Raw genomic sequence first — 119,917 nt, forward strand, 5'->3', positions numbered from 1 at the left:
AGGATTGAGCACTTCTCCCCAGGACTCCACCCACTTTCGTGGGCAGGATATATAACTCCTTCTCAGTCCTTCCAACATGCTTTTGTTTTACTTTTTCATTAACCATTTCTCTTTCCCTGGATAAAATCTTAAGGATAAAACCTAAAACAAACAAAAAACAACTAGCTTTGACCAAAAAGATTTTTCTTCCAAAAGTATTATTTCATCCTTGTACTCCAGTTTTTGAGATGACAAGAATGACCAGGTGCAGTGGTGTATGCAGCTGACATAGGAGGACCACAAGTTCCAGGTCAGCCTGGGTAACTTAGCAAAACCCTTTCTCTAAGGAAAATATTTAAGAAAGAGATGGGGATGTAACTCAGTGTTAGAGCATTAGCTTAGCATATGTGAGGTCCTAAGTACAAACCTCAATACCAAAAAGAAAAAAAAAAAGAAAAAGAAAAAAGAAAAGAAAAGAAAAAATTTAACTCTTTTATCTATTTTTCTTGAGGAAAATATGCCTCATTCATTCAACTGGAAAAAGATAAAGATATAACAAAAGAATATTACAGGGAAAATATCAGCCAGCATTTCAAGATATTATTGACATTTATTATAATATGGCTCCAGGGGTAAAGGGGAACAGAGGGCAGGCAGGCTGTCAGAGGGGAATTGGGGAGTGCACTGTGCAGCAGAAGTCCCTCAGGGTCTCTGCTCCCATGAGTCAGAAGTGCCAAACAGAGAGAGTGGCCATTGAAGGAAATGAGTTTATCAGGTAATACATCAGGGATTATAAGCTAGACTGCATTTGCTATCACAGATCATAGGCAACTCTGGGGAGGTTGAGGCAAAGGGAAACTTTTAAAGGCAAAAAGAAGAAATGTATGCAGGTTGTTTTGAAACAAAATTGGTTTAGAAGCTTATCACAGGCAGTGACATTTGCACTGGCTACTGCTCTTCACAGAAGACACCCTGACAGCAGGTGGTGGTTTATGTGCAAAGCTGCAGTTAGGGCCGGCTACTCCTGGGAAGGGGTCCTCATAGCGATGGCCTTAACTTCAAGGTTATGGTTGTGGCAGAATGTTTTGCAATAGTTTGTTATCAGGCAAATATGCATGAGGACATTCCCCCATGACCCCTGATTCCATTTTATTATGGTTTGATATAAACGAGTCTAAAATGAGTCTATTTTGATTCTGACAACTTTCACAAAAACTGAGAAAGAAGCAACACGGAGCAGGCCTTTCTCTCATTCATTTAATAAAGTCAGGGCCAACAGGTAGGTTTCCCACCATTCAAACTGAAGGAAGAAGTTACGTGTGAGCTTCAACAGAAGACAACTCTGACTTGTTCTGGGGGTGGTACAGAAGAAGCGAGGCCAGTAGGCAAGTTGAGATTACACCACCTGGAGCCTCTGCTCGTTCCTCTCAAAAGACTGGAAACAACAGTGGCAGACCAATAGCTCAATAAAATAAACAGTGTGGTTGGACCTGGTGTAAATTACTGAGTTCTCAAAGGTGCACAACAAAAAATAAGTGAGCATGTGCCTAGAGCTGTCGTGTGAGTTTAATGTTATATATTCCAGAGAGTGGCTCCCACATGGAAATGGTCACCACAGTGCCTTCCCTGTAAGTGACTGGGGTAAAGAACCAACCTTGCATTTGTAGAATATTTTATGATTTTCGGTGTGCTTCCTTATCTAGGCCCCTGTCCAAAAGTAGCTCATAACAGGGGAGAGAGATACAAGCAAATAGGTGAAAGGTCTCAGACCAAAAGAAAAAGAAAAGGAAAAAATACTCAAGTGGGAGTATGTTCCCAAACAAATGTTATAGAGCCCTTGGAGTGGCTGGGGATGTGGCAAGAAGAGAAAGCTGAGAATGAGAAATTTAGAAAGAGGTAATGAAATCTACGGATTTCAGAGGGATGATAGGAGCAAAAGTTAAAAAAAAAAAAAAAAACTAAACTGAAGCAATTGATGAAACAACTAGAGAAGAAATAACTCCAAAAACAAGAGGAGCTAGAGATGGAAATATAGGCAATATATAAATGGACAACGTGGACTTTTATTCTTCTCCCAATTTGTCCTCATCTTAGGTTTTATTTTTCTCCACTATTACTTGTACACTGACTTTAAGTCTCTCTGGAATAAGATATAGAAAATATAAATAATATGCTCTTTTTTGGTAGTAACCAAAATTTTATTGCTCATTTGTCTTGAATCCACCAAGAAATCACTTGTTCCCACTATGTGCCCTACTGAGTCCTGATGGTCATTGCAAAGGATCTGCAAGCTGAGAGCATACAAGCACTAGCTGAGTCTATACTGAAATGGTTTTAGTTTTATGCATGTTTGATAAAAGCAGAAGATCCACTTGAAATCATAGTTTTCCTTTACTCTGTACTCTCTTAATCAAAAAGTACTAAGACTGAGAATTTGTGAAATCATGATTATTTTTTGATTTAATGAAAACTCCTTAAGCCCAAAAGAAGATTGGAGAAATTTTTAAAGAATGTATAGCCCTGCCAGACAGGCACATCTTGGTTTCCACTGAAGAATATTTGAAGAACAACTGTTGAAATAGATTGGTATACTAAAAGTCCCAGTGCAATTTTCTATAGGATATTAATTTAGGATTTTAACTTAATGTCGGAGAGTAGGACAGTTTCTTGCATGTGTGGGACTCAGGAAATAAATGGAGTGGCAAAGCCACCAGTTTTAACAGGAGTCTGTGTAATGGGAGAGAGTATTTAAAGGCTGATAAGCAAAAAGGGAACCATGGAATGGAAATGCTACATGGATAGTGCAATGGGTATTCATTAAGAGCAATGCTAGGCTGTTCAAGAAGACACATCCTGAAATTCCAATGTCTCAGTACAAAAGATGCTCTTTGGGGACAGGGTATGGGATGGGAAAGATGGTGGAATGAGACAGAGATTATTACTCTACATGTAAGATTACATGAATGGTGTGACTCTGCATAGCGTATAACCAGAGAAATGAAAAGTTGTGCTCCATTCATGTACAATGAATTGAAACGCATTCTGCTATCATGTATATCTAATTAGAACTAATAAAAAAAAAGAAGCCCTTTTTTTCTGAAAAACTTATATTGAAAGCATTGAAAGGTGATTTGGAGAGCCAGAAGCCTGCTTGCTGCTATTATCTAGGGGTACAAAGACGTTTTAGGCAAACTCATGTCCTTTTTAACAGCTACATAGTATTCTATCATGTTATGATATGTGCCACAATTGAATCAGTTTCTTGTTGAAGGATACTTAAGTTTTTTGCTATTAAAATCTAGGATGCAAAAAAAAAAAATCTCTGTACATATATCTATGTGAAAGTCTAGATCAAAGGCTATACCAAATGAAACCATCACTGCCAAAAGAGGCTCCAATTCTAACAGCCTTTTCTGTGCAAATTATGCAAGATTTCTGAAGCACATGTAGACTAACCTTATGCTATCATATTAATTGTCATATAAAAGAGTAAAATGATAAGCAAAGAAACAGGACATGTTAATAATGGTATCTAAAGGAAAGAGGAAGTATTTCAGGAACAAGAAGCTCCTAACATTGCTGAACACGGATCCACTGGCAAGTTCATAAATAGGCAATTGTGATGCCATCTTCCCTTTCTCAGACAATGATAATCACAACTCTTCCCTTGATTAGCCATAGATTCCTTTGCAACACACTATTCCCTGTGCCTTCTGAAAGATTTTAAAATGTAAGATCTTTCTACCAATCAATTTGGGCTTGACCATGAATATTCAGGGTGTGCCAAGATAGTCCAGAGGAAATGAACATGGATAGTCTTAAGGGAATCAGCCTCCAGACCTTTGGTTCCCATAGCATTCTTTTAAAATCTAGTCTTCTTGAGGACTGCCTAGGTTCACAATGGACCTCTTCCCCTTCACTAATTAAGGCATATCTCTCCCACATGTTCCACCTTACTATGCTCTATTGCTGGACGTTTGAAAGTCCCATATTATTAAATTATGTAGATGAAGCTTTTAATAATTAGTAGAGATTCTATAGACCCATAAAAATTTTGCATTTTCTTATTATTGTGTATTCTTATTAAAGATAAAACTTATATTACAAATGTGGAATTTTGGACCATGTTGGGATAATCTGAATCCAGATGTGTGCTGCTTCTATTCCACAGAAAGGGAAAAGTCCTCAAGGAAACACAACAAAGAGGGTGAATACCAATGATTTTATTCTTGATATAATGGAATCATTTATGATGATTTATGATGATTCCAAATGCTAAATGAGAAATTTTAGATGCTAGTTTAAGTATACTAAGAAGTACATGCTTTTCAAAATTCTTTTGGGAGGTATATAAGCAAAAAATATTGAAGATCATAGTTGTATACTTTTTTTATAGTAAGGGTATGTGTATCAATATTACATATTGTACCTATAGGACTTAATGTAATACCTAAGACATAGTTTGAGTTTAATACATTTAGGAAATTAAGGAAATTTATTTTTACCGAAGATCTGCTAACATAAAGGAGGCATAAAATAGTTTTTTGATAGAAAAAAATCATAACAGATATAAAGATGGGTGGAAGGGATTTCCTTTGTGGATGCACCTTTCCTCTTAGTTCATGTGCTTTGGCCTATAGGGGTAGAGAAAGGAAGCAGTCTTGACCAACCCTACATCAGATTCCCCTAGCTACTCTGATTGGTTCAATTAGGCACATAACCCAAACTTACCCAGCTGGTGAAGGTCTATGTCCTGGTCATAGTGATTAACTCAAGAATCAGCACATGACAGATGAAGATTCCACCAGGATAACTTCTGGGATTTGAGGGGTTACCTTTCTTCATCACCAATACTAGGAGAATAATATACACATAATAAGATGTTAGAGGGAAACATGTAGGGATATATGTAAATCACTCATGTAGCAAATTTAGCAATTAGAAGATATTAATTTGGTAAGAGCAGTTTCTGTGACATTTTGGTGGCAGAAGTCAGATTGCAGTTGACTAAAAAAGAATATGGCCTATGAAATATAATTGAGTATAGTTAAGCAACTTGAATAAAAGGGGAAGATGAGATTAAATTGTATTGAGAAGGGAATATGAAATTGAAGAAGGGGCTTAGGGTATAGTTAAATGGTAGAGCATTTGCCTAGAGCACATGAGACCCAGGGTTCCTGTGTTCCATCTCCAGCACTGTTCAAAATCAGCAAAGATCAAAGGTGTCTGTTTCACATGTATGATAATTTTAGGAAAATTACATAGAATAGAATTGGCTCATTTTCTGAAGCAGAGAGATTGACAGTTGTGTTGGTAGAGAACATTGAATTGATGGTTTTTATTTTAATTGGGTGGGAAAAGGGGAGGAGGTATCCCAGGATCATCTACCGAGTGGAACTACATGTGTGCAAATATTTTAGGGTTGTGTATGTGTGTGTCCATGCTTAATAAAAAAAAGGTGTTTCAGGGCTGGGGTTGTAGCTCAGTGGTAGAGTGTTTAACAGCATGCATGAGGCACTGGGTTTGATCGTCAGCACCACATAAAAATAAATAATAAATAAAATAAAGGTTTAAAAAAGGGGGCAGGGATTTTCTAGTCATGTGATGGTGAGAAGGGGAGTAGGGATTCCCTGAGGTTAATTTAAATGATTGATAGGGAGCCTTGAAAACCAATTAAAATTGGGAAACCCAAATATATGATGGCCTCAGTCTGATAATTGTGAGCCTCTCTTCATCATTGGATCTGTAGTCCAGATGTGGAAATGGAGAAGTCTGATTATAATAAGACTATTTTAATAGTGTAGGCAAACATATTACCAAACAATTGACATTAATGTTAAGTTTTGGAGAGGCTTGTCATTTGGATCCAACCTGCCATATTCTTTAAAGGATCTCATTCATCCAAAACAACCATAGTAGTGTTCCAAGGAGCTCTCCATAAGTATTTTATATTCAACATATTATAAGCATATGATGATCTTAAATCATAGGTGTTGCATTTTTTAAGTCCTATAGAGATCTTCCAGGTCAACCATGAACTTCACATAAAAGCACTGGTGCTGAGTCTCAGGAAGAGACTCTTTTAGAAACCCAGGTAGTCTAGATCAATGTTTTTCTAACTACACTTTAGTTTTTTCTTCCACTTACTGAATCTTTTTAGTGCTTTTTCTTTCTAGGGATCAAATCTCCAATTACTTTAAAATTAAAAGCACAATTTGTTGTCAACATTTTTTTTTTAAGGTACAGCATTTTCTATGGAAATGGAAAGACAGATGGAAAGATATTTTTCCTAGATAAAAAAAAAACTTTTAGTTTTTCTGAAATTGTACCGATAATCATATTAGATTTATTTATGAGAAAATTACTTTTAAGTTCTCATTAAGCATTTTAGAACTATATTTTATTTAATCAACTGAAAAAAGAAATTTAGTTTTATAAAATTATCTGAAGGAAAAAAGAAGCTCTAAAGTTTTACTATAGTTAGGATCCTTCCAGTTTGTCATTTCTCCTCTGTTGACTTCAGAAATGATGTTTATCTTAAACTTTGATATTACATTATTTCAAACAACTGATCTATTTAAAAGACTCACAAATTCTTGCCAGATCAAACACAGATGGAATGAAATTAACCTGTACTTCATAAGAAAGGACACAGTTAAAAAATAAAACTTACATATGCTTCTAGGTACAAAAACAACTTAATATTTAGATGAATACATAAGCAGAAATAATATTTTACCTGGACTACTGTGGTGTATATCATCTTCAGATTTTTGAAGCATGTTGGATTCCTCAATTTAAAAATAACTATTTTGAAAGTAAAAGATACTAGCAACAAACTATATAACAAAGAGCCTTTTTTTTCTTTTTAGAGAAAAGTGCAAACATTTTTGTTTTCATAGAAGGATATTTTTTGAACAAAACAGTACAAGTATGTATGTAAGACTTTGAGCTACTAATGAACATTTTAAGAGATATGGATTTGTTTTTATTTTCATAAATGATTTGTCCTCACATTTTGGGGGCTATAGCAAGTATTAGTTGGCATCAGTAAATCATGGTTGCCAAAATGACTTCATGGTCATTCTTATTTCCAAAGTGAAAACATTCTTAAATAGCACATATTGTATCTCCTATCTCTGTTAAATAGAAGACTGAAATTCAGCAATTATCAGAGATTTTAGAGTGAATATGTATACTACTTAAATCCTACTATCACAACACAACCAAAATCCATGATATGTAAAGTATGGCAAAATTCCTGATGTATCATAGTTAAAGGAAGGAAGATATACATGTGATAAAAGTAGCAATACCTGGAGTACTTATCCTCAGAGAATGCTAAATTAAAATTTATATTAAAAAATAAATATGATAGGCAATAAAATTTCTGTGATTGACTGATAGACACATCTCAGGAGTTATATGAATAAATTTGAACTCCAGAGTCAAAGCAGTATTTTAGGATGGACTGATTTCCTATGATAAAACAGGTTTCCTGAGATTTAACTTGAAAATAAATGAAATTTCTAGCAGCTTCATTACAGCAATAAGACAACTTTAAGACAGTGCTTCTTATTCATGTTTGTGAATTTTGAGCAAAGCTCAAGTTCAAAATGCTTCAAGGTCCTGATTATATCTTTTCCTTTAAAGTAATTGTAAAGACTGTGAAAACCTGAAAGTTCATGACTTGAATGTTGTTTTGTTGCCATAATATATACTTAAAAATAGAACACCTTGGGGAAAACACAGGGCTGAGTAGGACCAGTATAAAGACTTAAATATTTATAAATCAGATCATTAATACTATCAACCCAGTATGGAGTATGAGCAGTCAATAACTATAAGAAATGTTCAGTTACTGGCCTTCTACTACTGGCCAGAAAAATAGAGGGTAACTAATGACATGAATGCTTATTAGGTACAGATTTGATGGTTACACTGCCTTATATTAAGAACTGGCACTAAAATGATAAACTGAACCACAGAGATTTTGTAGCAATTACTAATCAGGAAAAGATTCTAATAAATCAATCAGCATTAAAGTTGCTCTTCATCAGTTAGATTCATGGTATTGCAAATTATTTACATTTTTAAATGGCTCACCTGGCTTAGCAATGATATTCAAATAATTTCCATAACATCCCCTGACAAGGACATCTTAGAAAATTGCTTATTTAACTCTGAGATGTTAATGGAACAAGGAGAGTGTGGAGAAAGAAAAAAAAAAGGGGGGGTGGGGGGGACTCACTAAGCCAGATAGAGGAAATTATTAAGAAAAAATGTTAGATAAAAAGGAATCAAAATTTTAAAAGTATCTACAAATATTCAGTCCATCAACATAGAGTATATATGTAGACATAAAATTTTGTAATTTCTCTATATCTGTAATTTATGTCATTATAGAATAAGCAGTGATATTCTAAGGCCTTTTCCATACATGTGGTGAAAACCAAGATTCCAGGCATGGGTATGTTGCAGCCTTTCTGATTAGCATATATTCAACTTCAAAGCAGAACAATAGAAGTTACATTGTCAACATCACTTTTCAAAAAGAGAGAGAAAGAGACTTTTTTTTATGTTCTTGAAAAGTCTCTAAGGTGAAAAGAAACTGTCTAGAGTTCTAAAGTAAGTTCCACAGAGCATTCAGATTTTTTCCCTGTGGTAGAATTTCATTATATTATGCACCTTGCCACAAATTACTTTCTAAATTACTTTCTGAGCTGAATTGAACAGAGAGTGTGCATGAGCAAAGAAAGAAAAGTGCTTTAAACATAAAAAAAAAAAAAAGCAAAGAGTGGGGAAATTTTTTCAGCAAATATTCATTGGTGTTCAAAGTATCATCTTCTGCTACTGGGCTTTTCCAGGTTTCCACTCCTCAAGGAACACACAGTCTACAGGAACAGAGAAGATGGACAGAATGTGAAAAAGGTAAAAACAACAACAATCTCAATAGATAATCTTATCCATTTCTACTAACAATTATCTATATGATATGGCCAAAATACTCCCCAAGTATAATCTCCACCCACATCTCTCTGATTCATAAATGCTTTCACAACACGTGATGTTCCAACAATATTTTAAACTGCTGTGTACCTCATTGACTCTTATGCCATCCCATAAAAACGCTTTTTCTAATTTTTTCCTAGCACATTAATAGCTTACACCTCTAGTCAGCTTCCTTTTCCTTCACATTCTCTCATTTACCCCAACCCCCAACCCATCTATGAACTATCCCTCTAATTCTCTCCAACTGTGCTTCCTGAGCTCATAGTAGTATCATTCTCCTGCACTTTTCAAGAATTTCTCCAACTGATCTCAGTTACTCTGGGATCTCTTTACTGTAATCCATCTTCATCTGATCACAAAAAGCCCTTATGTAAGACTAAAATCTTCAGTCTGATAGATACAACCTACCAATTTCTCCTGTTTTATTTTTTGCCGCTTCTCACCTGCCATGTTGAACTATTCATATGCACTAAACAAAATGCTGTCATTATTCTGCACCTCTGCACAAATCTTTTACTGTACCTTTTCACGTCTATTGGTACATGACTACTTACTCTAGTCAAATGCTACTTCCTTTCTGATGGCATTAATTAGCCTCTCAGTTCTAACTATGGCGATATGATTGTTTTATGCTTGCTTTGCTGGACTCTGTTGTGATCATTTTTGCAATTTTTGCTTGAACAAATTTGGCAAGTGCAGTGATACAGAAAAGTGTTTATTAGCAGATACAAATCAGGGAAGGATTCCAGTAACACAAGTCAGCCCTAGGGATAAATACAAATCAGCAGGTTAGGAAAGAGGGAAGTATATTACAGGCAGAGAGACAAACATGTACAAAAAGTTATGTTCAGTGATCTGAGTATTTGCTAGTGATAAAGTTGAAAACTGTGTTGGCAAAGGAAAATGGGAGAAGGGAATTGAACTTGATTCTCAAAATGATTAAAAGATGTTGCTCAGGTCTCAGATGAGTTGAGCTAATCTGCAAGGATACAATATTTTATTCAACTATACTTAGCAATTCAAGCAAAGAATACAGATTTTGATACTGTTCTGAGTTTGGATTTATTGGGTGAGCACAGTATACACAGATACAAGAAAAATTATTTTAGTGGGAGTGCACTTCAGATGACCAATCCTGGCCCAAGAATTTGTAGAAGAGCCAGGTTTCAAAGGAAATAAGCTTTTCTCAAAGACCAGATATACCGGGATTGAGAAATTAAAAAGTATAATTTATAAATTCAATAGTTATTTAATAAGCACTTACTATGTGCCAAATTAACTGTTTTAACTACTGGGGATGCAGTGGGGCGGGGGGGTGGAGACAAAAATCCCAAGCAGTTCTGGAAAACACAAAGCCCATGCATTGCTATGGGAAAGTGTGACAAGAGTAGTAGAGGTCTAGATCCCTTGAGTTTAGAATAAGAAACTCTAAGGACAGCATAGTCCATAAATACAGAAACCACATACACAGTAAGAAATTAATCAGGACATCCAGACATAGATGATAATGAAAAAAACATCAAGTGCAAAAGTCTTCCATGAACAGGAAAGAATGAGCAGGAAGGCTGCTAGACTGAAGAGCTGAAAATGGGTAGAGGCAAATATTTCATTGAAGTGGTAGTTTTTATTTCAAAATAGAAGTTCCTGAGAAGCAGCCACTGAGAAGAGTATGTACTACTTTCTGGCCTCTGTGCAATGCATGTAAAAGCAGCAGCAGGTTTCAGTTAAGAACCCAAGGTGAGAAGGACACTATGAACCCTAAGGATACAGAAAACTTTTTTATGGAGTTAGGAGTGAGGGTACCATAGGCCTGGTGCAAAGGTCAGGCAGAGAGTGAGAATGGAAGTTGGTTCAGAAAAGAGCACATAAAAGTATGGAGGTGATCATGAGACAAATGATAAATGACTTGAGGAAATGACACTGAACAGTGATGAATGCACTTAGCCTACACAATGCTACCAAGAGCACAGTCTGTCTCTAGAACCTAAGGTAAAATTCTAGCTCACTTAACAGATTCCGTGACTTTGGAAATTGTATAAAGTACTTCATGTAGATCTTGTATAGCTATCCTAAATATTAGCTATTATTATCCATTAATATTATCTATCAATGCTAAAGCCCGAGGGGAATGAAAGGTTTGATTTGTAGATATTGAAGTTAGTAGCAAGAATATGTTCCCCATGGAAATGAAGGCCAGTGTATTTTACGAAACTCTGGACTGAGACCTTACTACATTGAATTCAATATAAACAGTGAGGACTCAAGAGGCCTGCTACGTGGGTACAGGAGTGGGGGTAATCAGTGTCCTAGTTTTCAGGCCACTGTATCTCAAACTTCAGTGTCTATCAGAGTCATCTAGGTGGTTGGGGCTCACCCCTCCTATTTCTAATTTAGAAGATGATGAGTCCTGAGAATATGCACTTACACCAAATTCTGAGGTAAAGCTAATGTTGGCCCATGGGCTACAATTGAAAGAACCATAAACTTAGGCCCTAAATACAAATGCATTCCTGGCAATCTGAAATCAGTAATAAAAGATCTGTTTTGAATAAATAATCAAGTAAAGAGTACAGACAGGAAAGCATATTTTCTTTAGATATCAGAGGTGACTATAGACAGGACATTTAATAATGATGCTGGAAAGACATTAGAGCTAGAAGAAGAAAAGAGTAGCAAAATAAAATTCTAACTCTAAGAAAAAAACGCATGTGTTTTAGAAAGCAGCCTGGCTGAAGCAAGAGATTATACTTATTTAATATACAAACACGGCCCTTATAGGCACAAGTCAGGGCCAAGATTTGGATATGGCTACCCAATTTTGTCAATAGCAACCCATGCATACTAGAAAGTGAGCCTAACTTTGCTTACTTTTCTCATCACTTGACTCTGAACCTAGGGTAGGCATGGCAATGAGACAGGATAAAAAATGTGTTGAAAGAAAATCATGCATATATATGGAGATATGATAAGGTGTTATTATTAAAAGTCTGTGGGCTAGGTTGATACAGTGTATTAGTATTTTAAACTCTTCTGCAGTATTCTTCTTGTACTACAAATTTAACAAAGCCAGATCACCTCCATGGGCAGATACATAAATGATTTTAGTTGTGTCTTCATCATAGTAATTGAACAGTATTTTTTTTTAGCATCTCACACTGAATCTCAAAATTTCAACAAACAGACAAACAGCTATTGGGTCTTTATAATTTTTTTAAAAGTCTTTATGATTACAGATCCCAACATATTAAAAGCTGTTACGAGCATGCAGTAAAGAACCATGCTTGTGTTCTTACAGAAACTGTTCCACATTTTGACTTCGCTACTCTTATCACCTGAATTACTTCCTATCATTACATTAAATAATCTCTAACTTCTTACACAACAATCTACTTTTGAACATTGAAAACCTGCATGTACTAGTGTATTACTACATATAACTTGTGCTCAGATTTAGAATTCAGTGGAAATGGCGAGATGGCAAATAGAACAATTTTTTGCCTTTTACTTTGCATTTATTAGAGCTATATGTAAACTAATATGGTCTGGGATTTATGCAACAAATATGGAAGAAATAAATGAGAGTTCTTTGGCTTGATCAAACCAAACTAATGAAAATAAATTGTTATCTACTGTAACAATTCATTTGAAATGTCAAAATTTGAATCTTTTGGAACTCTTGAACTGGGATTTGACCTAGATATCAACTCCATACATCATGTCAAGATTGAATGATTAATAAAACAGAGAGAAAAGTACTTGAGAGGGAGTATAATATTGCTAAGGAACCTCTAGAGTTCTAGGTTAATTATAGGGATTCAGTGATCACAAAAAGGCAAATGCTCATACGAATGTTTTTGGAAATTCTATTTATCTATTATATTTAAGTTCAATATTCCCACAGACATGTTGTCTATTTTATTTCAAATAATTTCCACTAAATTCAATTACCTGTGACTTTTATGTACAAAATGGTTAAGTCCAGTAATAGATAGCAAAATGAGAGGCACAGCATTTAATTTTCAAAACTTAAATGGATTTGTGTGAACATGAACTCAAATATATTGCATGTACAGTTCTACTTGATTTATTATTGTTAACATGTACTTTTACAAGTAATATTTAATCTTACTGCAAGATTTCAAACTTTTTAAGGTTGTAAAACACTTTTTACAAAGGAGTTTTCACTCATTTTTTAATTCTTTTGACCCAAATTATTTGATTCAAAATTTCTATATTACTTGTTCTCAGAATTTGCAAGCCTAAAATAGCCTTCAAAATAGCAGCTTACATAATTTAGAAATTTCATCTTAATTCTTTGTAATTTGTAATCTCTGCTTTGTAATCTGATATACTGGTGTTTTTTAAACCAATATATATAAACTATATTTAAAACCAATATGGTTTTTAAATTACCATAAAGACAATCCAAAAACATACACATGTGCTCCATGGCTTTGTCTATTGCTTATCACAGAGAAAAGCTTGGTTCTGGGATTTAAACTCCTGGGGATTAATAATGAAGTCTTATCAAGTAATGATCTTCCTTTTAATGGGTTTCTACAAGATTCTTTTGGAAGCCTTAATTTCGTATATTTTTAAAGAATTTAATACCCAGTTTTGCATGCAGTTCTTAGAATGGTTTACAATTTAGTTAGAAAAACATATATAAAAATCCAATCAAAAAGAATACTTTAATGAACATGACAAATTCACCACTGTTCTCTCTTCAAACCCTGTCCATTCTTCTAAATCCAATTTACCAAAAATTGTGTTTAAAACTCCTACTGAGTATTTGCTGTCCTTAGAATACTAAAACTTCTCAGCATGACCTATAACCTGACTTCTTTCTATTCAGACCCATTCTTCTATTCATTTCTTGTCTAATAACTTATGAGTTAGCCATTCTGAAACTTTCGTTTCTCCAGGATGCCATCTTAAATCTGGTGTTTTGTTTTTCCATCCCAACTGTTCTGTCTACAATTTATGTCCCTTGCTCTTCCATTAAGCCCAGATAACGCTTATGTAAATGACTCCCAAGAATCCTTTCCTACTTGCAAATGGACATACTATAATAATAGTATCTAGTAGTTTCTTCCACAAAATGTATGAAACTATGTGATTGTTTACTGAATTGAAAATCCCATCACAGGAAGAAATTGTCTTAGTGACTGTTTTACCCCCAGTATCGAGGCTAGAACATAGTGGGTACTATTTGCTGAATAAAAGATTCTTAAAGAGGTTAAAAATTGATGATAGTAAATAAAGTTTAAGATTTATTATTAAAACTATGTTTTATGTTTCTAGTTGGGAGAAATCCTTTTTAGGGGCCATTTCATAATACTAAATGTTTTATATTGACATACAACCTTCAGAACTAAGATCTTCCTCTTCTGATGCTCTCTTGCAGTTACTTTTATAAACATACAAAAATAATTAGGACTCAGTTGCTCTCAACAAAAATGGAAAGTCACGACAAAATTAATATGTACACTGTTACTCACTGTGGTACAGAATTCCGTAGCATTAGGGGACTTCCAGGTTTAAAAAAAAAAAAATCTGTTCACTCAAAAAATGTTATAATCATCTCATCTTAAAATTGGTCCAAAAAGTGTTTTTTGTGCCACTATAGGCATTTCCAAACTTTTTTTCTACAATGATATTTTGCAAAGTGTTTGCAGGAACTGTCTTGTTTGGAAGTAAGAATAACTCTATTATACAGACATGAACTACCATCAGTTCCAATTTACAAATGAGAACATTTTGGGCTCGGATAATTTAAGGGCCTTGGGCAAGCTATCGTGATTAGCAAATGGTATTAAGCCCAACTTCAATTCCTGTTTTCTGAAGTCCAATGCTGCATTATTTCATCATTTCCTGTCTTAATGTGAATTATAGCAGGAGCTCCTTGAATGTAGAATGTCAGTTTTACTATAACTCGTCATTTGCCACACTATGCAAAATCACATAATAAAGGACCCAGAACTTAAGGGATAAAAATGGTCAGGTTAGGGCACAGAACTCAAAATCTTTGTAACACACACAAAAGAAAAATAAAACATAGTGTTCCATATTATATGGTTAAGGAATATATAATTTTCTAAATATGACCCATTATTTTTAAAAAGACCTGATTTGCCTGAGGAGGGTGACAGAAGGGTTACTGCTTGAGTTACTATGAAAAGTAGTAGATGGAAATTTGGTAACACTAGATGTGGATGAATGTTGTCAACACATGGAGAACTGAAGGAGCTGACGGAACTGAAGTGCACATAGGTGTACTCTGTATATTTCTACATAGCCCAGTACAACTGGGTCCAGTTTCATTTTTATCTACAGCCTCTCATTTAGAAATCCTAAGTAGGTATGAAGTTCACATTAGGCTTAATTGTTCCCTAATAAGTTGGAACAAATTCACATTTTCAAAGTGTTACAGAAAACTGTACTATAATCCTAGTTATCTTTGTATTTCCTACAAAGCACACACCAAGTGTCTAATAAGTGTCTTGAAGATTTAAAACAGGCCCAATTTAGTGTTTAGAGGAAAAACATACGTTCATAAATAAAATGCCAAAAACTCCCCGTCCCCAAGCAGGGAAAAAATTCCCCATGGAACAGAACTATACTTTACATAATTTTCATATGTAAACATACAAAGTGGGTCTCTCTCCACTTTGTGGATGAGAAAAGGCTCATAAAGGTCTCAGAGCTACTTAGTAGAAAAATTTAAGGTTTAAGTTCCCGTTTGGTCTGATGTCAATGCCTATGCTTTTTCCAGAAAATGTTACATATTTTATTGTAACATTTTACATTAGAAAATTCCAGACTTAGGTAAGGGATGAGGAAAAGTACAGCAAGCAATGTTAGTATGCTCTCCCTGCAACTAAATTTCTAGGAATTATCACTATGTGAATTAAAACCACCTTTTAGAATTCTGTGTCTTCTTAGAGATCTTTAACTTCTATTGTTTGACCAATTTCCTTCCATTAAAATTGAGTATACCAGTAATAAAATACATGAATGCTTCAAGTTTCTGGAGTCTTCTGAACTGTGACAATCCCAGAGATTAAAATAAAAAAGCAAAACAAGGTTTTTAAAAAAAAAGAGGAAAAGGATTTTAAGCTGAACCAGACAAAAATATAGTAAAGCACCTGATTATTACATACATATTATGTACTATGATTTGTCAATTCATTAACCAGAAATAAAAAAGGTATAATAAAATTGGTTAAGTCACAAGAGCATGAAACTTAATTGCAAAGAGAAGAATGATGAGAAAATATCAAGAAATACAAAGCATAAAATGGATGGCTAAAGCAGCAACCAAATCTAGACATAGTAATGGAGGTGGTAAGCAGAACATGATAATAGAGAAGATTGCTAGCCCCAAGAACATTTTTAAAGACTATGCTGAAGGTATTGGGAATGGCCCCTGAAGGCATACTATTGCATAGCTAACTCTATATTTATTGCAAAATATCTGAGAGAGATGATCAGTCATCATTCTGTAAAGCTAGTCATTTCAATTCTGAGATGGCACTACCCAATTGGAGTGGGGATGGCATTAAAGAAATGTTAAGTGGAAAGAAAAACTATTTACTAAAATGACCCCAAGGGTATCTTATTATACTACACAATATAATAAATGAATCAGAGTTTAAGAGTGTTAATTTGCAGTCATTTAAAAGTCAATTCACATGGAAATTCCTTTCCTGTTAGGCTAAATTTGATGTTTAATATAAAAAACAAAAGAACACAACACAAAACACACAAAACAAAAAAACCAAAAACCCACACACAAAACCCCAAAAATCTCATTTCAATTATTAGCTATTTACCTACCAACGTGTACATTATATTGGTTTCAATTTATATATACTAATAGCAGGTCTCTGTTTATTTTCAACAGTACAATTTAAGACTAGAAACCCAGGGTCCAATATCCTAATTATGTCAATATAAATATGCCAGTATACTTAAAACTATTCATTTGACCTTAGAATTGTTTAATTAAAATAGATTAATAACTAGATACCTGGAGTTCTTTTTCTATAATAACCCTTACACCTCACTAGAACTGTTTCTTTAAAACTGATTAAAACAAGGTTATCTGGAGTTCTTTTTCTACAATTGTTCCTTAGTGTTAACACATATCTTTAAGTAACTTAGAATTACTGATGAAATATAACAATCTTTTTTTGGGGGGTAGACTTACAATACATTCTACTACAGTGCAAGAAGCAGTGCCAAGAAGTTTAAGAGAAACTTTTGCATCCAAATAACCCCTCTGTCAATCCTGTTATAATGTAGATCAGAGATGATGCCCGAGATTGAGTTTCTAATAAGTTCCAGGTAATACTAATTGCTCCTGGTGCAATTATTGCTTTTTGAGTAGCAAGGTTCTAGGATTTGAAGTAATACAATATTAGCAAATTAGACTAGTCCATATATTATTACAATAGAGACTATGGTCAAGAATAAAACATTATGGAGAATAAATGCCACAAAGTTTGATGATAAAATGTCTGCGATAAATACTAAATAGGATAAGTGGGTGGAGGAAATCAGAATGCTGCTGTAACTGAGGCTGTTTTTTGTAAATTGAAATCTCTCATAAAAAATAAATATCTTTGACCCCAAAATCCTACACAACACTAACACCAGGTTAAGGGGATGAAAACAGATGCCAAATGCTCTTTCTGTCCACTGAAATGGGAGTTAGGGAGAAAGAAAGGGCTGAAGGCAAAAAGTTGTTAGAAGGGAGGTTACGTAAAGTCAGAAAGAGTAAGATTGTATTTAAGGAACTCACACATAACTCCAGCTTATAAAATACTAACTCCTTATTTACGTCATACATTTTTATTTTTAAGAGAACCTTGAGACTCAATATTTATTGAAAAAGATCTTAAAACTTCCTTAAAAAATCAGTTACATCATGAGGTTTGATAAGGGGACTATCAGTTATCTACACATCCTAACCTTAACAAATTATAAAATAAGACAACAAAATACTGTACTTAACAGTCTAAGTATTACAGTACTTGCAGGATTTTTGTTAAATAAATTTAGACTGTAAGTATAGGTCAAATTTCCCCTTGAAAAGCAACCACTGAACAGTAAAACACTAAATTCAAGCAATTACCTCCAAGGCAGGAATGAGGTAGGAACCAAGATCAGGAAGAGGTGAATATAGAATTTTGATTCAATCTGAAATGTTTGTCATACATAAACATTGCATTTAAAATATGGAACATGTTAGATGGTGAAATAGGTGAGTGTTAAGTGTATAGGTGTTCATTATGACTTTTTAAAAATGTTTCTATGTATGTGAAGACTTCATGACTGATACTCAGCTTCAAAATTTACACTAGCAAAATTTGAAACTAAAAAGGATAATTTAAGGGGAATATATTTAGAATAATAAATAACTTTTATAAAGTAAAGATATTTATAAAGAGTGAATATATTCTAAAATTGTTTAAAATTTTCCTAAATTCTTGTCAACTGTTTAGAAAATATTTAGCTAAAATATGAACGTACATATACACAATTTCGTCAAACACCTATACTCTCTGCAACTGAATGAAAGCAACATGTTTTCAGATTTCAGATTTTTAATATAAAGTAGCCAGGAATTCTTGTTTGAAGTCCTCAGCTACATATAAAAATGTTTTCTCTAAGTCTAATTTCAGAAATTTTAAAGGCTTAGACATACCTCATTTTTACATGGAATCTATAATTGATTGAACTCACATTTTATTATTGATCTATTAAATATTTTGAAAAGAAATATAAGGCTAAATCCAAGAACTCTCTTCATTTGGCCTTGAAATGTACTACAAAACTGTATCCTATATCTTTTTGCTTTACCAGAGTAACATTTAAATAATTTAAAAACATTTAATAAATGTTTCATTTTAACAAGAAGAGATATACTAGTTATTGTGGATAACTAAGCTTACCTTTGGGCAAATCTGGCAGGCCACTCTGACATAACTTTTTCATTTAAATAGCACCCATGCACTTACCCTACCTGGGCCTCATATTAGAGCAGTTTACAAATATAGAAACTGAGGTTTAGAAAAGTGATCTGTCCTTTCCCTGTAAACTACAAGATACAACTAGAACTACATCAACAAATTAAACTAATTACCATAACTTTTACAGTCTATAAATCTTTAAGCTAAAATGCCTCAAGTGTTAGTGTATCATTCCTAGGGTAACTCATAGGATGGTTTGTTACCATTCCTAGTTAAGCAAGGGTTTTCCATTCGTGGTTGTTTTCAAATGCTAAAACAGGTTCCCAATATTAAATATAAACTATATGACTCTATTCCTTAAGTAGGTGCTTCAAAACACTTCTAAAAACTCTATTAACAAAGCAGCTTGATACTAAGAATACTTCAAACTCAGTTAGTTCACTAGTTCACAAAAGGACTGAGCAGTCCTTTTTCAGTCCTAACAACAAAGCACATAGTACTTTTACCTAACATTATGTAATTTGTTATATGCCAAGGTCTAGGGTAATATAATTTAATGTACTCAACTGAAAGTATTCTAGAATGTTGAAATTCCCACTTCACTGATGTGGGGTTCTGAAACTAAGGTTGTATGGGAGCATATGAGATTGTGAAATCTGCCAGGTTCTGAGGTGGGAGAAACTTTATTTTCCTGCCAATCCCTATCAAGAAGACACTGGAACTCTTCCCAGCTCAGCAACTGGAGTAACCTCAGGTCCCACACAAAGCTGAGGACTTTATTTCTCCAATTCTATCCACGAGGAACTAACTGAAAAAGGATAACACCTACTTTCAGGTATTGTAACCACAACACAACACTGAGAAAAACTCTACACTTAAGCTTTAAATACTATTCATTAATTGTATATGGTATTGGTTTTTGACAGACTTAAGACATATATGATATTGCCAGAGTGCTATTTTAAGAAAAAGGGAGATCATCTAGCTTCCAAATCACCCACAAATTGTTGACTCTAATATAAGCAAAACTATTTTTACTTACTATATATTCTTTCTTGGGGGCAACTTGAATTACTAAGTATAATATATTTAAACATATCTCATGTTCCTTCATTTTTTATCATCCTAATGTATAAAATTCGCATGATTTTGAGATATAAGACTAAACCTAATAAAAATGTAAATTCCAAAATTATTTCACACCAATATATCTGTTTATAAAGTGACCAAAAATGTTTTGAATAAAAATAGCACCCTAATTGTAGCTGAATAAAAAGTGCAAGTAACTAACATCTTCACTTATCCAATGTAAATTGCACATTTTAAAATACCTGAATGCATCACTCTTTGTCAAATACTTTTTGTTAAAAATCACAAGCTATTCTAAGATTAGTTGGAAATCTTTAGCAGACACAGAAGATGAAAGATGAAACTGCAGCGAGAGAGCATGGCAAATCCAAAAGATCTACTTAGTGCATAAATCTGGAAAAACAAGAACAACAACAACAAAAGAGATAGAAAGAATTAACAAGCTACAATAGAAGTTATGTCTTTAAAGCAGTAGATTATAATCAGGGTGGGAAATGTTTAATCTGTGTCCTCCTGAAAAGTAGTTACCATCTTTTACATTTAAAAAAAAAAAAAAAAAAAAAAAAACAGCTGGTATATTTTCATAGCATCTAGATTTATTTATGGTTTAAAGCCATAGAATTGTAATATTATTACTCCTTTCCCACCCTGGCAGAGAATAAACATGAATTCAGAAGCACAGTGGAGTGAAAACAAAGAAGAAAAGAGAGAAAAGGCAGCAGAGAAAGACAGAAAAGGTGAATACAGAGCTACAGAAGTGTTTATTGAGCATGCTACAGAGGTAAGCAGAGTACACACAAAATGAAATTAAACAACCATCAAACCTCCCAACTTTGTTAGAAAATTAATTTTTAATTGTGCCGCTTTCAAACTATACTGAATTTTACATTTCTAAAGATGTAAAAACTCAACTAATAGAAAATATACATGACCATTCTGTCTACATAGATAACAGAATCTATGAATCTTGAAACTAAGTACATCAATTTCAAAAAGTATTGGTCATTTAACAGAATCAACAATTCAGATTGACAAGAACTGTTCAAATAAATTTGACCTGTAGATTCTGAGCCATGTTTTTATTAAAGTCAGATCTATTCCTAAATACAAAATATTTTGAAGATTTATTAAAACTCAATATTACAATGCAAGGTAAATTAAGACTAAAGGCACATAAACTTTGGTCCCACCTGGTTGTCAGTTTTAAAAAACTGCCACAAAATTAATCTTCCTGCAAATTTTCGCAGTACACTTTCTTTGTCTTTGAAAAATACATGCACCAGTTCCTGAACTAGCTAGACCAGTCTGCACATGCTCAGAAATCCACAACCATATTCCAAATCTTAATTACAAACTAAGGATGGCAATATATATTTAAATGCACGTAAGTCATGTCAACTTCAAAAACATCTACGAAAAATATTCAGCCACAAACAAGACATTACTTAGTGCTGACATTTATATGATACGTCCCACAAGAGTGTGTACAAAAAGGTTAAGATTCCACAATGCTTTCCACATAGGGCTCAAACTTACAGAAATCACTTTGTTGTCTTAAGAAATTAATACTCTGCATCTTGTTAATTTTAACTAATGCCTACATTCATAACTGAATCTAGACCAGAATTGTGATAAAAAAGGCCAATGTTTTTTTAAAAAGCAATAAAGCCTAAAGTAGTAAAAACTAAAAATGCTGCTTTATTCATTCAATATCAAGTATCTTATTTGATTAAATAGAAAGAAATGTGATAAGCCAATAATTCAAAATAAGTTCCAAGCAGGAGAAACAAAAACTTAACCTTTTTACACACCCCTGCCTAAACATATTTTAATTCCCATATAACAATGTGCCCTAGACAACCAATTCCTTTTTTCTAGTAAATGCACAATAGCAACACTAGTTTTCCTTTTTAAGGCACGTATGTCAACTAAGTTGAAAAAATAAAGCAAAATTAAACTAAAATCTTAAACAGACAATAAAAATGGCTTCCCTATAGAACAGATGAAATGTAGCAGTTAATAACTCTGCCTTTACATATGCCATTTCATTTTAAAACCAAGGAATGATAACAGCATGAAAAAAAAAAAAAACTAAAAACAAAAAAACAAACAAACAAAAAAAAAATCAAACTCTGGTCCCCACTTTTCTGAACAGTCAATAGGTGATGACACTGAACAATGTGATTCACCCCCAATCTTCATCTCCCCTTTCTTAAATTGTTGACTTGGAGAAAGACACTCTCAGATGATGGTTTTCACCAAGGTTATAATTATGAAGATCAATCAAGGCCTGAATAGCTTCTTCCACCGTTGCCATCTGAAGAAGAGCCATTTTGTGATCTCTTCTGAAACGAAATTATGAAATTAGATACTTCATAAAAAGCCAAAAGGATTTCAATATTTAAATTCTGCCCATTATAGATAAAAATGTTCTAAAAGGAGACTAAAAACTACTTGAACAAAATTTTTACTTCTATTAAGTCACTAAATCAAAGACAAGGAAGCTTGCTTACTGAAAAAATTTAAATGCTTTCACAGTGCCCCCAGTGTTAGCAAACAGTGTTCGCAGATCCTCTTCTGCTACTGAAGGACTAGGAAAATTGGGGAAAAAAGAGTAAAGATTAATAATAAATTTTATATTTTATTAAAACAAAATTTATGTCCTTAATAAACTCTGGCTTAAATACTTACGGGATATTAGAAAGGTGAAGGGTTGCAGAAGGAGGAAATATATTCTGAAAATTTTTGGATCCAGGTTTCTTGAAACGATGCAGTGGGGAATTACCAAAATCTTTTGTTAGCCCTTGATCATCAAGTCCCTCTCGAGGTAGTTGTACAGTCTGATGTTTAGAAAGAGTAACACGAATAATTTTTCCATACATTTTCTGTCCATTAAGATGATTCATGGCTAAAAAAGAAAATATTCCTATTAAAAAAACAATTTCAAAGTTCAAAATAAAAATAATTCTAACTTTAAAATAACAATTTACAACTCTAAATTCTTAGGTTTTAAAATAAACATGAATTTACCATAGCCACTAGGTGATTAAGACTTAAATTCCATTTTAATCTCTACTAGATAAGGCATGTGGCAAAAAACAAGTTTCTTTCATAGAACAAATGTCAAGATTATGAATATTTATCTTTCTCAAGAATCCTGCTGATGCTTCCTGGAAATACTGGTACAGCCTGTAATCCTAGGGACCCAGGAGCCTGAGGCAGGAAGGATTATTAGTTCAAGGTCAGCCTTGGCAACTTAGTAAAACCCTATCTCCAAAACAAACAAACAAACAAACAAAAACAAAACAAAAAAACTCCAGCAAAACAAAACAAATAAACCCACCACCATCGAACAAACAAAAAGGACTAAGATATATATCTCAGTGGTAAAGCGTCACTCACTGGGTTTGAACCCCACTACCCACCGGCATCCAGCTGATAAATTACCTTTTTAGCCTCCTAAGAAACAAATTTAGTAGCCTTTCTTAACTTTTTTGTTCCTTCTGCTATCCTAATTACTAAGTCCTTTACTAAGTTCTTTTTCTTTTTCTTTCTTTTTTTTTTTTTTTTTTGTACTAGGGACTGAACCCAGAGGACTTAACCACTGAACCACATCTCCAGCCCTTTTTATTTTTTGAGACAGGGTCTCACTAAGTTGCTTAAGGCCTCCTTAATTGCTAAGGCTGGCTTTGAACTTTCGATCCTCCTGCCTCAGTTGCCTGAACTGCTAGGATTACGGGCATGTGCCACCATGCCCGGCTGCTGTGATATCCTTTGTTCTAATTATCTCAAATTCATGTTCTATGCATTTTTCCACTTTATACTGACATTAAAAAAAAAAAAAATCTGGATAACTTGGTCTCCTATTTTGCTTTCCTGTTGGATAGCTCTCTACTTTTCTCCAACTCATTTATACATATGGCAGCTAAATGACCTTCACAAATTAAAAATGTGATCCGAGCATTATCAGCCTAAAACCCTTAGGAACAAAGTATAAACTCATTCTTTAACACAACTTCTATTTTTCCCAGACTGACCCTTATATATCTTCCAGCCTCTGTGAATAGATATTTATTGAATATATGCAATACCAGTAACTATGGTGATGCTGGGATAAAGTAGGAAGACACCATCACAACCATTACATAACTTATGGTATACCTTAGTATTGTACTCCTTGCACTTTATGCTATAGATACAGAAAATATATATCCTGACACTAAGTGCTAGTTTTTCTCACCTTTATTCTTGTATACATGCTGTTTTATTCTGTAACAATTTCCTATACTTTTTACTATCCCTTTTAGTCTACTCATTCTTCAAAGTCACTTTTCCAGAAAGGTCTCTTCTTCATCCTTTGAAAAGATTCAGAAACTCACTAGATATTCCCCAGGTAGTAGGTAGTACCCTGTACCTTTTTTAAAGATCATCACAATTTACTGCAATTACTTATTTTCTCCTTCAGACTGTAAGGTGGACCTGAGCCTGACCCTGTAGAAACTATTCTGGGATCTCCAAAAAACTGGAAGACAGGAGAGGTATATGCTGTCCTCTTCTGAGAAGACCCACTCTCTCCCGTGAGCGTCCCCTCCCTTCCCTTTTCCTATCCCTTCAATAAACTCATGCCTATTATTCTGAGCAACATGTCTGAAAGCTTTCTGATTTGAACAGAGATTTAAAAGGGGATCATCTTCGTGTTGCCTCAGTTTCCTGAAAGGCCCCAACTCTGTAACAATATGACTACTTAACATAGTTGATGGGTTATTTTTAAAAGAAATTAATTGGTCTGATACTAGAAAAGTTGTTTTTATTTTTTATTCAAATTAAAGGTCTAACTATAACCACACTGTATGAACAGCAGAGGCAAAGTCAATGTGCAAAACTATGAAATTGGAACAGAATCTCTACTCTCTTTGTTTTTAACAATGAGAATCTTATACTTTGAAGTCCACCTACAAAAAATACAGCATAAATGGATAAAATAATGTGTTTAGAGAATAGCATTTTTGCCTGAATATAATTTTTTACCTTTCCCCTGCAACTCTGAAGAGGATGTTAGGGAATACTAATTTAAAAGACAAATTTATAGGTATAGGAATATAAACAAGAGCTTGTTAATAAGTCTCCCCTTTATAATTCAAAATAAAACGTGCTGCTCTCATTTTTGTTTGTTTTTAATCTTTACAGACATTTGTCTATTTTACTAGTCTTTTCAAAGACTTACAGCTTTGTTTTTCTTTCAACTCCTAATTTCTAGTCTTTAATTATTCCCTTCTTTGGGCACACCCTATTTTTGTGTGTTTGTCATATACCTCAAGAAAGTAAGATCTATCCTAGCAGCAATGTGAATAAGAAATTATTTACCAATACATAAAGTCCAAAAATTATAAGTCAAACTTTAGTAACAATATCTTATAAAGTTGGGGATAAATGATTTACATATGTAAGTATTGGAATGGACTGAAATGTTCATTTGCCAAATTCATGCAATGAAGCCCTAATCTCCAATGACAATCTGTAAAGGCAGTACCTTTAAGGAAGTAATGAAGGTTAAATGAGGTCATCATGGTAAGGCTCTAATACAATAGGACTGGTGTCCTTACAAGAGGAAGAGACTTTTCACTATGCTTACACAATGAAAAGTCCATGTAAAGACACAGGCAGAGAGCACTACAAGCCAAGAGAGTCTTCAAACTCCAAGTCTGCTAGCAAATTGATCTGAAACTCAGATATAGGATTTAAAATTCATGAGGAAATAAATTTGTTGTTTAAGCCACAAAGCATTGTATTTTGTTCTGTAGTCCAAGCAGATCAATGTAAGTATGATAAAAATTAAAATCTATACATAGAACAAAAAAAATTCGTAAGTATTTGTTTAAATTCTCCCTCAGGTAAGTCTCAATCATGATTCAGCATTCTTTATGTAAGTGAATTTAATGCCACCCATACTTCAAACAGTGATTTAAAAAAAAAAAAAAAACAAAATATTTGAGAATGCTATGTTGATGATGAAGCACTGTCAAATGCTACTTACAGTGTATATGAAAAAAATGGTAATACTACCCTCACCAGAATACAGAAGGTGGAGGAGGAAACAACATACTAAACACCTATGACATAATCAGCTCTTTTATGTATCTTTCCTTTAGGATAGATATTGTGATTTTAAAACTGGAGAGTCAGATGGATAGTTTTACATCTTATCTGAAATATCAAGACCACTGCCAAGAAAAACTAAGTTCAAACTTAACTGTTTGAAATTTAAACTTTACTTATTCTAATGGCTGAAACTGGTCTAGTATATCATATTTACCCACAAACGTCACATGAATAACAGCAAAAACACACTATCCCTTATATCCAAAATAGTAAATTTCAGAATTAACAATGTGAACACAACCAGTCTAAGGCAGCAATGTCCTTGAAACTCAATGAATCAAATTATAAACTAAGAACTTGGTGATATTTATAGTCAACCACGAGTATGTGGTTATATTCCAAAATTTATGTGATTTGTGTATGAAATCCAATAAAATAAAATTTAAATTAAAATATTTAAGCAATGATATACATGAAACTTGACTAAAGAACAATTTAATATTCCCGAAGGGATTAACCACTGACATAGGTTTTTCATTTTGTAAGAACTTGGTATACCTAAAAGACATTTTCTAATACTAAGTTTAGCCAAATACAGCTTCCAATACACAGTATAGCCAGAAACAAAAACCACTAAGAAGGACTGTCAATATAAAAGTCCCAACTCGGGCTGAGGATGTAGCTCAGTAGTAGAACAGTTGTCTACAATGTGCAAGGGTCTGGCTTCAATCCTCAGCATCACAATAAGAGAGTGGAAGAATGGTAATTCTTATGTTAAATAATTCTTGCAATTTTGGAGCTAAAATATTTTCCCAACAGAATTGGTTGAGAAATAATAGGAAGAAAACAGAAAAATACAAATATACTCATCATATACAACTAATCACAATGAAATATGAAAATTAAAATGTCATGCTAAGCCCTGGTCATCTAAAAAAAATAAGGGTGATTTCTTATTGATGTAAAGGGATTTATTTTTACTCATATATTTGCAAAACTAAATGTTTTAATTCGGAATTGAATACACATATATATATGCAGATTAATCTTACCAAGTTGTGATTGGTTTCCATCAGCCATCTGTATTAGAGCACTGTCTTTCTTATTGTACAAAATCTTCACGCGCTGCACATCTCCATAAACACCTTTTTTGAAGTCACAGAGAGGTAATCCAAAAATGGAATTAATTTTACATGCAAGGCAGCTAACAACTAATCTTTCTGACATATCAATGAAACATTCAGACATCAACATGATCACTCATTCAATCTCATCATTCTCACAAATGAATAAAGAAGATCAAGATTTTGAACAGTGAATTTTGAAAAGAATAATTTTTGATAAACCCTCAAAGCTATGTGAATGATATTAAATTAAAGACCATGCAAAATAAATCAGCATGCATTAAAACAAATTTTGTGTCTATGGAGAGTTTTAAATAGCAAAGAAAAATAGCAAAAGATTTACTATTCAACTTTAAGCCAAAGTGCTAGCTACAAATAAGAATTAAGGTGAAACAAAAATCAAATCAATAATAAAAGTATAGTGCTAACAATAACATACCGAAGAGGGTAAACAGACTTTGGGGCGTAACCATCTTTAGAAGGAGAGAAGAGCAAGCAGCGTAAGACAAGAAGAGAGAAGAGTCGAGGAAGAGCGGAGATGAACAGATCATCCATAACGAAGGGTGGTTCCCGCAGAATGGTGAGGTGGTCATGGATCATGGTTCAAGGCGGTTAATTGGGGCAAGTTGGTCCGAGGAACATTTGTTCAAGCACAGAAGCATGAACATAGGGAATGGAGACAGGGAATGAAGACAAGGACAAGGAAAATAAAGGATAAGACAGGGAAGGGAATGGGCATTTGGGAAAAGACAAGGAAAGGGAAGGTGAACACACAGGGAAAAGGATGAAATGGGGAAGGGAAACAGCAATGCAGAAGAAAAAAATAAGGAATTGGGGAACAAAAAAAAAATAAAATATAGGTCAGTACATAGGAAATGCAGGAATTTGGTCAGAAAATGGTTGGTTTATGTACTGTACAAGAAAAACTGAGTAAAATGTAGTCATCCAAGACAAATATGGGTAAAGTACATCTATATCAAAGAGTATTTACAGCATTTCATCTCAACATAGGGAAGGAAAGCATGCATAGGAATTTAAAACTTTGAACTTTAACTGCATAAGCATGGCTGGTTATGAAATGCAGGCAAAGGTCTTAAAATAAAAACAAAGGTACTCTGATTCAAACATTTTAGCATGCAGAACTGTGAATGACAATAGTATTAAATGATAAAATAAGCTTAATGTTCATATTAACAGAGGCCAATTAAAAATGAAAAAGTATTCAAATTAGACATCATAAACTGATAACACTAAGTTCCCCACATTTCATACCAGCTTTCATAGCAATCAAAATAAAATATACCAGACATAAAATGTACAACTACAGAAAATAACAGCAATTTTATTTAACAAGAAAGGGGTGGGGGATAAAAGTTGAAAATATTTTTAGAAGACAATGACTAATAACTGCAAAGAAAAAATTACTAAGAAAGACTGGAAGAGTGCCTCGTCAAGATCTTTGGAAGAACCTTTAAAGAAAAATGTATTAGAGTAGTTCACATAAAATAAGATTTAAAAAAAATGCAATGACACATAAGCATGAAATGAACAAGCAAATAATTAGAAAAGGCAAAGAGCAAAATTGTTTTACAGTTAAATTTGCAAATTAGATCATATTTGCATTTGAGAACAACAAAAAGATAAAAAGCCAAACTACAGTACTTCACCATATTTTTCTTAGGAAAAATAGGTAGTTAGGTTAAAAATATATACATATATAAAGAGATATGACTATCTAAGGAAATAAGTATTACCTAAACAAATACATAGGTTTTATCCAGAAATAGAAACACAGAAAATACTTTGGCTAATGAATGTACATAAAAAGAAAGGCAAGTGCAAAATGAAATAAACATGAAAAACTTTCACAAATGAAATGGAGTTAAAGAATAAACATTAGAAAATTATTTTACTAACCTCTTCATTTAAATTGCTAACCAACAGGACTGTATTGCCACCAGCTGAAACTCCAGGCATACCCACTCGGCCAGCAGCAGCTGCAGCAGCTGCTGCAGCAGCATTTGGAATGGCCAAAGGACTCAGAGCTCCTGGAACAGCTGCAACAGGAAGCCCTAATTTTAAAATAAAGCATATTTTACGAAACACACACAAGTCGTTTACAAAAACCAATTTAACGATGGCTGCATGGCTTATGGCAGCTGACCATTCCAAAAGGTTCCTGAAAGTTAATTTTCATCATGTTTAGAAAAATGGTATGACGGTATGTAGTAAAGTAACTGATTTCAACATCCTCATTAATGATTAGAACTAGGGTACATACCTGTACTGTTAAAAAATTAAATATACAACACTCCACCGTCCTATGGAAAAGCAAACAAAGCATGAAGAATGTATTTTCAAGTCAAAGACTTGAAAAATTCACTTCCCTGTTTATAGTGAGAAGTCAATATAAAAAATACTGCTTTCAATATAGCATTTTCTACAAGAGTTACTGCCTCCGTAAACATACATCCGAAATCAGTTACCACTTACAACACAAATGCAGTAAATTCTTCAGTTTTTAGAGACAAATGTTATTAACCTAAACTTTTAATTCATCAAACTACTTAAAGAAAATCTTAACAAACCTGTCTTCATTTCACACTCAAGTAGTTATAATAAACATAAGTTTCTCAAACACAGCTCTCCCAGTAGAAAGAACAATTTTCACTCTATTAAGACTTTGTTTCCAATCTGTTTTACTATTTCCTAATTTCTACTGTCCTAGTTTCCAGTCTAACTGTTGTCCTTTTAAAAAAGTCATAACCTCTGACTTTTTAAGAATTCCGTTAAGCACCCCTTGCAGAATACTTTCAACCTTAAATTCTTATATATCAGATTTACAAAAGAAATTAACTATGTTCTTTTTATTTCCAAATAATAATTAGGGACAATCAAATGATGTTAACCTCATGACATACCTGGGTGGAACTGGACCTTAGCACTGTGGTTCCATTAGTTCACCTTTTTTTCCTTCTTCTCTTTCCAGACTTCTTGTGCATTTCATAAGGATCTGCTGTTACCTTTAGTTCAGAGATCTTACTCTATCAGTCATTTTACAGAAACTAGTAATGACCTTTAACTGGCAGTTCTTTGAGATTCACAATTGTTAAATAAGTTTCTGACAAAATTTTTCTTTCCAGTCACCTCTTAATTTCACCTTTATCCCTCCTTTCTAAGTACTCTATAAGTGGAATGTTTCTCAATTATACTCTTGCTCTAGATCACTGTATTTTACAGTTTTTCCCCACAGCATTTTTATAACTCACTTTCCTTCCTTCCTCAGTTTTCTTCTTTTCAATTTTCTTTCTGTTTTGGAAAATTTCCAACATATACAAATGAAGAGACTAGAATAATGAATCCCTATGTACCATCACCCAAGTTTAACAACTATCACCTCAGGGGCAATCTGGTTTCATCTACTCACCTATTTTATTTTTAAAGTAATTCTCAGAAATAAGGATCTTATCTTAACATAGAAAATTCACATTTTTATATTAAAAATAAAGTTGAGATTTGGACAGTGGAAAAACAATAAAAATAGAAAATTCTCATGTCTAATGTTTACTAATGCACATCAGTCTTCAGGGTTTTTCTGGATCCAGGAATGAGGATTCTTTTAACTACTTGTACTATATTACTATTTTCCATATTAAATTCTATAGTTATCATTCAATTTCAGAATTCCACTTAACAATGAATATTTTCACTTTCTGCCAAGTCACATACAAAGATACATTTCTAATTCTTAGGTAAGCACTCATGCTCATTAATCTTTTTCTTGCATTCTCTTGGAAAGGGAACTCACCACACTTTTTTTAAACACTGTATTTTGGTACTTCAGACAACTCTGGCCAATTGCACACAGCATTCATCTTAAGTTGACAACACAATTATTTAATAGTAGTAGAAATTCCAGATATAGTCATTATATTGTCAAATAATTTCTTTGTTTTCCTGCCTTTAACTGGCTACCTCTTAGAATAAAAAAAATAATTTAAATTCTGTTAAATTCTATTTATGGTCTTTATGAGATCCAAAGTCAATAGCAAAAAAAAACCAAAAAAAACAAAATCAACAACTGCAATACATGGAATGCAAAAAAAAAAAAAAAAAAAAAAATTCAGTATCAAAACTCAAATTCTCTTTTAATAATACTGTCCCACAATAAAAAAATCAAAAAACCTACTTCATTTTGAACAGACAAGATATGACTCACAGGGTTCTATTAACCCGGAAAAAATTAACTGAAGAATTAATTAGACAGGTACCAAAATAAAAATTTCTGAATTCCTAGAATTTTCTCAAAATGTTGACTCTTATCATTTCCTGTTTATGTAAAATACTCTATCTCCTTCTGTTTATTCACTGGAATTGTTTTGAACTTTGTAGCCCACAGTGAAGAAATTTTCAAACTTCTTTGCCGGAACCCCTTCTATACTCTTAAAAATTACTGAGGATTACAAAGAACTTTTGTTTATTTGGGTTATATCTACTAACATATATCATAATATAAATTAAAAATTAAAACCAAGAACTTTTTTTAAAACCACAAGAACACACAACCACACATTCTATTGGCCTTCAGGGTAATACAGAATATTTCACCATGAGCTAGAAAATAAGTAAAAAATGGCAAATACATTTTGTATTATGAAAATAGTTTTCACTTTGTGGACCTTATAGAAAGTATCAGGGATTGAGACAACATTTTATAAATACTGGTATACTTGTTATAGTGGTTTTGGATATAAGGATTCCTAAAAAAAATACTAAAAATTTTAAAAATGAATTTAACTCACTTCAAAGAAAAGAAAATGCTGTAATATATGACATTAAAAAAAATGCTACAGTAAGTACTTAAATGACACATTACTGGTACTTGCAAAACTTACTGTTCTAAGTCACCTATTACTCATTTTTCCCTGTTGACTTTTTAAAAAAAATTACAAATACACAAAACATATAAAATTCTAATAAAATTCAATACCATCTAACTATACCAGCCAAAGGTTAATACTTCATTTTTGTGAAAAATTGTTAAATATTTTTTTTTTTTTTTTTTGGTACTGGGGATTGAACTCAGGGACACTTCACCACTGAGTCACATCCCAGCCCTATTTAGTATTTTATGTAGAGACAGGGTTTCACTGAATTGCTTAGTACTTCAATATTGCTGGGGCTGGCTCTGAACTTGTGATCCTCCTGCCTCAGCTTCCTGAGCTGCTGGGAATACAGGTGTGCACCACTGCACCCAGCAAAAATTGACACATTTCTATCATGTCAATAATAAATATCATATTAAAGAATCTAATGAGAATTACCAAAAAAATTCAAATATGGTACAAAACTTGATTTAAAACACTTAATATTTAAGGTATAACTTCTTAAATATGTTTTTGTCTTGTGATATGGGTTTTACATGGATAATCTGGTGGCACAGGATTATTTAGAACATCAGGTCTTATGAGAAATAGATCAATGGGATTAAAATAATTAATAATTAAAATGAACATGGTAAGTAAGAACGCCTTCTTTTAGTGTAGGAGACACATTTTTTTTTTTTTAAAGCATTCTTGCCAAAAGGAAAAAACTGCAGAAAAGTTGTAGTCTAATAAATGATAATGTTCTTTACCCAAAAGACTGGCAACTATCCAACAAAGAAAGCTGGGATTCAAAACTGATGCAATTTACTTCCCTCTAATAAGGAGGTAATAAAAATCTTACCAAAAAGTGGAATTAAGCGGTGACACTCCCACTGTTGTTACAAATGCTAATTCGCAGTCCCCCACTTTTTCTTTATTACCATTCTGGCCCGCTATGCTACTATGTAAGGTGATCTATTATGTCAAAGGATCTTTCTATAATTTCAAACAGCCTGTAATATGGTTCTAAAGTGCTTAAGAGACAAGGGGCAGTTACCATCTGGTTCCCCCGACCACCACCACCATCTGCTCTTAATGCCAGTAGTGTTTTTTTCTTCATTATTTCCTTCTCTGAGCTGACAACTTAGAAGAAAAGATACACTACCTTTACAAAGTTCTAAATCACTAGGATAGTTTAAAATTTTACTGGACTTTTAAAGCCTCTGAGGATAAACTTCAAAAATTTCCTCAATATACTCTTCCCTGAAAAATTTCTTTGCTAATCAGAAAAATAAATATATATATGTTTAATCTAAATGTTGTTTGTTGCAATCAAAAAAAAAAAAAAGCTAGCCAGTAAGTAATCCCAGCAATTAGGTTCAAGGCCACCATTGTCAACTTAGTGAGTCCTGGTCTCAAAATTTTTTAAAAATGTGCTGGAGATCACCCAGTGGTAGAGCACTCCTGTGTTCAATCCAGAGTACTTAGGGTGGGGACATAAAAACCTATAAGATATTTCATGAGGTACTATTTTTACCATAATACATTCTGCAAAGAATTCTGCATTATATTTTTCATGTAAATGTTAACTTCTAACTATAAGATAAAATTTTGCCATTTTCACTTTGTCAAAGTCATATAAAACAAGATACACAAGCATGTGTGTGCACACCACACACAGAGGCTGGTTCCCAATGGATTATGTTTAGTTATAAAAATCATAATTGCAATGACTTACATTTGTAGCTAAGTATTAGTTCATTTTCTGTTACTATAATCAAATACCTGAAGCTAGGTACATGCAGTGAAAAGAGGTCTGTTTAGCTGTTTTGGAAGTTGAAAGTCCCAGATCAGGCACACCCCATTCTGTCTGGTCTCTGGGGACAGTCCCCTTGGCTGTGTTATAATATGGTGAATGGCATCAAGATGAGAGTGCATGCAAGAGGGAGACATTACATGGAGAGATACTAATGAAGCCAGAAGTCAGAGACTGGGGAGTAGTAGCCAGTCTCACTTTGTTCTCTTAAGAACCAGAGTTCCATAAGAACTACATCAATTCCCTCACTGACCCAACAACCTACAGTAATCTCTATCTGGCCTCTTAACATTCCCCTCACTGGGGACATTTCTAACACACAAACCCTTGAAAGACAAATCATATCCAAACCATTACTGAGGCAGCAGGTATGCTGGAAAAACCACTATTTATATATATTGACAATGAGAGATCAAAATGCCTGTTCTACTCCCAGGACTGTGATAAGGATAAAATAATGTAAAAGAGCTTCTTTGTAAATTGCCATATGCTTAAGAAAAAGAAAATACCACAGGGATCTTTTCCATATAAAATGATCTTCATTAGCTGGGCCACCCAGACATTTTGAATGACATAAAAATTTTATAAACTTTTCATGTTAGTTCTGATGTTGTATCTTTACTAACCCTTCTCCACTCAAACTGATGATAGACACACAGTCATATATTGGATAGAAGGGATATAATTTAGCTATCCCTCTTTCATTCAAGTCATAGTTCACTGAAACACATAAGCATCCCTAACTTTGCATATTTCAACTGAAGAATGAAACTATTTTTACTAATTTATTTCAAACCATTTACAGATTTTGTGATTTCCAATAAACTTTTTATTTGAAAGTTTTAAATTTATAGGAAAATTAAACTCATTATGAAGTTTCTATAGAACCCATTAACATCATAGATTAGCACGGAACAGTTGGTGCAATTAATCAAACAATATATATAATATTAACAAGTCCACACTTCATTCACATTTTCTTACTTTACACACTTAATATTTTTCTTGTTGTTCTAGGATCCTATATTTAGTTATGTTTCCTTAAACAACTTTTAACGATAAGTCTGAGTATGATTTTTAAAGATGCAGAAATTTTTTTTTATCCTTGCATTTGCCATTCTAAAACTTCCATCCAAAGTTAATTACATAACTTCTTTTAATCTTTCTTCACTTCCCTGTTCAAGACATCTGGCAGTTAATCATCTTTATTACAACTGTACAGATGAGCACTGGTGGTGGAACTCCAAAGCTTTAAGTATGGGGTCCTGGATGGAAAAAAACTGGTTCTTACAGCACATTATTTCATTTGTTGAAAATAAAAATTTATTTTTCAAAAATGACAATTTTGAAACAATCCATTCCTCATTTTCCACCAACCTTCCCATCAATACCTATTTTGTCTTCTGGAATCCACTCTTTTGTCTATCATTAGTTACTATATTTTGCATCACAAGCTTGCTTTATAATTCAAAATACAGTAAAACTGGTCATAATAAAAAAACTTCAATAACCCCCTCAAAATTGATTTTACCTCCCTAAACCTTTCCCCAAAGGGAAGAAAAAGAATGCTTTATTCACTAATTTTACCACCCAATATTACTTACAGAACTGCTATTCTACCATCATCAAAGAAGGCAACTTTTTCTATATGAACATGATAAAATAAAAATTCCTCTAAGACTCACAATGGTCCTTAAGAGTAACTCATATTTTCTAATCCTCAAAATTTCTACTATACTTTTGATCCAATACACTACAATCAATTCTAGGATTTAAGTTAGCTTCAGAAACAAATACTGGCTAATATGTAACAAGCATCATTACAAGTCAAGCACTGTGCAAAATTCTTTAAATATTTATCACATTTAATTCTCACAATAGCCTTAGACGAAAGGGATTATGATCCTATCTATTACAAATGTGAAAGCTGAGATAATGAAGCCAATCAGATTTTGAACTCAGGAAAGTTGGAACTGAAGCCCGTCATTATGCACACAATCTCACTGCAAACACTTCCCCTTGGGTAACACTTAACTCCTAAATTACCAATCCATTTCTCCTTCCTTTCTGTGGCATATTTCTTCAAACAGTACTAGGTATTTTTAAGATCATATTTATAGCCTCGTTCTCTTGTAATTTGAGATGCACTCTTGTCAATAATCTTATAATTACTGGATTAAAGTCATTTCTAATTTTAATCCTATTTGTATGATCCTTCAATATCATACCTATGATCTCTAAATTCATAACCCCACAGAACTCTTAAATCCTAGACTAAATTTCATATGGTCTGGCAGAGTTCTCTACATTTCATTTTCATAAATAATCATATCAATATGCCACATAGTGTTACTTTTACATTTAATGTTGCCCATATTTATTGCTACATTATTTTCTCATTTCTGCCTCTACTTTAGATTCACAATTATATCTTTCTTTGACCAACAGGCTCCTATCTAATATTCCTCGTCTCCATTTTCAACAAACAGCCTGGAGTCACAGTAGGTGCATTAAAACACCGGATCAGTTTTACTCAATTGTTAAAAACAGTTATCATTCACAGCAAAGGTTCTTAACCAATTTTTTGGTCAGTCACATAATTTTGAAGATCTTGTCCCATAGAGTTTTTTCTAGTATTACTGCCTTTCACGTTTTTCCAATTACCCCATGTGTCACTCATAACACTGGCCACTCCCAAAATATGATCTACAACCTGTTACATTTGATGCGTTTCTAACCCACAAAACCCTCAATTTCTTTTGAAGAAAAAAGCACTCGTTATGTTCTAATACCATACTTATCTTATGTATTATTTCAGTTTGCCTGCACTATTCTTATTTGATGCTTTCACCAGAATGCAAGTTTGAAAACAAAAATATTAATATTCTGTATCCCTGCAGTGCCTAGAAGTGTTCCAATAGTGTAATGAATGAATCAGCCAGAATACCAACAAGGAGAAGCAGAATCCTTCTAGAAATATGAAATATACATGGCAGTTACTTAAGAAGGACATCAGAAAATCTGAACAAGTGGGGAAAATAGAAAGGGCAGGTTCAAGGGGCAGGGGGATGGGGGAGATGCCACTCCTAAATTAAAAACAAGACCAACAAGGGAAATAAAATAAGAGATTGGAAACAAAAAAGACAGGAAAATTTCGGGGGAAAAAAATCAAGAATATAATCTAAAATGTCCTATATGTATCTAATAATTTCTTGGGAGCTGATGGTGAAAATCTCATGCATAATTTTTACCTCTTTGGCTAGAGGCCCATTTTATACTATGGTCATAAACACATAGTTTTTCTTCTACTAAATTCAGAAATAGCAGTAAAGAAGTAAAGTTACTTCTTTAAAATTTTTTCTTTGATTTAGCCATCCCATATATAACTGTCAACCCTTAAAAACAAATTTCTTCAAAATAAAAACCTACAATCTGATTGTAAACTTATCTTCTGTATCCAAAGGCTAGAGTTGATTATCACAGAATTCAAGGTATTTGGTCTTAAAAATACTAAGTGTAGGATGAATATAAGAAAAGGTTTTCAAATATCTCACAGACTGTCTTGGGCAAGGTAAAGAATAGTAGATACAAAATTAATAAACAGAAGAAATTTCTTAAAACTAGAGCTGAGAACAATATAATGAGTAAACACAATGGCTTAGTTTAAGAAAGACCATTAAGGGCTGGAGTTGTGGCTCAGGGGTACAGCACTTGCCTAGCACATGTGAGACACTGGATTTAATCCTCAGCACCACATAAAAATCATGTATTGCGTCCATCTACAACTAAATAAAATGAGAAAAGAATCTGAGAACCTCAAAAATTAAGAAAAAAAGAAAGACAAAGAAAAAGAAAAGAGAAAGAGAGAGAAAAGATAGAAACAGAAAGACTGGTCATTAAGAACTTCATGCAAAATTCTACCTGGGATACTCAAAAGGTGACTTATGAATAACACTTTTGTCCTACAGTAATGACATTTTATTGAGAATATGGTCAATAAATAGGTTAAATTGATAAAATAACTTTATCTTCTACTGTTTATATCATAAACAGTATGGCTGCAGTCCATACTTCCAAAGTACTCAACGACCCTACTTCTTAGAAACTGGTATATATGTATCTTCATAACTCTTTCCACTGGGGTTTCTCTTTAGGAAAGTACTTAATTGCCTACATTACAATAAACTGAAAGCAGCCTTAACTAATTTATGAAAATACCAAACAATAGTTCCATTCTTTCTAAGCTCTGAAACTATTCAAAAACTCTAGCCCTTAATGGTCTTTATTAAACTAAGCCATTGTGTTTACTCATTATATTGTTCTCAGCTGTAGTTTTAAGAAATTTTCTTCTGTTCAGTAAAAAAAATTTAGTCAACAGCATCTTTGAAGGATAGTGAAACTCTGCACAGCCTCAAATTTATTAAATAATATGAAACAATGAATCTCATTAAAATACACATACAAAATGAAAATACATAGGCATTATGTATTTCAAAAACATACATGGGTACTATTACCTAACTGCTACAATGCTAATTTCTAATTTGTCTCGTGTTGTAGTTTTTCCTTTCATTACTTCACTGTGAGGGAATATAAAAGCAAATATACAGCAATGTTCAACAAAAGGCATTTTTCTGTATATCTTGTAGAATCATATTCAAAATATGCAGATTACACACATACATGTATACAAGAAAAAAAGAACATCTAAAGGATGTTAAACCTTTTACTGAACAATTCAGTCATACTGGAGGCTATTTTCTTCTCATATTTAGCTGTAAGAAATGACCTACTGGTGTTTGCTAAGAAAATATTACAATTCCTAGATTTTTATTATATGGGAATAGATTTCGTTTTGAGAGAAACTTGTCTAAATTTCAATTAACTTTGTTTAGTCCTTTATTCTCTTCTCTTCCATTTTTGGGCAGCTGAGGTAGAAAATAATTACATTAAATAATAATAAATAAAATTTTAAAATAATAAAACTGTTCACTTTTAGGCTAAGGTCACCATCTCATCCACTCTGGGGCTATCAGAACCTGGGAACAACAGTTTCTAAAATTTAAAGCAGACATGGGAAAGAATCAATGCTGTACCCATCATAAACTGGTTTAAATATTTAACCAGAAATAAAAGTTGGGCACAACTTCTTCCACTTGAAATTAGCATATAAATTTAAGAATTTAACTGCATTGCACAAACTGTTATTTAGGTAAACAATTCTAGCTCATAAAGGAAAGTTCCATTTTGTATTTTCAATTATCTAGACAGAACACATATATTAGGGGGAAAAATCTTCATATCTTCTTTTCAGTATAATAAATTAAGGCAGAAACCATCAGTAGAAAATAAAATGGAGAGATCAATGTCGCCACTGCAAACCACAACCTTTTTTTTTGAATGGTGGACTGAACCCACGGACACTTTAACCACTGATCTACATACATCCCCAGCTCTTTTTACTTATTTTTTTCAATTTTGAGACAGGGTCTTGCTAGGATGCTGAGGCAGGCTTTGAACCTGGGATCCTCCTGATCCAGCCTCCTGAGTAGTAGCTGGGATTACAGGGCTGTACCACCACACCCAGTACCACAACCAATCTTAAAACATCACTAAAATCACTAAAAGTGGGGTAACCAGATGTTATATGCCTCTTACTGAGAAAAAAATGACATATCATAAACACTTATATTTTTACTTAAAAAAAAAAAAAAAAACAATCTGAATGTAATCTAGCTTTGGGAGCTAACTTCCAGTTTACACACTGCAGCAAACAGAAACAAATTAACATACTACAGAGAAACAGACCTTTAAATTGTGGAACTTTCTAGAACAATAACTGTTACTTCATTAAATCAATGGATCTGAGTTGGAAATAGAAGACTTATGGGGTGGGTATTTGGTAATAAAGAAGTCATTTGTCAGTTTAGTTAAATGTGATGATCATATGACTTGGTAAGAAAATGAAATTATTTTAGAGATACTATAGTAATATCTGAGATGATAGTCATGATATCAAGATTAGCTTTAAATAACAATAGAAAAAAAAGTGTGAGCACTACTATACCAAATGATGGGTATTTGGGATTTATTTTATTAGTATATGGTAAGTGAAATCATTAATTTAAAAGTTTTATAATATTACTATGGGGACAGTGCATTTCAAAGTAACAGAAAACTTTCAAAAATCATTTAAAAATAAATTTGTTTGCAAATCTTATGCATCATACATAGAAAACACAGTAAACTCAGCTTAACAGCGAAGTAACACTATATTCGCAGCACTGTACCAAGACAGATTTAAATGACAGGACTAGATTAATAAAATATTGCTCAATGGATAGAAAGTCTTTTTCTGAAGTCACCATTAACAACTTTACTGAAAAGCTAAAATTTAGCATCTAAAAAAAAAAGAAAACTTTTTTCTACAGCAGTAATTTATAACACTCCTTACATAGTAAACAATCGTGGAATCTTAAAAAAAAAAATTAATATCCTGGACCAATCACTCCCAGTAATTCTGAGTTTGGGTGGGGCAGGGCCTGGTGATTTCAATGTGCAGCAAAAGTTTGGTTAACACTAATTAAGGGCTATTTACTTTCATTTAAAAAAAGGTTTATGACTGTTAAAAATTGCCATCAGACTGCCAACAAAAAGTTTACCTTTTAAGACTATATGATAATAAAGGTTATTATTTTATTTAAAGTACATAAAAAAACTCTAAAGGAAGTATTCTTTTGATGCATTATCTATCCTAATTTTTAAATACAGACAACAAGATCAAGAAAAATTACTTCCAGCAATTCTTCTAAAAGTGATCTACCCCTTAATAAATTAACTACACTTTTTAACATGACAAAATGATCATTATTACGATGTCTTAATTTATAATCTCAAGGATTTTTGACCACCTTGTTCTTTGAAATAGAATATGTGAATGACTAATAGACTGCCAGATTTGTGATTATGCATTTAGATGTCAGATTTCTAACTAATTATAAAGCACTGTCTTCAGACTGGATAAATGACATTTTCTGAGGCACTGTGATCCCAGCGCTAAAGGAAAAAGGCAAACCAGGTATAAATGGTAGTTTTAAGAAATAATGGTTTAAAATTTGTAATACTGATTTGAAGGTAAAGAAATATAGTCAAGTGGCTAGACGAATAGACACACAGACGTACACACACACGAAATAAAGTGAACGATTCTAAATATTTAATAATAGTATCACTTTACATTTGTGTCCTGCAAATGGATAATTTTCTATTGAGATGAATTATTTAAAGAGATACCAAATAATGAACATAAATCCTTAATAAGTACTTTGTAATAACTACATAACCCAATAGAAAGAATCCAGACAACATATTCAACAATTATAAAGTAAGTATCTAAAATTTGCAAACTTGAGCTGGGGATATAGCTCTGTGATACAGTGCTTGCCTAGCATATGTGAGGCTGTCCTGGGTTTCAGACTCAGCCAATTAAAAAAGAAGCAAACTAGTTCATAACATATTAAACAGATACTTTCGTATCAAATTAATATCTTATGGAAGTAGAATAACCAGCCTTATACACCATTCATATTAGCTTAAATTATACTGTCCCTCTGGGAAGAACTTTCCAATATCATCAATAGATTTTAACAGTTTCTTTGACTCAATAATTCTTGTTCTAAAAATCCAATCTAAGGAAATAATTTGAAGGGCAAAAAAAATCACGTATAGGTTGTTTTAATAAGATGTACAAAAGTAGACTAAACATCTTTCAAAGGTATGATATATTCAATATAATGTGCAGGTATATAATTATTATTTTTAAAAAGTTCTAATCAAAATTACAATTTCTAAAAAAAAAAACCACAAAATTACAATTACAGTATGACTTTAATTTTCTATAAAAATGTATTTTCACAGAAAATATCAAAATGAGTGGTTATCTCTTATAATCAATACTAAAGAATCTGTTATTTGATTTTTAAGGTCCAATTCACCTACTTTCAAAGTAATTTAGAATGCTTAAAATAAAACTTCAGGTATAAAAAGATACAAAACCATTAAAACAGGTAAAAGATTAAGGTATTTAGGAAAGGTGAATTCACCACCTTTTCACCACAAAATGTTTTCCTTTTTCTTATCATGCAGAAATGCTAAAACAAAATATGGTATTAAAAAAATTCAACATAGAACTGGAAGAAGACACTAGATAAATTTTTTTTTATTTTTATTTTTAATATTTTTAGTTGTAGTTGGACACAATACCTTTTTTTAAATTTTTGTTTATTTTTATGTGGTGTTGAGGGTCAAACCCAGTGCCTCACATGCAAGGTAGGCGCTCTACCACTGAGTTACAACCCCAGCACTAGCCAAATTTATTAAGAACTAAGCAATGAGGCTGGCGATGGAGCTCAGTGCAGAGCACTTGCCTACAATATTTGAGGCCATGCGTTCCACACTAAAAAAGGAAAAAAAAAAAAAAAAAAACAACAGTAACAACAGCAACAAAAAAAAGAACAAAACAACTTAGCTCAATGGTAGTCTGCCTAACATGCATAAGGTGGACATGTGTCTGATCAAAGGCACTGTGTGCAAAACAAAAAACCTGAGACATTTACGTGTGCTTAATGCAAAACTGTAATTAAAAAAAAATGAAGAGAAGTATAAAGTAAAACAAGTTAATTGTGCAAGGGTTTTGATTTGTTTTAGGATTTATTACATCTTTAAAAAATTTCACCCAAGTCTCCCAAGATCACAGGGAGAAAACAGTGATAAATTCCCTAGCAGAACAATCAGGTAACTTCTAAATATGATTCTACTCGGAATCCAAACACATCCAAGCATAACCAAATGAGAAACACATAGATGCTTAAGAGTCCAAAGAAGTGATTACTATGGTTCATGTTTGATGCTAGATTAGTTTCTTGGTATTTTATCCTTAAATTGTTTCTTTAATGAGCTGCACATGAATTTTTAAACTTTTCAGAAACCACAAAACCTTACTGCTAACATCTACTTTATTTGACTATTTTAAGGATTCAATAACATATATGCCAAGCGCCTGGCAGAATGCCTAATCTATTTACTCACAAAGTAAATGTTGATTCTATTTTCTTCTATAAATTAATACAAATTAGAGTTCAATAATAGTAAGAACTAAAAGCATGGATCATGTATCGTTTATTACCATGTCAATCTTGACTTTGTCTTTAAAAACTACATACTACGATATAGTCAATGACATTAACTTGCAAGCCAAACTGAAGGAATTGAGGTTTCAATTCAACTAGGCCCACATAGCAAGAGAGATTCTGTATGGAAGGAATGTTAGCAACCTAGTTTCTATTACAGTCATGATAAATACTATGGCTTATGCAAGACATATCAGAATATTAAAGGGTAAGTTTTGTTTGAAGTCATCAGAATTAGTTTCAAGTATCAATAGCTCAATAGCACATTCTAGTTTCTCATTCCACATATGAAACATTTATAGATATACACTTACAAATGAATAGCATTAATATTACATCTCCATAGTAAATATATATTTTCAAGAATCACTTCATTAACACTTTTTAAAATGATGGACATAAACTAAACTCAAGAGCTAGTTTGTCAACCATCAATCTTGGATTTCATATGGAAAACAATAGTGATTTAAAGATGTTACAAACACCAAAACAATTTTCCAAATACACAAAATTAAGCTAAAATTCCACGTAAGCTATAAATCAGTATGTTCATTTTACAAAATAACATTTTGCCTTATTTTTCTTTTTACCCCATCAACTATCAGTTGCATATTTTTATACTGTATTAGATAGCTCAAATCCATTATAGACAAGGTAAAGGGTAAATGATAAGAGAAAATGCAAATAGCAAAATATGTTTTATAGAAAATTTCCAGTTTACATCATTTTTGAAAAGAGGGTAAAATAATGCTTCAAAAAATCTACACAGACTCCGGTTACATGCTTTGTTTGTTAACACATCACTGTTTCCATGTAGCACTAAATTAAAACAATCAGATGTTGCCCTAAAGAATAGGAACAAAGGACTTTGCCTAGACTTAGACACAGAAAATATGACATCAAATTTGAAGCATAAACACTTTATTAAAAACTATGATTTTTTTTAACAGAACTTTTCTTCTTTTGTTTTGGGAGAGTGACATGGGAGAGAAGATAAGGTGGTGAAAGGAACAAACAAATATAATATTAATTAAACTTATGAAGAATACTTTAGTTTTTTTCTAACAGCATTCATATGCCTTCTCACCTAAAAACAAAAGGTCATGAAACCTGACATAATTTATTAAAGTCCAAAACAAATGAGTCATTATACTTACTGGAGTTTAACAGGCACTGTTCCATTTAACAAAATGGGAGAAAGTGGAAGAGACAATAAAAATCATACCTAAAAGGGATGTCTCCTTGGCAAACGCTGCAGCAATAGCTGGGTCCAATGCAGGCTGCCCATCTCCAGATGGAAGATCAGGTCGAGTATAATCCCTACTTTTATCATTGTTGTATTTTACATTCAAATTCACAAGTTTGGAAAAATCAATCCTTAGGGTACAGCAAGCATTATAAATATTCTGACCATCTAGGGCCTGAAAAAGTGAATAAAATACATCAGTGATCTTTAATAAGGAATGGAAATTAGCAAAAACAGGGAAAAGGATGCAAATTTCAAACATCATACTGTACTGTTCTCACTGAAAATGTATTAATTTCCACCAAGCACTATTTTCTTTAAATAGAAAATTTTCATTAGAACAAACATGTCATAATTACTGAAAGAATAAACCTCTATAGTTGCTTATACAAATCTTACACAAATCTTGTAATTCATTCAAATATTCTCATTCTCTGAAAAAAATTTTTTTCCTCAATACACAAAACTGAGTTTTTATACAATTATATTTACCAAGTTAAAAACCTAAAAACTAATTTCAACAGAAATTCATCCATTATAAACCACTGGTGAAAATTCATCTTAAAGGGACTTCATACACATTGGGATTTGAATTCCATTTGGGTTAAGTAAGGTACCTACCATCACATAAAAGTAGAAGCCAAGTGTCAACTTTACCAGTCATTATAATATAAATTAATCCAATACCCTGCTGTAAAGGCAAACAAACCATTGAAAATGGGTATTCATTTACTCATGTAGTATTTATATAGAGAAAACATGAACAAAATAATAGAATGTCTGTATACAATATATAAATAATAAAAAATAGATAACAAAATTACTCTTAGGTTACTATTACAATAATATCAAAGAGAAAATGATACTTTGTAAGAAAAGACCTAGCTTTGAGTCATCTAGGTTAATGCTAAAATTAAAGTACTGACAAAAAATTACTAAATTCAAAGTCTTTTGAGAGCTAATTTCTAAGCAATATAGAAGTAAACTATCAAATTATCAACAATGATTTTTCCAACTGTTAGAAAGTCTCCTAGAAACTTTTGACATTTTCCTTTTTAACTTTTAGAAAAATCTTTATGTAGGTGAAAATTACGCAATTATACCTAAGGTATAAGAGTTGGAGGAAAAAGCAAACAAGAACTAAATTAAAACTGTCTGCAACAGAGGAAAATAAGGATACATGTAAACAAGAATCCAGGAATTTTCAGTAGCTAGATGAAGTAAGGTGATCATAGTAGGGGGAAAAATCAAGTTAAAAATATACATATGCAAGCACACTTCAAGCTCATGTATCTACAACACCCAAGAAAAAATAGAAACACACATATAAGTCCTATGGTTCAGCAAAAGGGAATTCAGTGATCTTGCTAACACAAAGTTTTTGATAGTAAAAGCAACATACTCTTCAATAAGATATTTCAAATATGTCAACTCTTAATCACAGCTTTGACTGAAAACAGAAACAACCAGGAAAAAAAATTTCATAGTGAATTTAAAATTTATAATTAAAATATGATCACCAAATGCAAGAAACATGTTAAGAAACAATGCAGTTAAAACAGCACAATGAAACACTGTGTGTAGATTAAAAATATGAACAGTCTCAAAAAATTTCTATTTTGTTTCAATGTTTACTATTTATTTATATAACTTATTTTTATGAAGATGATTCTTGGGGAATAGATTTTACAAATGCTTAGAGAAAACTTAAGTTCCAAATTCTTTAACTATCTTACTAACTACTTTTTAGCAAGTCAGGAAAAAACATCAAAATCAAGAACATAATATTAAGCTTGTAACACTGATAAAATACGTAAGACTCTTTATTTACCAACATAAAACTCTACACTAAAAGATCATGCAGGATTTTCCTAAAATATTCTAAATCATGGATTTCATAATAAATCTTTCATTAATATGAATGTGGAATACATAAAGAGTGAATGCAAAAAGGGTAAGTAGAATTAAGCAGATGTGAAAGAGAATGTTTGCCTAAAAATGTAAGAAAAGATACGTTAGGTCACTCGAAAAAATTTTAAATAAATGATACACTCTTTTTTTGCAAATATTTCACTTTATTTTTATAGTAACTGATAATGTATAACCTCCCAAAAGGAATAGTTAAAAAAGAATCCAGAAGTATGCTAAAATGACCATATGCAAAAACTTCCAAAAGATACTATTAGAGATAATCCTAAATGAAAGAGATTAGTAACGCTTATGAAAAGCTGTTTCTCATAACAAAAACAAAAAGGAGCGAGCTGTTTTCTAATCATGTGTATTGTAATTTAGCCACATAAAAAAATTTTTTTAAGTCAGGTGAAAGGAGATTACATCATGTCTATTTTAAAAAACTGCAGTATTTTCATGTATTCATTTTATTCCTCAAAAACATAAAAGCTACATTTTTTAGACAAGGAAGCTAGATGTGGTGGTACACACATGTTATCCCAGCAATTCAGGAGGCTAAGGCAGGAGGATCACAAATTCACAAGGTCCTCAGCATCTTACCAAGACCCTGTCTAAAAATTAAAAAAATTTAAAAAGGGCTCAGTAGTAGTGCCCCTGGGTTTAATCCCCATTACCACAAAAAATAAATAAAATATAAAGCCAAGGGAAAGGCTATCTGCTTACACCTCATACTCAAAAACATCAATAAGACTTTTCTAAAAGATATCAAGGCATTTTGTTTCATAAATGTAAATAGCAGCTATTTTCTGATAATTAGGATTGTATGACTTTTGATTATCAACCTAAATGTCAATGTTCAATAAATGTAACAGATAACAAAGTTGACATGGTATCCACTCCAATATATAACCTGACAGAAAATACAGACATTTAACAAATTATAAGATCATGCCAGGTATGGTGGTGGCATGCCTGTAATTCCAGTAGCTACGCAGGTTGAGGCAGGAGGATGCTGAGTTCAAAGTCAGCCTCAGCAAAAGCAAGGTGCTAAGTAACTCAGTGAGACCCTATCTCTAAATAAAATACTAATAGGACTGGGGATGTGGCTCTGTGGTCCAGTGTCCCTGAGTTCATTCCCTGGTATCCCCCTGCCCTCCAAAAAAGATCTAATCCAGGTGATAAGGAAGAACTTTCTGAGATAAGGCTTCTAAACTGATACTTAAAAAAGGAAGATAAGCAGAAGTTGAGCAAAAGGAGATGAGAAAGCAGTTTCAGCAAATGGAATGACAAGTTGTAAACCTAACGGATCAGAAAAAACACAGCATATGCAAGTTATTTAAAGTTCAATAGAACCAAAGAGGGGGAGATGAGATAGGAGAGTCAAGTTAAGTAATGATTTATAATCTCATAGGTCATGTTAATGACTTTAGACTTTATCCCAAAGGACAAAAGTCAGTCACTGAAAGGCACTAAGAATAGAAGAAATAAGACTTTAAGTTGGGAATATTCTCAGTACCCTGTGGAAAAATAATGGGGTAGGGGAAGATGCCAAAGTGGTGAATTTAGTCAAAAGACCAATTAAGCAGAGATTTCTGAGACAATGGCTTAGACCAGGGCTACTCAAGAAAAAGTTCATGAACCAGCAGCACAAGCCATACTGCATGAAGATAAGAAATTGTGTCATAATTTATATCAATATTAATACTTGGCATACTGTAGCTGGAGGTATGCTGATTTGTTCTTAGGCACAAGCCCCCAAAGCCTCAGCTATCAGCACTCTGACCAATACCTGTTTAGACAAGGATAGTAACAGGACAGCTGGAGACAACTGATCAGATTCGAATACACATTTATGAGCTAGAATCAATCTTTGGTGCTAGACTGGAAGAAAGAGGAATAATTCTATGTTTTCTGGCTTGCTAAAGAGACTGAAGTTGGTACCTTGTACTGTGACATAGGGAATGCCAGAAACCAAAGTTGAATAATACTTGGTTTGAAAGCGTCCAATGGTTTACTGCATTCTTAGTCTGGGGTCACTGAGGAAAGGTCTGAGCTAGAGCAAATAATGTGAATACTATGTATAACTGAGCTGGAGAGTAGATGAGGCTTCCCAGGCAGAAGAATGTGACAAGAAATACCCAGAGAGGATAAATCTAGATGAGAAGTGTCAAAGAGACCAGTAAAGAAAATGTTAAAACAGTGACCTACTGTGTCAAATGTTAACTGCATATAATACTGAATACTACTACTATAGGGATTTAGGTACTCTAATGATCACTGGTGACACTCAGAAGACTAATTTGGGTAAACAGGGCTGAAATCAAATTATACTAAGTAGAAAAATAAGGAGGATATTAAAGTCATAAACAGCAAAGACAGCTTATTTAAGAAGTCTGGTTATAAATCAAAGGGAGAGGAAAGACTGGGTGATAGATGGAAAGGTATCTAGAATTATAGATGGAGAGATATATGAAGTTGAGGTAAATGTAAAATATAAGAGGTCTGAGTATGTCTGAACCTACTGGTAAGAAGAAGCCAATAGAGAGAAAAATAAAAGAGAAGAGATGGCAGATAGCATCAAGTGTCTTAGGAGGCGGCAGAAGATGGGATCTGTTTTTTACTGATCTTAGGCAAATAAATATCTATGCCTTTTATTGAAAAAGAAAGATAGGTGCAGATATTAGATCTTGAAAAAAACAAAATCAATGGAGTTTCCATCTGATGCTTTTCTGCAAATAAGCAAGAGTGAGTAGATACACAATGGAAGGAGAAGTTTCTATCTGATCTGGTCCTTGTGAAAAAAAACAGGCTGATTGAAGGAAATAGATTTTTCAAGCAGGAACAGAAGGCCTATTTGTAAATGATGCTCATGAATTTAACTGACATCAATTACCAGATAATATGATATGCAATATTCTTTAAGTACAGCCTTGATGCAGGTATGAAGAATGCAGATGAGTGAGTTATGAAAAGTTTTTATAATATGGGGCAAGGAAGCTTGGAAAATAAACACCTTTTACCTTCTTGAGTGCCATGAAATGAGTTCAACTATGAGAATATAGAACATGCATTTAACAACATACTCATCTACTCTCTTAGAATTAATTACAATTTTAGATCTTTATAGAGAAGATATAAGTGAGTAAAGATAAACGTACACAAACACCTGTAGTGTAACACTTTTTATCAGCACACAGAAGACTGGTTAAAAGAAAATCTCAAACTCAACATAATTGAGGCACTCTTGTATCATAATATTAAATGTAACTACATTACTTCAGACAAGACATACATATATTTTTCCTGTGAGAATTATAGCCCAAATGCACTATAACTTCTAATCAAATCCTATTTCCCTGTTTCTTTACTAAATAATTTTCCTCTGGATCAGAAGAAAAGGGCAAAGAAAATATTCCACATCAAGAAAAGTGTATACCATTTTAAAATAAGATTGCGATTGCAAAAAAAAAAATGCTGTTAAAACAATGGTTTCTATATTGTTCCTAGTGCTAAAACCTCATGTCACACTGATTTTGGTAACTCAATGTATACAAAATTATTTCCAGCATTGGGAGGTCAGTGCATGACAAAAATCATTATTTTGGGGAAAAAAGAATGCTAATAGTTAACCTGTGTCTGAAAAGGAAAGCATAATAAGATGAGTTTATATAACCTGGGAACCAGTTGAGTAGCAACATCTTGAAGAAATGTCTGAAAGGGACCTGAAAAAATGTCTACCTTACAGACTGTGCATTATAAGGAATTCACCTTTTTAAATTGTAGCATCATTTTATAACAAAAGAGGGGGAAAACACACTATTCTCCTTAAAACACAGAATAATGGTCTGAAAAAAATGAGATAACAGTACTTGGGAAACTATTAAAATTATACTATTATTAGGAGGACAGACTTTTGTTACCTAAAACTATTTTTACTCCCCAAATGAGATACTGAAAATGGAAATTCAATGAAACAAAAGTCAAAAATGGCCTGAGTTCCAAATAAATAACCTTGATCTGGAAGAAGCACTATAATACTAGAAACCATAATTAGTCTGAAAGTAAGGGAAAGAAAGAAAATGAGCTATGGCAAAGGTATATAAAGATTTAATGGTTTCATAATGTATTTTAATGGTTTAATTAGCAGAATAATAATAATGAGACTATATGGCACAGGAATTTAAAGAGACGATAGAATTAAGTAAGATACACAAAAAAGATTTGGCTATTTGTAAGCAAAATATACTAGCATGGTAGTTTTCAATGGCAGGATAACACAAATTTTACTTCTTTAGTAATCTCTTCCCCTCCATATATAAAAATGACAAAAAAGATATGAATAAAAAAGCAGAATCTATTTAGAAACTCTTTCTTAAAAAAGGAAATCTTTAAAAGCATATTAAGATATAGTCTTAAATCAGAAGCTATCACAGCAATTGAGCTATACCTATAGTGATATATTTCATCCAAACAATCTCAAAATTACTTTGAAACTTCCACTGGAAACTACAAAAAATCTTCATAAAGGTGTGCATGCACAATACACACCTACTATCTTCTCAACAGTACAAAACTTTCCACCTAAAACAAAAATGTAAAATAATTCAAGTCTGTATTACAGATAATGAGTTATGATTGTCCTTAAAAATATACATTTTTATGCTAATGATTAAGGTACCCTAAAATTATGTTAGTATTTTTACCATCTACAATGCTATGTGTATTATTAAATTACATAAGGATCAATACATTATATATGTATGCATCTATATATATCACAAATACCTATTTATAACTATATATAGGTACATCATCAAATATATATATATATAAAAATATATATTTATTTATATATATAAATAAAATCAATGGAAAAAATACCACTATCTCAAAAGAAGTTCTAGACTTACTAGTTTTGCTTGTTGAGCATTTACTGGATCACCATACTGGAGCAAAGCTTGAAACTGGTTGTTTTTTGTAAAAGTGATTATCTTCAATACAGCACCAAATTTAGAAAATATCTGTTAAAACATTAAAAGTAAAATATTATTTCTCTACTCTATTACTATTTCTCCTATTTATAGATAAGTATGCAAATTAAACTTACTTGGTGAAGAACATCAAGTGTTACAGGGTAGTACATATTGTCAATAATTATTCTAAGTACTGGACTCTGGGCTGGAGTCACTGCACTCTCACTAACTGTGGTGCCACTAAGAGGAGTGTTTGCTGTTTGGACAGCTGTCACAGCTTGAAGCACTGCTTGTGCACGCTGAAAATGTAAAGAAAGTAGTTTAAAAACACTCATTATTCTCACTTATACTTTGTTACATGTTGTACTATGGCCTGTCTGTAATTCAAGTACTCTACTGGTATTATTTCAAAAATGTATCTAGGTTTTGGCACCAATGTTGAACAAAGAAGTGAAAATAGGCAATATAAATTTATTCTTGAAAGAGCATGATGTAGTTTGATATATCTATATGACCAAGAATGTTTTCAACAGAAACTTTTAGAAAACAATAATACTTTAACCTAACATTATTCATTCCATAAAATAAGTACACAGCAAATCTCAATAAAGAAACTACTGGATTATCCAAAAGAACTTATAACACTTATGATAGATTATTACAAGAAACTGAGCTTTAAATGTGAAAAATTAACATAAAACTGAAAAAATACAGTAGTGTTATGAAATCTGTCAAACAAATGTTTAATGCACCAAAATACTGCCCTTATTACTAATACACCTTTTCTATTACTCTGACAGATTTCTGGTAAGAAAATAATTCTTCCTACCTTATCTGAGGTTAGAAAACACACAGCAAAGCAAATAATTATTATACATAAGAATAAATAAGAATGCTCATTTTACTGAAATATCAAGGATCATGTTGCTTGATACATAAGAAGTATCTAGACAAGTCCCACCATTTAAATACTAATTAAACACTGAACTATTAACATATATTAGCTCAAGTAACTCAATTTAAACCCAATATTTTAAGACATGATGAATGTTTATAATAGACACCTTAATGTTACTATAGAAAGTATTTTTAAAAGATTTCCAGAGCACTTGTTTTAATTATTTTAACTAGTTCACTGCAAAAGTTTTTTTAGTGCTCATGTTCTTAACATATACTTATCTACAATAACAAGTACAAAATAAAACAACTTAGAAAAGCACTAACCTATACTGTTACAAATCATGAAATGCTTTTTAAAAAATGGGAATCAAATGCTCATGGTATACAATTCAACAACTAAAACAAAAGGTGAAGTTTCTTTTGTCACTGTCAATAAAGTCTGTTTTCCCTTATTATCCCAACACCAAAAATGATCTTGGGTATTATTCCAGAATAGCCATACATATACAGGCATATATGCATGCATGCATTCATTTCACACTTTACCCCCCCTCATTATTATTCATTGTTCTCCATCTTCCTTTTTTGGCCAAACGACTGCATTCTCTCATATCAGTAACAAATGACTTCATATATGTTTATTTTTCTATTCATGCAGTAAAGTTGGCTAATCTAGATTTTTACTGAACTTGTCAAAATGTTACATATACACAGAAAACTAGGTGTGGTGGTACATGTCTATAATTCCAGCAACTCAGGAGGCTTAGCAAGAGGTTTCCAAGTCTGAGACATGCCTTGGACCCTGTCTTGAAATTAAAAATAAAAGGGGCTGGGGATATGCCTCAGTGGTATAGACCCCTGGCTCGAGTTCCCAGTAGTGGAAGGGAAAAAATACATATACATAGACAAGGACTCCAATCCTATGAATGGTGCTCAATAAAATATCATAAACTGAACATCTCTGTAAAATGATTACCCCTATTTAAAAAAAAGAACATTAATACTCTAGAAGTTGAACTCATGTCTGGTCATGGTTGTATAAATGGAAGTAATACCATATAGATTCTGCTTTCATCTTGCCTCTTTCAATAAACATTATTTATGATGAACATCTATGTTTTGCAGGTACCAATAGCTTATCATTCTCATTGTCACACAGTATTCCACTGAAAAAATACACCAAAATTCATTCTACTGTTGCTGAATACTTGGCTTACTTCCACCTTTGGATTATTATACATAATGTTCTGTAAACTTTCTTGAATGAATCTTTTGATTCACATATATAATAGGTTCTCTCAAATACATAACTAGGAGTAGATTTACTAAGTCAAAGACATGCATATGCTCAATCTTAGTAGATATTTCGGGTTTTACAAAAATGATTCTACCAATTTATACTCCCATTCCCTTGTACATTAGCTTCTCTACATTAACACCAAACACTTGATAATACATATTTTTGTAATGTTAGTCAATCTACTATGTATATGGTAGTATCCTACTGTAATTTTAATCTGCATTAAAAACCTTGAAGCCTAATCCACTATTTGTGGATCAGGGACAGTTTTCTAGAAAAATAAACAACTAGAGGGCGATCTGAAGGTATTCAACAACTGGCCATGTAAGTATGGAGTGAGCACACTATTCCATGTAGGGCTGAGAACACAGTGGCAGTAAAAGACTGAAATTAAGGGAAACCATGTTAAGTTAGAGAGAACCCATCATTACTTTTTGAGACAGAAGTACAGGCAAACAGATGACCACAAGACAGAAAATGTATATAGTAGTCACCTTGGAATGCATCTTTATTCATGTAAAGGACCTGCTGCAGAGGAATAACTTTGTTGGGTTTATGTGCTTTAGAAAGATGGACTTGGCTATACTAGGGAGAATACAACCAAGAAGGAAAAGAAAAGTAGGCTGGTAAGGAAACTAACTGATGTAGTAATACAGTCAAGAGATGACAGTGTCTGAGCAATTTATGTAGGAGAAATGGAGAAAACTACCATATTTTACTGCATAACTACTGCCACTATAACCTTTCATTGCACACTCATTGACTGGTATAATTCTGTTTGCCACTCTGCTTAAAAGGTAAACAGAGTAGCAATGCATTCACCAGTCGAATACACATGCACATTTGTCTTCTTGCTAATGTGAGCCACAAGCCCAGAATTCTCAATGCACACGCATTATCAATATATTTCTGAAAGCTGACTTGTGTGGTTTATTTAGAATGCTGCACTACTAATGGTAAATAAATTTTATGTAAGTGGCACTGAGGACAGCACATCAGATAATGAAACCAATCAAAGCAGTGCAGAATCTTCAGACACAAGAGATTAAATTTTGTTAAGTACATACTTTGCAACACTGTCGTAAATTTTCTCAAGTGTAGTATTTCCACTGTAATGCACAAATCAGTAACAACTAATGTGTTAAACTTTTTTTTTTTCCCCACATTGGAAAAATGTTTCCTAAACTACCACAAAGAAATGATGTGCGCAAGGTTGGACTGTTCAATTTTAACATATATTCACAAATATTCCATGCACCCTAATCTTGCAAAGACAGTTTGGTAATAAATAATTTTGAAGTAATACTGGTACAATTAAAAAAAAGCTTCACATAATTGTCACACTCCACTCTTTTGCAGAAATAATTTGGCAGAAAATTGGCAATGATTATGCAGTGAAATACAGTAGGTAGAAAATTAACAGTGAATTGGTAGGATTTGGTGATTTAATGAAGGGTTGTAGGAGAATTTATGGTTAAAACATTTCATTTTGTCTCTCTTCTTTTATAAGGCTCTAATTCCTGTAAGTGAATAGCAAATGAAATAAATACAAACACTGAAGAGAGGCAAGGTCATCATTAGCTGAAAATAAAATTTCCAGAAAAGAGAAAATGAATGAAACCAAAAGGAACAGAAGACACAGTAAAAAAATAGCAAGCAGGGATGACAGTTACAGAAACCAGATTAAAACTAGACATGTTTGAAGGAGGAGGGAAGGGAAGGAAAACAAAGGAATTAATGGAAATTCTAGCCAGTGTACAAACAGCTAAACTCCTCTTCCCTCCTCTGACATAGTCCCTACCATTGAAAGACAAAAACAACAACAAACCCTCTCTTAAAAGAATCAGAAGTTTTAAAGGAAGTGTTGTTAGCTCAGAATAAATTCCTTCTTAGTATGGGGACAGGGGAACTAGCTTAGTGTTCGACTCCTCATTACTTTACCCTATGGGAAAAAGCATGAAAGTGTAGCAAAATCTAATTGTGCATTCTGAAATACGAACAGACAACAAAAGGCAGGGAAGAAGAGTGAGAACAAGGCAACAGCTAACACTGAACAAGACAATTCAGAGTATACTAAGGTATTTAAAAAATACTGTGAAATTCCCAAAGATGTGACCAACTACAATATAAAAAATATTGAAGAACATTTGAAAATTAAAACTATGACTTCAAAAAGTTTTGTTTTTTTCCTCTCCCCCTCAACAGAAGGAACTTTGTACTCATTGTTCAGTCTAAAATAACTCAGACTGGAATAAGTGGCTTACTGCTTAACCCCTTTGAAATTCATTATTCCAATGTTCCTTCTCAATAGGCTTTCAGTGGTCATCCTATTTTAAATTACAATTCCCTCTCCCCCACATACATCCTTCTATAGACTCCCTATTTTTATTCTTTGTTTGTTCCTTTCTTTTTGAATTTTTTAAAAAATGAGAATGTGGGGCTGGTGGGGTAAACGAATAGCTTGGATAGCATGTACAAGGTCCTAGATATTATACCCCGCACAGCAAAAATAAAATAAAATGAAAATGTGTTCATGAATTACTTTACCAAAAATACTAATAAATAAGTTGGGATAATACTAAATGAAATAAAACAAACACGGAGACAAAAATGTAACATGATTTTACTTAAATGTACTCTGAAAAACAGAACTCATTAATGTAGAGAGAATAGTGCTACCAGAGACACCAATGGTATAGGAAGATGTGGGGAGGTTGATCCAAAGATACAAAGTCTCAGAAGGAACAGGTTCTGGTGATCACTGTACAGCTTGGGAGCTACAGTTAGTAATAATGTATTTTATCTTTCAAAACTAATAAAAGAATGTATTTTAAATGTTCTCACCACAAAGAAATGAAAAGTACTCAACACAGTAGTCTACTTTGATCATCCTAAAATGTATACATGTATCAAATCTCAAATTACACCCTAAACATTACATAATTGTTAATTTTTAAAAAATAGTAAAACAAATGCAAAAACTGTAAGTTAACAAAATAAAGAACAGATATTCTTTTGGTGTATTTCATGGTATTTTTACAGGTACACAGAGGTACACTTCTTTAAAAAGAATGGCAGTTTATTTCTAAAAATTAAACCAACAAAACAGCTGAAATATTAGCCCTTTTAGTCAAAAACTTTACAAGTCTTATTTATCAAAAAACTACCAAAGGGATCTCATGTCATTTTTTACAAAGTGATGAAATTTATAAGGAATCATTTCCTGTTAAATTTTCAATAAAATAAAAAATCAGATATAGTTTGTTTTCCTAAACACAAAGATATCATCGGCTTAAAAATATTAAAGAAGATAGTCTTTACAGCAATCCTGCATATTTAGGTCTAAAAACATTTGTATACTATTTTTTAACATTAATTTTAGATAACATTTCTATATCGTATTTTTACAAAATCAGTAATATATTCTTCATTCTTAGATTTTATATTCCAGGCAAATTATTAACACATCTTCAAAAGGAATTTTTTTTAATAAGAAATGAAGATCTATTATAAAGAATCAAATTACCAAAGGCACTGAACATCTTTACTTAAAATCCAAGCAGCGGTGTTATACAGTTTATGCTAGCAGTTCTGTCATAAATAGTATCTATACAAAATTTTGACTTGCAACAAGAAAAAAAACTTTTGACCAGACCTTTAGAAGAATCTAAAAATTAATTCATCCAGTACTAACTTAGAACATGAAAATAATACCACACAATGATATTTAATATTTAGGAAAATTCTGTACAAAAACACATAAAAAATAAAAAGAAAATGCCTACAGAAACATCTTCTGAATGGTTAACATTTTATATTCTATTATTTATGAATTTCAGGCCATTTTATTTATGTACCCAATTTTATTTATGTACCCACACATACTCACTTGGTTTAATGTATTATCTGTCTTTAGTTCTTTGTGATTGGAGTACTGGATATAAATTGGTTGGTTACGAAGATGAGGTGTCACAGCAGAATAGTAATTAACCATAGTAATAGCTGCTTCCTCTGTTGCCAGTTCCAAAAATGCCTGATAATTTAAATAGCAAAAATTTTAATAGTATGAATTAAACTCAAATAAATCATGAATTACAATTCAAATATCTGTGTAATCTAAAATATAACCTTGATGTTAATTTACATACTCTAATAAGTAAAATTAGAAGTCTCTTATTGAAGTTTCAGTAGACAATTAAAGCTAACATAAGAAAGCTTTTGAGTACACAGTGCTGCTGCATTCTACTTTCCATAGCCCAGGAATCTATTTCCATCAACTAAAAATTAAAGAATCAACATTCTATTGCTCCTAATCTAGATGTTAAGAGGTCTCAAAGTCATTTGAAAAGCAGTATAATTTGAGAAAAAAAAAATTATTAAAGATTAGATTAACATTATAGTCAAGAGAATGTTAATTTTATAAAGTCATCTAAATAGTATATTAGAAATTTTAGAGCAACGTTTCATATTTATTATATCTGAGTCCTAAGCTAAGTTACACATACTAATTTCAAATTAATTTCTGATAAATACTACAAGATAAATATTTTCATTGGATAAGCTTAAGGTTATGATGCTACTAGCATCCCTGATTTCTGATATCATAAAGAAAAAATAAAAGAAATACTTCATTTGTATTTGCCACAATCTCATTCTAACAACTCCTCAAAACCAAAGTGATAAAGTGAATTCGAAACATAAAACTTGAAAACTGCTGTGATTCATTCATTTTTGCTATCTAGCATTAGTTTCCCACATACAACTACCAGGAAAAGAGGAAGACAAACTTTTTTTTTTCCAGAAAATTAATCCATTTATTAGGTGATAATTCACACAAAATTATAACAATATGCCGAAATAAAAATTTGAACTGTATGGTCACTATTAAGTAAACTAGTTTGCTATTTAACATTTCATAAACCTTGAAAGAATTATACCTGGTTTTTTCCTTTCAGCATAAGGATGTTGGTCACCTTACCAAAAGGTAAGCCTAAAGCAATAACTTCAGTTTCTGTCACTTCTCCAGGTAATTTTCGAATATGAAGTACACGAGAAGGAGCACCATCCATTTTATCTTCTCCTTTAAATTTCTTACTATCATTACCATTGGCTGAAAGATATTTAAAAACAGTGTTTACACTTGAGCAATTCCTAAAAATTCAAAAACTGGGCTTTCAATAGAATGGAGAAAACCATATCCATCCATTATTATTAAATAAAATTAAGGTAGCAATTAAGTTATGATTGCTGTTAAGTAATGTTTCTGATATATAAAGTGATTAGCCAAAATATTAAAATGCAATTTCATAAAAAACATACAATAACTAAAAAACAATTATTTCAAACTAGCCATCCTTTTGCAGACCAACACAAATATTGCAGGCTCCCTTATCTGGAGGAGATACATTCCAAGATCCCCCAGTGTTATGTCTAAAACCATTGAAAATACCAAATTCTACACATATCATGCTTTTTCCTATGTATACTATTATAGTAAAATTTCATTTAGAAATTAGACATGTTAAGAGATTAACAACAACTAATGATAAAAGAGAACAACTGTAACAAACTGAAATAAAAGTTTGAACTTTAGGGCCACTGTTAAGTAAATCATTAGTTGAACACAAGCACTGGGATACCTAGACAATCTTGGGACCAAGATGGCTACTAAGTGCCAGGTAGGGATAGCTTATATAAAGCAGAAACAAAGGGATGATTCACATTCTAAGGGAATGGAACAAGAGATTTCATCACACTACTCATTTTTTACTTCTAAAAATTTGTTTAATATTTTCAACTAAGGCCCATGGCAGGTAATAAAGCTACAGAAAGTAAAACTGCATGGGTGGGGACCAATGTGCACAAAAAATTTGAAAAAACTGGGTTGATAAAAATCAGAGAGTTCATAATTTTACCTGAGAAATTACACATTGTTCAACTTGGAAAATGTCCTACTAAACAACAGGTTGAAAGAAGGTAATGCAATAAAAATGATTATGTAGTCAATCATAAATTACGGCTTATCTACTATGAGACTCTCCTAATTTGTTAGTATCACTACACAATCTACCTATTTAAATATTTTGCAATTATTAATATCAATATACTATAAATTACTCAAGAACTTAGTCACTAAACTGTAAACTAATATTTCAATCAACAAATTATTTACTTGTCTTCATTCCAAAGCTCACAAAAAGTAAAAATTCATTACAGATGCCTATAAAATAGGCTAGGTTTTATAAATAATTGTCTGAAAAGACTTGTACTTTATCCACTATCCACTATACCAAAGCCCTCATTAATTATCTTCTAGGCACTCAAGAATAACTGACATTTGAGACTCTAACTAGAATTAAGGACACACAGCCTCCCCAGCCTTTTTTTTTTTTTTGGCAGTGTGGCAGGTACCAGGGATTGGCGATTGAATCCAGGGTCACTTAGCCAAATCCCTGATCCCTGGCCCTTTTTATTTTTTGAGAAAGTGTCTCCATTCAGAAACATACATGGATACTCTACTTTGTATAAAATTTTAAGTAATTCATCATACTCCCCCAAACATTCAATATCTATAACAATAAAATGTACATTCAACAATTATCAATAAAATTCTAAGAATACCTTGATCTCTTTCTTCAAAATTCATTTACATACTGATTCTTTAAACACTAAGTATCAGGATGTGTTTAGCATTGCTTTAGGCCAGATACAAAAGATGAATACAATTTCTGTAGTAGGAGAGGTGCACTAACTGGTACATAAACCAAATAATTTCTTATAACAATAAGTGCTATAAACCAACGAAAACAGAGATGACTAAAAGTGATTTCTCTGAGGACTGATATAAGATGGTGGTAATGATTTTATTTTATGTTTACAGAATGTATCACTAGGAGATAAGATGTGAACTTGTTTTATGTCAAGCTATACTTAAACGTCATTATTTTACTAAGAGTTTCACCCAGGCATATATACTTGAATGGCTAACCAATGTATTTAGTAATTACCCTATGCTGCCTTTTGTACAAGAAAAGTAGTGAGCACTCGTTTCTGAATATATTATTCTGAAAATCTTGGCTTGCTAGCTCTTCTACACTCCAGAAATATGAATAACTAAAGGAAGCTATTCACACCTCCTTTCATTACTGAGGAAAATTTGTACACACACAGGCTCCCAAACTTTCTATTTTATAATATTTTATCTAAAAATTAATCATTGGGTCTGTGTAAGTTAAAGTAGGGAATCAAAACATACAGACATCTTAAAACATATAATTGACACATATACATATTCTTCTCATATAGGACTAAGGCTACAACAAATAGTCTCAAACACAGAAAATATATACTTTATTTTTCTTCACTAGTTTGAATAGTAAGAACAAACACTTCATAAGCTGAGCCCCATGAATTATGGTTTCAGGATACCCAAAATAGCAACTTTCAGTTCCTCTTGCTTTGGTCTGTCCTCTTCCCTCTGGGAGCAAGTCTAGGGGTGGCAGGGAGTGGGGGGAGCAACAACAAAGTTACTACCTATCATTATTCCCGTAGGAAAAAAGGCTTCTCCTTTCAAATGATTTTGAGAATAAAATCCCCAAAATGCAAAAGCCTGCCTAAATCTATTATGAGAATAATTATTGCTTTGGATTTGTGTTGCATATTTTCTTGGCAGAGATGGTGGGCAGCAGTAAAATGACTTAATACATGAAGGTAGGATACTACTGACAAAGAATAAGATAAAAGTCTCAGTTCTTGGAAAAAATACAGAAAAGGTGCAATTTTCTTTTGCAATAATAATTAACATTCAAAAAGTTAACCACAAGTTGTGCAATTTACAACTCTTAAGATTGCTGTTATTATGACCCATTAATCCCATTTATAGGTAAAAGCCAGTTAAATGCTCAATTACTAAGACCAGTAACTAAGTGGTAAAGACAGATGTAGTAGAAAAAGTATTAAAGCTCAGAGAGCATGATGCCATAGCCTATGCTCTAACTACTACACTGCAGAAGAATCCAAAAGACAAATTTCACATTACATATGATGACCTAAAGAGATCTTTCCTTTTCTCCCCAAAACCAAGCCAGCTACCAGGTAGTCATTAACATTCTTCACACTATCTGATATTCTCTCAGTTTACAGCTTCAAGAGGATAGCTACCAAGTATTCATATGCTAGTACTATGAAAGTCTTTGTTTTAAATAATTGATACTGTAACAATGTGAAACTGGAAAATGAGAATTCTTAAGAAAAAAGCAAAAGAAAATAAATGATCCTGAGCTTATGAAAAAAATCTACGCTATCTACTACTCTGTAAGAGAAGAAAGATTTAGGTCTTTCTGGATTTCAGATCTACAATTCCTAAGAAAAACAGAATAATTTAGACTTCTGCGCACAATCCTTTCTCTTCCATTCTCCTGGTGAACCCAGAATATTTTTTGGGAATGTAAAACCTGTTACTAATTCAAATGATTATTGGACTTCATGCTCAATTAACAAGGAATATACTAATGTTTTTACTTATGCATATAAGTTACACATACAAAGTAATAATCTTCAAGTATAACATTTTCCACATATTACCCAGTTCTTTTAAAGATTCATGCTCAGGGAGGATGTTTATCTACTTCAAATCCTAAAATGAACATCTTCGCCTTTGATCCATCCATCACTTATTTCCTAACTGGCCTTTGTTTTCCACTGGCTTTTATCTTCAGTTTCAACTTCAATAGGTACTGCCAAGACCCTAAGTACTTTGTTAAATCACCACACCCACGGGTGACCAAGGTACTGTTAACCTTCTCTTCCTTCCTGAATCTGTTCTCATAGCACCTCTAACAATTTCCACTTTTCATTCTCTTACTTCCCTAACTCATTTCATATCTGCTTAGAACTTTTTGCTGAATACCCTAAAGATTGTTGCAGTTTCCCAAAACTATTAGTCCTAAAATCTTTCTATCTTTACCTGCTTATTATAAATACTTTAGCACCTAAGCCTCAAAAATCACCTTCTCATTTAATCTGTATATCTATTATTTTAGTCTCATTCACCAACATGGTTTCAGTTGCACAAAAATATAAAACACTTCAAAACTTTACTTCATCTGTACTTTTTCTAGAAAAGGTATTTGAAAACATATTTCCCACCTACACACTATTCTTAGGTTACAACCAAAAAATTCTGATGTATTTTCATTTTTATCCAGTCAGAAATAAACCTTTTTATATCTTCTTTCATCCATGAATTGTTTGGAATTGTGTAATTTCTAAATATATGGTACTTTTAATTCTACTATAATCAGAAACTATATAAGCTTTTCAATTATTTGAAATTTACTGAGTTACCTTATGGTCCAATATATGTTCTATCATGGTGAATATACCTGAAAAGTTATTTTGCAGTCACTGTGTATAGTTTTATAAATGTGAGTTAAGCCAAGGAGACCAAGCATTGTTCAAATCCTCTACTCTTTTTTATTTGGGCAAGGGTATCTAATTGTTATCAATCACTATGAAGAATGTTCAAAAATAAGCAACCAGGAATGCTGATTTCTTAGCTTCTTTCTAGTTTCTGCAGTTCTATTATTACTAGCATAGAAATTAGGAAATGTTTGGATTTTTGATAAACTGATACTTTGAGCAGTTTGAAACATGCAATTTATATTTAGTAATACTCCATGTCCTGAATTTCACTGTCTCATATTAATAAAAGCACAACCTTTTTGTGCTATTTGCAAGGAATGTAACTTTCCATCCTTTTAGTTTTAAACCTATATCCTTGCATTTCAACCTGTCTCTAGTAGAGACAGAATAGGTATCTTATTTCTTAATCCAGTCTGACAAACTCTGCTTTTTAATTAGACTGCTTAGACTAGTACAATTCAAAAGAAGTGATGCAACCCATAAAAGTAAACTTTAAGGCTTTAGTTTTTAAAGCAATTTTAAGATTCACAGCAAAATCAAGAGAGCAACACCTTTTACAACCATACATTCTTTACAAGAGTGGTGCATTTGTTACCATTGATGAACCTACATTGACACATCATAATTACACAAAGCCCACAGTGCAGTTTAGAGTTCATTCTTAGTACCATACATTCTTGATTTTGGACAAATGCATGATATGCCATCATCAAAGTATCACATTTTCACTGTCCTAAAAATGCTCTGTGCTTCACCTGTCCCCCTAAGCCCCAAACCCTAACAACTACTTACTTTTTTTTACTGTCTCCATAGTTTGGCCTTTTCCAGAAATGTCAAAGAGTTAGAATTATATGGTATGTAGACTTTTCATTTTGGCTTCTTTCACTAGGTAATATGCACTTAAGGTTTCTCTGGTTTTTTTTTTTTTTTTTTTTTTTTTTTTTCCTAATTATCTGTACAAAAGTTTTTAAATCAATGTGTCTTGATTTTTCAAAATAGAATCTAACAAAAACTTATTGAACAAGGACAAACACAGATATGGGTGTATTTTCTTCATGTCTTTTCATGGCTTGATAGCCTATTTCCTTTTAACACTAAATACGATTCCACTGTCTGAATGTACCATACTTTATCCACTTACTGCATAATTTCTACATTATATGGTAAAGGTATGTTTAGTTTTGTAAGAGAACACCAAATAGTTTTTCCTAAATTTTCCACTTGGCATTTCTACCAGCAATAAGAATTCCTGTTGGTCCAAATCATTGCCAGCATCCAGTGGTGTCAATATTCAGAACTTTGGCCATTCTGATATGTGTGTATATATTTAAAGTGTAGAATTTGACAAATTTTGACACATGTATGGATCCATAACATTACAACAGAATACCGCTGGCTCTCTGGATCAAAAATTCCACATCAGATGATTATATTAACTATGATTTAAAGTAAGTGAAAAATTTTGAGAAAATTCTAAAATGCAAAACTTGTATTTGCTAGGCACCGACAATTATACCAAATCTACACAAAAGCAGTAATGTATAGGCAATGAGTTAGATATTATCAATAATCTAGACAAGACAATGTACACTGCTGGATGTGTGCAGATTATATACAAATACTGTGACATTAAACGTAAAAGGATGTAAGCAATTCTGGTGGGTTGAGGGAGGACCTACAACTAATCTCCCCACAGACACCAAGATATGACTGTGTATATATCCATCATTCCTAAGTTTCCTTGTGCCCCCTTGCTACCCTACTCCCCACTACCCTTTCCCATCCTCAATACTCCTCACAAACACCAATTTGCTTTACTTCAAATTTCCTAGTTTCAAATTAATATAATCACACAAGATGATTTTTCTCCCATATTTTCCATAATGTAATTTAGAAATTCCTACCTACTGTTATATCAATAACTCATTATACATGGGTGAGCAATATTCCATTGTATGAAACTGCACATAATGCCAGAACAACAACCTGTCTATCCATTCTCTGGTGATGGACATTTGGATTGTTCAGTTTTGGGTTATTACAAATAAAGCTGCTATGAACACTCATGTACAAGTTTTTAAATTAACATATCTTTATCATTTTTCTTAGGTAAATGCCTAGCAAACAGGAGTATCACAGAGAAAGCATATTATTTAACTTAAGAAATGGACAAATTGCTATTCAAAGTAGTTCTACAATTTTAAACTCCTCCATCAACATTATGAGTGTCACAGTTCCTCTGCCTTCTTTCCAACACTTGATATGGTCAGTTCTTTTTAAATTTTAGTCATTCTGATAGATATGCAATGTTATCTAGTTGTAGCTTTACTCTACATTCACCTAAAGAATAATAAGGTATCATGCATCATTTTCATGTGTTATGTCTCAACATCTCTTCTTGCTGAAACCATCTGTTCAAATATTTTGGCCAATTGGTTAAATTAGGTTGTTAGTCACGTTATTGGGTTTTCTTATTCTGAATTTAAGTATACATTCTGGATGTAAGTCCTTTATCAACTACATGCTATGTATAAAGGTACTGCCACCTGATGGCTTATCTTTTCATTTTCTTAAGCGTCTTTTGAAAAACAAAAATGTCAAGGACCATTGTGTGTTTTTTTTTTTTTACTAGATTAAAAAATAGTACTTTTAGAGTCATGTCTAAGAAATTTATTCCTAACACAAAGTCACTTCTTCAATATGTTCTCATCTATAAATTTTATGATTTTAGGTATTACATTTAGGTCATGGGACATCTGAAATTAACTTTTATATGAACTAGAAGATACGGATCCTGGTTTTTTTGGGGGGAGGCATATGACTATACCCAACTTTTTCAGCACTCAAATAGTCTAAATTTTCTCTACAGAATTGATTTTGCATCTTTATAAAAAATCAGTTGTCCATAATTGCATGATTTACTTCTGCACTCTCTCGATTTTGTTCCATTGACTTATTCATCTTCCTTTGCACCAACACAATGTTTTGATTACTGTAATTTAACAGTAATTCTTGAAAGTCAGGCAGTCAATGTTCCAATTTTTTCACTACTGGCTTTTCACTATCTATACTTTTTATTATTTTTAAGAGACAGTACATAGAATTTTAATATGTAACCTTAAGTCATCGGAATCTTCATATGAGGGTCAATACTGTAAAACATAAGGTTTACCACTAAAATTCCCTTTATCTTTATTTTTGGATGTTGTCAAATGCACATTTATTATACATAATAGGCTCCAAACTACAAAGTTTTCACTTATATAATATACATAAACACAAATAAATTGAAACAGTTTTGTTTTCTCTTCTTTTTTTAACTAACATTTTTACCATTACCAATACTCCTCACTACCTTCCTGCAGCTCTGCAATGCCATTCTTCCTAGTCTGAAGATGTCAGCTTTTTAGTACAGGTATTGATTTCCAGTTAGATGTCTTTTTCCTAGCTGTTTTTAGGATTTGTTCTTTATCATTAGTTTTCAATATTTTGACTATTATGTACCTAAGTATGTTTCTTCTATTCATCTACATGTGAGGTTCACGGAGTTTCTTAGAACTATACTGTTGATATTTCTTCTACAATTTTAGAAGTATCCTACTTCTGTGCACACACATATAAAATATACTTTTTATAAAATACACCTCTTTGCCCTGTTTTCTGAACACACATGTACGCAAACACATGCAAAATACACATTTTTGGCCCTATTTTGTCTATCATCTCTGGAACTCCAATTACATATATGTTAAGAATGGTTGGCTGTCCACAGGTATATTTTTCCCTCTTTGGAAGAATAAATTATATCCATCTGAATTCAAGTTCACCATACTCTCTTCTTTTGTCCCATTCCATTAATCCCACCAGTAAATTTTTCTTTTCAAATTTTCTAGTTTTCCATTAGACTATTTCTATATGCTTTCTTCACACTTCTCAACAAATTCCTCTGTTCACTCATTATGTCAAATTTTTCTTTTATAGTTTGAAAATATAGACCTTGCTTGCTAATTCTAATATCTACATCATTATAAAAATCTGCTCCTACTACATGTTTCTTCTCTGGTTTATGGGTTTTACTTTTCTGCTTTTTCACAATTTGTATCTTTTTTTGGGGAGGAGGTACCAGGGATTGAACTCAGGGGCATTCAACCACTAAGCCACATCCATAGCCCTGTTTTTAGTGTTTTATTTAGACAGGGTCTCACTGAGTTGCTTAGCGCCTGGCTTTTGCTGTTTTTGGCTTTGAACTCGCAATCCTCCTGCCTCAACCTCCCAAGCTGCTGGGATTACAGGTGTGTGCCACAGCGTCTGGCTACCACTTGTATTTTCTGATGGTATGCTACTAATATAACAGATGATAGCTATAAGACTGAATCATATTGTCTTCCATAAACAGTGCTGTTTTATTTTGGCAGGCAACTAAATTACTGATGAATCCTTCACATCCTGTCAGGTTAGACTTTCAAGTTTCTTAGATGAGTGGCACTTCCTAGAATATGATTCTTTAATGTCATGGGTTTGCTGTATTCTAAAGTGGGTGCTTAAGTTACTCTGCAAGGTGTTGCATTCTAAAACTCCAATGTTTCAGAACACTGTTCAAACCTATAGAATCACCATTTAGCTCTAAGCCCTAGAGCAGGCAATTTCTGATATACTTTATGAAGTTTCAACCCACACACGTGCAACCTAGCCACTGTCCAAAATTATAAGTGAACTACACCAAATTCTGCCCACTGCCCAATGCTTAAAAACTCTTGACAATTTCTTTTCTTCTGGACCCTTTCCCACAATCTCAGATGTTTGATCCTTTTGAATTCCAATCCCAATCTCTTCAGTGAGACCTCTATGCTTTACTGAGGCTCCACTTCCCTATGCTAAAGCAGCAAAGTATTCATTCCAAAGTAGAAAGTGAGAAAGATCTTAAGATTCTCCTCATGAGTATCCCTTCACTCAAGACAGTAATCTTGTGCTTCTACTGATCAATTTCAGATACTAGGTGTCCGAAATGTTTTCTTCTGTTATACAGTTTTTGGTTTGAAGGAAAAAAAGAGGCCAAGGCTGCTATCACTTACTCTCTCAGAGTCCTGAATATTAACTTTTAAAACATTCAAATGGTATTATATATTGTGTGAAAAAAAAAAAAATGGCAAAGCAGAGTTGCAGATAGTTGAGTCTATTTCTTCAATTATTTGCACATGACACTTTGGTTAACTAAATCATGGCCTTGTGGTTTCTGCTTTGTAATCACTGCACAGAAAAATTAGTAATAATATGTATTGACAAATTCAGTTTCATACCACCATATCTATATTTGATTCACTATTTCATTATAATTTTTAGTTACCTGAATTGTCAGGAATGGGCATGTATATGTCAAAGTATTATGTATAGACAGGCTACCTGAAGGAAATTAAAATGTCCTCTAGTCTTTTATGATTCTTTTTTTTTTTTTTTAATTTTCTTCACAGCATTTATTTATTTATTTATTTATTTATTTTTATAGACTGCATTTTGATTCGTTGTACACAAACAGGGTACATCTTTTCGCTTCTGTGGTTGTGCACGATGTAGATTCATACCATTCGTGTAATCATACATGTACACAGGATAATGATGTCTGCCTCATTCTACCATTTTTCATATTTTATGATTATTTTACTATCTAATATAATTAATTCTTCAAGTCATTTAGGAAAGAATACAGAAAAAAATGAACTTTGGTTTTAGATATACAATGTGAGATGTAGGGATACAAGGTATATTCAATTCAATAATAAACAGATTAAAAATTTGGTCTTTCAATCATAAAACTAAGGTCTAGAAATTTATTTACATTTGTTTACTACAGACATTAAAACAACAATATTATTTCAGACATAGAATTTAGGAAAAACTCTAAATATTAAATAAATCATCTTAAATTTCCAATTAGATAACCAAAGGGAAATCAATTCAAAGAATTAAGTATTGGTACAGCAAAGAAAACAGTACAATATCACAAAAAGAAAACAATGAATTGTTTGGTCTTTATTTACACTTTAGGCTTTAGGCTTTGTGGAATAAAGAAAAAACACTTCATAACAGATGACACACAAACACAAAAAATAAAAATGCAAGAAGAATGTAAAAGGGGCACATAAAATTATAACATGGAAGAGGAAAGGAGGAAAGGTAATAGCTTTGTGATTAAAAAAGAAAAAAAGCAATCAAGAGCCAGGAGCAGTGACAAATGTCTTCACTCCCAGTTATTGAGAAGGCTGAGAGGCTAAGGCAGGAGGGAGGCTCACTTAAGCCTATTGTGTTCTAGGCTGACATGGGCAACATAACAAGACTTCAACTCAATAAGTAAATAAATAAATAAATGATAATTTTAAGGTGATCTCAACACAATAATATGATGAATGATACAAAAGGGTGATAGATATGTTAATTACCCTGATTTAACTAACACACTGTACATATTTAAATAACTATATGTAAATTTAAAAATTTTTAATTAAAAAAATTAAATCATGATGCAGTCAAAAACAATAAATAAATCTGTTAAGGACTTTAGGTATGGCTAAGCGATAGAATGCTTGCCTAGCATGTGCAAGGACTCATGTTCAATTTCTAGGACTACAGGAAAAAAAGGGAGACATAATTTTTAAAAAAGCAATCACTTAAAAGTTACTTGCCTATCAAGTCACCAACTTCAGAATTTCTGACTTGGAACATAAGTACTCTAAAACAATTTTCTCTAAAACATTTCAACACAGTTTTTAAAAATTAAAAGAACATAAATACTCAAGTAAAATTTCCTTTAAAATGTTTTAACACAGCATTTCAAAATAAAGACTAAGTATAGAATAAATTTTAGTTTTAATAGTCTACTCCATAAAACATCAAATGACAGGCTATTAAGAAAGTAACACTTACCTGTAACAACCATGCCACTCATATTAGAGTTTGGACTACTGAGAACACTGCCTGAGAGTAGTTCGTCAGATCCTCTCTATAAAAACAAAAACAAATTAACATAAGACATCTATAAATGTTAAAATATGAATCTGAAAATATCACTTATCTGTAATTCTTCAAATATTCATTTTTAAAATGTTAAATAGTACATTATTGACAATCGTTAGAAAATTTTAATCCTTTAAGAAAATTAAAAATTAACTTCATCCCTCTATTCATGAATCTATTCTTTTGAACATCATCAACACCAAAAATTAAATACTTAGGTATAAACAACAATGACCTAAATGACACTGAAAACAAAAGCAAAATCTATGGAATGAGAAATTTCTTTCTGTGAAAATTAAAAAGAAACTGAATCATGTCCTTAAACACTTTAAGGAAAAGGTTATAAATTTTTATGTTCGGAAACTGCACAGTGGTTCAAACCTGCCAGTGATGTTTCAACTACTTTGAAAAATTCTTGCATTTATAAAAACATCCATGAATAGAATATAAAGTAGCTAACTCAACTGTTTTATATGTATATATTACATACAAGGGTATTAATAATAATTAAACTAATACTGGCTGATTAAATAATCAGCACAAAGAAGTTAAATGCAACCATCATAATGAAAAGAAGTTTAAAAAACAGTTGATCAAAACATTTTAAAAAGTTCAAAAAAATCAAACTAGCCCTGAAATTTATATAAATTTGTATTTAAACTCATATGCTGTATCAGAACATGAATATTTAAATTTTTAATTTTTTTTTTAAAAAGATACTTAGGTTATGTCCCTTAAATGTTTTCAAAGCCTTCTACTTAGCCACAAATTGCTCATAAAATAAAAAAAAGGAGAAAAATATAGTTTCAAGCCACATTAATACCATATTTACACCAACTTTAATTTCAATAAAAGTATGGAAGATCTGTCATGGCATAGTTAGTGTTTATAAGGATATGATGAGCAGATAAGCAGAAATGGATATGACAGGAATTTTCAAAGTACAGTCCCTAAGACCAGCAGTAGACTCAGAAGCTTCCTGGCAATGTATATATGCCAAGTCTAACCCAGACCTACTAAATAAACTCTGAGGGTGGGAACCAGCAACCCAAATACAACAAAATCTCCAGGTGTTTTTGATATTAAAATACATATTTTACATGCATAAATATATATTAAAATCGAATACAGTTATAGTACCATAAAATTTTAAAATGCTGCTTATATTTCTTTATATTTTCATGAAACATACCTCTTTATGCAGCCTGGTTCATTACCAAAAAATTTTAAAATGTTGCCTATATTTATGTTTTCATGACAAGTATTTAACATATTGTTAAGAACTGAATTCTGGAATTCGGTTCCATTTATTAACTATGTAACTTTATTTAACCATTCTAAGCCTTAAATTCTTCATTTACAACGTCTACATCAGAGCCCTTAGAATTAAATGTGATAATACACAAATAAGTGATTACCAGGCAGAGTGCCTGACCCCCATCAGGAGTGTTCACTACAACATTCACAAGTATCAATCAAGTACAAGGTCCACACATATCTGTTAACTAATGCTATGGTTTGAATAACTGTCCCCTAAAGGCCATTGTAGTAAAGGCTTGGTCCCCAGTCTATGGCACTATTCGGAGGTGGTTGAATCTTTAGGAGGTGGGGCCTAATGACAGATATTCTGGTCATTTTGAGCATTCCCTTGGGTATACCAGGGTCCCAGATTCTTTTCTTCCTCTCTTTCAATTTCCAGTCATAAGATGAATGGACCTCTACCATTGTGTTCTGCTGCTATTATATACTGTACCACCACAGACCCAAACCAAGGGGACCAAATGGTCATGTACTGAAACTTCCAAACTGTGAGCCAAAATAAATCTTTTATTTTTAAGTTGATTTACCTCAGACATTTGTTACATAGTAACAGAAAGGTGAACACCACAATTAAACAGTAAAGGAATATTATTATTAATACCTGCTACATATTATAATACCCCTTATTTGGGGAAAGGGGAGTGTTCCAAGACCTCCAGTGGATTTCTGAAACCTCAGGCAGAACTGAACCCTGCAAGTATTACCATTTTTCCTATTTGCTCTACAGCACTGCCATATGATACTAGTTAGTCTGCCCTTACACGCTTTATGCTCTAATGCTTCCTTTGCATCACTACCCTTGCACTATGGAGCCATTATTTAGTAAAATAAGAGTTACATGAACCCACCAAGCACTATAATGCCACAACAGACCATCTGATATCTGTCATTTGAGATGGTTACTAAGGGGCTAATGGGCAAGCAATATATACAATGTGGACAGGCTAGACAAAAGGATGATTCATGTTCCCAGGCAGGATGAAGCAGCATGAGATTTTATAACACTGCTCAGAATAGCACATAATTTAAAACTGATGAATTATTTCTGAAATATTCATTTAATATTTTCAAACTGAGGTTAACTGAAGGTAAATGAAACCACACAAAGTGAAATCATGGATAAAGGAGAATAAATGTATTTTGGTGAGGCCTTCTTTCTTGGATCAAATAAATGAAAACAAGTCAACCATAAGCAAAGCAAAGGTAGCCTCCAACCATAGAAAGTATCTTACACAGAGCAAAATCAGTCCTTCGTTAATCAACAAAACTTCAGATCAAATCTTTGTTTTCGTTTTTGTTTTTTTGGTACAAGGGATTGAGCCTGGGGTGCTTAACTACTGAGCCACATCCTCAGACCTTTTTTAAAATTATTTTTAATTTTGAGACAAGGTCTTGCTAAGTTAGAGCCTCACTGGGCTTACTGGAATGCTGACATAGTGCCCAGTGAGATCAGATATACTTTAAAAAAAAAAAAAAAAAAAGAGAGAGGAAAAAAAAGAAAAAATTCTGCAGAGATCCTTAATATTTCTTTGCCTAAACAAAAGCCATGATCCCTTAAAAGGTCTTCAATATCTTCGCCACCTTAGTTTTCAAAAAACAACCCCTCCCTGTTTCAAAAGTATATTTGAGTTCTTGTTCAAATTTAAATTTTCAGTATATTGTTCTTTACTGTTGTGAATGAAAACTTTCCAACCCAGTAAATCTAAAGTAATTCTGTAGATGATGGGTTCAGGAAATCTTAAGTCTACTGGAGTAAAGAAAGCTTCTAATTCTAACTTAAGGTATGCAGAATGTTCTTTGCCTCCTTTCTGTAATGAATCTTTAAGCATGGCAAGAACTTCTTAACTTTTTAAAAATAGTGTGGTCATTTTTCTTCCTTAAAAGATTTCATACCTGCTGTTAAGACAGTACATTTAACAGGTATCATAACTGAATCAGAAGACTATCAAATTACTTACAATTTTGAGAATTTACAAAAATGGGTATTTTTATAAATTATATTTTCATAAAAAAGGTAATTATATTTGCCTTTCCACTGAGTAAAAAGGTTTACCATTATGCCCAAAAGTAATGTGCAGTACTAATCAATGTTAACATTACCACACCAAAGGAAAATTTTACATCAAATTTCTCAGTCTAGTTGTTTACCTTGGAATATACCTAAAATGACTGGTAGAACAAATGAAATTAGTAATGAACTTGGAATCAAAATCTCTACTAAAAATATGTACTCTTGAAAAATTTTAATTCATCTAAGAAAGAAGTCAGTTGATTTATATTCAACTAAAAAATAAAAGTTAAGACTGGCACAGATGTCTTGGCAAATAAATTTAATCCTCCTGTGTAATATCAATGACCATTTAAAAAAAGAAAAAAAAAATAAAAACTAGCATCCCACAGAAACAATTAGGACAATGTACACAGAAGATCAAATCTATGTGGTCAATCGGTAAGGTTTAAAAACTACAAAACTAGGTACAGATCAGAGACTATTTGGCATTAATTTCAGTGACAAAATTTTGTTTTTTCTTCTCATGGTTACTGGATATTTCTGTTCATCTTAATAGCTCAATCCAACTCTCATCTATCACTCCCAAGTAGAAGAGCTATCAGGCTGCAAGAAGGCAAATTAACAACTGTAGGCTGAAGTTTGTAAGAGTCCCCAGGTCATGCCAAGATTCAGAACAGAGATCTGGTCAAAAGTTTTCTCTTCTGGAGATGACTGCCTAGGGAATCATGGCAAAAAGACGTGGATAAAGGACAGGAATATCAAGTTCCTGAGGCAAACTACATTCTCAGAGAAGGAAGGTACATGCCCATGTAAGTATTTGTGGTCTCAAACAGGGCAAAGAAATGAATAGGTAAGAAGGAGTGTGCTACCTATCACAGGTTGGGAAAGAACTAATTCATAAACTATTAAAAATACACAAAACAATAATACACTAAAGAGGATCAATGAAACCAAAAGCTGATTAAAAATAACAAAGAGAGGAACCTCCAGGGAGAATAACTAAAGGGGGGAAAAGGCAGCACAATTAATATATCAGACCAAGCAGCCAAAAACAAAAGCTTCAAGATTAGTGAAATAAATAGATGAAAGAAACTTGGTCTGGTGAATTAACATTATGGAGTAGATAGCTATTTCGTCTTACACCAGGTCTTTTCTCATGAAATAAAATACTTGTCTATTTATGCCACTGTTTAGCTATGTTCTGCTATTCTATAGCTTAGCCTTTATCCTAAGATATATATATACTTACACATACACACAAATAACACACACATATATATAACATGTATGGGGTTGTGTGGGGTGGGTAGGGGTGGCACTCTGGATTTTAAGTTAATTGCCTAACTATGGTGGGGTGGGGGGTTGAGGGATGGATCCTACCCAATATGCAAACGAAAGATAATTTTGGAGTAACAAATGTAAAAAGAAGCTGGGCACGGTGGTGAACACCTATAATCCCAGTGGTTCAGGAGGCTGAGGCAGGAGGTTTGAGAGTTCAAAGCCAGCCTCAGCAAAATCAAGGCGCGAAGCAATTCAATGAGACCCATCCCTAAATAAAATACAAAATAAGGCTGAGGATAAGGCTCAGTGGCCGAGTGCCTGTGAATTCGATCCCTGGTACCCAGAAAAAGAAAAAAAAAAGTAAAAAAAAAAAATCTTCAAAAAATTTAGTATATATCTTTTGAAGCTCTTTGTATTGTAAAGACTTTTAAGATGGAAAGGAAGTAAACATAAAAGGAAATACTGATAAATTCTTCCATAAAGTAGCCACAAAAATCTCTATTAAGAAACTGTATGGTAGCCAGGTGTGGTGGTGTATACCTGTAATCCCAGTGGCCAGGGAGGATGAGGTAGGGGCATCGAAAGTTCAAAGCCAGCCTCAGCAACTTAACAAGGCCTTAAGCAACTTAACAAGACCCTGTCTCAAAATAAAAAATAAAAAAGCAACCCTGGTTCAATTCCTGGTACACAAAAGAAAAGAAACCATATGGTAAAAACAACTAAAAACCTAAAAATTGTAATTAAGGATTGTGTGATATTGTGAAATATATACTTGGGCTTCATCACCATTTCCTGGCATACAAACTCCTAAAATACTTAGAATCTCCAAAATGGTAGTATCTTTATGTGAATGAATTCACCAATTGCTGGTAGCCTCTGGTAACTTGCGGGGTGGTGGTGGTTAATAACTGAAGACAACTAAGGAAGGATTAGAGGGCTGGGCTTTCTGTCTCACCCTATAATCTCCAGGGAGGGGGGAGGTGATATTAGTTAAAATGATCACTAGTGGTCAAAGATATAACTTGTGGGCCTATGTTGTGAAGTCTCCATAAAACTCCAAAGGTAGGGTCCATAGAGCTTCCAAATAGCTAAATATATCGAGGTTCCTGAAGGGTGGCACACCCAAGAGGGCACAGAATCTCTACACCCCTTCTCTCATAACTGGCCTTACACATCTCTTCATCCTATCCTTTGTAAAAATCCTTTATAATAAACCAGTAAAAGTGTTTCTCTGAGTTCTTGCTATAAAATTAACTGCACCTCAGGAAGGGGTTGTGGGAACCCCAATTTATAGCTATTCTTCAGAAACACTGTAAAACAACTTGGGACTTGTGATTGGGAGCTGAAGTTGGGAGAAGTCTTGAGGACTGACCTTAGAACTAAGGGATATGAAGCTATCTCCAGGTAAATGTGTCAGAATCAAATTAGAGGAAACCCAGTTGTGTCTGCTGCTACAGAATTAACTGCTTGCTTGTTGGTGGGAAGAAATCTCCTTAATTTGGGGACGGAGAGGTCACAGAAGGCTGGTTGAAAGTTGTGTGGGGGGGTGTGAGAAAGAGGAAAAGTGATTTGTTTTTTCAAACAAATATTGCTTTAAGTTTCCAACTGATCAACACAGATGACATCCAAAGGAACAAGGAAAAAACTTTAAATGTCTAAGAATTAGGATCATATAATTGTGTTTAAGATGCTAAGGAAACTTGTGACCATACTAATAAAATTAGTAACTTCTAGTCATCAAAATATAGTATAAGGAAATGACAAGGTTAGCTACAAACTGGGAAAAAAATATTACCAACACACACAAAACCAACAATCAGTAGCCATAATGTATTTTTAAAAATATACAAGATTAAATACAAATTTTATTAACCAACAGATACAAAAGCATCTCATAGAATTTCACGAGAAAAACTAATGACCACAAAATGAAAAAAGAAAAACATGTACACCTCTTTAATAATGAGGAAAATATAAAGACCAAAGATGTAAAACACCACAGTGGCAAAAATCAAGAAATTAAATACTTAACCAAGAGCTGTTGACAATGTGAAACAATAAGAACACTTATGCACTACTGGTGAGGCATACATGGGAACAATGGACTGGAAAGTAACCTAGTAATATCAAAGTTTCATGTACTCTATCCCCAGCAGCATGTATCCTTAGATATATACTGTCAAAAACTCTGATATAAATGAAGTAGAAAATACAAAAGTTTCACAGCAACATTGTTCTTAAAAAACCTTAACCCAAACATCCAACTGAAATATCCAGAAAAAGAGATAAATTATTTTTACCAAGAGTTCCTCCCAGCAATGGGTATTATACAAATACATGCAAAAAAATATAGCTATTAAAATCCTTATTGAATTAAGACAAAAGTCATAGAAAACATTACATAGGTATTTATTTTCATAAAATTAAAAAAAAAAAAAAAACTAAAACAATAATCCCTCAGTATGAGGGGGGACAGGTTTTAGAATCCTAAGGGATATCAAAAACTGCAATGATCAAGTCTCTTGTATAAAATGACATATTTGCATATAAACTAGGAATATTCAACATATTTTAAACCATCTCTAAATTACTTACAATACCTAATACAATGTAAATATGTAAATAGCTGTTACACTGCATTGTTTAGGAAATAATAAGGAAGTCTGCATATAGGACAGAAGCAATTTTTCACAAATATTTTCAATCTGAGGTTGAATGGATGCAGAACCCATGGATTCGGAAAGCTGAAGTATATTTGTGTGTGTGCGTGTCTGTCTCTCTCATGTGCACGCACACATGCCATAATGGAAAGAGTTTAAAAAAAAAAAAAATCACAGCAGTACATACCTGTGGCAGGGTAAGGAGAGGAATAAAAAGGAGCATATGGGTATATACAACAATACTGGTAACGTTCAAGTTGTTTTTTTGTTTTTTTGGTTTTTTTTTAGTGGCATACTCATGGTGTTAACAATATTCTCACAAATAAATCTTGATAATAAAAGATTCTAGGGAGAAAATAACAAATTAGGACAGGGTGACAAGATATTTTATCACCCAAACTGGGATACTTCAATGAAAAACATAAACAATAAGAAATCTAAGCAAGAAAGAATAACAATCAAAAAGTTTAAATAAGACCCTCAAGTAAACCATCATGTGTTATGTTACTCACATTTATCAAAATTTAATAACTATGAAGACCCCACTATCAGATATAGTGAAAGAATTTAATCAAACTACAATGAGAATGGAAGATTAATATAGCATACAAATTATTTTATAAACGAAGTACACAAAAAACAGTGAGAATAAGGGTAACTTAAGACCCTAAATATATAAAAATGACTTAACATTTACTGAACCCAGGAAGACTACATGTCATCTCCACAAGTAAAGCCACCCCTAAATGTAGTTTTTCTTTCTAATCTTCACTGACCAAGACATGAGACCTACAAAACTTTAAAGAATTTTGTCTCATATTTTGGCCATCTCTTCTACTTAACAAATAAAACTTTTAAAAATACATGTACTGCATTTTAAAAAATAGACATACATATACAGGAAGAAAATACAGACCACAATCTTTCTGGTCAGGTAACCCCTGTAGACATTAAATTTTTTAAATTTTCAAACATTAGGAAATTCAAATTTAAAAAAAATAGAAAGTTTTCCCCCACTTCAAAATCAACTACACTTAAATTTTATAATTGTTTCTCCAAAAGTTTACATTTTAAATATTCAGACAAACACAAAAAAGGATCACATCAGACAAGCTGACTAGCATTGTTCTCTCAATTCAGAGCAAAAAATCAGCACATGAAAATAATTCCATTCTTTCAACAGCTATACGACACTCTACTAACACACACACACACACACACACACACACACACACACACATATTTTTGGGGGTCGGGTACCAGGGACGAATCCAGGGGTGCTTAACCATGCAGCCAAACCCCCAGTCCTCCCCTGCTTATTTTGAGACAGGGTCACACTAAACTGCTGGAGGGTCTTGTTAAATTACTGAAGCTGGCTTTGAACTTGGGATTCTCCTGCCTCAGCCTCCAGAGCTGCTAGGACTACAGGTAAGTGCCACTATACCAAACACTCTACTAATATTGCTATACCAGCCTTTAAAATCACATATTACAGTAATTCATTCTATTTAAATGTCCAAGAAAATCACAAAAGCAGATCATATATAATGAATATCTCAGTAAATTCCATAATATTTAGTCAAAAAAAAGTTTAATCTAATGAAATTTTGAAGTAACTTTTACATAACTGGATTAAAAAGGAATCTAAACTTCAAACGCAGACTTATAAAATCTAAAACAGAAATGACAAGACCAGTTATCATACAGAAAAGTGGTAACAGAAATAAGCCCAGTTCTCAGTAAAGGAAGTAGAAATTATGCTTAAATTGAAAATCTGTTACATCTTGCTCACAGTAAGACAAATCCAAATTAATACTACATTTAGGTGCCATATCACCTATCACGGAAAAACTAGCCGACTTTTAACAATATACTCTGTTGGGCAGGCTATGGGACATAGCCACTCATACTTTCCAGATAACAAAATTCAAAACTCTATACTGAAAGGAATTCAGCAATACCTAGTAACATTACATTTGTATTTACATACTGACCCAGCAATTTCACATCTAGGAGTTAGTCTGAAGAAATACTGATTTTTTTTTTAATATACTAGATGAGTATATATACACAAAGCTATTCACTATAACATAATCTGTAATACTAGAAAGACTGAAGGAAAACACCCAAAAGTCTATTAGTATACAAAGCTATAAGCAGTATAAAGAAAAGAGAGTAATTTTCGATATATAGCATGGAGTGATCTCCAGGATGTATTTAAGTTAAAAAGTCAAAATATAAAATATTGTATATACTATGCTACCATTTATCTATTACATGAAGAAGGTAGGAACAAGTTTCCATTTCCTTATATTGATCAAAGAGTGATAAACGAAGGGCTAATTAAAGCAAATATCTACAAGTAGAGAGGAAAAGCAAAGTAGACTAGGGTGCTTGGTTAGACTTTTCTGAATGTAGGTAATTTTAGTTTTGATTTTGGAAATTCAGTTCAAAGGGGAAAAAAAATCCCTAAAAATTAAAACCAAAGTGAAACAAACCTAACCACCCACATGGTGGTAGAACCACAAAGAGAATTATTTCAATAAACTTTAACATTCTATGATTGTACTATAAATTCTCTGGAATATACTCAAAAGACAAAAATGATTACAAAAAACTATATTCAATAATGTTAATGCAATACTGATGCTGCTTAAAAAGGGGGAAAAATGCTCTCTAATCACTGAAAGGGTCTGGAAGCAATAACAATCTAAAAGCAATTAGCACCCTGGCAGCCACATTATTGTGGTTTCTAAGGACCATATTTCACTCAAAGGAACCAGGATGTTTTAAAGAAATGACTGATTAAATGTCAGAAGCAAAAAATGCTACTTCAAGCAAGTACCAAAGTAAGTGGTATTATAAGCTCCACCTGGCCCAAAATGAAATAATTAAAGCATTTTAGAAGGAATGATCACTCACTGAAATAGAGTGGAAAATACATGTTAAAGGGGGTACCAAATCATCAGGAAAACTATTTTTTAAGTCAAAATCTATCCTGCTTGTCTTATAAAAAAGGTACTTCAATGTGACCAATAGTTCATGGACAAAGTTTTTAATGGAGGAATTCTAACTATTATTTGGAGAGAAAAGAATTTGATGATTTATTGCTGGGTGCAGTGGCACATGCCTACAATCCCACTGGCTTGGGAGGCAAAGGCAGGATTCCAATTTGAGGCCAGTCTCAGCAACTTAGGCCCTAAGCAACTTCATAAGACCCTGTCTTAAAAAAATAAAAGGATGATGGAAGCACTCTACAGTGGGTGCCTCAAGCTGACAAAACCTCAACCTACTGATAAATGTCAACATCACAAAGAGATAACTAGACATTCTGTTCTGTTCCTCCTGCAGTAATACAACAGGAATTACATAATGCACATTTACGAAATATTCTTGCTAAAAATTAAAAATGTATCTGACCAAGCCTCATCTAACTATAAATTTACAGGAAATACAGAGAATATGAAGAACCTATGACATGAAATCAGAATTCAAAAAAATGAAATTGTCCAGATGATCCAATTTCTCTAACAAAGAAAAAGCAAGAGAAGAGGAGTAAGGTAAAGTCATTTACTGATTAAGAGATTTTAGACATTAACCAAATTAACATACTGATTTTCCTTGGTTCCTGATAGGAAAAGGGTGGAAAAAAAGTATTTTGAATACTGTTGGATAATAGATGAAATTAAGAAATTATGTTAAATTTTACCAGGAATAGTACTGGCATCAATGTCACCTTTAAGAGATTATATCTGAAAGATATGTACTGAAGTATCTGGGTATCCAAAATGAACTGAGATTTGCTTTAATATTCTCCAACAGAAAGGAAAAAGATGTGTATTATAACAGTCTATTTTTGTATATATTAAAGTTTTTATAATGAACTTCAGAAAAATAAAAATTCTCAATATCAAAATGTATTGCCAAAGCTATCAAAAGATCATCCTTAACTTTCAATGCACTTTTAACGAGAATATAAAAGATTTCAAGATCAATTTAAAGTGGACAAAACTGTTGGTCTATTTGTGTGGCTAAACTGTAATGGCATTTTTAATTTAGTTTTAGACATGCTACATTAGGAAATAAGGTGGTTAAGTAATATTTTTATGTTAAAGTAGTAAATATCACTAGTTATCACAAGATATTTTTTGAGCAGCCAGTCTTTTTTTATGACAATTGTAGTGAATTTTAGGCACAATGGTATGGAACCATTATGTATCTATCATTAGTCCTAAGAGTCACCCACAAATTTTCTCTTCCTAGTACTGTGACAAATTCCAGATATCCATATAGTTTCATATTTCAGTAGATATTCTTAAAAGATAAGAATTCTCTCTATAATACTATTAAGACCTCCCAAAACTTAATAATTATTTGGTATTATCAAATGTTAAATTTGTATGAAAATTTCTCACTTCCTTATAAAAGTCATAGTATCTTTCTAGAGTGTTTTAGTGAGGGAGAGGATCAGAATTTAATAAGAGTAATACGCTGGATAGGTCATTTGTCTCTTCAATATCTTTTAATGTTATGAATTCTTTCTCCACTTCTCCCCCTTTTTGTTACAAAGAACTGGTTTTTCGTTTTATGGATTTACCGACAGATAGTTTTGTGATGATGTAATTTAATATGGTCTCCATTTTCCCAGGAAATTCAGTTGGATCTAAAGACCTGATTACACTCTTCGTTTTACTGATAATAATATTTTATAAGTGTGGTGTGTTTTGCCACTAGAAAACTTGATGTCTGATGTTCAGTGTGTGATGTTTATTCCTAAGAATATATCTTGTATTTTTTGCTTTACCTTATTTAAGCTAGGTGTGATTTTGTGCAAAAAAAAAAAAAAAAGTCTGTTTATCAGTATTCTTTTGTCCATATTTTATTGTGTTAATATTCGCCCCACCAAAAGAAAACAAAGGAAAATTATTCAACTCACCGTTCAATGACTGAATTTTGACAGCATACAGACGCAACGTTTTGAGCTCTACTCCCTCCCCTATTTCATCCTATCTACAAGGTACGGATCATAACAATAAATGAAACCTCTAATGCTGTCAACCAAAAATAATGTCTTACTATGGCTGTATGGCACTTACTTAAAACCCTGGGTATTTATCTCTCCAACTAGATGAGGTCCTCCTAAAAAAGAGAGTCTCTTTTGGATCTCCAATGAAAGAAATGTAGTGCTACACAATTAGTATTTACCTTTCTATTGATAAATGGCTCATAGATTTATATTCATATTGAAGTCTAGACTCTTCTAGAGACTATTCAACTAGCAAAATAAATGAGGAACAATAAACTTAAGGTCTCTGACCTCAAGGAATGTATATTCTGTCTCCAATTTTTTTTTTTTTTTTTTGCGGTGCTGGGGATTGAACCCAGGGCCTTGTACTTTGCAAGGCAAGCACTCTACCAACTGAGCTATATCCCCAGCTCTCTCCAATGTTTTTTAATAACTAGTTACTAACACAGTGCTGTCGTTTACTAGACACATTATTAATGTTCATATACTGAAATTCTAATAAAAATAATTAGCAAGAATTATGCATTAAAGAAAAGCATTTTAAGAAAAATCAAAATAAACAATTTTGAAAAAACCATACCTATTATAAAAAATTATATTCAACTATTATCAAAAAAATTATATTAAGTATTATTTAATTGCAAGTATCTAAGCAAACCAATGATGGTTAATTCAATAGCCATAATACAGCTTAAACTGTGAGTTTAGCAATTTAAAATCAGTGTTTTCAGAATGCTAGTAAAACCCAACCTGGAAAAAACCTAACTTATTTTAAGAAACAGGTATACTTTATTAGTCATCCAATTACATTTTGATTTAATCAACTTACTAAAAGAACTGCTACAATTTTACTACACTTAAAATCTTCCTCTAAAAACTCAGCACTTGATTACACTGAGTAGCCATAAACCAAAGAAATTTAAAAATTCTTAGAAAATTGAACTGAATGAAAAAAATATATACATATCAAATTTTGAGGAATGCCTTGAAAGCACTACCTAAAAAAAAGTATATAGCACTAAACCCCTACATTAAAAAAGATATCATGTCAATAACATAAGCTTCAAAGTTAAAATTAAACAGAAAAAGCAGCAAAAAATAAACACAAAACAAAATAAAAACAAATCAATAAAACACGAAACAAAAAAATGAAACCAACAGCTGATCTTTTGGAGAAGATTAATAAAATCAATAAACTTCTATGATGACTGATAAGAGAAGAAAATAAGCCTATTAAATAAATAGTAACAGAAATGAGAATGTTGATGTCACTACAGAGTCTAAAGATACTCAAATCATAAAACATACAATTCTATGCAAAATTATGAACAATTCTATGCAATTCTATGCAACTTAGAAGAAATGAACTAATTGTATAGACGATTTACCAAAGCTCCCCCAAGAAAAAAACAGGTAACCTGAAAAGTCCTGTAAATAAATTGAATATGTAATTTAAAAATCTCCCCACAAAGAAGCCCACATAACTTCACTTTAATGTTATTATTCCTTCCTTAACTCTTTGGTACATTTTACATTCATGGATAAGGAAAATAAGAAAAAAAGAATACCATGTGGAACATTCACTCTAATATGAGGAATAAGATGAAGATGCCCATTCTCATTGCTTTTTTTGAACACTGTACTAGATGTCATAGGGAAAAGGGTGGGTGGGGGGTACCCTGATAGGAAAGGGAGAAACTTGTCTACCAACAACTGGAATGTAAACAGTATGTGGAATATATAACAAAATGTACAAAAAAAAACTATCAGATCAATGAAATTAGTTTAGCAAGGGTGTAGAATACAAGAGCAATGTGCAAAAATCATTTGTAGATCTAAACACCAGCACCAAATACCTGTAAGTTGCGTTTTTTAAAAATATCATTTATAATAACATCAAAAGATATGGACTACTTAGGGATGAATGAACAAAAGATGTAGAAAATCTGTAAACTGAAAACTAAAAACAATGCTGAATTATAAAACCTTATGTGAACAAAGAGATAAATTTATTTATTCAAGGGTACAAAGACTCAACCTTAAGATGTGAATTTTCTCTGAACTGCTCTACATTTCAACTCAAATTCAGTAATGTCCCAGCATGTTTTCTGTGACTCAGAAGAGCCAAAACAACTTTCAAAGAGAACAAAGTTGGAGGACCAAGAATACCTGATTTCAAGACTCAATATATAACTAGTGATTAAGGCAATGTTTCTGGCATCTGGATAGACAAAAATGGGTCAATGGAAAAGAGCAGGGTACAGAAATAGAATCACACATACATAGATAATTGATTTTTGATAAAGCTACAAAGCCAATTCAATGGAGAAGTCTTTTCAACAAATTGCAACAGAAAAACTGGATGTACACATCTAAATCCAAAAACTTGACCCATACTTTGTACCATATTCAATAAATTAACTCAATAAAACATCCATTAGTAAATAAAGAAGAATTAAAAAAAAAAAAAAAAAAAAAAAAACACTTAAGTAAGCCAGCCTCAGCAACTTAGTAAGGCCCTAAGTAACTTAGCAAGACTAAGCAACTTAGCAAGACTGTCTCAAAAAACAAAGAACCAGGGATGTGGCTCAGTTGTTCAATGCCTCTGGATTCAATTCACAATACCAAAAAAAGAAAGATTTGTGACACCAAAAAAACAGCATCCATAAAAGAATAAGCTGAATGGAGTTAATCAATTAGTAACTGCTGCTCTTCAAAATACATTTAGAGAATGAAAAGTAGCAGAAAATATTTGTAAACCATATTATCTGATAAAGGACTTACATCTAGAATGAAGACCTCTCAAAACTCAAAAAATAAATAATCCAATTTCCAAAAACTAGGCAAAAGATTTAAATGGACATTTCACAAAAGATAACAACAGCTGACAAAAAGATGTTCAACATCATACTATGGGATACAAACTGTAACTATCACTTCATAGACACTAGACTCTCTCTTACCAAAAAACAGATATTAACAGGCAATGTAAAAGACGTGGAGAAACTGGAAATCGTATACCCTACTGAAAGACTATAAAATGGTACTACCACTGTGGAAAACAGTATGCATTTTCTTAAAAGTTAAAGGTATGCCTATCACATGATCCTGCTATTCTGATCATGGGCCCCCAAGGGGAAAAAAGCATATAATCACACAAAGACAGGCAGGAATGCTTACAACTTTATTTATAATAGCCCCAAACTTTAAACACCACAAATGTCCACTCAAAATTAAATAAATAGCAGAGGCACATGCCTGTAATCCTAGCCACTCAGCAGGCTGAGACAGAAGGATCCCTAGTTTGAGGCCAGCCTAGACAACTAAGGAAGACTCTGTCCATCAAAAGGGCTAGAGATGTAGTGGATGCCACTTAGTGGAAAAGCATCACTGGGGTCAATCCCAAATACCACCCAAAAAAAAAAAAGGTTAACTAAATATAGCCATACAGCATGCTACAAAGCAACAGAAAAAAATGGACTATTGATACACAAGATAAGTAAATCCCAAATAATTTATGCTGTGTGGAAAAGTCACATACATAAAAAATACATATTGCAAGATTCCATTTATTTATTTAAGTCTAAAAATTTCAAGCTATACTGACAGCAAAACAGTGGCTACTTGGGGGAAGAAAGGAAGAGGAGAGAATTACAAAGGGGCAAGATGGTATTTCTCAAAGTAATAGATTATTATCTTGACTGTGGTGCTGATTTGACATATACATGTCAAAGCATTAAACACTGTACATATGGGGTAGTTTATGTCAAATTATATCTCAATAGTTATTTTTTAAGCAAGATATAGACAAAAATACACACTTTTAATCCACTTGTGTACACAAAGATAGCTACATGCATGGTAATATATAAATTGATAATTTCAGAAAAATTTTTAAAATAATTATCTAACTAAAGAAAGAACTCAATCAGGGAAAAAATGTTTGCCTATGGATTTTTTTAAAATACGCACTTGTTACTTTGTTTTAAAAAAAACTTTTTAAAAAGAAAACTTAAATACTTGCACATAGTCTGACAAAGTAAAATATCTTAATCGTTATCCTAGAAAACTAACTTTAGCTAGTCAAACTTTTATATAAAAATGTTTTTTAAATTGTTAATTATTTTTACATCATTTTGTAATGTTTCCTCAAGTCACTAATATAAAAAAGTGAGATAACCAAAAAATTATAAGGACATCCTATTCCAAATTGCCTCACTCTTTTCTGCCTTTTCAATCTATATCTTGTCTATAATTTCCTTTTCTCTTCCACTAATAATGGAAAACTCACACTGGTATCAATTTATTATTTTACAAAAGAAACTTGCATCACTTATTATTTTACAAAATTTACATTAGAAATTTATTTGAATATTAACTCCAACAACTACATTTTGGACTCTTGAGTTATTCCCTATTTTAAATCCCATAACTATTTCAATTTGGAAAAAAAATTATCAAAATTAAATATGCATGTTAATTATTTCTCCCTCAATCTACATAATATGAATATTAAAGCATGGACAAATAAATAGTTCACTATAAAACAAGAACAACATCTCCCAAAAATATTCTAAAGAATTATCACACTTTCAAGGATGCAATTCTAAGAATTCCAAAAAACAATCAACAGCTTCAAATGACTAAACATAACAGCTTTTCCAAGACTACTCACACTGGGGAGCAGAGTGGTGGAAGGGGTAGGGGGAATCTCATTGTTGTGCCAAGCTTGGGAAAATAAAAAGTTAAAAGACAAGGATCAGACTAGGGGGTGCAGCTCAGTGGTAAGAGCACTAGCATGTGCAAGGCCCTGGGTTCAATCCCCACCAAAGACCAAAGGAAAAAAAATAAAAAGCCAAGGATCATGCCTTTACAGGTTTAGAAACAAAAACAAACAAACAAACAAAAAAAGCCCAAGGCATTTGAAAGTCTAATTACTGAAAGAAGCAAAAAACCTCACCAGTAGTACCGAAGTATAAAGGATAAGTAACTTTTTTAGCAAAAGATGGGGAAGGCCAATTTCCTTTAAAAGACAAAATTAAATGTGACTAAAATTTAAAGCTAACTGCCTAAAAAACTTTCCTTTTAAGGGTCAGGACAACTCATTTATAGTGTGCCTTACTATTGATAAAAAAAATTTTTGTAAGACAAAAGAGTAAAAATTACTTGGAAAAACAAAATTACATGATTTAAGTCAAAAATGGCTTGTTGTCCATTTAAAACCCGTTTTCCTTCAGAAATCTGTGATATAACTGTGCATTCACAAATTGTATGTAAAGCATTAATTCCCTGAACACCACAGTTACTTTTAAAAATGTTATTTTACAAGCTGCCAGTTCAGGAAATGCATATGGCTGTTGTTTATAAAGATTAACCAACTTTATGGTGGTCAATTGTTCATATAATCAGACTTTACAAATTATTTTATGCTTGGGTTTTGTTAGTTGTATCTTAAGTTTCCAAAGCTAACTGAAATTCTTCATTAACTGCAATGACAGTAGATCCAACAATCCTGTTTTTCATGTAACTTTCAAACAATCTTCTCCTACCTTCACACCAACAGCAACCTCAGTGACAATTCTGTAAAAAAAAAATAATAATAATAATTTCAACCTCTTGTTATTCTTCTAATGATCAAACTTTTCAGAGTAGTTCATTTGTAATTCCTGAAGACACTTACAATATAGATGGAAAACAAACAGACTGATGGTCAGTGAAACTTCTTTATGCTATTGTTAACCTGGTTCTCTAGAAATAATTTTCAAATATAAGACATACTTCAGTAAACGAAGGGTAATTTTAACAACACTTTTAATAGCAAAAAAGATAAAAATCCAAAGAACACTATAATGCCAGTCCTATGATTATTAATAATTTATCACTTAAAACTTTTTAGTAAACTAGATAGAATCTAGGAACTGTAAACATGCATTCCAGCACAAGTTTTGCCATCAATTTCCCATGTTGAGGGGGGGGAGGGGAGATACTGTACTTCTCTGAATTGTTCCATCTGGAAAATAATCCTTAAAATAACTTCTTGGACGATTTAAGTTCTAGGATCTGTTAACTCTCATGATTTTCATTTAGTATTTTTAAGAACCTGAAACTCTAGACACTTAAGCAAAATAAATTGATTTTACTTTTGACTCTTCAGACACTGTCGCTGATTTTAATAAATGTACCTGCTAATTGACCCTGATTTTTCACAGCCCCAAATGGTCTGTGTACTGCTATATTTTCGCCCTAAACTGTGCCCCCTTTTTAACAATGAATTAAACTGAGTCATTTCAGATGTGGAGCTTTAGTACCAGAGAGAGTGGTCCATATCATTTCCCAAAGCCCAACTGTTTCTCACCTCTCAGCATTCTATCTTCACTCCTAGGTTCTCCAAGATGCAGCACGGTTCTGGCTTTTGGTAGTTTGTTTTTCCAGAAACTAGTCAAAACAGCTAAAAAGGTGGCCCTGTGTTGACTACCTGCTCTTGTTTCTGCCATGACTGTTGGCCTCTGCCCATGTGACTGAGTCGACCTCAAACACTTCGGGATTTCGGGATGATTTAATTTCTAGGCCCTTTTGCCAAGCCTTGAATGTTCTTAGGCCCCACAAAAAAGCATTTTCTTTAATGCCTCCCGCCCCCGCTACCAGACTCGGATGAAAACAAAGGAGTATGACATCTGCCCTCCCCCTCCGCCGCACGCCCTCCCCCCTTCCCCAGCGGCTCCGACTCGGCTTTCCCCGGAGCTCCCGCCACCGGCATCTCTCCCGGCCAGGGCGGGCGAGGCCCGGGAGGCCAGGGATGGCCAGGTCCACCGCAAGTGCCTCTCCAACCCCCAACAACCCCGCGCCACGGGCCAGTCTCTGCCCACGCCGCTGGCTCCCGCTGGCGCCCCTACCCCGGGGCTCGGGTCCCGGGGTACAGATCGAAATGGCTCCTAGAGGGGGCAGGGGCGGGTGCGACGTCCCGGGGTTCCCTCCCCATCCCCCGCCGCCACGCCGGTGCCCGCCCCCCTCCCCGGGGCCGCCCCCCCGCCGTCGCCCCAATGCCTCCCCTGCCTCGGAGCCCGCTTTCTGCCCATTTTCTCGACCAGAGCCAGCCGGGGGAAGCAAGGGGAGGGGTGTGTGCGATGGGGCGGGGGTTGGGTAACGGTAGCCCAGCCCTGGGAGGGGCCGCCCGAGGGTTTCTCCCCGACCCCGGACCTCGCCGAAGGACGGTCCAACTCCTCTCTCGCACACATCTTTTCACCGACCCCAATACATACCCGTCCATTGCCGAACCGGACAAAGCTTCGCTCACAAGAACCGAGCCACGCAGCCAGCGAGCCACACAAGCGGCGAGAAAATGGCGGCCAGAGCCCGACGGAAATTGCCGAAGGTGCTGGAGCGCACGGGGCAGCGCGCGGCAGCGGCAGCGGCGGAAAGAGCCGAGCGCGCCGGCGCCCAGCAGCGGGAGACGAGCGGCCCGGCGCGGGGACAAGGGGGAGTGGGCGCCGCCACCGTCGCCTCCTTCGCGACGCCGCGCGCCGGGCTCCCTCCGCCCACTGGGACCTGGCCTGCAGCTCCTGCTGCGGGGCTTGGCGTCCTGGCTCCTTCTCTGGGCGGGGTGACACCTCCCGGCCCTCGATGCCATCTGCCGTAGGATGGCCCTGGGCTGCAGGACTACCTCCAGTGTTTCCTCTGATCCCAGCCCCAGCCGGGCTACCCTCTACCTATGCAGGCCAAGGAAAAAATATGTTAGCGCCTGCCTCCTATACCATCTTTTATTTACAGACCCTTTCCGTCCTCTAAAACAAAAATTTACACCACTGAACCAAGACCACTGTTTAGTAAAAACAATACTTAAAAAGCAAGTACAACTCATCAGAGGCTTTTGCTTACAAACCTGGAATCAATCACTCCAAGTGATTCTCATTTCAGTTGATAATTAGTGTGCACATGTGGTAAATATTCACAGTGTCCTGGGTAGGAAAGAACACGGTTGAGCGAAGTCTTAGAAGGAACAAATGAGTCTTTATTCACCTTTGCTTATAAAGGATAGAAACATTGAAGCGTTTTCCATATGTCTCACAGTCTCAATCGTATTTTTAATTATACTATTTATTATGAATGTTATATACAACATGTTACACACAACTACTGGTTACTGAACCCAGGGGCACTCTACCACTGAACTACACCACTAGCCCCCCCCCCCTTTTTTTTTAATAATTTTTAGTTGTCAGAGGACATTTATTTATTTATTATTTATATGCGGTGCTCAGAATCGAACCCAGTACCTCACACATGCTAGGCGAGCACTACCACTTAGCTCTTGCTAAGTTGCCTCCTTTGACTTCAATCTTGCAGTCCTCCTTCTTCAGCCTCCAGATTCGCAGGGTGATCTCAATTTTAATTGCAAAAGTCACAGTGGGCAATTTCCTTTAACATACTCTTATCAGAGAACCAACAAAATGCGAAAAGTCACCCACATGTGGAGATATGGCTCGGTGGGGACTCCTTTGCTAGCATTCTTCTCTCCCCCACCCTTTACCCCAACTCCCAACACACACCAATTACCTTGGAAAATAACAAATATTCCCTACATTTCTCCAATTATTCTCAGTACTCAAGTTTCCTTCAAGAAAACTTCATGTTATTTACTAACTGAAATTTCACTATACTAAATGTTAATTTCTGTATTTTTAAATTACTATTTAATAAAAGTAATGATAATAACAATAATATTAATAATATTACTATTTAAATAGAATAAAATGTTAAAGAGCATCTTATTCAAATACCATGAACTGGTCATGGCAGCAGCTTATGCCTAATAGAATACCAGAAAGACTGAGGCAGAAGGATCACGTAAGCCCTGGAGTTCCAGGCCAGCCTGGGCAACTTAGACTCTGCTTCAAAACGGAAACAAAATCATTGTTATAGAACTCTGCACGGTAACTCAAATGTTTAAATAGTCTTGATTTCCTTCAGGAATTGTCATTTCTTAAACAAAATAAAATTTAATTTCTTAGAAGCCTCCTCTTCCCTTTAACCATTGACTTTTGATTATGAACCTATTTAAGTGCCATTCATAAAGGCTTTTCATACATTTATGGTTTTGTACATGCATTTTCACTTAACAATTAAATACATAGGCTCCCAAAGGACAGGACCTATAACAGTTCTCTAAATTGCCCACATTGGCTCAATCAATATTGATTAATTGGTTCTTGCTTTATGGTGGCAAAGACAACTGTTCCATGAGGGGGTACTGAATTTCTTCTGTCAGGTGGCATAAGAAATTATAGTAGTCACAAAATTTTTGTTTAATTCACTTCTAATAAAGTACAAGATGCAAATATACAATAGTCAATAGGCTTAATTACTTAAGCAAACCCTTTCTAGAAAGGATTTAAAGTAGTTTACAAGTTGAGCTAACATGAAATACTAGGTTAAAAAAAAATGAACTAAGAATTAAGACAAAACAAATATGAATCATGAATGAGGCTAATGCAGCAACATACAGCTGTAGGATCCCTTCCCCCTTAATCCAAGTTTTCAGTTTTGATGGTTTGTTATCAGTGGTCAACCACAGTCTGAGATTTTAAATGGAAAATTTAAAAGTAAACAATTTATAAGTTTTAAATTGTGCACCTTTCGGGATAAAGGATGATGGAATCCTCACCATCCCTTTGTTCAATGTATACAAGCTGTATATGCTACCCTCCACTGGTCACTTAGTAATTGATTCTCTAATCAATTTGGTTGTCATGTAATCTCTGTTCTTGTACATTTGAGTAACCCTTGTTTTATTCAATAATGGCCCCCAAATCCAAGAGTAGTAATGCTGGCAAATGGCAAATTCTCAGAGGTCAACGAGAAACTATAAAGTTCTTCTTTGAATAAAAAAGACAAAAGTACAGTAAGATATTTTGAGAGATAACATTTATATAACTTTGATTATAGTATGTTGTTACAGTTGTTCTTTAATTATTGATATTTTTTCTCTTATTGTGCCTAATGCATAGGTTATACTTTATCATAGGTGTGAATGTACAGGAAGAAACAACATGTTAAGGGGTTGGTACCATCTACAGCTTCAGGCATTCACTGGGGGTCTTGGAACATATTCACTATGGATAGGGGAACTACAAAACTTGCTAATTAAAGCCTGGATTCACATTTGAGATCTTCCATTTAGTGGTTATGTGACATTAGGCATCTTCATTAACCTCCACAGGAAAAAGTATCCTTTACTGAAAATGGAATTAAAAATAGGTTCTTTATCCTAGAAGGTTTTAAGGTCTAAATGACTTAATGTATGTAAAGCACCTCCCAAAGCTCAATGACTGGCCACAGTAATTACTTAATAAAGGATCCTATCATCATCCTTATTATTTTGTTATTGCTATTACTATTCATTGGAGAAGGAATGAGCCACAAATTTGGCTCTTAGATTTTAACAGCCAGTAATATTCATATAAATAAATCTACATAGAGATTTTCACAAAGGTTAAACATATCACTAAAGTAATTAGATTGGCTGGTATCTAGAGGAATAAATCTGGGGAAATGTCATAGATAAATTTCTAACATCCCATTCAAATTGGAATTTGCATGATTTTATGAGTTAACCATGGGATAGATTATTAATCTCAACATTAGCAGATGGCCAACCTTTGTAATAGATGACAAGATTATATTAGTGTTTATGGATTCCTAACAAAATAAGACAATAAAAAGTGAAGTGCTTGTACAGTATTATTTTCATACCCATATCTTTTTTCAATATAATGATTTGTTCTTTCCCATCTGAATGGTAAATGTTTTGACCTTTCACAGAGATTTACACTTATGTGAACAACGATTAAATGTAAATTTCAGATTATGCTAAGCCAAAATGAGGTCTAATATTAATGCAGGAAAAATAGGAAACGGGAACATGTTCATAACACTCTAATTTAATTCCTAGCCCCACACCTTGTCTGCTTATAGTACTAAATATATCACTTACCTTTTTCATGAGTCAGTTTCTTCTTATGAGTAGAGGGCATAATAACAGGATCAATTAAATAATGTTTTACTTTTAAATAGGTGGTATAAGTTCAAAACTGTAAAAACAAAAAAAAAAAATAATAAATGTATACAAAGTATCCTGAAAAGGTAAAAATGTAGACACAGAAAGTAGATTAAGTGGTTGCCTAAGACTGGGAGTGGGAATAGAAATAAAAGTAAATTCACACAAAGATTTTTTTTTTTAGGATGATGTAAATGAACTAAACCTATATTCTAGTGAGGGTTATGCAACTTAAATGTACTCAAATTCATTGAATTAAGTACATAATATTTGTGCATTTCAGAGTATGTAAATTATATATCAATAAAGCTGTTACAAAAAGAAAAGGCATAAGCCTTGTACTTCTTCCCTCCAACTACTGAGTTTCTTGTTCCAGAAGTAACACATCTTGTCAGCTTACTGCATATCCTTTCAGACATGTTGTACCACTTACATAGATCACAGGCATATTTGTTCTTTTATTAAAAAGTGGTCACTACTGTGCACACTGTTCTACAATATATTTTGTAATCTTAAAATATGTATCTTGGAGATTTTTCCTTATCTGTTTGTTTACAACTCCCTCATTCTTTATATATGGCTGCATAATATTCCACTAGGTCAGTCAGAATTTGTTTAACTAGATGATATTGATGGAAATTTAGGTTTCCTCTAATCTTGTTTTTTACAAACAATTCTGTAATGAATATTCTCATTTTTAGGTCATTTTCCACATGTGCAAATATATCTGATGGATAAATACTAAAAATAAAATTACTGGGTAGAATACATTTAAATTTTAAAAGATGTTGTTGAAACACAGGATCCAGGAAATCTGAGATCCAACATATAGGAGAGGAAAAAGAAATTGGATATTGGTAAAAGAAGGCCTAATCCAACAGCCATATAGCAGGCCCCATGTTCCAATGGAATATGAGATCAGAGGGCTCTACAAAAGATGTCTGCAAGAAAAACATGGAACATAGAGATTAAAAAATAATAATAAATATATTGAGCAGAGGTTTATAGTGCTATTGATAAGTTATAAAAATCATTAATTAAAATATTGGATTTTTTAAAAAAATAGTAACTCTGGAACACATAAAAAGTTGTTGGAAATGTAATCATAATATAAGCATAGTCATACCTGTGATTCAGTTGCTTAAAAGCTATATCTTCATAATACTATAACCACTAAATATGAATAAAATTAAGATTATAAAATAATTTAGTAGAAGGATAGACAGGAAATATGAATCTATGTGCATGTTTGTGAAATGGGGTTATATATTCTTATCTTGCAGAGTAGAAAGTTAGTAGATAATGATATAATTGATAGATGAGAAGATGGCAGATGAACCTACTTTCAGTGGCCTGAGAATCAAAGGAGAATTAAAAGTGACTGCTTCTGGGACATGAGACTTGAGGATAAGGAAGAATGAGATAGAAGATTGTAGTTTGGGATATTATTTCATGATAAATCATCCAGAATTATTTACTTTTTAAACTGTGCATGTTTTCCTTTGATAAAAATAAATTTTACATTAAAAAAGAGATGGGATTAGATGGCAGGGAGCAAAGGACATTTTTAGCACAAACATCGCCTCTTTTGTATTCAGCAATAGTGACTGCTTATCTACATGTTTACTGAAAAAGCTCAGCATAGCTGGCTGTCTTTCCTATACTGCACACATAATAAAGATTATTCTTGGAGTAGAACACAAGAGTTTTGAGTATATCAGCAGTTTTTTAGAATGATCATACATAAAGACCTATAGTAGGGAGAGAATGAGAAAAGTAGAGACACAGAAAAGTAAAAGATGAAAAAAAAAAAAAAAAAAGGTTAAATACCAAGGAAACAACATCATTTTGCTTCATAATATTATACATTGTAAAGTAAAAATATTACAAAAATCCACATGATAATGTCTGTGGCTTTATGCAAATAGTCACGTAAGTGAAAACTAAGGACATGTGATTTGTAAACAAAAACACTGCAATTTCAGTCAACATATAAGTTTAAGCGCGTGCTTGACATGAGTAACTCTTCCAAGCTAAGCTCTTTGACAACTTCACAAATAAAGGAATCACATAACAAACAGAAGGCATTAAACTTTTGAAAGTCTTTGAATATATTAGAGTCTTCAAAGAAGTTCAAATCCTTAGCAATGGCAATGATAAACTGAGAAATGAGAGATGAAAATAGTTCTGATTTGGTTGTCTTTTGTTTTGTAATAGATGTCTCTTTTCAAGATATCAGTATATTCACTTCAGTATATCATCTCCTCATCCCCTATATCCATTTTCAACAATAGAAATAAATTATATTTTTGAGACAGAAAGGAATTGATTTTGTTCTTAATGTTTACAATAAAATATGCTTACCAAATTTACAAATAATGGATAACTTGTACTGACAAGATAAAATCAGCATTCAAAATGCTATTAAAAGGAATATAAATATGAAGACTCATTTACTATAAAAACCTCAGCTGTAAAAATACCCTACATGTAAGGGGACGCTTGGCTTGGTCACAGTTCCCGTAAAGAAGTCACAAGAAATTGATCCAAAGCAATTAAAATCTTAGACTTTGTAAATGAAATTAAAATATTCATTTAAAGATGCCATAGTCCCACTGAATTCTATTCAAATTTTGTCCACTGATTATGTTGAATTAGAATAACAATTAGTAAGGTAATAATACTTAGGACAACTGTGGAGAGTATTATAATTGGCATCTTAATGTTCATCTTATTCTTCCCTTGTGGAAGAGCCATGGAATTTGGGTGGGTATGACCCTCTTTTCCTTCTCCATGAGCAGGCTAATTAATCTTTTTGCCTTCTATCATAATAATTCCTGGTAATCTAGACCTAAAGTCAATCAAAGCTTAGCACTCCCTTGAACCCAAGGACTGGTTCAAAGTTGAGTCGATAAGTATGGAATTTGTGGATGGGCACAAATGTTTTTAATGGGAGCATGTAGCTCTGAGCAATGCTCATGGTCTCACTAAACACAAAAGGAGCTTACCTCAACATAAAACCTACAGACAGAAAATCTTTCATCCCAACCATCTATTAATAGAAACCAGGGAGATCCTTATAAAACGTAAGATTGTGTCACTTTTCTGCTCAGAATCCTGAAATGAAACCTGATTTAATTCTGAGTAAAAGCTTAAATCCTTACACAGTTTATAAGCCCAACGTCCTCTGGTCTTCTGTCTTCTCTCTGACCTTGTCTTTAACAACTCTCCTTCTCACTCATTCCTCACCAAAGTACTGGCCTACTTTACTGTTCCTAAAGCATGTCAGATGCTGTCTCCTTTCAGGGTCTTTGCTTAAGCTGTTTCTCTGGTCTTCCCCTAAAAATTCTCTGTTCCACCCAGATCATTCCTTCATTTTTAAGTCTTTGTTCAAGTCTTCCATTCTCAGTGAGAGTTACTTGGATGACACTATTGATACTGCCTCTTCTTATACCTCTCCAACAAGCTCAGTCCCTCTTTCCATGCTCTATTCTTTGTTCAAAACACTTATTATATTCTAACATACTATTTAATTTTATTTTGCATTTATTGTTTACCGTCTGTCTCCCTCCAGTGCAATATACACTCTAGAATGACAGTTTATTTTGTCCCTGGAATATTTCAAATGCCTGGCATATAGTACAGATTCCCTAAATATCTGTGGAAGAATGAATGAGTAGCTGGGTTGCTAGATCATATACCTTCTGATGTGAGCTAAGGTAATTCCTCATTGCTTTATACACTTTTAGTAGGAATATCTTTTTTAAACAATTGAAAGCAAACTAACTTACTAAAATAACGATGGATAAGTCATCCATATCAAAGAAAGAATATTTGAAGGAGTTGGAGATGTTTACCTTGGGGAAAACCAGTGAATGTGTTAGTTATCTTCAAATAAATAAAGGGCTGTCATATAAAAAGAGGAATTAGGCATATTATTTTTTGTTCTACAAAGCAGAATGAATTAAAGTTACAGAGAGGCCAATTTCAGCTCCGCATAAGAATGAAGCTTCTAACAATAACGCTGCCTCACACTGGAATGAGCTGCCTCCTGCTTTAGTCAGCTATTATGAGTGTGGAAGCAGAGGCTGAATGCATCTGTTAGAGAAGGGATTCCTGTACTGGAAAAGGATTGAACTTGGTGATTTTCTTTTTTTTTTTCTTTTTTTTTTGTGGGAGGCGAGGGTGTCCTGTTTTGCTCTAGAATTTGTTATGAAGTATTTTGATGTGGGCACTTATGGGATATCTGTTTATCCCATGAACAAAATCCTCTTTCTCTATGATTTATCTCTGCCCTAATTCCTTGACCCTCTTCACATGGATGGGCTTTTGGCAGCCCTATTTGTGTTGTGTGAGAGAAATCCCTTTGCCCACAGCTGATTAGATCAGGAATAGGCAGCTTATCAAAGAGTACCAGTCAGATTCTTCCATCCACAAATTTAGAGAGGAGAAAAGACTCCAGTGGTCTTCTTAGGGGATTAGAAAGGTAACACATTAACACAGAAGTAATGGACAACCATTTTTTACCATGTGGAGCAGATGGGAGACACTTAGTTGAAAGAAGGAGGAAAAGGATAAAGCTGATGCAAAAAAAGAACAAAACTAAGTGGCAGGGACTGAAGAGACAGGGACTATATTGCCCAGTTACTTATGATGGCTTCCCAGATCCTAATCCCAGTCTGTCCTAAGGCCCAATGGCATTCTCATCCTTGAGTTCTCTGTCTCTCCTTTTGTCTCTGTCCTTCTCCCTCTCTCTTTCCCTTTTCTTTTTCTTAAGCTTGTCATTTCTGTTACTTGCAACCAAAGAGTCATGACAAATAAACATTTTATTTGCTTATAACCTCGTTTAGTTGTATTTAAAACCTGAGTGAATAAAGTTTTCTATCAATGATGTTAAGAGGGTAAAAGTAAAATTTTCTCTATGCACCATCTTCATACACTGTAAATTAAGTGGAAAAAATAAGTCACATGATGCTTCTCACAATGATATTTCTGCTTTGTCTTCATTACCATTATATTAATGTCTAACACAAACTTCTAAAAAATGTATGATGTAGCTCTATGATGCTGAGTATTTTTGGACTTCACTATGTATTTCTGTTTGGGTACCTTAAAGTCATTAATATGTCCCACTCACTTTAGAAGGCTATTAGTATTTTTTGTTCCTGGCCTTTTTCTAGTTCTTTTGTTCTTCTAGGTCTAGGTGTTGGTGTTATTGTGAGTATGATAAAACAGGTGTTATGGATCAAAGTGAGAGACTAATCATTTTTATAAAGCAGGAATTGCAATATGTTCCAGGGTGGGTATGTTAGTCAGCTTTTCATTGCTGTGACCAAAATACCCAACAAGAATAACTTAAGGAAGAAAAGTTTATTTTGGCTCATGGTTTCAGAGGTTTAGTCCACGATGGCCCAACTCCTTTGCTCTGGACCCAAGTGAGGCAAAACATCATGGTGGAAGGGCATGGTAGAGGAGCACTGCTCACCTCATGATTACCAGGGAGCAGAGAGAGAAGGGAAAAGGGCCACAGGGAAGATGAATCCTTCCAGGACATGTTCTCAGTGATCCTCCTTCCTCCCAACTACATGTTACCTCAAGTACTATGGTGTGGGGAGATTGAAAGAATACACAAAGAAACTATTGTGTGGAAAAATAACAAGTCCGGATAGGAAAAGTGTAATAGAACGAGAATTGCCTGCTATACTTCAATAAGGAAATTAGGGAAGGCTCTTCTGTTAAGGTGACATCGAAGCAAAGAAAGGGATGATAAAGAAAGCAGTATGTGAAGATCACAAATGGAAAATTTTAGGTAGATAAAGATACAGAAATATATCAGTTGTGACTACTCAAAAATTTTTAAAAATTGGTTCATTAACATATATTCATGGAAAATTTACCATGTCTCAATCTCTGTGTTATGTTCTTGGATCATAAGGATGAAACAATAACAAATTTTACTGTCTTTAACCTCAAGTAACTCGACTTCTGATGCAGAGGAAAGACAAGTACATCAAGGATTATAATTCATTTGAGCATCAGCATAATGAGTAGAAACCCAAAAGAGAGTTTCTATGTGAATTTTTTCAGGATGAGAATTGAAAGTTAGTATTTTGGCCCATTTTTCTGTTATTATGAGAGTACCACAGAATGAGTAATTTATAAAGAAATTTATTTCTTTAGTTCTGGAGCCTGGGAAGTCCAATATCTAGCCAACATCTAGTGAGGGCCTTCTTTGCCAGATACAAACTCTTTTCAATTTCTTCTTACAAAACCATCATCCCCATCATGAAGGTTCCCACTCTCATGACCTCTCAAAAACCCCAACTCCAAATACCATGAACACATGAATTTGGGGGGACACATTCAAACCATAGCAGTTGTGGACACATGATCAGCTTTTTTGAGTGACTTAAGCTTCACTGTTAAATTGCTAGTAGGTACATCAGAAAAAATCAGAGAAAACCACATATGCAAAGATAGAAAATCACAAGAGTAAATAGAGTGCTTGGAACCCATAATAGAGGTAGAATAATAGTATTGAGGATTGGTGAAAGGAATAGAGAATGAAAAAGAAATCTTACCCTGAGATGTCTGCAAATGCCATGCTTATATGTGCTTTGGAATGCAAAATGACCAACTGTGGTATATCTTAAGATAAAGTTTTAATGATTTATAATTTTATAAATTGTCTTTAGATCTTCATTTCTTCATGTCAAATGTAGACACATCTTCTGGGTTTCCTTCCCTAAAAAAAGGAAGAGGAAGAAGAGTATGATGAAGAAAAGGAGAAAGAAGGAGGAGGAGGAGGAAAATCAGGAGAAATAGAAAACTCATTAAAATTTTATTAACTCCACAGTATTCAGATAATTTAGAAATTCTGAGGTTGAAATGGACTTGAATAAAGTTAATTATTTACGTACAAGTCAGTACAGTTTACTCGTAAGCAGTATGTTTAAAATAAGGTAGACTATAAATTACTTTTCTGATCACCTTCAACAGCTTCAAGTACTTCAGGAGTAGTGAATTTACATACAATTGATATGCTAATTACAATTAATTTATGAATAATTATTATCTATCCATTAAATCAGTCCCCTCAGGACTTCTATTAGTCAACATGTTATTAGCTTTAAGAGTCTGAGTTCCTTAATACTTGATAGCTGAATGAATAAAGTGAAACACTTTCTACCTTTTATCTTCGTCAGATAAACTTGGACACATTCCTTTTCCTTTTCAGTGACTGCTATATTTTGGATCTGGAGTGTCTGCCAAGGGCCCATATGTTGAAAGCGTGGTTTCAAGGGTTGTGCTATGGGGAAGAAGTAGAACTTTAATGAGTTGGGGCCAAGTAGAAGGAAGTTACGTCATGAACCTGGTTCTTCCCCCCTCTCTCTCTCTTCTTCCCAGTCACCCCAGTCAAGGAATTTTGCTTCACCACCCACTCAGCACAGTGATATTCTGCCTTCCCACTGGCCCAAAGCAATTCGGTCAAGCAACTGTGAACTGAAACCTCTGAAACCATGAGCTAAAAAAAAACTCTCCTCCTTTTAAGTTGTTTATCTCTTATATTTTGTCACAGTGACAAAAAGATGATTAACACGGTGATTATCTCAACGTGTTTGTTGCCTCTTCATTTACGACTTGATGGCATGATATCTGCTAACTACATCTGTCCACAGAAGCAATAGAATACCTTTTGAAGATATAATTGCCAACAAAAGCATTACTTCAATCTCCTGCTATCATCTCAAGTCAAAGGAACTCTAAACCTTGCCCAATACATTTTCCTATAGTGATTGTTTGGGGTGTTTCACTACAAAATAAATAAATAAATAATGTGTAATAGCCCTGCTATGCTGGCATCCTAAGCATAGATTTGATATGATTATTGGTTAATCCAGTATTAGTCACAATAGTGACCAACCTGACAAACTTTCTAAACAATGTCCTGGACTACTAACCAGAAGAGATCTGAGAGCCAGGATTTACCTTAGAAACAGACGACTGTGGTTTTTGGCATAGGGTTGTTATTAGGGTGACTTTATTTGTAGCCCAGCCACAGGAGTGTATAATAGTTACTAAACACATGTTTCTTATTATTCTATTTTTCTCAGAAAATTTTCATGAGCTATCACAGTACACTGATGTTTGAAAATGTCATGCCCTTGTTATATGAAAATGACAGTAGCGAGCTGTGCTTTGAGTTGTTTATTTGGATGCAGTGAAAGGTCAGAGATCCAGTCACTCTTCCTCTTATAAAAGATGTCCTTGAGAGGAATGCTTCAGAATAGAGTCTCTCAACTAAATGTTTCCCATGTACAAGGCATAGCCAGGCAGTCAGGAGACGCAGAAGGACTGGTATGAATCTTTGTCCTTGAAAATCTGTAGTAGACATCTTTCTGACACTTGGTGAACTTGGTGTGCAACATCAATGTCCACACCTGGAGGCTTAAATTCCCTAGATCCATCTTGCCTTCAGTTCCTGTATCTGTGTATGCTAAATCTGTATACCTTGCACTAATCTACATGTGAAATTTGATCCTCGTCTAGTTTACATGATAAATTAATACCCACCAAGTATTCATGAAGTTATTCTCATATTCTTAGGGGTGACAATGAGTAGTTATCCTGAGCAGGGGTCATTCTTCTGAGATCTCTTTCTCTTCCTGTCTTTCTTGTTTTTGTACTCTCTTCTTTCTCAGTTGAACATTTTAGTGAGACACCCCTTTGTGAGTCTTCAACCTCCACTCCAAGAAATAATACCTCTAAATAATACTGTACATTGTTCTTCTCAAAAGAAACTCTGATAAATACAACCCCTCCATTATGGAAATATTGAGAGAAATTTTAAAATAAAGGGGACCTTTACTTTTGGTTTTGTTTTTGCAGTGGTGGGGAAAAAATAGGATTGGGTCACCTAAAGCAAGTTTTTTGACTGCTACTCAGAGAATTCTGATATCCCTACATAGCACTATGAACCTCCAATCAGAGCTCCAATCTATCGTCTTCCCTTTCTTACATTTGAGAAGTTGTGTGTGGCTACTGAAAAATTCTCCAAGTCTTAAGGGAGAATCCTGAGCTGGATCTTTGATTTCTCCTCTTAACCCTTTGATTTACACTTAGACTCCTTTTCCTCAACTACTAATCTAAATCTTCACACATCTTGTTAAATTCTTTACCATGACTTTTCATTGAGAAAACTAAAGCCATGAAACACAAACTCTCTCCACTTACCAATTTTTACCTTTTAAACAATTTATAGAAACCATTTGTACTCATTTCTTCTAGTCTTGAGAATGACAAGTTCCTTGGTGGTATATCACCAATGTCCTTATTCCATCAATTACTTCCTCTTGCCTATCATTATCCTTTGTTTAGGGGCAGGCTTCCTCTCTTAATTACCACAGTAACCTTTTTTTGACTCTTGTAATTGCTGTTCTTGTCTATATTCACTCCACACTCTGCTGTATGTAAAACACAGACCTGAGCCAAAACCTCTTAAAATCCTTTACTGACTTTCCTTCATGGTTTGTGAAGCCCAGTCTTCTAACATGGTGTGCAAACAATTCATAATGTGGTACTTCATTGCCAGGTGCCCCAAGAATTCCACTTTATGTTCCAGCAAACAGAATGCCCCCAGTCCCTGTACCCACCATGCCATTTCTTGCTTTAGTGTCCTTCTTTGTGTCTGGTTGAGATCTTCCTAACTTTGCCACACTATGCTATGCCACATCACATCATACACATAAGCCTTTTGCCTAATTAATTTCTGCTTACTTTACTGGAGTCAGTTAATATGCCACTTCTACCTAAAAATCTTTCTCTTTATGCTGCAAAAATATCCTTCTGCTCTCTGTTACCTATTCTTTTCTATTATTTTCTAATTATTCCTTTAAGCCTATGCTTCCCCCACTCACTGCTACACACACCTTGTAGTTCCTTGAAAGTAGAAACTACATTTCATTCATATTGATAAATCATTTATAAGTTGTACTGAAATAGTGAAATGTATATAATCAGGTTCCTCATAACAATTAACATTTTTCTCTGGATGCCTCATTTTGGAGTTGATGGTCCACTGACAGGTAGGTTTTTTATTTCTTGGTTTGTTTGCTTGCTTATTGTTTTCTGGTAACGATGAATCCATTGGAATAGGCTCACTTCACAAATGTTAAAATACAAAATGTGAATTTCATACTTATAAAGTTTCAACCTGTCAGCAGAACTTTTAATTTTTATTGTGAAATATCTCAAGAATACAGTATAGAAGTGTTCATAAATAGTTTAAAGAATATTAATTAAATTTATATTACCTAGTTTAAGAAATAATGGTCACAAGTGAATCCCTGAAAGCAGTGAAGTTCACCACAATCTGGGCATTTGGCCCAGTTGGAGTGAGGATGAAGTCCTTCAGCTATAACAAAAATAATGGCCACAGGGACCACAGGGTTGGTTGGTTTCTTTCTTTCTTTCTTTTCCTATTTTTTGTCTCTGACTCTGAAACTGAAAGCACTTCTACTTGGTGAAGTCTCGGTTCTCACCTAGTATATCTTCAGTGGATGGAGGGGAGAAAGAAACTTCACTAGTAAATGGTCAAGACAAGTTGATCACAGTCATGAATTTGGGCTGGGCGATGTGAGTAATCTATTTTCTCTGAAGGTACTCTCTGTCCTTAGTGATTCAAGAGTAAATTAAATGCCTACCCAACAAACTTCATTTTTTAAAAGACAAGAGGGCAGGGGAGTGTAGCTCAGTAGCAGAGCACATACTTAGAATATTTTACGACCTAACTTCAATCCCCAGTACCCAAAACAAACAAACAAACGTCCCACAAACATACACATAAAATTTTCCCTGTCCTGAACTCAATATAAAGTTGTAAGACAAATCATCCCAATAAGTAGTATTATCAATCCATAGAAACATGCTCAGAAATTATAGAGATGATGAATTTTAATGGATACTTTAAAGCAGATATTAAAATGCTGAAGACTGTAAATAACAAACAACAAAGAGGAATACATGATATAAAAGATTATTATGCTGTTATACTACATACTATTATGTAATATATATAACTAAGGTATTTTTAAAAATGACATGAAATTTCTTGAGTTGAGAAAGGCAATACCGGAAATGAAAAATTTCCTGGGTGGTCTTAGTGAAGTTTAGACACTGTAGAAAAAGAATCATCTAAACTTTGTTGAATTTAATGAAACTATAAATCTGCAGATTCAAAAACTCAACTAACATTAACCATGATAAACACAAAGAAAACGATGTGAAGCCACATTATAATCAAATTGCTGAAAACCAGTGATAAAGAGAAAAATCTTTGAAAATAGCCAAAGGAAATAAAGATAAGAATGATCAAAGAATTCTCATAAGGGGGTGGGGAAGCAATCCAGAAGATATATGAACCGTAGTTTTATATTCAGAGAAAATATCTTTCAAAAATTAAAGAAAAAAATTATTTTTTTTGCTGTAAAAATTTATCAGCACATCTGCACTATAAGAAATATTCTTCCAGAAAATTATACTGGGTGAGAAATCGAATCTTCAAAAAGAAATGAAGAGTGCTGGAAAAGCAAATATGCAGGCATATTTACAACATTTTTTTTTCATTTTTCCAAAGAAAATTGGCTATTTAAAGCAGAAATTAATAACAACTTATGGGTTGAAAGATAATACTGGTAATTTTGGTTGAAATACTTTTTAAAAATGATAATTATTGATATTTTTGTGTCCCTTTAATTTTCAAAGTACAATTGTTTTCCAATATCATAGTTAGAAAAAATATATAGTATATATAGAAGTATAACAGTAACATATGGGATATAAGGGTATAAAGGAAAAAGAAATGTCAAGGTTCTTATATGGGAAATGTTATGATATTATTTAAAGGGAAATTAGAATTAGTCACAACTGTAATGATACAATAAGGAATTATAACTAAAAAGCTATAGAAATATGCAATGGTGTCATAAAAATACCAATTGATCAACTGGGTACAGTGGTGCACACCTGTAATCCTAGTGACTCAGGAGGCTAAGAAAAAAGGATTGCATGTCTAAAGCCAGCCTCAACAACTTAGTGAGACCCTAAGTTTCGTGAGACTCTGTCTCAAAATAAAAAAATAAAAAACCTGGGAGGTAGCTCACTGGTAAAGTGCCACTGAATTTAATCCCCAGTGCCAAATAACAACAATACCCAAAACTCAACTAATCCAAAAGAAGGCAAGAAAATGAAAACAAGAAGCAGATGCAAAAGGAAAAAAAAAAAAAACCTAAGGTAGATTAAAACCCAATTTTATCAATAATTGCATTAAATATTAATGGTCTAAACAATCCAAATAAAAGACAGATACTCTCAGTTTGAATAAAAAGCAGATCCAACTCCATGCTGTCCACCATAAATACTCTTTAAATACAAAGACACAGATAAGTTCAGAAGGAGAAAAAAAGGAAATAGTTAATATCGATAGATGTGCCATTAAAATAAGATTTTATCTTTTAAGATCAATTTTATATTCCAAGTAAAACTGCTTTCCAAAGTTGTAATGAAACAATACAAATAATAATAATTAATAAGTCATAGTTAAATGACTTTCATTTTGTGAGCAAATTATCATTCACAAAAATAAGAGATTACTTTTTCCTGTTTTCCTAAAAGTAAAGAGATACTAATTATCAGGCCATATATTTGCATACTACATCATTCAGAAAGAAAAAGAGAGATTTTCTTCCCACAATCATTGAATGAAAGTTCTGTTTTTTGCACTGATTCAACTAACTGAGGCCGTGTGCCCATCCACAAACTATTCCCTATAACCAAAAGATTCCCATTAGTTTTTGTGAATACACAGAAATGGGAGTGAGATTGTTCCTACTAAAAATGCATGGACAATTAACATTGACCAGTGAAACCATGCAATAGTTTCTTGAGAGATCAGCAATACCTAACATACAGTTAACAATGATGATGACGACAACAACAACAACAAAAATAAATAGAAAAGAAAAAGAAAAACACTTAAATTAAAAATTAAATTTAAGTTGAAAATGAAAAATTTTGCTCATAATCGTTTTTTTCCAGTGGGTCATCTACTTTAAAACTTGCTACTTTAGGTTAGTTATTTGCAAATAAGAGAAAATTCAACTCTTGGACAGTGAAAAGGAAAACACTGGTTCATTAAACAGATAAGTACAGAAAGGTCAGGCAGAATTGTATTCGGGAATTCAAAAATTTCCAGGAGTTCTCAGTCTTCCTGTTTGTCAGCTCTGCTCTCCTGTGAGTTGTCCCTATTCACTGGGAGGCCCCTTGTATCAGTCAGCTGTCTGTTGCTATGACAAAATATCTGATAAAAACAAAGGAAGAAAATTTTATTTTGAGTCTTGGTTTTAATTTGGGGTCATTTGACCCCATTGCTCAGTACCTTTGGTGAGGCTGATCATCATGGTGGGAAGTATGTGGTAGAGCAGAGCTGCTTACTTTATGGCAGCTGGAAAGCAGAAAGAAAGGGAGAAAGGGAGAGAGAGAGAGAAAACATGAAAGCAAGCACATTCTTGGTAACCTACTTCCTCCAACTAGGCCCCACCTTCCAAAGTTTCCAACACTTCGGAATAGTGCTACAAACTTTAGCACTTGACCTTTGGGGAACAGTTCAAATCCAACCATAACATTCCTCAAACCTCTGGGCTTACAACCCTTTAGTTTAGCAATCTTACACAAATGATTCCTTTTTTTTTTTTTTTTTTCTTTTTCTTTTTAATAAGCTCCAGGAAGAATCCCAAACTGATTTTGATTTAGCCACGTGTGGATCACAATTTCACTACTGAGCTAATTACTGTTAGGGTGAGTTGGAAGGGTGGATTAGGTGGACTGGCCAGCACTAGGTAAGCTGTACACCCAGTTGCTATTTCTGGGAGAGAAACAGATGCAGATATGGGAAAAATACAAAAAGCTGCTATTTATGTCTAGCCAATTTATTCCTTATTTACTTCAACAACAAACATTTATTAAGAGCCTAAAATAGGTCTGGATTTGTATTTGGCCTGAATTCATATTAAGGAATTAAGGGGGAACATGGGTAATCCTCATGCAGTACAGACCCTAATATGGAAGAGATCTGCTAAGCAATCACCAGAAGAAGTACTGAGTACTTGATAGACAAGGTACAGGGTGTCATAGTCTGTTTATCGTGCACAGGAACATAGGAGACTTTAGAATATGTCTGCACACTCACAAGTGTGAAAAAAGAAAGGAAAAAAGAAAACAGCTATTACCTTCTTCTGATCTCTCAAATTTAGCATTTTGCCCTTCGAAGCCCAAACCTGAATTACTTGATATTTACATTGATAGTTCCTTAGCAACCATCTCAGATATAGGGAGAATGGTACAAAATTGTTTTAATAGAACCTGGAAATTAAACAAACCTCAGTTATATAAAAATATTTTTACATAAACATAGTTCAAAAAATCTTTAAAAGTTTTACTGTGAAATTAAATGTACGATCAGCAAATATCACTTTAAAATAGCCAATGATGTTTCAATGACTATAATTTTTTCTAAATGATAACAATTCAACTCATCTTAGCAATATTTACTGTAATTGTTTATTAAATATATTGCAATGGGCTCTCAACCCTACACATGGCAATAGTTAGTAAAAAAACTTTGGAAGAGACCCATGGTCAGACAGTATGTTAAAGGTTCAGGAAATCTGTCAAAGCCAGAAGACTCGGGAATTTACTGAAGGCCTGGGATGAGAAGCTACTGAGCCCAGAAATTGAAGACACTGGGATGTCCAGAGGCTACAACATTTAGGGACAGAGAAAGGGAACAAGTTTGTTGAATGATTCTATTGCAGCTAATGTTGCCTTCCAACCTACCTTGTATCTTAGAGGGGATGGAAAACTGTCAGACTGTACAAAGGCAAAAGGAAGAATCACAACTCTAGCCTGCAAAGTGCTGGAATTGAAGTAAAGCTTCAAAGGGTATACCAGGTCAGGCACGGTGATGTTTTCCTATAATCCCAGTAACTCAGGAGGTAGGAGGCTCCAAGGTTCAAGTTCATCCTGGGCAACTTAGGGAGACCCTGATTTGAAATAAAAAAAAATTAAAAAATGACCTGGAGATGGAGCTCAGAGATATAGTGCCCATGGCTTCAATCCCTAGTATCCCACCCTGCCCTCCACACACAAGGAGAGAAAAGAAAAACAGAAAGAAAGAAAGAAAAGAGAAGGTATATGAGGTTTCTAGGAGTCCTTATGCTAGCACTCTAAGACACTGTAATAAAAACACATTGGTTTAGCCTTAAAAAGGAATGAAATACTGACACAATTTAATGAATGCTGAAAATAAGCAAAGTGAAATAATTCTGACACAAAAAAGGCAAGTATTATGTGATTCTACTTGTATGAGGTGAGTAGAACAAGAGATAGAGACAGCAAGTAGAGTGTGGTAACTGAGTCTTAGAGGGAGGGGGCAATGGGATTACTTTTGAATGGGTGCCGAGTTTTAGTTTGCTATGGTGAAGAAGTCTGGAAATGAGCCACAGCGATGGTTGCAAAGCATTGTGAATGCACTAAATGCCAATGAATTGAACACTTAAAATTAATTAAAGTGCCAATTTTATGTTGCCACAATATAAAAAAAGCATATAAGCATTCACTCATTCAATGTTACTAAACACTTTTGATTTGGGTGACATAAAAATTAGGACACTCAGTGAAATTTGAATTTCAGATAAACAATGACTATTTTTTAGGGTAATTATGTTTCATGCAGTATTTGGGGATATTCATATAAAAAATTTTAGTTTATATAAAATGAAATGCATTTATGCCAGAAAAATTATGCATTGTTTCTTTGAAGTTCAAATTTCCCTAGGAATCTTGTAGTATTAGTTGTCAAGTATGACATCCTTACCTATTAGGCATTAGGTGCTGTGCTAAGGACAGAGATATAATGAGATGCAGATGTATCCTGGTCCTTGAACTTTTTTTCTTGGATTATGGTCATGTTGTGTTAGTCTGCCTTATATTGCTGTGACCAAAATACTCAACAAGGCAAGTTACAGGAGGAAAAGTTCATTCTGGGCTTTTGATTTCAGAGGTTCAGTCTAAGGTTGACTGATTCCATTGCTTTGGGCCTGAGATAAAGCAGAACATCATGGTGAAATGAGGGAGTGGAAGAAAGCTGCTCACCTCATGGCAGCCAGGAAACAGAGAGAGGGAGAAAAATGGGAAGGGGCTGCAGGGAAGATGAACCCCAGTAACCTACCTCCTCCAGCCATGCCCCACCTGCCTACAGTTACCACCCTCTTAATCCATTCAGACAAGGATGGATTGATTCACAACTTTCATAATCTAATCTTCTCATATCTGAATATTCATGCATTATCATGAGATTTTGGGGAACACCTCAAATTCAAACCATGACAGTTGTATTAGTAATATGGATTTTCTCTCTCTACATAAGCTCTTAAACATGAGAGTGATATAGCTTCAAAAGCAGTCTCTGAGTTATAATTTTTAGTTGACTAAGAAAAAGAATGGCTAATACTAATATTCAGAAACAGAAAAAGAAAAACATCCCTATTTGGGACTATAGTTATGATGCTTTGCCCTATGCTAGTGTTTTAAAATTTATGTGTTTTTAATATTTTTAAATTTCATTTTTCAATTAATAAACATCATACTTTACAGTTGGTATTGTAACATATCACTAATCTCTCCGCTAATTATAATTTGTTCCTGCAATCTGTCACGATTGAGTTAATATTCTTGGTGCATAACTCAGATATTGTTACTTCCCTCTCCAAAAGTCTTCAGTGACTTCTCTGTACTTCAGAATTATACCTGAAATCTTTGGCTTGGATGTTAAGTCCTCTATAGTTCACCTTTTTCTTCACCTTATTTTGTTTTCCTAGTCTTATCTCACTCCTTTAGTGAACCTGTCTTTCATATAGTGAGGTACTTTGTCCTTCAACACATTTCCATCTTTTGACCCCTTTGTCAAAAATGTGTCTGTTCTCCTAGCCCTTTTTCTCTTCAGAATCTTTTTCATCTTTTAACATAGTGGCTTTGAAATGGTTTTTGTTTGGTTTTGTTTTACTAAGAACCTCTGTGAGAAATATATTTTGCATTGTAGCCTGATACATGCATACACGTAAGTTAAAAAATAAAAACAAAATTTAAATGAAAACACTTTCTCATTTTTTTAACTTGTGTGATATTCATATGTTCTTTTTCATTGTATTGTATTATATTCTCTACAATTCTATTTCATTAAAAGAACAGAGCCAGATTCATCCCATCAAATTGTTTCTTGGTCCAATTATGGGCCTTTCAGCCCTTTAGAAGGGATTTTCACTACCAATGTGTTGTGTTATAATCTTATGCTATAGTTATTTGTATGTATTTTAGGTTCCTTATAAGATTACAATCTCTGTGAGTAATGCTAGCACTTTATTTTGAGTTCTATTTAGTATCTAGAATACACAAGAGTCTCACTAGAAGTTAATCAAATGAAAGAAATCTGATATTAGTCAATATATTCTTCATCCAAACTATCCTGAAAAATTTCTTTCTCTCTTCTTTGGTTGTATCTGATGTAGGGATATGATTATGCAAATATTCATGGAGGTGTTCTCTATTACCTGTCAACAACTTATGATGCTCTTATGTAAGATACTGATAATTCTAAGAAAAACCCCTATGTTCTGTTACATTTATATATTGGTTACTTATATGAGTTAATAATCTTTTTAGTCTTTCTGAATCTGATCTGATGCAGGCAGGGGCTAGGAAATCTAATCTTAGTTTTATAGAATATAGAAGGACCCCTGACATAGTAGCAGCCTTTAACTCTCAAATTAGAACAATATAATTAAAGGTATAGTAATAAAAGGAGAAAATAAAATGAAAAGCAAACCCCTTGAAGAGATAATAACATTTTCTTTTTTCAGAAAAGAGGCACTCAGTATCATGAAACCATTCAAAGGGGGAAATCCTTTAAATATTGTTTTTAAAAAACTTCAAAGAGGATACCCAAGTCATACAACTGTTTTTTAACATGAAAATCTTCAAAGAATACATTTCCCATGCAATGCTTAAAATTCTCAAAGGGGGCTCCTTCTGGAGTAAAACTCTTTGAAGGTGAAATCTCTTCAATCATACAAGTTTTTTCAAAGAGAAAATCTTTTCCGAATTTTCTTTAAGCCAGGGACATTTTTAAGGAGGAATTATTTCAGAAATAAAAAGCTGCCTTTTTAGTAATATGTGCATTTATTATTCTCCAAGTAAAGTCCTTTAAAATAATGAAAAAAAAAAAATCCCACCAAACTTCCAATAATGGACACTACACTTAAGTTTGGCAAAAGAAAGAAAATTTGTTAGTACTGCCCATAACATATTTCATTCTAAAGTTGTAAAAAAAATTAATGTCTTCATTTAAGGTTGTTAGATATGTATACTTAATTAAAATGATAAAAACAAAATTTTTTCTAGGATCCTCCTTTTGGTTCAAAAAAGAATAAATGACTTATATATGGTTCAACTTAATTTCTAAGTTTTATACTTAACCCCTGATGAGATCTCACTGGCAGTTTTCTTCAACAGTCTGTATTAACACTAATTTTGACAGGTTACTTTGACATCTGAAGAGAAAAACTGGCAGACGTACTGGCAGATTCATTGTCCTCAGAGCCCCAAATTCTGTTACCGGTACTAGGAGATATGCCTTTGTGGTTGGGTTATTCAGTCTTTTATTTAAATGATCATTTAACAAATATTTATTACCATTACTATGTGCCAAGTACCATACCATGTGCCATTTCCCATGACATCATTATAAAAACTTGGGTATATGCCCACCAAATAGTATACTTTTCTTTTCTCTAGCAGCTGCAGGGATCAGTAACTAAAGGAACGAAACGGATGTTTTCATCCAACTTTTTAATTTAGAACTTGATCCCCTCACTCCAGGCTAGGTTCACAACCTACCTTGGTATATCTAGAATACATATTCAGTTGTTCTGGTAAACAAAAGAACTATCTACCAGAATTTCTCAAATTAATGCAACCAAACCCTGGCATAAGTTTTGATATGCATTGCATGTGATATAAAATGTTCACACTGGGGGGCTGGGGAGATAGCTCAGTCGGTAGAGTGCTTACCTTGTAAGCACAAGGCCCTGGGTTTGATCCCCAGCACCCCCCAAAAATAAAATAAAATAAAATAAAATGTTCACACTGTTTTATAAGATAATAGTAGCACTTGAAATATTAAGCAAATGGACAATACACATCACTTCTGGGTGTACTTCTTAACCTTACTTTAATCATAGCACAGAAGACATACCCAAATTGATGGGTATTTTAGAAAGTACCCAAGTAATGCAAATCTTCCAAAGTGTTTATCAGTCAAGATCATGAAAAACAAGAAAGACTGAGAAACTCACAGGTATCCTGGATTGGATTCTGGAAACAAAAACAAAAAACAAAACAAAACAAAAAAGGGATATTAGTGGGAAACCTAGTGAAATACAACACAATCTATAACTTAGTTTATAGTATTGCTCTAAAGTTAATTTCACAGTTTTGATAAATGTATCATGGTTATACAAGATGTCAATACTGGGGGAAGCTGGTGAAGAGTACATGGTAACTCTCTGTACTGTCTTTATAACTCTTCTGTGAATCTAAATTATTCCCTAATAGTAGAAAAACATATTGCAGAACAGTGCCACAGGTACAGTTCAAGCAGCAAATCAAAGTGGCACTTTAATCTTGAGGTCTGGGAAGTGTTGCCCTATGTGTTGCACTGTCTTGAGAATTCCATCAGCTTCTGTGTGGATTCCATGGAAAAATGAAATACATTAGCATTCTTGTCCTGGAATCTCATAGCTGACTAGAAGAGTTTGGAGGACACTTGATTAACAAAAGTCACATAGGTGTGACCCAAAGATAGCTAGCTACCAATGTACGCTGACAGAGTACCAGTACCTCAGCAGAGCAGGTTCCTGCTCAGAAGGTGTGAGTTGCCTGAGAAAATGAAAAGTCTGAAATAATCCATAAAAGATTCAAGACAAAGACAAAGGTTAGATTTAAAAAGCAGAGCGCCTGATGAGTCTTCCAGTCCTGAAAGGAACTGGAACTGAACAACTGAAAAAGGCCCTGATTCTTTATTTAAGGGGGAGTACATCAAAGGCAGGGATAAGCTTCAGCGGGAGGAGTAGCTTTTGCCAGTAGCTTTTGGAGGGGAGTGTTAACTGGTCTACACCATAACTCCCCTTCAAATGCTGTAGTTGTTATTCTAACTTCTCCTACATGGTCAACAAAGGTGTTGAAATGGGTAGACACAATGTGAGAGAGTCCTGATTATATATTCTTCAAAGATACTCCTGTTGGAATGTAGGAATTCCGTTTCCTTGTGAAGGAAAACCATGATGTGACTGGAGCCGGGGACCTTGTGACCTCAGAGGGTCTTTGCTGTGACTTCCTTCAGTACCAACTGTCCTCCCCATTTACTCACATCTTTCAAAATTCTCGGCAACATTTTATTCTTTTTCTAGTTTGTCTTACAGATATTGCAGTAGTGTCCCTTGATAGCTCATACTAAGAGATTTTTATTCTTTGATGTTCTTGCTTTTTTGTGTGTATACAATTGTAATAACTTCAAATAATGTTTTCTCTGTTTTGTCAACCAATTCATAGTATTTATTTATTGTAGTTTTTATGTTACGTTTTAATGTTTTTATAAGTCATACAACTTATTGCTCTTCTCTTGCAGGCATCCTTTCAAAATTATTTTCATGTTTATAAAAAGAAAATAATAATAAGATCACTTGTGAAAACTGCTTGATATAAAATTATATACATACAAAAAGAGTGCTATTTTGGGTGAACAAAATGCATCTAAATGGTTGCTGCCAGGTAAGTGAAGGTTAAGTTGGAGTACACTGTAGTATTTGAAATTAACTGACAAATGAGCATGTATTTAGATTTATGAAATATATTACTTTCTTTGGCAAAAAAGATCATACATTGACTAGTTTAATTTTCGTTCACTCTTACTAAATCAGGGTAGTGCTATAAGATCTTTTAATATAAACTTTGCTTTAAATCTCACAAATCAACCATGGCACACTATTAAGACATCTTTAACCATTCTTTAAGTCTGCTCAAAAATTATTCTTGGGTTCCAAGATATAATAGCAATATCTCCTGGATTTGGTTGACTTACCTTCATGTTTAATAACCTGAATTCACTTTTAGAAGTTTTTCAAAAGCAGGAACAACAACAGGCTAAATAAGAAGTAGGCCATCTTTCTCTTGATGTTTCCCTCTTTCTCTTTTTCAGCTCCTTTCACTATTTTCAACCTAGGGGCCTAGAATCTCAAGCAAACCAAGTTGAATAGCTATTTTGGATTCACCTTGCTGTGCTGGTCTTCCAGTCCTAATAAAGTTTCCAAACTGTTAAGTTGAATCTTACATATATAATATATGCATAAAAATATATATGTTTTTATGTATATATGATATTGTTATGGAATAGATATGAGGTGTCTCCCAAAAGCTCATGTGTGAAGAAAGTTCAGTGGTGAAATGACTGGGTTATGAGAGCTTTAACTAATCAATGCATTAATCCCCTAATAGGGATTAATTGGGTGGTGGCTGAAGGCAGGAAGGATTTGGCTGGAGTCACTGGGGACATGCCCTTGGGATTTATATTTTGTCCATATGAGGGAAGCCATTTCTCTGTTTTCTGATGCAACGTCCTTCCAACGTGATGTTCTGCCTCACCTCTGGCTTAGAACAATGGTGTTGGACATCTGTGGACAGAGATCTCTGAAACCATGAGTGCTAGATAAACTTTTCCTCCTCTAAAGTTGTTCTTGTCAGATCTTTTGGTCACAGAGATGTAAAAGCTGACTAAAACAAAAATAAATAAAATACATATATGTATATAAGATATATATGTACAAATTTATTTAAATCATTAATAGTAATATCTATAACTATACTGAATAGAAGAATTCTATAAAGACCTACATGATCCTTCAATTCTGGAGAAGATTTAAAAAAGAAATAAGTAAAATTTCAACTCAATTGAATTATTCAACTATGTTCTTTAGATTGGTTTGAAAAACACATTAAAATGGAATTGGAAGTACAAGAAATCTATTGGGAAAAATGTCTGTGAAAGGGAAAAGGAAAGTAGCCAAAGAAAGTGGAAAGAATACCATGTGAGATGTAAATCTGGTACCTGTGAGGGAGAAGGGGAGGGAAGGGTGAATAGGACCCATCAGGGTAATGCCCAATTTTCATCAGATCAACAAAGATTTTGAGGAAAAGCCATTCATTTAGCGAGTATACTCAGCTCATCCCTCCCATAGTATCTTATTTAGGGAGTAGAACTCAGGTCATTTTCCATATACTAGTCACTGGAGCATAGCCTGGGCATGATCAGGAAGGGTAGATTCAGACTGGCCCTAGTAGCCGGGCCATCAGTGATTTTTGCTCTTTACAGTAGAAGATCTGAGCAGCACATTTACATGATCACATCAGCAAAACTATTCCACAAAAAAATTATGTATTTATTTATATATCTATGAGAATGTATAAAGTTATAGAAAATAGAAAATTCTACTTCATAGTGTTTCCATGTAAATGTCTCTCACTAAAGCAACTTTAAATGTATTCCTGACTTATACATTAATGTTAAATCAATAATTTAAACCTGAGTGATAGTGGAGGAAAAGGATTGTTCAAGAAATACCTCCAGGACAATTCATCTTGAAATTTTTTATTTAAATTTTTGGGCATTTCTGTGCTTTCTCTTTTACAGGGTGACCTTTCCTATTTTTTAGTTGAAATTTTGTGAAATAAAGAAAAATTTATCTTTTATATAAATTGACTTTATAGAATCTATTCATTGATTCATTAAAGAAAGATTTATTGGCTACCTACTATCTACCATTGATTCTACTTTACCTATTTATGTGTTAATTTCACCAGTTGTTCCTGGTTGTGGAAGACATGGACCAACCTGAATTAGCTGAGTCCAAACTTTGTTTTTTTATCCCACGTTTTTTATTGGTGCATTAAATTTGTACATAATGATGAGATTTGTTTGTACCTATTAGTGCATGCACACAATACACAATATAACAACATAATTTGGTCACTATCACTCCTCAGCACTTCCCCTCTCCATCTCCATCTCCCACCTCTTGAACCCTTTCCTCTACTGATCTCCCTTTGATTTTCATGAAATCCTTCATCATCTTTTTTCCCCTTTTTCCTCTCTAGTTTCCAAATATGAGAGAAAACATACAACCTTTAACCTTCTGAGTTTGACTTATTTTGCTTAGCATACAGGTCTCTAGTTACATCCATTTTTATACTAATGACAATGTTCTTTTTCTTTATGGTTGAATAAAACTCCGTTCTGTATATGTATCACATTTTCTTTGTCCATTCATCTATTGATGGACACCTAGGCTGATTCTGTGGTTTGGTTATAGTGAATTGTGCTGCTATAAACATGGGTTTGCATGTATCACTACAGTATGATTACTTTAATTCTTTAGAATAAATACATAGGAGTGGTATAGCTGGGTTATATAGTATTTCCATACCTAGCCTTTTGAGGAGCCCTCCATACTGATTTCCATAGTGGTTGTTTTAATTTACAATCCCATTAACAGTATAAAAGTGTTCTTTCTTCTCCATATCCTTTCCAACACTTATTATTATTTGTATTCTTGATGACTGCCATTTTAAATGATGTGAGATAAAATCTCAGTGTAGTTTTGATTTGCATTTCCCTAATTGCTAATGATGCTGAATTTTTAAAAATGTATTTGTTGACCATTGTATTTCCTCTTTTGAAAATGTCTGTCTACTTCATTTGCCCATTTATTAATTATGTTATTTGAGTTTTGGTGTTAAGTTTTTAAAGTTCTTTTAAAACTAGATATTAATATTCTAGATATTAATCCTCTCTTAAAAGAGTAGCTAGCAAAGATTTTCTCCCATTCGGTAGATTCTCTTTTCACAATCCTAATTGTTTCTTTGCTGTGCAGAAGCTTTTTAATTTGGTGCCTTCCGATTTTTTAACTCTTGGCATTATTTCTGGAGGATTAGGGGTTTCATTGAGTAAGTCATTGCCTGTGCCTATGTGTTGGACTGTTAATTCCACATTTTCTTCTAGGAGTTGCATAGTTTCTGGTCTAATTCCTACATCTTTGACCCATTTTTTTTTTAGTTGATTTTTGTGCAAAGTGAGATACAAGGGGCTAGTTTCATTCTTCTACATATGGATAACCAGTTTTCCCAGCATCTCTGTTAAAAAGGCTGTCTTTACTTCGGTGTATTTTTGGCGCAACTTTGTCAAGGATCAAATGACAGTAAATGTGTGGTTTTTATCTCTGTGTCTTGTATTCTGTAGCTTTAGTCCACATGTCTGTTTTTATGCCAGTACCATGCAGTTTTTATTATCATAGCTCTGTAGTATAATTTGAAATCAGGTATTGTGATGCCTCCAACATTTTTTTTTCTTTTCTTTTTTTTTTTATTATTGTAAACAAATGGGATACATGTTGTTTCTCTGTTTGTACATGGCGTAAAGGCATACCATTTGTGTAATCATAAATTTACATAGGGTAATGTTGTTTGATTCATTCTGTTATTTTTTTCCCCTTCCCCCCCACCCCTCCCACCCCTCTTTTCCCTCTATACAGTCCTTCCTTCCTCCATTCTTAACCCCCTCCCTAACCCTAACTCTAATCCTAACCCTAACCCCTCCCACCCCCCATTATGTGTCATCATCCACTTATTAGCGATATCATTCGTCCATTGGTTTTTTGAGATTGGCTTATCTCACTTAGCATGATATTCTCCAATTTCATCCATTTGCCTGCAAATGCCATAATTTTATCATTCTTCATTGCGGAGTAATATTCCATTGTATATATATACCACAATTTCTTTATCCATTCATCAATTGTAGGACATCTAGGTTGGTTCCACAATCTGGCTATTGTGAATTGAGCAGCTATGAACATTGATGTGGCTGTATCTCTGTAGTATGCTGATTTTAAGTCCTTTGGGTATAGGCCAAGGAGTGGGATAGCTGGGTCAAATGGTGGTTCCATTCCAAGTTTTCTAAGGAGTCTCCACACTGCTTTCCAGAGTGGCTGCACTAATTTGCAGCCCCACCAGCAATGTAAGAGTGTACCTTTCTCCCCACATCCTCGCCAACACCTGTTGTTGCTTGTATTCTTGATAATCGCCATTCTAATTGGGGTGAGATGGAATCTTAGGGTGGTTTTGATTTGCATTTCTCTTATTACTAGAGATGTTGAACATTTTTCCATATGTTTGTTGATTGCTTGTAGATCTTCTTCTGTGAAGTGTCTATTCATTTCCTTAGCCCATTTGTCAATTGGATTATTTGCATTCTTGGTGGAGAGTTTTTTGAGTTCTTTATAGATTCTGGAGATTAGCATTCTATCTGAAGTATGATTGGCAAAGATTTTCTCCCACTCTGTAGGCTCTTTCTTCGCATTGCTGATAGTTTCCTTTGCTGAGAGAAAGCTTTTTAGTTTGAATCTATCCCAGTTATTGATTCTTGCTTTTATTTCTTGTGCTATGGGAGTCCTGTTGAGGAAGTCTGGTCCTAAGCCGACATGTTGAAGCTCTGGACCTACTTTTTCTTCTATAAGATGCAAGGTCTCTGGTCTGATTCCGAGATCCTTAATCCATTTTGAGTTAGGTTTCATGCATGGTGAGAGATATGGGTTTATTTTCATTCTGTTGCATATGGATTTCCAATTCTCCCAGCACCATTTGTTGAAGAGGCTATCTTTTCTCCATTGCATACTTTTGGCCCCTTTGTCTAGTATGAGAAAATTGTATTTATTTGGGTTTGTGTCCGTGTCCTCTATTCTGTACCATTGATCCACCTTTCTATTTTGGTACCAATACCATGCCGTTTTTGTTACTATTGCTTTGTAGTAGAGTTGAAGATCTGGTATTGCGATACCCCCTGCTTCACTCTTTCTGCCAAGGATTGCTTTAGCTATTCTGGGTTTTTTATTCTTCCGGATGAATTTCGTAATTGCTTGCTCTATTTCTGTAACGTACATCATTGGGATTTTAATTGGAATTGCATTGAATCTGGATAGCACTTTTGGTAGTATGGCCATTTTGACAATATTAATTCTTCCTATCCAAGAACGTGGGAGATCTTTCCATCTTCTAAGGTTTTCTTTAATTTCTTTCTTTAGTGTTCTGTGTTCTCATTGTAGAGGTCTTTCACCTCTTTTGTGAGATTGATTCCCAAGTATTTTATTTTTTTCGAAGCTATTGTGAATGGGGTAGTTTTCCTGATTTCTCTTTCTGAAGATTCATCGCTTATGTATAAAAATGCCTTAGATTTATGTGCATTGATCTTATATCCCGCTACTTTACTGAATTCACTTATGAGATCTAAAAGTTTTCTGGTGGAATTTCCTGGTTCCTCTAAGTATACAATCATATCATCAGCAAATAGGGATAGTTTGAGTTCTTCTTTTCCTATTCGTATCCCTTTAATTTCTTTGGTCTGTCTAATTGCTCTGGCTAGAGTTTCAAGGACGATATT

At 33.5% G+C, this 119,917-nt stretch overlaps 1 protein-coding gene across 5 annotated transcripts; it reads right to left on the reverse strand.

Annotated features, from left to right (window-relative positions):
• Nucleotides 1-20,639: 20,639 nt before the first annotated feature.
• Nucleotides 20,640-89,621, reverse strand: Ptbp2 (polypyrimidine tract binding protein 2). 5 transcript variants are annotated; one of them, XM_047557208.1, is made up of 14 exons: nt 89,468-89,621; nt 87,758-87,788; nt 69,821-69,896; nt 58,417-58,589; nt 57,369-57,512; nt 51,414-51,578; nt 51,217-51,327; nt 44,375-44,570; nt 29,198-29,352; nt 27,720-27,753; nt 27,209-27,301; nt 22,749-22,965; nt 22,571-22,648; nt 20,640-22,399 (listed from the first exon to the last, which is right to left on the reverse strand). In XM_047557208.1, the coding sequence occupies exons 1-14, from the start codon at nt 89,473-89,475 to the stop codon at nt 22,270-22,272; spliced, it is 1,611 nt and encodes a 536-aa protein (XP_047413164.1). In that variant the 5' UTR covers nt 89,476-89,621; the 3' UTR covers nt 20,640-22,269. The 5 variants fall into 5 exon arrangements, with proteins under 5 accessions (XP_047413164.1, XP_047413153.1, XP_047413173.1 ...); XM_047557197.1 differs by having other exon boundaries at nt 20,640-22,402; XM_047557217.1 differs by having other exon boundaries at nt 20,640-22,402; nt 29,198-29,337; nt 89,468-89,618.
• Nucleotides 89,622-119,917: the final 30,296 nt, after the last annotated feature.

This window comes from Sciurus carolinensis, chromosome 1, assembly GCF_902686445.1.
Source record: "Sciurus carolinensis chromosome 1, mSciCar1.2, whole genome shotgun sequence".
Lineage (NCBI taxonomy): Eukaryota > Metazoa > Chordata > Mammalia > Rodentia > Sciuridae > Sciurus > Sciurus carolinensis.

Bases quoted from the DNA above. Each gene is read 5' to 3' on its own strand.
- Ptbp2 (XM_047557197.1), bottom strand. The intron at 57,513-58,416 runs GTATAATTCTTT...TTAAATTATCAG, and splicing joins TGCTGAAAGGAAAAAACCAG to GCATTTTTGGAACTGGCAAC. The intron at 51,579-57,368 runs GTGAGTATGTGT...TTACATTTTCAG, and splicing joins CAGATAATACATTAAACCAA to CGTGCACAAGCAGTGCTTCA.